This window comes from Lampetra planeri, chromosome 17 (assembly GCF_965212315.1).
Source record: "Lampetra planeri chromosome 17, kcLamPlan1.2.h2, whole genome shotgun sequence".
In the NCBI taxonomy this organism is placed as follows: Eukaryota; Metazoa; Chordata; class Hyperoartia; order Petromyzontiformes; family Petromyzontidae; genus Lampetra; species Lampetra planeri.
The window spans coordinates 7,045,632-7,189,810 of NC_136123.1; the positions used below are offsets into that span (position 1 = coordinate 7,045,632).

Genomic DNA, 144,179 nt, shown 5'->3' on the forward strand with positions numbered 1-144,179 from the left:
TTAATTGTAAACTCGAATAAGTGAATGCCTCTTTCGCACCGTGCTTAATCGTGTCTGAGAACACGCAAAGCTTGGACTGTCACACGTAAAAGACAAAGATTCCCCCGGAGATCTGACAAACTGCTGTCAATGGCCACTTACTGAGGTCGGCATCGTGCCCAGCACCACGCCTGACCACCATCGCCACCCACACTGACGACGTTGACAACACAATAATACCAGGATGCTTATTTGAGGCCCAGTCGACCTAGGAGGAGGCCCGTGTCCGGCTAAGACATCACTTGCCGATAGACGTTAGCGGTGGCGGAAAATCAAACTGGGGGTCACGGGATTCACGGCGGAGACAGTGGGGGGGGGGGGGTGGCACGTGCATTCCCCCCCTAATGATCCGATCGAAATCCCTCATTTCGATCGGATCATTGGGGTTTATTAGTAATAAATCGGCATTTTGCGACCCCCACTGCCACTGTGTAGCATATGATTACGTGCCAGGGACTCTATGAGATGATAGGACAATAGTCTGAGTCCATAATTGGCAATAAGTAACGGCAAAGCAGTTATAGGTGACTCAGAATTGTGCGCAGTTGCGTATAGAGTACACGACTTCCCTGAAGGCAAACACCTTCAGCGAGCGCGATGTCGATCACACAACGCGGTTCGAATTCGACCCTCGATCGATGGCTGTGCCATCGCCGCACACGCGTCGAACAAAAATCAAGGGACAAGTCCTCACTTACTAACAACTCGTCTATCATTTTTCATTGCTGGAGGGGTTGCCCCCCGCTACCTGAAAATCCTGGCTCTGCCAGATTCACGGTGCAGTGCGCTAACCGCTGCGCCACCGCTCCACCCCGACGCGCACGCACGCGCAATTCCACGTGGATGGATGGCTCTTGCTGCTCTTGCGAACTCGGCACTTTAACATGGCACACCCTGCACATAGCGGGCAGCACGCTCCTGCGAGTGGCATCACTTACCCCACCCAGGGTATCTTCGCATCTAAGTTTACTCAGCCGACGGAGACACAAGGGCATTTATCTTGGGAAGCACAGCATACGTGTCAGTCGAGATATTTTGTGAGCGTATTTGGGGATTTTCTTTTTTTAAAGACATTGCAAATTGTTGTCGAGATTTTAATCTCACACCCAACACGTTCCTTCGGAGTGGGCAGGTAGGAATTTGGTTGGACAGCGCATTCGTGCACGACAGACAGACAAATAATCCCTGGTGGGCAGTGTGGAACTGTTGTTCCTACCTGTAAAAAACTACTCAACATATGCCACTGCGAGATTGAGTACTCTGTGCGTGAGGATCTTACATCTATACTGTTACACATATGGTGTATAATTGTGGAATCTCCAGCATTATTCACTCAATCCCTCCGGCCTATCTATCTGCTATTAGGAAGGACCTTTACCCAAAACTTCACGTATTCATATATATCTTCTGCAGGAAGTGTTATTGCTGAATGTGTGAAGTTTCAGTACACTTACTGTATATGTTGATTTCCGTACACAACGTGGCTTTGTTGCAAAAGCAACATACTTTGGTGCACTGTGGAAGTGGTTTTACATTAGTTCCACAATTAAACTCGGAAAACACTGTGTTGTTTACACAATGGAATTTCCGATTCTAATCTACTGCACTTATATTAACCCAGATCACCCTTCAATACAACAAGAACAGCCGTCAATCACCACAACGTGGCAGTTGTCTAAACAACAGCAATTGTGCCAGGCTAAGTGCACTTTGAGCCCATCACGTGAAGTGTGGAAGACTTCCTGGTCGGAGTTCATCGGACAGATCCAGGTGCCCATGGGTCGTCTGGCTGAGATGAATGGCAGATGCACCATCATGTCCTCCCCCATTGTGCCAACTTGCTGCGTTGTATCCGCCAGCTCGTTGTTGTGAGCGTCGCTCCTCCACCCTCTGTTATTGCTTTTGTACGGCTGCCTCCAACGGCCCAGCAGAGTCCTTCATGGGCCTCATCCTCAGAGGCCAATCCTGACACCAGTAATTGGTAAATGGTAAATCTACTCATGTCCACATCCTTCTGTAACCACATCAGCCCGTTTCTTCTCGAGCCCCGTACATGTTTAGCCCCCTAAATCTGACAAAACAGCTTGGGCATGCGGTGGCTGGACATGCAGGCTACTTAACCAAACTAACACACCCTCGCCCGCCGGAGGAGCTCACTGATTGGACGGTGTCTAGATCTTTCAATGATCTGAAAGCTGCTCACGCAAATCTAGTATGCATAAACCCAGGGCTGATTATAGGCAGGTCAGCTTGAATGTTTAAAACCGGCACAGGTGTTGCGTTAAATAGGTCCCAGGTTTTTGCAATCGTCGAGAAGAGAAGGCATAACTGTGGCCGAGAAGACCGGGAGGCGTCGCATGGCGTGAGGCCAGGCAACTTCAACACAGCGTTACGCAGCCAACGAAAATAAAATTGCTGCTCGACTGATTTGATAGAGCTGGTGATGAGCACACTGCGCAAGTATGGGAACTCCTCCACAACTGTGCCACCCTTGATAAAGATATTCTATGGCAGTCTGCCTTGGAAAAGACAGGGCAACGTTTGTTGTGGTAAGGTCTCTTCAATAGATATGCTCGTGTTTAAAGTAGGGTTGTTCAACGACAACTAGTAAACCAGTCACCGATGCCAGTGGCATTTTTTGGGGTCAACAAAAGATGGGTAAATTACGCGGAAAGGTGCAGCCCTGCAATTGCTTGCTCACGCCACCGCTGGTGGAAGGACCTCAAATATAAAGAGGTGCAACATACATACAATAGGGAGCTCTGGAGGGTATTTGGTCTACTCTTCCCCACTGACGGGACGTATTTGACGAAGTACGCACACTTTACCCTACCGCACGCGACCTGTCGACGATCAACTGTGGTGTGCACAATTATACTGCTGGCTGGAGGGAGATGGCTAAATATATATATTAATAAATATTGCCCATTGTTTCAACTACTGCACCGGGAGATGAAACCCATCTTGTGGCCTGTGGATTGCAGTTGTGTGAACCATGACACCACTTGCAGCAACTCCCTGTGTTTCTCTGTGAAAATGGGTTAAAACGTTATGTTCATTGATCTAGACCAGGGGCCTGCAAGCAAAATAACAAGGGACATTTTTTATTAAAGTTCAGTAATCAAAAAAACTCTCAAATTTTAACGAGCCAGCTATGCACGCGGTGAATACTTAATTAAAAAAACGTCGCGAAACAGTCGTCAAAGAGCCGCATGCGACTCCGCAGGTACCAAGTAGTGTGGGAACTGTGATGCCAAATTCAGCTTGATTCGGAAATAATAACCATTAATATTTTACACATATTTAATTTAAAAAATGATGTTAGGTAAATTACCCTGATTCAACTACCTTAACTAATACCTAACCGCAGCTATAACTCTTACAGCTGCTTTTAAAAAAAAATATCTATATATATGTTTTTTGTTATGTTCCTGTAACGGTGGAGGTATTTGGAGAGGTCAGTGAATGCGTGTTATCACCAGGAGTTGGGGGGGGGTCCACGGAAATGTTTGCATCGGCTGCGTGGTCCACGGGCCAAACAAGTTTGAGAAACCCTGCTTCTCGACATTTCCCTATGCGTTGCAAACCGGTTACGGGCAATGCAGAAACATAACGACCAATAGTGGCCTCTGACCTCTGATTTAGTCTCGCTGCAATATCGTCCACCATCTTCCTCTGCCTCTGTCATACACCGTATATGGTACAGTGCTAGAATGTATTTTAATACCTTTAGAGTATTATTAGTTTGTATCTATATTTGAGTGAATGTGTTCCTTTGCGAATGAACAAATGGATCTTCTATGGGGTTTTTTTTACAGATCAAACAAAATGCATCGGCCAAAGAAAGAGAAATGAGATGTTCTTTTTTTTAAAACCTGATTCGCTGTGTCTGTAAATAGGGTCAGGACCTTGTGTGCCACTCCACTATTTCACAAGTGGGCGAGGCAGGAGATGAAAGACCTCTGCGATGAAAAGGGGCAAGCAGGACGCGAACACACGCACGCACAGAAACGGAAGATGGCACGGCCAAGAGAAACATGGATGAAGTGGAGGGAAGAAGGTCCGGCCAAATTGTCGGGGGGAACACAAACCACGTAGGTAAAAAAGAAAATTAAAGAAAAACATTAAATCACGACGTTTCGGAGGCAACACAAACTTCTGTGTTGCGTGACTGCAAGGGTCCATACTCTTTGTTCTTTTCGGTAAAGTCACGTAGGTAAAAAATAAAATGAAAATAAATTAAATCACGACGTTTGTGTTGCCTCCGAAACGTCGTGATTTAATTTATTTTTACCTACGTGACGTTACCAAAAAAACCAAAGAGTATGGACCCTTGCAGTCACGAAAACTTCAAATCTAGAATTAAAGGAACACAAACCGTTCCTGATTACCGCTGTTCCATGTACCTGTTCCCCATCGTACCACCACCATGTGTTCTTAGTCAATTTCGCATCTGTCTTTTACTGTTACGGGCATGTGTGCAGAAAGAAAAATCTGTTTTGTTCACTACACAGGGCTCTCAAAAAATGCCATAGTTGCTTGTGTACAAATAAACAAAAAACACCTTACAATTTTTGTGCAAACGTTTGATAAAAAAATGTACCGGTACTTTGCAGAGTAATTCACTTACTAGTTGGGCCTGGGCTAACGCTGCCATCCCACGAAGTCACTATGAAAACAACAAAGTGAACCGCCAAATATTTGGCTGGCGGCTTTCCAGCCGTGGCAAGAGCTCGACATTTCAGCGGCCCCGCAGCAACACTGTACAGCGAGAGGGGTAAGGGAACAGGCCTATTGGACACTTCCTGTTGAAGCTTCAAGTATATTTTTATTCCAGGTCAAGGCCCCATGGCTCCAACTTCCCCCTGTTGCTTAAGGAGCGAAGACAGCTAATGGGGTCGTGTACGCTAAGTATAAACCATCATGGCTGGTCGTGTTTCACTGGGACGCCCGGTTTGCTGACACCAAGACCACATAATGAAATCCCATTAATTTCTACGAATTATGTAAGAATGAGCAAAACTACGTTATGCCCCACGACGTGTATTATGGTCACGAATTTCAGTAACTTAATGAGATAATGTATTACATGGACATTGAGCAGTAAAATGAAAAAAAAAACTGCTGAAATGTGTGCAAATAAGTATGCTTGGAATTAACACTGAGAGACAGAAAGCGGGGCACACGCGCATGAGAGAAGATATACGCATGTTAGAGACGTCATGAACACTTTAGGGAACCAAGTGGGCTTGGGCAGGATATGTCGTAAGATGGGAATGACGACAGATAGGCAGCCAAATAAAGGAACGCGTTCCTTACGTGCAGGGGGTGGATTAAGCATCGCCACACTTAGTCGTGGTGATGACTTGGGGGAGGTCTTCATTCAACAAATGATAGACCACGTTTGATTATGACGTTGACATACACCGCACTTTTTTGTGTTCAACTTCACGATGATGTTCTTCTTCTTGGTTCTTTCGGTAAAGTTCTTTCGGTAACGTAGAAGGGAAATAATAAAATAATAAAACTAAAACATAATAAAATACAATTCTCACGACGTTTCGGCCACAACGCAAGCAGCCGTCCTCAGGTGAAGAACAGGTCTGTCGGAAAGACAGCGTCATTCAGAGGACGGCTGCTTGCGTTGTGGCCGAAACGTCGTGAGAATTGTATTTTATTATGTTATTATGTTTTATTTTTATTATTTTATTATTTCCCTTCTACGTGACTTTACCGAAAGAACCAAGAAGATGAATCCCTGCAGTCACGAAAGCTTTAAATCGAAAAAAATGATGTTCTTTTTTTCATTTATTAACAGCCAATGAGCCAAAAGCACACGTGCACACACTTGCCAAGATATTTGAACAGTGCACAAAAGCATGCTGGGAGGGTTTTTTTCCTAACCCCGGACTGTTACAGGTCAACAATTTGTCTTTCAGAAATCCGGGCGGGGCTTCTACCACCTGCCTCTGAACATCTTTTTCAAATGATAGTGTCCTGCCTTCAAGAGGCTCTCTCTTACCCTTTCAACTTCTCTAATGAAATCCAGCGTATCTCCCACTGCACCAAAGTCCTGTGCAGTCCGACGTTTCCCGTAGGAATCCTAAATAAGCTTGCGATACAGAATAAATATTAGCTCTCCGTAGGATTTAACAAAACATACAATGGATACGTTTTAAGTTCTTTGATTTTTGGTTGTTTCTACAAGCACAAACCCAAAGACAACAAGGGTTACCGTATCATACAAATGTGACTTTGTCTACATTTGATACAAAAAAAGGCAGGAAGATATTTTTTTCTCTCTCTCCTGCATTCATTTTAAATGGGGCCTCTTGTCATGTCGAATGATTGTAAATAGCAAAACGAATAAACAACCTCGGGGCTGATAAGCAGACTTATCGGGTGAAAGGTCAAAAAAAGTTTCACGATTTCGACCTCGTTCACATAAAACGCATTATCACAAGCTTTCAAATGACCCTTCACTCTGAAAATACACTGGAGTGGACTGGGAGGTGTTCTCAGGACAAAGCTACATAATCCAGATTAACTCATTTAATATGCACCATACACATATGCAAGTTACAAAAGTATTTCCGCAAAAAACACAATGCACTTCGATTTCTACACTATTTTAAATACGTGAACAACATGAGCGGCAGAATACGTTGAAGCCAGGCAATTCCACTTGGTCAAACAAAACCAGATTTCATGTATTCACTTTGTCACCAGAATACCAGTCCTGTTGGCCTAATACATGACAAGCTGTGCGTTGCTATATTTAACATTGAACTGACATTGCACAACATTACCCAAATGTTTGATCGTTGTTTGTTCTTCGCGACCACACACTGTGGTTTATACTTCAGGTCTGTGCCTGCCTTGAATCCCCAGGCCAGGAAGCCTGTTGTGTTATGAAACGTGGTGGCTGATGTGTGCAGGGCAAGTGTAACATGCCACACTGCCCCGTAAAAGCGGCCACGCACACGTTATATATAAATGGGTCAGCTGTTTTTAGCTGACCGACAGATAGGGACGCTGCGGTTGTGTCACAGCGGAGAGGCGTCATGTGCCAGCAATTTGGTATCCTTTCAAAAATTAGCTTTCCGCATTTTTACAATTCTACACAACCGTGAAAAAAGGCACGGTGCATACTTTAGAATGTTTTTTTTCTTCTGCCAATTTTTCTGTCCGTTCGCAACAACTGATACGGTTGCATAGTGCAATGCTGCGTGCTGGTTGTAACAACATGCATTCTCGATGCCCTTTCATGATACAGGAAAGCCTCACTCAATCTCAAGGCTTTTTTTTTCAGGATCCTGCATTGTAATGTTTGGCCAATATCATGAATGTTTGACATATGAGAGGAAACCAGAGTACTTCAAAAAAACACCCCAGGGAATAACACCAGTTTTTCAAACCTATGGTATATGGTTGGTTAGCATCCATATACATTCATCACATTTATTTAAGCTCCCAAGTAGATGTCCTATGGATACACTCGCCCCCACCATAGGAGCGTGGGATTTTCACCGCTGCTCAGGTCTGAAAACAGCAGATAAGAAACCGGCTTCATCCTCATTGGAGCAGAAAATCACTCTTGATTATATTTGGCTATGCATGTAACTATATTTGTTTACATTTAAAGATCACAGTTTCATACTCAGCTGTATTTGTCTAGCTGCCAGCCGCCTATATGAAATCTAACACATATAGTAACATGCAGCTAATTTATCTGCATTTGCTTGAGTATCCTGTGCCACGAAGGTGATTGTAGATGCAAATACAGGGGTCTTTTTTTTCTATATTGTTGTATTGAGGCTACTAAATGTTTGGGGCAAATTGCGAGCTCATGGTCTCTCCCGACTGTCAGCCTCACTGACTTTTGCATAACCACACCCAACTTAGCCGCTATCCCCGCCCACACAGTGAATGACCACCACCTACTTTTACATAATCACGCCCACTCCGCAACTAGCCCCTCTGACAGCCAATGGCCCTGCTCCTCTGGTTACTGGCCCTGTCTATCGTTCATAGACTCCACCTTCTCCTCTGCCAGCCCCGCCCACTACTCAGGCAGCCCCTCCTGTTGTCCATAACAAAAGTCACGATTGAGGCCAGAACATTCTAATCAGGCACACAATCCAGAATATCACAAAAGCTTCCGAACAGCCGTTCTAAAATCAAGACATATGGAACTGCGTTGTGGAAGTGGCTCACGCATGGACCAGAAATCCAAATAACAAGAAGATGCATTTATTTCAAATTCGGTGATATATATTTCAAGGGCCGCAATGCATGTGAATAACGTGGCAAAGCAGTCCTTAAAGGGGCAACCCTGGCCGCTCGACACCTGTGAATAAGAGCTTCATAGCTAATCGGATTCATTCAGAATGAAGATTCTGATTCTGCTGACATGCGAAAACAAGTTTCAAACCCTGGATAAGCACCCCAGTGGAGATTGTCATCTACAGCGCTGTGGCTGCTTCAGATAATCAGGAACAATGGGAAGATTCAATTTGCACTGGCACTTCTTTATACATCACATATTTGAATGAAGTGAACATAAGTCAAGGACCTCTTGTAGTTATCCACAACTGGCGTTCTTCTAGAACAGGCTACCATGCCGAGGGCAGAAAAAAGAAGTGCAGTTTACAAGCGGAGGTCCTGGTAAATACTTGAAATACTTTGTGATGAGATATTTGTGTTCCATCACAGTTTTGCATACCTTTAAACCCCTTATCAGTATCTACCTTATTACAGACCAATTCAGAACGTATAGGTCACCCCGTGCCCTTATAAATCTCAACGTTCATCCTACAAAATTCCATCACAAGGGAGAAACACAAACAAACAGACAACACATTTGCCCGAATTGAAACGACCTGAAAAATCTATTTCTCTGTACAAGAATAAGGGTAAACCGTATGGGTTGACGGGTTTGTTGTTGCAAAACCTATGTGAATGCACGACGCACGTCAACAGGATTGCAAACGACATTGCAAACGACGTTTGCAATGTCGACGTTTGCAATGCAGTCAGATTTCTAGTTCTCACTTGAAGTGGTGAGAGAGTAGAATTGTCATGGAACGAGACCGCCGGTGGTAAGATCGTGCTGTTGCTGCATTGCAAGTTTGCATTTTGCCATTGACCAAGTGTGTAAATGGTGACTGCGTCTGCAATTATGATAAGCGTGCTGCTGGCATAAACACCGATAAGCAGGTGAAACATGTCACTTGGAAGGGTCCTAGTAATGACATTTGTACAAATGTGCCAAGACATAGCGATTTATACAAACGGCAGCTTTTGTACCGGAATAAGATTTGGTAAAACGAGGACAAATAGAAAAGGGAATAAGCGAAGACCCTACTTAAGCTGGAAGAAATCGCCACGAAAAATCTCTCACGTATCCAGCCCCAAGCTGGAGTCGGCAATGGCAAGAATGTGCAGGCCGTGGATATCCGCGCTGTGCATCACCACTGCCATGAACAAACATGGTCCATCCACAGCTGAAGGCCTCCCCCATGCCAGCTTTCGCATTCCTGCGATGCCCCAATTCAGCTTTTTTTCCCTGCACGTCACCGCATCACTCCTTCCGTAGTGTGTCCATGCTTAACATATAGTTCTTAATGATAGGACATACCACTTTGTTTTTATTAATACAATATAAAAAAGGTGATTTATTCAGATGAGAAAGAAAGTTACATTTCGGGGTGTAATGTTGTTGTACCAGATTTCCCCATTGCCATTGTGTTTTCTACAACGGGCATGACACCACAAAGACAAAGATAACCCCCCCGTATAGCCTTAACAGACTGCTGGGGAAAGTGCTGTTAGCGAGCACCTATGAAGGCCGGTACGGTACACGAGGGGGTGGGTGGCCAGCACCACGCCCGGCCGCCACACTGACAACACACAAGCGGCTCGCTGGCTTTAATAAAGGCCGACTGGATAGTGGCACAAGAAAAAAAAACATTCACGTGGTCACATTGTTGGTAATTAATTAACCATGAATTTAAATTGAATTTCTTATCACAATGTGCACATAAGGAGAGTAAAAATAACCTTGCTGAGGGTTGATGATAATGGGTTTTGTGTGTGGCGCTGCATGGAAGGGTTGGTTGTTTTTTTTTATACGTGGGACAAAGACACCCACGGGGTCTACACGGTACACGCACAGCAGTTTTGCCGATCTAATTTTGCCCAAAGTACTTTCTCCAGCCACTCCGCTTTCTTTCCACATTCGCATTGCCACCTCTAGAGGCACAAAGAAACCGCGACAATACCGGGAGAGGCGAGGGCTTTGTGCACATGGCGACGTTTTAGGCAATGGCACTTCTTCACAGCACAAGAAGGCCTGTTGCCCAAAACGTCACCGATGTTTTATAGATATATATTTTAAAGGCAGTGTTGATGACGAGTTTGTTGATATTTTTCCATGTTAATTGTGTTCATGCACTACAAACGCAGCAGCAGCATCAGCACATTGGCTGATTACGTGTAAATGCATTGTTGCAAGTTGTGTATTATTACGCAGCTGACATCCACCCCTCCCCCAGGATTTTAAGGTCGCAAGTGGCCTCAGATTTACCAGGCTGGACAGCTGCCCTGTTCCACCACACGCACAATTGCTTAGCAATAAATTCACCATCACAAGTGCCAAGCGGTGCCTTAAAATATCCTTGAGGCTCGGTGAGGCCTAATACATAAAGGGAACTTTATCATTGTTAGATAAACAACAAATAAAGTCAAGACATGTTGTTATGCAATGCCTTCTAAAAAGGCCGAGTGTTTTTATTGTGGGCATGCAAAAAAAGACTGTACATTTTTTTTAAACAAGTAGTAAACTACAATAAACTACAAAACAAGCTTCAAAACTTTACAAAAAATACACAACAAATGTAAAACGGTACATTTTAACAGTATCACACAAGCGCACAGATGTAAGTTATGATGGGCTGATATAAAATATTGGTGCGTCGCAATTATGCCATTACATTTCTTTTGCAATGCGTACAAAAATAACCCGCCCACCTGTTTTACCCAAACAGTCAAAGGCGACGATGACATGTTAATAGCATATATAGTTTGTTTTATTCGGCAAAAGTTAATCAAACAACGTATAATTAACATCGCAAGCGAGTTTACAAAATGTAAGAATTACCAGTTGGTGTGCGGGGGGGGGGGCTTAGCACTTTTTTGTTTCCCCCAAGTCTCAAACATATCTTGTTCGGACGCATTATACACAACGCGTGAGTAGCGACATCGTCATTAAGGCAGGCAATGTGCACGCCACGTGTCGTTTTGATACCACAGTTCGAACTCACGAAACCTTCTGGCTGCGAGGCAAACACTGGGTCCACTTAACTCGGGACACTTGTGCAAAAAGGGGAGTACTTTAGTTTACAAACACTGCTGCTGTACTCAGCATAACGTCTGCTGAAATGGTTTTGGAGGGGTGGTGGGGGTGGGGGGAAATGCAGCTCAAGTTCTTTGCATGACACATCGCTAATTGTGTTCACGTTTGCAAATTACAAAGCGTACTCGTTGATTGGCTTTTTTTCGTTTTGACGGTGCTCTTTGTGAGAACCGCGAAAAGCGAGGGCTCGTTTCCTCGTTCGCGAGCACGTGCAAGGAATCCGTGGGTTCGCGCGGGCCTCTGTCCGCACAGAGAGGCAGGGTGTGACGGCGTCTCGGCCTGTGGCTGTCGACTTCCAGCGTCAAGCGCCCTCTAGTGTCGCTCAGAGACCTGTACACACGAGACACGGCGGTTCATATAAATCGCCCCAATAAAGCACGTTGTGTAAAAAAAAATAAGAGGAACACGATTGATAATTGGTTTTTTACCCTTCTATCTGGCAACAAAACTGACACCTTTTTTTACAAGGAGTCATGTTTGCATAGACCACAATACCTGCAGTCGTAATGCAAACAAAAAAACATAACTCTGATAGGACAGTGCATACATTATCAGAGTTATGTTTTTTGTTTGCATTATGACTGCATGTATTGTGGTCTATGCAAACATGACTCCTAGTAAAAAAAAGGTGTCAGTTTTGTTGCCAGATAGAAGGGTAAAAAAACAATTATCATATTTTTTACTGGCAAATGAGGTTCCAATGGAGGAACACGGTTCATGGAAAAAAAAATTGTTGTTTCTTCCAAGTAATTGTTCTACAAGCATAGTCGTGGAAAGGTGAGTACAGTGTTGTGTGTTGGCAATTTTACAGACATTCCTCATGGTCAAAGCAGTGTGCAAATTTAGAAACATCTCCCACAGTACTGAAAGTGATTCCAAGCTTATATCATACAGACTATTGTGGAGGTGTGCTGACTCCCCTCCCCACCAGATGTGATTATTTATAGATTTTTTGTCGCATGAGTCAAACCAATAGAATTTTTTGTCAAAGCTCGAAATGTATCCAAATTAAGTGCAAACCCAGTTTTAAAACGATGGCTTTATTTGTGCACTCATTGGTGACCAGGCTAAGGACATCAACTTGCTACACTCACACTCAAGACCCCGCTTTCATAACGGGCAGGTGATCTCAGAAGAGGCAGCACAGTCCGCTTGTCTCAGAGGCACGGCCACCAAACTGTTACATCATGAACAGGCCCAAAAGGTAGGCTTTAATTCTAGATTTGAAGCTTTCGTGACTGCAAGGATTCATATTCTTAGGTTTTTTCGGTAAAGTCACGTAGGTAAAACATTAAAATTAATAAAAGTAAAATAGAATAAAATAAAAATCACAACGTTTCGGAGGCAACACAAGCTTTCGTCGTCAGGTGGAACCGTCACAGCCACGACAGCTGTATCAAGTAAATGAGAGATTGCAGGAGCTACCACTCCGTTTATATAATGGTTGGAGAAGGAGTGGTAGCTCCTGCAATCTCTCATTTACTTGACACAGCTGTCGTGGCTGTGACGGTTCCACCTGAAGACGGAAGCTTGTGTTGCCTCCGAAACGTCGTGATTTATTTTATTTTACTTTTATTAATTTTAATGTTTTACCTACGTGACTTTACCGAAAAAACCTAAGAATAGGTAGGCTTTACAATGTCACCCCCAACCCACTTATCTTCAGTGTTGATGAATTGCATCTGTGTGCGACACCATTGCAAACATCTCCATAGACGAGAAGACTGGATGGGAAGCACTCGATTGGTTAGCAAAGCAGAATGATGGAAAACACCACAACCACCATAGAAATAGAGCAGGCCATTTCAGAAGGAAGCGTTGGCACATTATGATTGCAGGCTTAACAGTGAGATGAAGGCCAACACTGAATACTGAATATAAATGGACATGTGGCACGACTATAAGGGCTTTTGCGTGCGTGTGTTTATTCAAAGCAGGATTGGCAAAGTCACCAAATTGTTTGTCAAAGCTATGGACACAATGCAAACTACATTATTAGTCACTCATTGTTTTTGGTTGAGGGCCTCAATGATCTGACCAATGTTGTGCCATTAAGACCCTCAACCACCTGATAACCATACAACTTAAATGATCACGTATACAAGCTCATAATATAGGTTTTTGGGTCAGATCGCGTTATTTATAATGTGTCGTAACCCTCCACCACCCGACACAGCAAAACAGTTAAAAATGTGTCACGGTTTTCAAAGGACAAAATAATTCACTTCTTTAGCCCACCGGTGTGTTGAAGAGAGAATCAACATCATTTTAAAATTTGAGTATGACGTTTCGCTGATAATTACAATCAGCTTCATCGGGCAAGAATGGTGAAGCTCTCCTGTTGCTTCCGGTCTTAAATAGAGCAGCATCACGGTGCCGTCATCATTTAATTCAATCTGGTGCAGTGATTTGAGGCAAAGAGGGGGAGGGTATTGTAATTATATAGATTGGTAATCATTCAATTGTGAATATTATGAATAATACTGGTCGCGAAAGCCTACGTGTTAAATTGACATATACAAGCGTTTAGCGCACCAATGGTGATTGTTCCAGCTCACCAGTAAGTTTAAAGACAATTCTCACCACCAAATTTTGCAGTTAGAGAAGTGAGAATTTCATTTGTTTGGCTGTATCGGGTGGTGTAGGATTCTTAACTACATTACTTGACCTCACGATATCAATTCGTGATAACATTGACTGCGAAGACTTGAGTGCTAAGTTATCCGTTGTTGCCGATTCTGGTTGTGCCAACGTTCCTTGAGAAATATCTACAACGCAAGTAGCTTCATGAATACTGACCTCCTGTAGGCGATAGCACCGATTAAGACCAAGGGCTGATTTTGTGCATCGTATGATATGAAGAATGGAATAAAACCAGAGGAACTGCGATAGCAGTGATGTAAAAGCACAGGCTGAAAATAAGTAAGCATTGTCATCTTTAAGAAACACTTCCTTATAATGAAAATACATATACTACAATATAGACTATATTGTAGTCTATATTGTAGTCTATATATAATATTGTCTACCAACTGTAATAGTCTTACGAGGGGTCGGAAACCAAAATTAAAAGAGCCTTTTTATCGAATTCGGTAAAAAAACACTCAATATTTCAAGAGCCACAATGCACGTGAATACGGTACGGTTCTCAATAAACAATCAGGAACAATGGGAGGATTCAATCTGTACTAGCTCTTCTCTATAAATCACACATTTTAATGAAGTGAACGTGCATCAAGGCCCTCTCGTAGCTATCGACAACTGGCCCTCGTCTGGGACAGGGGTCGGCAATATCCAGGTGAGAAACAAACACCTGCATGTTTCACGAGCCGCAATGCAACGTGAACGACGTCACGAAGCAGCCCTTAGAGAGGCTCGGGAGCTGCTGGTTTGCCGACCCCTGGTCTATATAAATAGAGACTTTATTATTCCACGATGGTTTCTACTGTGACACACAGTATGTACCATCGTGTAGCGCCTTCTAGTGGAGCCCCTTCTGCCAGCAGTGGCGTGAGCAAGCAATTGCAGTGCTGCACCTTAATCTTTGTTTTTTTACTAATCTCTGAAGCGAGAGCCATTGCCCGAAACAACAACTTATTACACGTGCTTCGCTGCTAGGTCAGTGGTGGTTAACGATGACAGTGCAAACATATTTTCAGCCTCTGAAGAATGGCTTAACCGACTTGTTCAATAGAGCTCTAAATTAGCTTCGAGTTTGCTTGAGCTTACTTTATGACGTTTGCTGCGACTTTCAGACCAACGTAGAGGTAATCCGATTTTTCTGAGAAGAAAATGGGATCATTTAAAAAAAATTGCTAATCTATGTTTACGAGAACATCACGAACACATTATAACTAATTCCCGAAGCCAGAATCACATTAAAAAGTACGTACACATTCATCCAAATCTGTGCAGGCGTCAAGGGTGCCGTCGTGCTGTGATCGCAGACAACAAAGTACGTAACTCAGTGAATATTTAGCCGATTAGCAAGCGGACGAGTTGATTCATTACTGGATTAATGTGGACATCACAGGAATCCAACTGCGCTGTCAGCATCCATTTGCCCAACACGCGCGACACGTTCGTCACGCCGGCAATTCTCGTGTACGGCCATGTGTTTGTTCCCTCCCTCGACTCCCCCCCCCCCCACCGGCATAGCCCACCGCACGTACCGGTGCGACCGTGAACGCGCCATCTGGCGCCTCCGAGGGACCCAGCAGCGACACGTCCGAGGTGCGCGACGTCGACGAGCAGACGGACGACGCCACGGACGGGACGGACGACGGCGAGAGGGACGGCGAGGGGGAGAGGCGCGTCCCGGCGGGCGTCTCCGCGGGGACCGGGGCCGTGTCGGGCGAGCCGTAGTCGCAGCCGCTCTCCCGCGAGGTGCACTGGGACGACTCGGAGCTCTCCGTTGCTGCGGACGCACGCAGCGCACACACACCGCGCAAGACACGCTTTACTCACGCGGCACGCTGCAGCGAAGAGTGGGTCGAGGTAAAGCGAAATGAAGCAGAAAGGCCCTGTGCTCTTTGGTTTTTTCGGTAAAGTCACGTAGTTAAAAAATAAAATAAAATGAAAAAACAACTGAATTTTAAAAAACTTGATACGGTAATTTTGCTGCGACGGTTCCACCTGAAGACGGGAGCTTGTGTTGCCTCCGAAACGTCGTGATTTAATTCAGTTGTTTTTCACTTTTTTCATTTGTTTTTATTAAATTTTTTAACTACGTGACTTTACCGAAAAAAACCAAAGAGTATAAATCCTTGCAGTCACGAAAACTTCAAATCTAGAATTAAAGGCCCTGTGGTTCAATGAAAGCACTCTCGATGGAATAACCGACTTTGCTGATATTAGCCAATCAAATATAGGGGGTGTATCACACCACTACTTGATTCAAGTATTGCTTGCCAATGAATCCATTGCAAATGCATCAACTGCCAATGAAGGCTGCCGGATCGACTGAGCTGAATCGATACAATTAAACCTCAATTCACGATCCACAATGACCATATATGGGCAAAGACAATGCCCATTCGACCAACACCATTCCCACTTTCTTCCACATACCGGAAAATCTCTGATCGACGATTTCGTCGGGTGTCCTATTTCATCGCTCTATTACAGCGCAGCCCTGCGATCGCTTGCTCGCTCCACTGCTCAAGGCAAGACTAGCGGGAACTCCTTTTAGAGGGAAATGTGGCCCACGATTAGCAAAGCGTCAAACGTGCATTCCTTCAGCTCGGCAGCAACGATGGGGATGAATGTATTTCACCCATGTGTGCCTTTTCCTGGCGAGTTTCCTTCAATCTCACTCGCTGTTCTTCTAGACCTCCGAGACACATACACTATCGCTCTCCATCTGGGTCTTCTGCTCGTTTCCATCGACGTATATATGTGCAGGGCACACGCACACTAACCCAGGTCACTCTAACAAACGAGCCCAAACGACCGTGGTTCTTCTTTCTTTAACTTTGTCCCCTAAATTTGTTTCCACTTCCAGACATTTTTTTCTCCGGTTTAGAAACTCCAAGAATGCATCTCATCCAGCTCATCGTGGCCACTAAGATCTTTCTTTATTTTAACGTAGAGTAAACAATGTTAAAAATGCAGGTTTGGGTAATGGGAATGAAAAGCAGTAGTTGCAATGTGCACGAAGTCTGGTACAAACCTAATTGATTATGTACACATTACTGCTTGCAAGTGATTTGTTTTCTCAGGTTTTAAAATAATGGATTACAAAACTTAATCGGAAAACACTTTCGCGGTCATCAATTCTGTACGCACAGGCTTCAAGGAATTTCAACACGCTCGTAAATTGAAGGTCATGACAACAATGTAAACATTTAGGAATCTCCAACGTGTACAGAGCAGGGGGCACGCAGCCACCGCGAGTTGCTCTGGGTGCCGGATTCACCCACAGATGTTTACACAGGGCCAAGGCGCCGGTCGCGAAACCGCCGAGTCCGGCGCGAAACGTGGAAAATCGCAACGCACTCATCGAGGGCTGACTGCCGCTCTCGTACTCCAGCTCGTCGAGCTCCTCGATGCGGCCACCGATGTCGTACGGCCGCCCCCCTCCCCCCGCCGTCGCCGCCCCCCCTCCGGCAGGCGACCCCCCCCCCCGTGCCGCGCGGCGAGAAGGGGATGGCGCCGGCGGCGCCGCACACGTGCAGGTTGAGGGGCCCCAGCAGCGAGGAGGACGACTGGCTGCGTCCCGACGACGAGGAGCTGCTGCTGCTGGAGATGGTGGAGTGTGGCCGCTTGAACGGCTGCGAGTGGTCGAAGGACGACACGGCGATGGACGCGCGCGTCCTAGCCGCGCCTGTGCGGGGCGGGGCGGGGCGGGGGGGGGGAATACGCAGAGAGATTTTTGGTTGTAATTTTTATATATAAAATAATAATCCAGAAACGTGTGACGGTGCTTACGACTTGTTGTAAATAGTTATTCACGCTGTTGATTAGGCCAGAAGGGAATTGTATGGTTTCAAGGAAGGAATACAACGTCAGAAACTGCGACAGCAGTGGTGTCGATGCGGAGGCTAAAACTACGTTACCATCGTTATACGTAACAAACAGCCCCTTGTCAGCTGAAAAATGTAATCCAAGGAAGATTTCTGCTTGACAGCCAGAACAATTTATTATTTGCAAGGAATTGCACAATACAAACGGGCATACACACAGACACAACCACATACATGCACACGCTCAGGTATACAAAGATTCCCTGTGTAGCCTTAACAGGTTATTGATACTCTTTAGTTCTTTCGGTAAAGTCACGTAGGTAGAAAAATGAAATAAATAAAAAATCATATATGGCTATTGATGCAAGTGTTGTTAGCAAGCACCTATGAAGGTCAGCACGGCACACGAGGGGGTTGGTGGCCAGTACCACGCCCGGCCGCCTTTGTCTCCTTAGTGGATGTGATTAAAGGTACTCATTTGAGGCTGAATCAACCTAGCGAAGGCCCAGGACCGGTTCAGATAATCGTCACTGGTGTTGGCCGTGACCGTCAGTCGAACTCAGGTCACCGGGTTCATCATGCAGTTTGCCAACCGCTACACAACTGCTCCTACACGATTGTGCCACTGCTCCACACACATGCACACAAACGCACACACACACGCACACAAACGCACGCACACACGCATGCATGAGTGCATATGCACACAGGCACTGTGTTTTGAGGTTACATCTCAGCACCTTACCTCGATCCTTCATGATGTAGTCTATGGCACGGTCATTGATGGCTGCATCGCTGGGTTTAATGTCGAGGAAGGGCTTGTTCCCAATCCCCATGGACACCAGCTCTTGCATCCGTATATCTGCCGTTGTGCACACCACCAGAGTTTTTTTTTATGTGAACGTATTGGAGAATGAAAAAGGAAAAGGAGCACGTGGATCAGGGAAACAAGTGCAAATAATTCGTCGTATCGAATCGCGAAGACAAGTAAGTGGACGTGGGCTTTGACAGGACGCGACACGAGAAGAGATGAAGGCCGATGGATCCGACCGGCAGGCGAAGGAGAGAACACGCCCGAGAGAATGGCCACCGGAGAGACGGAGCGGTGAGATCGGCTAATTTGCAGGAGTGAGATGTACTGGGACATAACAGGGCAGTGAAGGATGGTTACGCCACTAGAGCTATGCACTTTGAAATCTAGATTTAAAACGAATTTCTTTGGAAATGCTTTTTGTACTCTTTACTGCTTTTTGTGTTTAGGTTGCTGTCCTTCCCCCGCACCTCCAATGAGCACGGTTGGCTACGTACGGTGCGAAAGAAGTTCCACATGCATACATATGTGGCAAGGCGAAATTATCAACGTTATATATGTGGATATCGAGGTCATTAAGCCTCTGCGGAGGCTTTACAAACATTGGCTGATGAAGAAGATGACGATGAATAAATAAATAAGAAATGCAGGCACAGCGTCGTCTGGGCCTCACGTCTGTTGCGGAGAGCTTGCTGCCAGAGGATTTTAGAGATGTCCTCCGTCCAGGCCAGCTTGACCTCGGAAGACGGAGCCTGCAGGATGAACGTCTCGTTGGACTTCCTCCTCCGGAACCAGATCTCGAATCGCAGGCCGCTGTCTCCCACATTTTCCGTCATGCCGATGTCCGCAGTCTACACAACGACGGTGCATCAGCTTCACAACATCCGTCACCGTGTGGGCGTGAAGCAGGCGTGCAAAAGGAAGTATTTAGCCTTGCTGTTCCATGAGCTGTCACGAATGCTGGGTTGCAATTTGAGTCAAGAATCTATTCTCCTTTAAACGCTTCAGAACTAAGATCGGATGCGTTGATCAGTCAATCCAGCAGAGGGCAGTACAGCAAGAAGATTTTTTATCTGTCTGCAAATTATTTAGAGATACTGCATTGGCAGAAATGCACAAGAAACACGTAACAAAAACCTCAACAAATTCGTCAACTCTGTGGCCTCTCTATGTGCGATGAAGGAAGGCTATTACCCTAAACGTTACCTTTTATATATTACATATATTTTAATTGAAGGCAATGTTGTTCACAAATGTGTTACGGATTTATTCAGTGCTATCCCCTCAACATGCGTTTCCCACCACACACAAGGAGAAACGTAAGAAGGATCTGAGAAACTGGTCAAACATCCTAATGCAGGTCCATCCAGCATTTCTGGAGCCTTCTCTAAGGGTTCCCTATGTAAACAAATGACTCCTAATCATCATCTTTTGTGAAAATGTTGGTACAGAGTAGGTCTGTGCACCTTGTCCTCTCACCTAATTTTACGTCAATTGAACTATCGCCCATCATATCACGAGGAGAAGAAGAATCCACGTGGAATTCTGACAGAGTAGGAAATCTCCCAGTGTGCTGGAGAACAGCCCAAAGACGGCAGATATCACACAATTGCTTCTGTGCTCCTTCAGTGACCGATCACACGTAAACACTAGAGGGCTCACTTTCCCAGATACCTTGCCGCTGAGAAAGGTTTTTAACACGACAGTCGATCCAAAAGTTTAACTTTTCAATTTTTCAAAAAAAAGTCAAGTCAAAAGTCACTTTATTGTCAAGTGTGTTACATGCATGACATACAACACAGATGAAATTACAGGTACTGGTAGCCAGACTGTCAGTTGAAGCCTGGAATTGAACCCAGGGTCTCAGTGGCTCCAGCTCAGCGCTCTGACCTCTAACCCCCCCTCTCACCCCCCTGTCATCTCCAAGGCTTCTGGGAAGTGGGGACTGACAAGACCTTCAGGCTCCACTGTCCAGTTTGTATATTAATTCTAGATTTGAAGTTTTCGTGACTGCAAGGGTCCATACTCTTAGGTTTTTTCGGTACACCTGATGAGGGAGGCTTGTGTTGCCTCCGAAACGTCGTGATTTATTATTTTATTTCTATTATTATTTCTAGTATTTTTATTATTTATTTTTATTATTACCTACGTGACTTTACCGAAGAAGAAAAAATAACCTAAGAATATGAATCCTTGCAAGTCACAAAAGCTTCAAATGTAGAATTTTTCGGTAAAGTCACGTAGGTAAAAACAAAAATAAATTAAATGACGACGTTTCGGAGGCAACACAAGCTTCCGTCTTCAGGTGGCACCGTCACAGCAAGATTACTGTATCACGTGGGGATACAGTAATTTTGCTGTGACGGTGCCACACGTGGAGACGGAAGCTTGTGTTGCCTCCGAAACGTTGTGATTTAATTTATTTTAATTTTCTTTTTTACCTACGTGACTTTACCGAAAAAACCAAAGAGTAGTTTGTACATTGTCTAGGAATTGTTATCAGCAAGTGAGCGATTGCTGTTTATGCATTTGCCCCTGAGACGACATGCCCTTGGACCGCAGAAGAGCCAGAAGGTTTAAAACTCACGACCACGACTAACAACACCGCAATGCCGTTCACGTACCCAGAATAGCCTCGCCACTGGCACCGTCTCACCTTGTAGGAGTTCTTGTAGACGTACACGTCATATCCGCCCTCGACGCGCTTCGTCTTGCTGAAGAGCACCATCTCCTGGAAGAGGAAGACGTGCCGCAGGTACCTCCGGCGGCCGCTCAGCACCACCAGCGAGTCCTGGCGCATCAGTTGGCCCTGCTCCTTGAGGTTCACCTGCGTCAGCGGCGGCGCACACACGGAGAGCACGCAACCGGGGCGTCGATTCGTCGATAAGAATTGGCTCTTGCGCTCACGATACGCGCCTCAAAGCGCGCACGCGATCGTTTATTTTTGTATGAAACCTACGCAAACTATGCAGGATCAGCAAAATGGACTGAATGAGAAACGATGCAACTGAGAGAGCAAGAATGGGGCAAAAGTAACTGTTAGTTACATTGAATCACAACCCAGAATCCTGTCCACTGAATGGTTGGTGGTGGGGGTGGATCATTGGAGCACGCCAATAACAGAGCGCCGCTTGCTTCATAGCTCATTGGCTCCTGAAGCACTTTGGCGCAAATACCAAACATCCTCAAATATGAGTTTTAAATGATGGACCCGATTTGAAATCGCGATATCTCTGCAACCACGAACTGCCCATGAATGAAACGCTTACCACTTGAAAGGGCGGGGCATAGGTAGAGGGCGGGGCATCGAGAGGGAGGGGCATAGAGAGGGCGGGGCATAGAGAGGGAGGGGCATAGAGAGGGCGGGGCATAGAGAGGGCGGGGCATAGAGTTTCAACTGATTACCGCAAGATGCCTCTCCCAGCGCACAAACAGCCCCTAGCCTCAGTCATTCGCAAGACGCGCTGCCTCAACGTTGGAGAGGTCGCACGTGACCCCAAGACTTGGCGCTACACTCTTGGCCCCCAAGATCCCCAGACATCACCACACCCTGCAACTTTTTCTTGTGGGGATACGTCAAAGACCGTGTTTTTGTGCCACCATTAGCGACTAATCTGGATGACCTCAAAAACAGAATCACGGCAGCGGTGACTTCAGTGGAAGAAGACACTTTGAGAGGCGTTTGGGACGAATTCAACTATCGTCTCGATGTTGTCCGTACAACAGGTGGAAGGCGCATAGAGCATTTATAAACTCATTAAACCGTTTGTAACTTTTTGTGTAATTGTAACATGTTGCGATCGTGAAATATAATGCTTTGAAATTGGGTCCATCATTTTGAAACACCATGTATTACATCCAGTTATGTGCTCGGAAAAAGGACCATTGCCCGAAACATCACCAAATTAAAATGTATTTGTAATCTCATGGCAGTGGTATTGACAAACTAGTTTTTTATTGAGTTTCCGGATAAATCACCTACTCATACTCATATGTCCGTTGAACTTCTTTTGCCCCACACGTAGCCAACCGTGCTAAATGGGAGGTGCGGGCGAAGGACGGCAAAACGAACCACGCAACCCGCGACGGCCGAGGAGGAAACCGAAACCGCCCGGCGGCCCCACTCACGTCGCAGTCGCGCAGGGCGTCCATGGCGAGCAGGTCGTTGCCGTGCCGCAGCTGGAAGCGGACCAGCTCCAGCGCCGCCCTCAGCTCCGAGAGCTCCTGCTCCAGGGCGTAGCCCGGGACGGCGGCCCCGGGCAGCGGCGACGGCGGCGGCGACGACGACGTGGGAGAGGCGGCGCGCGGCAGGACGCCCCCGTCGGGCGGAACGCCGGCCAGCGAGCTGCACTCCTTGATGAGGTCGCGCAGCAGCAGCGCGTACTTGCTCATGCGCTGGATGGGCTTCAGCAGGTACGACGCCAGGTCCATCTTGTCTCCCATCTCCAGCTGCTTCCGCTGCGTTTGGCGTTCGCGAGCGGGGGTCGGGGAGGGGGGGTAAAAGTTGTGACAAACGATCGTGGAGCCGCTGCGCCACTGCCGCTCCCACCCTAAAAGGCAAGGTGCTCGTAAACAAAGGGAAAGGTCTTTCTTTCCTGCCTCAGCAGCTCTCCCGATATATTTTTCACCCGATGACGATTGCTTGTGTTGCGATCGAAACGCCGTGATATTGTTGTTATTTTTATTATTTTGTATTATTTTTATATTTACGTGGCTTTACCGAAAGACCCAAAGAATATGAATTCCTGCAGTCACAAAAGCTTTAAGTCAAGATTTAAAGGTCTTTTTGTTTAGCCGTACACAATCCTGGGCTTGTTGTTGCCGTATTTCCGCCGTGCTGCATCATGCGGGTCGAAGGGGTGCGCACAGCACCGATTCAGACATCACTCGCCGCTGATGTTTGCTGCAGCCGGCAATTAAACGCAGTAGTTCAGTGGTGGTAACCACTCAGCCGCTGTCTTTGTTGCCATCTCATTATCTGGCCACTGCCATAGGAAAGTGGAATAGCCATCACTGATCCCAGACCACCAATGAAAATCAACACTGCCCAGGGTAATGTCACATTTTTGTGCAGAAACGAATGAATGAATTACCTTGAAGAAGGCGTTGCCGTGACTGGCCAGGAGAGCATCCGACTGTGGCTTGTTCTTGCTGTATAGGGCGTACATCTCAAACTGCTTCTCCTGAACAAATAAAAGCATAGGTGACATTATTGAATATTATATGATGTACAATTATGTGGAGAATCTACACCAATACCAAACAAGGCAGAAAACGCATCCAATAGTCACGTAACATTCCAGCCCACGTAAGATGTCACGTGGTGTGCATATAAACAAAAAAACGAAAAACTGATGCTTAGTTTCAAATCGCGGCAGTGATGATGCAGATTGTATCTCAAAATCGCCGAGTAGGAACTACAGACAAGCTGGAAGGCTGCCAGGTGGTGATCAGTGCTCTATATATTAGGATGTTTGCTGCCGATTAATTCGTGGGCGTTTTATAAATTTGTCAGCAAACCGGAGTGCCCGGAGAAAACCGAAGCATGTGACGGGGCAATACTCTCACCCGTACAGCATGGACAGATGATATTAATCCTGCATTCTGCTGGCGAGGCCAGGGAATGGCTCCTCGGGGCCCCCGGCAAGGGAGTTCAACGACATCTGTGTGCGATCCACCAACCCTCGCTGCCTCCACAGTGCTGGATTACCAGCCACGTGCATAGCCACCATCACCACCACCGGCTATGTGAAGGTGCATGATGACGTCATGCGTCATGACGTCATGAAGAGGGGAGGCTAGGCGTGCTTTCATCAATAACTCTCAGGCAACCCGTTTTCTCTGACGCAAGTCATGAATGAACAACTCAGCACTACGATCTAATTCAGATTGCTTCATCTTTACGGGAATTATCGTGCACTCCCCCGCCCCTCCCCAGCCCCCACCGTTACAGACAGTTGGGCAGAGATGATCTATCAGTGCTGAAACGTGGTTGTTCAGCACGAAAGAACGGTTCCTCTCATGTTATATGAGAGTACCTCTCATGTTATATGGGAATAATTGCTGCAGTATTATTAAATAAACATTAAATGGCATGGGGCGGCCTATGAAATAAGAACGAGGGTAGTTTACGTTCAAGGGCGCAGCTACCCACAAGGTGGCTTTGGTTCTCACATTCGTGACTTCCTTTGTAGTTCATGAAAAGAAGGCAAACAATGCGTGTTTATTTACGGCATTACCGCACGATGGGGATTATTCATGCATAACACCAGAACAACATAATAGTGAGGAGTTACAGAATGGAATGTCTGCATGCAGAGCTTAAATTTGTTTTTATTTATGGGCCCTATTTAATCACCCCTCCCAACATCGGATTGACACAATTAATTTTAATTTTTTGCACCAACAGTTCATTTGCACGCACACAAAGAGCTCATTTTACAAAAGACTGAAGAGGCCACAGAGTGGCAGACGCCAATATTCCAACACTTCTCAGGGTAGCTAGCGGATTGCACCTACTTGATTTGAAGCTTTCGTGACTGCAGGAATCCATACTCTTTGTTTCTTTCGGTAAAGTCACGTAGGTAGAGGACGACTGCTTGTGTTGCGATCGAAACGTCGTGATATATTATTTTTATTTTATTTTTCTACCTCCGTAACTTTACCAAAAGAACCAAAGAGTATGCACCAATGTGCCTGCGGGGACCTGCGATTGTCGGCTAAACCCATCACAACGGTGGCTTTCCTGCATGTACGCCAGTTTCCTCACTTGTACAAAACGTTCTTGAAAATGGAATTGACCAAAGATCGCAATACAGGACCCTGCTGAACGACTCCTGAGATGCAGCGAGTCTATAATGGATCATAAACAATAACATTGTACTCTCATTTTTGTCATGATTACAAAAACTCAGAATACGAAGTAGATTTTGAAGAGGGGGGAGAACAACAAATAGAGTGCAACAAGGTGAAAAATAAAAGTAAACATAAGTAAAATAAAAAAATATTTTATTTTATTAAAAATATATATATATTTTTTTTTTACTTTTATTTTTCACCTACGTGACTTTCCCGAAAGAACCAAAGAGTATGGATCCTTGCAGTCACGAAAACTTCAAATCTAGAAAGTGCGCAACAAACCTGGAGCAATACTTGTATCTTATTTTTAAGGGATTAAAAAAAGTCACGTAACTTCGGCTGAACCAGCCAAAGCCACGGTATTTTACTTCAATACATATAGTCACCGCCGGCAGAGGAACGTGGAATTTCCACCCCTCGCTCAGGGCTACATTAACAGGACGTGCGCGCCCCCAGCCCACGCTCATTCAAAACAAATGGAAAACCCTGCTTGGGAAGCGGGCCCAAGAAATCGTGACCGCTTAAATCCATAAACCCGCGACCGCTGTGTGTAGGGCGGGGCGGCACTCACGTAGCGCAGGAAGCAGTGGCTGACTCGCAGCGGGTGGCTGAAGCACTGCTCCAGCTCGCGCAGGAAGTAGCGAGCGTGGAAGTCGTGCAGCTTCTCCAGGTTGCCGAAGATGACGGAGCGCTGGCCGCGGAGGTCCTGCGGCGTGTCGGGCCGCTCCAGCTCGGGGAAGTAGCTCTCCTCCACATAGGCGAGTGAGCGCACGTACTCGCGCTCCGTCGACACCATCTCGGCCACCACGTGGCCCAGCTTGCCGCTGTCACGCGCCAGGAAGGAACGCATGGCCGCCAATGTCAACGCGCACGCACGACGGCCACGCACACGCAGACGAGCAGGGGGCCCGCGATACCATCGTTGACATATGACGCACGCACGGATGATATCGTCACGCGCCTGTGTGTACGTATGTTTAACTTCTTCCGCAGCGTAGATAGCCGACCGTGCTAATTGGAGGTGCGGGAGAATGTAGGTATATTGAACTTCTTTCACACCATACGTAGCCAACCGTGCTAATCGGAGGTGCAGCCGTAGGTGGCGTTGGTGTGTCGCACGCTCAGATTTTTCGCTGGGACGAGTCTCATCGGCTTGCCCTCGTTAAAGTAAGACCGCTGATGTTGTTTGTTGGAATGGTGTAGAAATATCCAGGCAATGGTGGAGATTTGAATGGCTCAAGTCATCGCATTAGTGGGTAAGTAAGCACGTCAGAGTTAAAAATAAATACATCTGATTTTGATGTATTATTTCTTGATGTCCATTTATAAATGTTTGCACAGTTAACATTATTGTGGGACATAACGTTTGAGGTTTATTTTTTTGTAACACAGCAAGTTATGCTGTAATTGACCGCCATCCCCTACACCTCCGACGTAATCGCCGGGAGGCCCCCAAATCAGTGGCCACACAAAACGTTGAGCAGCCGCTGATTATGTAGCCAATGGCATCTCATTCTACCCAGGTTTAAACCCCAAAAGTGTGCGCAAGGTCTGCCTAATCTCCCCCCAGGGGGCCCCATTCTCATGATCGTAGGGGGCTGGTTTTTTGCCTCCTCATTTTTATTTTACCATGGCAATAAGCCCAAAAAAAATCCCATAATTGGTCACAGCCAGGGCCACATTAACGATTCAACGCGTAGGCGCGCAAACTCGCCGATCTATAATCACATTTCTTCTAAGCCGCCCTCATAGAGAGATCTGCCTTCTCAGCGAAGCACAAGTCCCTTTCAAAGTGCAGAATTCTCTGCCGCTGACCAGAAGCTTGGACTATGCAGCGCATCTCCGCAGAGGCTTAGATCCGTCGGACGGATCTAAGCCTCTGCGCTCTTCAAATAATGCCCGTGGCGTTTCTTAGTCCTGCTGTCAAAATTATTGATAATTTGAGCCAGACGTCAATACGACATATGGATTAATGTCAAGTGAATATGAATTATTGTTCAATAGACAATAAAAGTAATGTAAACGCAATGTATTATTACAATAATAATTTCCAGCCCCTTTGTCATAGCACTGCTGGATGAAGACTTCCCCGTGCCGTATTGGTTGTGAGGGTTGTTTGATCATGCTTCTCCAGGATTGTGAAGCCGCGGTGCATATGCGTGGAAGCATAGAAGAGCAGTACTGCTGCTCTCAATGTAACCCCACGTATGGTCCATATAACTGTAGAGCGTGTTGTGTTTATGTGGTGTGAGATTTGCTGCTGCTGTAAATAGAAATCCCCGTGGGACCACTTTGCAAATTAGGTAAATGAACCATAACTGCCATGTGTGATATAATAGAGCTCTTGTGAAAAAAGTTCGTGAAGGTCAACCTCACAGGACTGCTTTGGATAATCTTGATGAAAGTTATTAATAGACTGCCATCATCTTCGAGTCTATTGAAATGAAACTCCAAACAACAATATAATAAAAAAAATATGCGTAAAACTGTCAGTGCTGGCAAATTGACTCCAATTTTCAACAGGAAGGTGTAATTCTGCCATTGTAGAACTAAGTTAAGGTAATTTTGTCAACAGAAATATTTAATTGTCTTCTCGAAATTAGGATATTGTCCTGAAAACCAGCTGGCTGCCGTTGTTAGTGCATGTGACGTTTTAAATGCCGAGTTAAATTCCTGGTCAAGAGATCATCGCAGCGGTTCATCCCTCCGACGTTGATACAATGAGTGGCCCTATGTGAGAAGTCATCCTTTGGAGTGTGCAGACTGACAACTGCTTGCTCATGTCACTGCTGGCAGAAGGGGCTCAACTAGAGAGAGCTCTAGAGAGCTTCTCGAGTCGGTGTTTGGCCTACTCTTCCACACCGGCCAGACGTCTTGGAAGAGGCGAGCATTCCCATACTTTACCGTCCCACACCACAAGAATCGTAAAGAATTCAAAAGCCAGATCAGCGACGGGCATCACCTCCGATAGGGACGGTGCGAAAGAAGTTCAACATACATACGTCACCCAGGAAAAAACGCTCCGACACCCTTGACAAAATTCACACACGTAAGTACGTTGAACTTCTTTCGCGCCGTACGTAGCCAACCGTGCTAGTCGGAGGTGCGGGAGAAACCCGACGGGGGCGGGGGGGGGGGCAGGTAGCACCGAAGCAGAGCCGTCGCTCACCTGGTCCGTAGCCTCACGTCGGCCGCCGACCCGTAGAACGTGGGGCCGTCGGGGAGGCTGCGCACCTTGGCGAGGGCGGCGTGGGGCGGCCCCGCCAGAGCGACTCCGCGCTCCTCGGCCACCGCCGCAGCCGCCGCGTCGCCGCACACCTCCAGCCCCTTGATGTAGACGCCCGTGTTGCCCGAGCGCCGCGCCGGCTCGCTGCCCGACCGCTGGTGGAAGGCGGGCGACGTTCCCGCGCCGTCGGGCGACGCGCAGCCCAGCGACGCGCTCGACTCCCTGCGCTCCCGGTGGGGGGGGGGCGGCGGCGCCGGCCGCGGGCGTCCTCTGCGCGGGCTGGCGGAGCGGCCTCGGCCAGGGCTGGGGCGACGGGGCCGGCTCCGAGCGGCACGACGAGGCCGACGAGGTGTGGCAGAGCTTCGGGTGTCCGTGCTGCGGCGGAGAGGAGAGCGGCGAGCACAGCGGAGAGAACGGAGAGTCGGAGGGGGAGGGGGAGGAGAAGAGTCGCTCCGCCGGCTCGCCGTGGTAGGACTTCGAGGAGGACACGGAGCCGCCGGCGGCGGGTTTGCTTCTGTGCGACGAGGAGGAGGAGCAGGAGGAGGCGGAGGAGCCCCTGCGGTGGAACTCGGAGGAGACGTGGTGCTTGAACTGGGAGGCGGCCGCCTGGCGCAGGGACTCCTTGTAGCACAAGGCGGAGGTGGCGGAGGTGGCGGAGGTGGCGGCGGAGCATGGGTGAGTGCTCCGTTGGTTTTGTCCAGCGGGCTCCGTGGCGCACGACGACGACGACGACGAGGCGGCGGCGGTGGTGGAGTGGGACCTCGCGCGGCAGTCCTGCAGGTAAGACTGCATGCGGCTGGGCCTGCCCAGCAGGGGCGTGGATGCCTGCAGAGGTGGCGGCACTCCCTGCTCGCTCTGCTCTTGGCCGCTCCGAGCGGGAAACGCTTGCTCCTCTGAGCAATTAAGTGCCAGCGCGTGCGGTTCCTTGGGTGGGAGAACTTGCGCCGCTTTGTCCGGAGAATTGGGGACAGGCTTAGGAGTTCCAGTGTCCGGTATTTTCTGCCTTTCTGGTTGACTCTTGTCTAAACCCAGCACTTTGGCCACGGTCTTCTGCGTGTCCGTGTGCGTGGCCTTTTTTGACGACTCGGATGCCTTTTTCATTTTTCGGAGCGTCTCCATCTTTTTTTCGAGCAGTTGCCGCGTGTCTTGGTACTTGAGATGGAGAAAAAACAAAACGACAAACTCCGTTTGATGCAGTCACAGACGTGTGTAGAATGTGAAATGTATTATGAATACGTGTTTATGTGTAGTGAACAATATTAATTCACTGTTATATTTTACAATTGCCTGCCAACGCAAAAACGTGGTAACAATCATTGGGAATGTTCTTCATTGAATATTGCCGATAAAAAGCCATTGAATAAAATTCAAACCATCATTAGTGAATGATATCCTCCTCACCGGTGTAAAATGGAGTAGACAAAAACCAAGGGTCAAAAGTTAAATGAACGGTAAAAGCCAAAACATTAACTTAGAACAAAGTTGGCCAGAACGAGCGTGGAAATCCTAACCAGACAGTTGAACGCATTGCGAACCACTGTGATCCTCGGTTCTAAGACTATATATATATGTTTACGATTTTTTGTTACTTTACCAGGTAAGGCCCACTGAGCCATATAGATTTTTTTTCAGAAGCGACCTGGCCACAGAAGCGATCAGGCTCAACAGAAGTGTTTATCACGTGAAAATGTATCGCAGCCAAATACTCGAAATGCTTGTTTCTAAATGTGGAGAGAAAAACTGGAGAACTCGGAGAAAAATCCACACGACCACTGGGATAACTAAATATACAGGCGTCAGGGTTGGGATCGAACCCTCATCTGAACCCTCATCCTCCTGTATACCAGGCGAGGTAGTTAACATCATGTCAACGCGGCGATTGTTTGCGCCCGGCACCTTGAACCAGGCGAACTTCCAGCGCTGGAGCCCCTTGTCGCTGCCAAGGCCCTGGGCCACCTCGCGCATCTCCATGAACGCCTCGTCCGTGAGCCCCGCTCCGCGGCCAGCGCTGTAGCCCTCCTGGAGGGCACGCAGCGCCGGCGCAGCTTCCTCGGGGCTATCCAGGGTCACGCGGCTGAGCAGACGCACGCCCTCCGCTGCCCAGTCGCACGCCTGCAGGGACACGCGCGTAGGGAGGGGGAGAGAGAGACGCGCGACGTCACCAATGCTGGCGTCATTCACTTGCTGGATGCCTTGCGCAACAAGAGCGCATTGTCCCAACGGAGCACAGTGTCCCATCGTAGGGCGCTGGGAATTCAATTCTGCCAGACTACACCGTGGTTACGAGTGCATGAGCCGCTATCTGAAGGTTGTGAGTTCGAGAAGATTTGGTCAGTGTCGACTGAACCAATGATCTCTTGGGAAAGGGGGAGGTGGTGGGGGGGGGGGGAGTGATAAAATGAGTACCGTTGTTGTGGGGAGAACACAGTGGTTTTCATTTTAGGTAAACTGGCCCCTGCCATGGGCACGTGGAATTAACACCGTTGGCTCAGGGCGACGAATGGAAACGAACAGTGCTCCATTGCTCCTTTTGACCAGTGACACTTTTGACTTTGATTTCAGTGCCAACACTTACACGCAAACGTTGTCCCAAATCGCATCGTCCGGACAATGCACCGGTGCGTCAATACTTCAGTGGATAGAATTATATCATAATAAGCCTGGCAGCCGACGGTGTCTGTACAAAGATACAGACGTAGGATTGGGGGGGGAGGAGGGGGGAGGAAAAGAACAAAGCCCGTATGGTATTTGGAGAGAGACGAGGCACCATGTGTTGAAAAGGGAAGGCAGGTCCTGCATTGTAAACTCCCAAAGACAATGGAGGCAAGGCATCTCAGGATACATGTATTTATATGTAGAACATGCTGTGTGTATATTCACACAGTGTATAGATGTGGTTATTTTAGGCAAGTCTAACATAGTGAACTCTATAAAGTTCCCATAATTTGAGAAGGGTTTACAGCAGAAGGAATTAGAAATGTGAAGTTAACAATGAAATCAGGTTATATTACTTTAATCTACATCAAACCGCATTCCTGATAAAATAACAAACAAACCTAATATGAAACAGGGTTGCCCAAAAGTCAGGACACGTAGGGTTAATGTAATATATTTATTTTCACAAATCACAGAGGGTTATTTCAATTCTCTTTCCATCTATAAACATCTGAAAAGTAAGAAGAAAAATATATTTTGATAATGAGAGATTCAATTATAACTAATTTTAACTGTTAATATAAATTAATTAACCCTCTGTGTCCTGACTTTTGGGGCACCCTGTATACATTTAATTATATATTCATTTGGGGGATGTCAACATATCGTGGATTGTGGATTACATTTAGGTAAAATGACACTGCTATTATTATTAAAATACAACTCTCTGTCCAACGACATGCCATGAAAATAAATAATTAACGCTGAAACCCATCTCAATATTAAACCACTTCCACTGCTTGCTCTTTAGTAACATATCGCATGGGTAACTGTTCATCTGGAAACATTCTAAAAATGTAATTTCTATTAAGGCCACCATGGTGTGTCGTGCAGTGTCCAACTATAATGAAATAATTCTGTCTCTTCTGGTCTCTGTCTCTGCTATTAAGGGCCATAGCCTGAAAATTTGCATAGCATATATTGTTTTCCCCGTTAAGTGATGACTGTGTTGGCAGTGTAACTGATGGACGCGTTGAGTTGTTGTTGTTAAATTATAGAGCAAGTTGACCACAAGCACGTATGAACGTATAACAACTATTTTTTGCAAAAGGCGCTGGGCTAAAATGTGACCTTTCCCAAGGATCAGAACCCAAGTTCAAAGGAGGAGTGTTGCCCCATGCTGATGCCACCAGCTCTCATTCTCTATGATCACTCAGGCTCAAAGATTCGCAAAGCTCAATCCCATTACAAAGCTCCTGCGCATTTAGAATTTTTTTTCTTTTATTTTAAACACAAAATCACTTTACGGTCAAGAGAATAAACCTACAATAAAAACCGGTGCCCATTTCACAGATGCTTGCACCACAAAGGAAAGGTTTTTTGTTGTTGTTGTTGTCAATAGCTTTGAAAAATAAATTACATTTTTTAAACAATGTTTTTCTTCCGTCGAATTTTAAAAGGCTTCGTTACATAACAGCGTGATGGCTAAAGCGACATCCACACACTTGGCGGATGAACGATAGCTGTATTTAAAATCACTCCATGAACAATGTTACGAAGTGAAATTTGCACAATACCAAGAGAAGTAACACGTTCGATACATATATTGAAATGTATTTAACGTGACTTTCAAGAAAATAAGTTTTGCAATGTTAAGACAAATAGCAGACTTCCATTGTGGTCAAAACAGAAGTAAATCATCACGAAACACTTCAACACAAAAGGGCCTTACGCTCGTGGTCAACCTCCCTCACACAAAGGCATTGGAGGATACATTTTAATTTGAAGATAGCAAGCAAAAAAAACAATCACTCACCTCCATTAAGTTCTGCATGTTGAACTTGGGCAATTGAAACAAAAGATTACTTTACAAAGTAATCAACAGGCATCTTTGCCTTATTGAGCCGAGGCCGTTTGCCCGTCGCCTCCTCCACCTCCGCCCGGCGTGGGGACAGAGACAGCCGAGCCACGCACGCAAATCCACCGCCGGTCGCCGACTCGTTTTGCGCTCAACCCTCACGGGCTGACCTCCTTTCCCTTCGCCCCCCGCCCCCCGATCCCAGCCCAGGACCAGCCCCACCTCTACCCCCCCCCGCCCCCGCCCACCCCATGACGACCAACCCCCGCGGCTCTCTATTCAAAAGCAAATCTGAAGCGCCGGTCTCCGGGGCCGGTTGCCGCGACAACTGACAGAGGGAGGGCGGGGGGGGGGGGGCAGGGGGGGGCGGGTCCCCCCCCCCCTGCCCCCCCCCCCCACGCTTTCAGCTGGCCACCGGACCGTGCTGGGAAGCCGCGGTGAGACAACAAAAAAGCTGGCGCCGTCGGAGAGGGCCATGCCGCGAGCCCTCGGCCCGACATCTGCGGCTCCCGCGGTAGAAATCCCACGTGGCCCTCCCCCCCCGCCGGCCCCCCCGCGGCACGGGTGGCGCTGGGTACGCGGCGGTGCCAGCTCGACAACCCACGAGGAGGAGGACGGCGCTTGGCGGCGCCGGGGGAAGGAGGGAAAGTGCGACGCGCGCTTGCTCGCGCTTAATGCGATTAAACGATGGAGATGCCACGTGTTCGTTTTCTCGCGATTCGTTTTTTTATTGTTTGAAGCTTGGTTTAAAGTGCCGCTGAACCTACGGTGGTTTGGTCCCGCGGAATGAAGGCAGCTGCGTCAGGGTTAAATTTCGATTTAAAGCTTTCGTGACTGCAGGGATTCATCTTCTTGGTTCTTTCGGTAAAGTCACGTAGAATGGAAATAATAAAATAATAAAAATAAAACCTAATAAAATAATTCTCACGACGTTTCGGCCACAACGCAAGCAGCCATCCTCAGGTGAAGAACAGGTCTCGGTTGTGCCGTACGGCTCTCCCGATGTACTTTGGGGTTGTACCGCGCGTCGTTCGGCACGATGTTCCGACGTTTTCGCTCCACGTGCCGGGAGGTTCTTAGTTGACTGGCACTCCCAGCACATGGAGCGAAACGTTGGACAACCCGTCAAACAACACGTGTGGTACGCCACGGAATTATATGAGTGGCCCAGAGAATCTCTATTTTCATTAATTTTGATGTTTTACCTACGTGACTTTACCGAAAAAACCTAAGAATATGATTCCTTGCAGTCACGAAAGCTTCAAATCTAGAAAGAATGGTGTGAATCCCTGTGTGCGCACACTTCTATACGTGCCAATGAATCAGTGATACCAAGTATTTGATGTAAATAATTTACAATCTTTACATATAAATGCAATTGTTCGTTTTTATATTAAGCTATGGTATCTGTATATAAATGTCAAACTTGAGTTTTTTTAAGTGGTTATGAATACCTTGTTAAATATTTAATATTGCAGAACACTGGAAACCACAAAGGAATTATTTCATTAAATATCAGGGATGCTCAACTTGGGGCGGGGTCATAAAAATGAAATAAAAAAGACGGCAATCGGCTTTCGGCAAAGCGCTTTGATCTTTCTGAAAACATTGAAACGGCAAAAAAACCTTAATTGACCACAATACAACAGCGGAATGTTTTGAATTCCTTTGCCGCCACACGAGTGGGCCATCCAGCAGATGGGCCTCTCGAGCCCCCCCCCCCACCGACCCTCCCCCCCCCTTCCCCGCGTTGAAGAGCCGCCACTCATCCTCCTCCTCCTCACCTTGTCGACGAACTCGTGGAGCGTGGCGGTGTCCTCCAGCGTCCGTCTCCACGCGTCCCTCCGCTGGGCGAAGGAGGCGAGCTTTGCCGCGAGCTCCTCGCGCAGCGCCGGCAGAGCCCGCAGCTCCGCGAAGCCCTCGTGGGAGATGCTCATCTCCTCGGCACGCCGCAGCAGCCGCTGGCCCGTGACGCTCTTCTCCTGCGGAGGTGTCGCGGCAGCGGCGTTAACTACCTCGCCTAGTGTACAGGAGGTCGTGGGTTCAAACTCGACCCAGATGCCTGTTGTATATTCTGGGTTTGCGTGTCTCTCTCTCTCATCATCATCACGGTGGCTAGGAGATGTTGACTCCCTCGCCTGGTGTACAGGAGGTCGTGGGTTCAAACCCGACCCAGATGCCTGTTGTATATTTGGAGTTTGTGTGTCTCTGTCTCTCTCATCATCATCATCATGGTGGCTAGGAGATGATGACTACCTCGCCTGGTGTACAGGTGGTCGTGGGTTCAAACCCGACCCAGATGCCTGTTGTATATTTGGAGTTTGTGTGTCTCTGTCTCTCTCATCATCATCATCATCACGGTGGCTAGGAGATGATGACTACCTCGCCTGGTGTACAGGTGGTCGTGGGTTCAAACCCGACCCTGATGCCTGTTGTATATTCTGGGTTTGCGTCTCTCTCTCTCTCTCATCATCATCATGGTGGCTAGGAGATGATGACTACCTCGCCTGGTGTACAGGAGGTCGTGGGTTCAAACCCGACCCTGATGCCTGTTGTATATTCTGGGTTTGCGTGTCTCTCTCTCTCTCTCATCATCATCATGGTGGCTAGGAGATGTTGACTACCTCGCCTGGTATGCAGGAGGTCGTGGGTTCGATACTGACTCTGACGCCTGCCGTATATATACTCCTACGTCAGCAGTTCTCCTCCAGTGTTTGTTTCACCTGATGACGGTTGCTTGTGTTGCGATCGAAACGTTGTGATCTATACATTTTCTATCTACGTGACTTTACCGAAAGAACGAGAGAGTGTGGATTCCTGCACGAAAGCTTCAAATAAAGATTGTATATATGAAGTTTACACGTCTCTCTCTCTCTCTATCCCCGTGGTCGCGGGGATTTTACTCCAGGTCCCTCGGTTTTCCTCTCCACATTTATAATCGTGCATTTCGAGTATTTGGCTGCTATAAATTGCCACGTGATGATAAGCCACTTTGTTGAGCTATCATTGTTGGCCAGGTCGCTTCTGAAAAAGAGGTACATATCTCAGTGGGCCTTGTCTGATAAAAATACAAATTTTTTTAAAAATAGTTTGTGAGATAATTGACTTGATTGGCCAAAATAATCACACCCAAAACAATATTATTAATAATAATGGAATACAAATAAATTAACATTAATCGGATGAAAACGTGCAAGGTAAGTGGCATTGGCCAAATATCCAAATGATTGAAAAATGTTCTGCACAATTGGGATTACACACAGCAACACCACTCCCCCCTTACTGCGAAAATGTATCAAGACCCTCCTGGATAATGAGTCTTGATACTCAGGGATGCTTCCCTTGGGTAAACAATCGTAATATTCAGCCTACTGTCTTTCCAGACCAATATGAAGCTATGTGAGGTGACACAGCTTTCCTAACTTCCTGGATCTTGTCCTGAAGATGATTTACTTAGCCTCAAGTGAGAGGTCGTAATTTTGGTTGTGAGCTTACAACAATCAATAATGGGCACATGAAATGCCTATAGAAATTATAATTTAATTAGTTTTGCTATGTCGGGTGGTGGAGGCTCTCACGACATAAAATTACCAGATCATTACGTAGCCTAAACCAAAAATCTATTGTGAATTTCAATATTATGATGCATCATTTCTTTCAGAAAACAAACTTTGGACTCGTTTCGACCTTCTGGGTCTCCATCAGCAGAGTCCAGTTAAACAAATGCTGCCGGGTTACCAGATGTTATTGGCAAGAGCGATTTTTTTGTTATTTTGTATGCGGAGTACTGGACTTTTGCTTAATGCACGAACGTACCCCCACAATGCACCGCTCACTGTCACGTGCCTCAAATCTGAGACGTGCGCGCGGGATTCGCGTCGCTACGCTTATCTCGGCGCGAGAGTAACTTCTCCCCCCACCTCACCAACGGGCGCCCAAATCTTTTTTTTGTGCACACACAAACGCCACTCCCGAAGAGGCCTCGTGAAATTCAATACGCGGTGACTTCAGATTCTGAACGAGCACTCGCGGGGCCAGCAGCTGCGCGCAGGCCCACACGGCGTCGGGCGCCGGGGGTGGGGGGGCAGCACTCAGCGGCCGCACTCACCGTCGCAGTTTGGGCGAACGCCTCGAACGTCCGGCGAACCTCCTGCAGCTTGTCTATCGAGTCGGCCGGGACGCCCAGGGACGACGGCTCGAGCTGCCCGTCCACCCCCAGCCACCTGCACAGCTGATCCCCCCGCCCCAAACACCACCGCCATGGGCAAACAAAACGTAGATGAGGCACGCGACCTTAATGCGGTGTTAATTGAGGCAGAATGTTATTTAGTCACAGTCTCGAGAGCCGTGTTGTTCTCAAGTCGAGGCTTAGCTCAGGCTTGAACTTATCAGTTGCTTCTCCAGACGCATCAATTGGTGGCTCAGCCATGGCCTGGCTCAGCTCTGGCTCAGCTCATGGAAATCCTAACCGTGGCTGGGCTCATGCTCAAGAGCCGGCTCACTTGAGACAGTCAAGCCTGAGCTGAGCCGTGATTTAAGGATCACGGAGAGGAATCGAGAGGCTCTTGGAGTGCAGCAGTTGGTTCGGGGCCCAAGATCTCTCACCGAATGCTTCCAAATCCAAGGCCATCCTGATAGGCACCAGACAGCGACGCACCACATCAATGCTCCCTTTCGAGCACATTCATCACTGGCTTCACTATCTATTTCTCCGACCACTTCAGGTTCCTCGGCGTCACTGTTGACTCCACCTTTTGTGTCGACGGTTACACTGCCCACATCAACAGATCTCGCAACTGCCACCTCAAGGCCCCCTCTGTCGTGAACGTCCTAACTTCATCACCACCGACATCGGCGTCGTTTCTCCGTGGCAACCCCCGCCGTCTGGAACGCCATCCCACTGCACACCCGCAGCGGCGTTCGATCTCCACCGACTGTACGAGACGCTTAAAGGCCACCTCTTTCACCTCTTTTGAGCGACACCGAGCCTGGCTACGCACCTCAAGAGTCGCGGTCATTTGTGTCTGCGAAATATTGTGCGCGTTTGCCTAATTGTATTGTTGTTGTAATTACAGGCGTTAGTCCAGTCTATGACACCCTGTGGAATTTTAGCCAAGACTTAGATTAGATTGTCGAGTTAATTGTCATTCTCTTAAGCTTATTCAACTAAAAGAGTCAAACTGGGAGTTCACACTTAGTTATTAAACGTCGGTGTGAGGGGCATGCAATTTCACCCCCCTCCAGCCCCCCAATACTATCAGATCAACCAATCGGTGGACTCATTTGGTTGATGTGCATAAGGCTGGAAGTACCCGTCGCTCAGCTACACTTCCCCACCTCCAACCTCCATCATCCCCCCCATCCCCCATCATGTGTGACAACCCCAGGGCCCCCAAACTCCAGCAATCGCCCCCCCCCCATCCAGCCACCCTTTGTGCACTCTTCCCTTGGCCTCACCCCACCCCCATTGCTCCCCACCCCCTGTACACTGCGCCCCTCCAACCTGATGTCACACACCACAGATGACACGAGGGTAGAGGGAGCCAATCACAAGGCGCCGTGGGCAACACGTGGCCCTCAGAAGACATGGCGGACAGACACGCCAGTTTGTGTTGTCATAGGGAGAATGTAGCCCGTTGCCGTTTTTGCTCAACCTCGTGCGCCGCAGCCTCGAATAACTTTACTAAAATCATTTTGATCTGCGGATTAATTTTAGAGTTTGTCTCATCATAATCGTTCATGGCTAGTTGCAATCATCGTCATGCTTGATGATTTTCGTTCACTCCAAAGACAAATATTTGCATCACCAATTTCACCAGCAAAAGAAACATCGGTTTGCCGAATACCATGCAACCGAAAAAAGCAAAACAGAGATTTCCACCTTGTGATATTTATTCCATCTCTGTGAAGTCGGAAGTAGAAAAAAAAATGGCCATAGAGCAAGGTACACGGCATTCAAAGATGTCCACATTGTGGGACGTGGGTCCTCACCTCTTGAGTCTCCTCGCGAAGGGCCAGGAAGTCGGCCAGGAAACCCAGGCGATGCAGGCTCTGGTTTGACAGCATCACCAGGCCGTGCACCAGCTCCTCCACTTCGCTGTACAGCACCGTCACGGCCGCCATCGCATCCCTGCCACAAGAACGCCGCACAGTTGCCACGGGTCAACAACGCATGGCTTCTGCAGGTACCAGCAGAGATCCAGGCCCTATGCTCAGCTAGGCCTTAGGGGCCGTCCATAAATGGCGTCACGCACCGAGGGGGGGGGGGAGGTGGGTCAGACATTTGTAAAGATGTGTGACGAGGGGGGGAGGGGAGGTTTGAGAAATGTGACGTCACATCAAAATGCGCAACTTTTAATAAATATAAATTAAATAGAATTGTTATAACAACAATAATTTGTATTAATTTTCATTATTAACTATTTGATTATTTAATTTTACTAAGGTCACCTTTTATTTATTCCATGAAGGAGCATTTTGCTTCTCCATGGGAGAATGGAGAAGCATACATTTAGTACATTTTTGAATGATTGTTATTAAACATTTTGATTCTAATGATTCTACCAGGGCTTTTCATTCTGTGGAATGAATATGTGATTGTTAAAATTGTACTCTTCATTTTGCTTCGTTCCACTACAAAGTTTAAAGTATTTTTTATAGTAATAATTACTTTAAATATTTTATAATTATAAGATCATTTCAATACAATATTCTGAACATCTGCAGTTTTAGTTAGACGTTGAATATTTTCAAGTGAATTTTATGCTACATTTCCTTTTTATTACATGTTTTCTCCTACAACATCAGAATGCAGCGTCACATTAAATACGCACTACAATGACAATAGTTTAAAGCGATTTGAAGCATGTTTTATTTTCAAAATGGAAATATAGTTTTGGGGAGGGGTCAGAGCTTTGTGACGTCATATTTGAGGGGGGTCTGACTTTTTGTGACGCCGTGTGACGAGGGGGGGGGTAAAAAATCGTCCAAAATCGCGTGACGTCATTTATGGACGGCCTTCATCCAGCACAGCTGGATGAAGGCCTCCTTTCGAATGTATATTGAACCTCTTTCGCACCGTACATCGCCAAACGGGCAGATAAGCTGATGTAATTACTCCATCTGCTCAGTTGATGTCCTCTCAGATGCGTTCCATTTTTGTGCTGCCACTGTTATTACTTTTGACCATCAGCCATCATCGCTTAGTGACCTGCCTCAAGCCCAATAACATTTCTGAACAGATACAACTATGTAATTAACCTCTATCATATTCTCTAATGCATGCGTTCCTCTTTTTGTCTCATACCTTTATTGGTAAGAAATGACAATTTGCACATATTTAATTGCAGCTACGGCAAGCATCATGGTGGCGAGATGTTAACTACCTTGCTCGGTATACAGGAAGTCGTGCATTAAATCCAAACCCTGATGCCTGTATATTTGGAGTTTGCATGTTCTCCCCATGCTCGTGTGGATTTTTATCCGGGTCCTCCGGTTTTTCCCCTCCACATTTAGAATCAACGTGTGTTTAGCGTCTTTGGCTGCTATATATTTCCATGTGATAAGCCACATTTGTGGCCAGGTCGCTTCTGAAACAACAACCCACAGTTTGACCGACCACAGTGCACACGCTGAGGGCGACCTTCACCCAGCAGGAGACCCACAAAGGGCTCTTAATTAGCATCAATTATTTATGTTTTAACATTTGGAATAAGTAAAACAGCCGCTACGATGATTTGTCATGCTTTAACACACAGAGACACTTCTAGTAAACAGTAACAGCACAGATTGATGAACGCATTCCCGTGTGAAAAACGTTTCACAAAACAAACAGCACCTCCCACAAACGAGGACCTGGATCCTCCACGCACATCACAGTGGAGCCCATCCTACAAAAATAAATCTAAACATAGCGCGAGCAGTTTTCTCGAAACACTCGAGTCACACAGCTGTGTGACTCTGTGCACTGGTATGGCATAAAAACGACACGCAGGGGAAAGCAAAGTGGATCAATCAATAAAAGTGTCTCGATTTAAAACTTTCGTGACTGCAGGGATTCATCTTCTTGGTTCTTTCGGTAAAGTCACGTAGAAGGGAAATAATAAAATAATACAAATAAAACATAACAAAATACAATTCTCACGACGTTTCGGCCACAACGCAAGCAGCCGTCCTCAGGTGAAGAACAGGTCTGTCGAAAAGACAGCGTCTGAATGAACACCACCAGGCTTGGCAGCGTATATTTAAGCTTAGAGTCGCAGCTTAAATATACGCCTGGTGGTGTTCATTCAGACGCTGTCTTTCCGACAGACCTGTTCTTCACCTGAGGACGGCTGCTTGCGTTGTGGCCGAAACCTCGTGAGAATTATTATGTTTAATTTTTATTATTTTATTATTTCCCTTATACGTGACTTTACCGAAAGAACCAACAAAATAAAATTGTCCTTTCAGATTACGCACACCGGGCACACTTTTGTCCACACAATATTCCATTTGGGCAGGGGGTCTATAGTAGGGAATGGGTTTGAAGGTGGGGAAAGGAGCAGCTATTATCCCCCTCCCCCCCCAAAATAAAATAAAATCTGCCTCTGTGATAACTGCTAGAACTGCGTTTATGATTTACGTTTAGTTTGGCTTTTCCACGAGTAAACTATTCAAATTCTTAGGTTTTTTTCGGTAAAGTCACATAGGCAAAAAATTAAAATTAATAAAAGTAAAATAAAAATCACGACGTTTCGGAGGCAACACAAGCATCCGTCTTCAGGTGGAACCGTCACAGCACGCTTGCTGTATCATTGCATCATTACTTGATGCAGCAGTCGTGGCTGTGACGGTTCCACCTGAAGACGGAAGCTTGTGTTGCCTCCGAAACATCGTGATTTTTATTTTATTTTTATTTTACTTTTATTAATTTTAATTTTAATTTTTTACCTACGTGACTTTACCGAAAAAGCCTAAGAATACGAATCCTTGCAGTCACAAAAGCTTCAAATCTAGAAATCAACTATTCAACTATGGCTCTATTTTACCAGGTAAGGCCCCACTGAGCTACGTAGCTCTTTTTCCCAAGTCACCTGGCCACAAATGATAGCTCAACGAAGTGGCTTATCGCGTGCAAATGTATAGCAGCCGCATACTCTGAAACGCACGTTGCTAAATGTGGAAGAAAAAACCGGAGGACACGGAGACAAATCCACGCGATCGCGGGGAGAGAGACATTCAAACTCCAAATATAGAGGCGTCAGGGTCGGGACGGAACCCACGACCAGGCATTTAACATCTCGCCACCGCGGCGAGAAACATGGATGATGCTGGGACTCGGTATAACAAACATCCCCCCTAGATGGCATGAGTGAGCTGTGACAATCGCCTTCAATGGATGGACGAACAAAAGGGGAACGAATGTGGGGGGGGGGAGGTAATCTTTCGGTTGACTGGTTCCCATTCTCAAAGGCTGACAAGCAAACTCTGAGCTGTGAAGGTGAAAGTAGGTCATCTGTGATTATTAGCCCTGGAACTACAAACAATTGGTGAGTATGCGTGACTGTGTAGCTCTGTGTGTTGAAACGTGTGTGTGTGTCTGTGCACATGGCGGTGAGCGCGCTGCGCTATTAACCCGGCGACCCAGGTTCGATTCCCGCTCACGGCTAGCACCAGTGACGATTATCTGAACCGGTCCTGGGCCTCCCCTATGTCGACTCAGCCTCACATGAGTACCTGGTGCGGTGTGTAAAAATCGCCACTGGGGAGACAAAGGCGGTCGGGCGTGGTGCAGGCCACCCACCCCCTCGTGTGCCGTGCCAGCCTTCATAGGTGCTCGCTAACAGCACTTGCCCCTACAGTCTGTTAAGGCTATACGGGGGATCTTTGTCTCTGTTTTATTGTGGGGAGCAGGAGTGTAGTTGGTTCGCGAACTGCGCTACGAACCCGGCGAGCAGAGTTCGATGCCAGCTTACGGCCAAAAACAGTGGTGAGGCCTTCCCTCCAATGTCGACTAGTGCAGCGTGTAAATACCTGCCCTGGGGAAACAAAGGGGGCCAGATGTGGTGTGGGCCACACCACCCCATCACTTACCCCAACGGTCTCAAAAAAAGACAAAGGGGATCTTTGTCTTTTTTTGCTGTGCATGTGTGCCTGAATGAGTACCTTGGGCGGTTTGTAATTAGGGTGTCAGTATTAGGAAGGACAGTGTGCCCGGGTGTAGGTAGCATTGGTCATAATCACCTGCCCGTGAACCGTGCCTGCCACAATAGGTGCTCGCTTTCAGCACTTGCCCCACAGTGTGTTAGGGGCTACGCGGGGGATCTTTGTCTATTTTTATGGAAGGTGAGAGTGTAGTTGCTCGCACACTGTGCTGAGAGCACACAGTTCCTGGCTAAACAACACAACACCAGCCGCATAGCAACTGAACTTAGGTTAGGCCTCCCCTGGGTCAACTCGGCCTTAAATGAGTATCTGGTACTGGATCAACAACTTGAAGGAAGAGCACAGGGCAGCCAGGCATCTCTCCGACCACAACACCTACTCACCACTAACTAGTGCTCATGCTAACAGGCTATCAGGCTACATGGGGGATGTTTGTCTTTGCTGCAGAGTTATATTTTAATTTACAAACACCGAATGGAACGCATCTGCAGGGACATCCACCGAGGAATTGACATCAGGTCACGTCAGGTGCTGTGTGGATCATTGCATCGCACGATGGCGAGAGGTGGCGGCGGTTTAGGGAGGCCTAGGCAACATACGGCATAGGCCGTATGTTGCCTATGCTGGGTAAAAAAAACAGTGCATGCATTTTCTTTGCTGGCTGGCTGGCTGGCTAAGAGCCCAGCCGAAAAATACCTTGCCAATCAGCCGGCTGGGTCAGTTGGCTAGTTAACTGTCTGGCAGGCTGCCTAACTAACCGTCTCATTCGCCGTCTGGCAGGCAATCAGCCTAGCTAAGCAGCTGTGTACCTTGCCAATCGGCTGGTTCACTGGCAGGCCGTCTAACTAGCTGGCCGCTCCACTTGCCCGTTGGCAGGCTGGACGAGACTGGCCCAATCGGCCTGGCTGACTGGCTAGATGGCCGGTCGGTCGGGAGGGTGCAGGCGTCACCGGTAGTCGGGGGAGGCTGTGACGGGGGAATCCTCGCGCTTGAGCCGCGCCAGCGCAGCGCCACCCTCACGTTGCAGGACCACGAGGCGCGAGTCCTCCAGCACCCGCGCCATCATCTTCCTGTGGCGCTCGGCGACCTCCCGTGCCTCCTGCCACGGACGGCACGCGCAGAGCGAGCGGCGATCACCGACAAGAGCGAGCGGCGATCACCGACAAGAGCGGGCGGCGATGTTTACGTCACCGGGTGATGACGCCGTGGGTTCGTGTGTTCTCGACGATTGAGGATAAATTAACAAAAACAACGTCTCATTTGTCCGGTGCTGTTATGCGGTGTAAATCTGTCCAGGTGGTGCTGTGAGTTGAAATCAGTGGTCAACTCTCTGCCCATCATCCATCTATGGTTGTTAAAATATCAACCACTTTGTGCCGAGTCATCTGTTATCTTCCCATGGCGATTACTGCTCCCCTCCACAGGATTGGTGGCAAGATGTTAACTAACGCGTCTGGTATACAGGCGGTTGTGGGTTCGATCCCGATCCCGATCCCGACCCCGACGCCGGTATATTCGGAGTTTGCGTGTCTCTCTCCCCGTGGTCGTGTGGATTTTTCTCCGGGTCCTGCGGTTTTTCCCTCCACATTTAGAATCATGCGTGGAGAGTATTTGGCTGCTAAAACATTCCATGTGAGAAGCCACTTCGTCGAGCTATCGTTTGTGGCCTGGCCACTTCTGAAAAAGAGCTATATAGCTCCTGTGGGGCCTTACCTGGTAAAATAAAAAGTTTCATAATAGTTTAAATTTAACAATCAGGAATTTATACCAATGGGTCAGGAGATGAATGCCTACCCGTGGGGGGACTTTGACGTTCGACAAAACGTGACAACACAATAACCGTTTAGACCGCCTCCTAACCCACAAACATTTCTCTCTCCTCCTCTCACCGATATAAATATCGTCACTTAAAGCTCTATTTAAAACCCACGGCATCGCAGGCCCTATGGGCGGCGGGCGAAGGATTACGTCGGGTCAAATCGCGCCCGCTGCCAATGAACTCCGCGGGCACGAAGCAGAAAGCGAGCGGTGGAAAGGAACCGGCGAAGGGAGTGACGTTCCCTCGGGTTTACCTGCGCCGTCTTAGGAGGGGGGCTGTCGGTCAGCGTCTGGATGGAGCTTCGCAAAAACACGCCAGCTCCCCGGCACGCAGACAGGAAGGGCTCCAGCTTCTGCAAACAAACGGCGAAACAAAGGGCGGCCTCGCGCTTGCACGGCAAAGTCATTTGGGAAAACTCTAATAGTTTTTGGACAAAGCTGATTTTTTTTTTACAGTTGTCTTTGGCAAAATTTCAAGGGATGAATTAAGGACACCTCCGCTTGGGAAAATGCAGCCCGGAGCGGGGACTGAAAGAATGTCCACATCACCATTGCTCAACAACAATGTAATGACTCAAGTTCTATTTATAAAATCGGGGCATTATTTTTGGTCAAGTAACAATGGATAATTGGAGTATGTGAAATATGTGGCAAGGCAAGTCGCCTTCGGTGGCAAGGTCAATCGCTGACAATGCTGCTGATGCCATCGTGTTGCCAGATCCTTGCGCTGTTGCAGTTGACACCTCACCTCCAAGTCCTGCTCTTACACGACCCCCACCATCTGGCTTTAGGCCTTAACCTTGCCCGCTGAACCCTGGGGGGGTACCACTCCCGTCTGATTAATCTCCACAACTCCGATTAGCGTGAGTGGTTATGTATGGTGCGAAAGAAGTTCAACATATATACGTGTAGAGGATAACATTCTGATATGTACACAAGCAATCGTCAGCAGCTTTCCCGCTATTTTTTCTCCCAAGAAAAAATTGCGGTAAAGCTGCTGACGATTGCTTCTGTTGCGATCGAAACGTCATAGTTTTCTTGTTATTTTCTTTAAACCAAATAAACACAACCTGAAAGATGCATAAGACATCCTCAAAGGGCAACTGAATAAGTTCACCAAGACAGCAAAGAAAATACGTGACTAAGTTATTATTTTTGCAGCTTTATAGCCCTTGTGGAACATCATAAGGATTTACATCACTTACTCATGATCAACACACGAAGGTTAAAAGACGTCATCGTGACCGTGAATAAACAAACCACGAAACAAGTGGCCCCGGTGAGGACACAACGCTGGAAGGGCTGATGGCCAGTGGGCGAGAAGAATTGCTGAGCGACAGGCAACGAAGGCTGCGAGGCCTCACACACGACAGTGCCGTGGGGAGGCGTCAGCATGCACTTACTTGTGCTACGTCATCACCTTTTGCCGAAAAAGTTAATTATCGCCATTAGATTTTTTAAAAATCGGCAATCTTTGGATAACCATTGAATAAACTTGCCCAGTTTTCTAAACAAAAATTTCACATCCATTGGATGATATTTACAAGAATTGCCATGGCGCTCACGTTACAGAGACGGACGGTGAGACGGACCGAAAGCGTTGAAGAGACGTCGCCCCTCCACCCAAACGGCGCCGCTCGTCTTCGTCCAGTCCCCTCGGCGTGACGTGAGCAGCGTGAGGGCAGCCCACGCCGCTCGATGCCGTTTCACGTCTCACTTCGCGCCAGATAGCCGGACCCGAGGAGTGGTCCTCACTCTCCGAGGAGTGGTCCTCACTCTCCGAGGAGTGGTCCTCACTCTCCGAGGAGTGGTCCTCACTCTCCGAGGAGTGGTCCTCACTCTCCGAGGAGTGGTCCTCACCCTCCGAGGAGTGGTCCTCACCCTCCGAGGAGTGGTCCTCACCCTCCGAGGAGTGGTCCTCACCCTCCGAGGAGTGGTCCTCACTCTCCGAGGAGTGGTCCTCACTCTCCGAGGAGTGGTCCTCACTCTCCGAGGAGTGGTCCTCACCCTCCGAGGAGTGGTCCTCACCCTCCGAGGAGTGGTCCTCACCCTCCGAGGAGTGGTCCTCACCCTCCGAGGAGTGGTCCTCACTCTCCGAGGAGTGGTCCTCACCCTCCGAGGAGTGGTCCTCACCCTCCGAGGAGTGGTCCTCACCCTCCGAGGAGTGGTCCTCACCCTCCGAGGAGTGGTCCTCACCCTCCGAGGAGTGGTCCTCACTCTCCGAGGAGTGGTCCTCACCCTCCGAGGAGTGGTCCTCACCCTCCGAGGAGTGGTCCTCACTCTCCGAGGAGTGGTCCTCACTCTCCGAGGAGTGGTCCTCACCCTCCGAGGAGTGGTCCTCACCCTCCGAGGAGTGGTCCTCACTCTCCGAGGAGTGGTCCTCACTCCGCTACTGATCGTTGCGGTTGGCGATGCCGCGAGCGAGCGCGCCGGCTTGGGGGTCGTGGGCCGCGGCTGCGCCACGCCGAAGGTTGGCTACGTACGGCGCGAAAGAAGTTCAACAAGCGGACATACATACCATGCGGAACGTGAGCCAGTCCTCGTGGCAGTAGGGGTGCGAGCCCTCGAACTCCTGCGGAAGCTGCGCCGGATCAATGTGCTTGTAGAGCGATTTGAGCGACGTCACGATGTCGTACTGCGGAGAGGAGCAAAGTCGGAACGGACCCCGTCAACAGAGTGGGAAACACGGCAGTGCCGCACCGCATGGTCAAAGAGCAAGCGGCAAGAAGATGGAATCGTGCCCTGTACGTATGTTGAACCTCTTTAGCACCGATCATAGCCAACCGTGCGAATCGGAGGTGCGGGAGAAGGACAACAAACTAAACACAAAAAACAGTTCTAGAGAAATGAGTGTTCAATCTCGATTTAAAAGTGCATAACTCCAGTGGCTTCCTAATATGGGAAAGAAGAGCATTCCAGACGGCCGCAAAAGCGCAACTGAAAGCACGCGATGCGGTGACCATCTTTGTTCAATGGCAAATTATCCCAAAGCCCCCCTTCGTATTAATTTGAATAGACTATTTGATGAACCAAGCCAACACCTCTAAGCTCTCGAGTGTAAAGCTTCTGGGGTAGACGTGCTTCTCAAGTTTAGTAGTCCAATCATTGAAAAAATGCAACACATCTTGAATCCCAAGAGAGTGGTGCGTGAAGCAAGTAACGGGCATTATGAGATTGTGGATAAAGAAGAGGTTTTTTATTGTTATGCGGAAGAGGTAATAGAGAGAGGAGAGTATTGGAGAGGGGGTGGGCGGATAGAGGCAGCCGGGCAGACTAAGGGCTTTCATTATCCAGTGTCCGTGTTAGTGACCTGCCCCGATTGACTGTTGACTGTGTCGTGTATAAATATGTACACACACATACGTGTGTATCAGGACAGTCTTAAAGACATTTCAGTATTATTTAACGGAAATGACAGCGCGCTGGAGTATGTGACCTCATTCAGCCTATCGCACTGGCATCGCTCGGTAAGCGGAGGAGTCTCAATTCAAACGCTGCCAGATTGGCGATGAAGGTGCAGCGGAGGCTCATGTGGAGGGATGAGTGCCACGGTGGTGAGATGTTGACTACCTCGCCTGGTATACAGGAGGTCGTGGGTTCGATTACGACCCTAATGCCTGCTGTAAATTGGAGTTTGTGTGTGTATCTCTCTCTCTCATCTTCATCACGGTGGCTAAGAGATGTTAACTACCTCGTCGGATATGCAGGAGGTCGTGGGTTCAATCCTGACCCTGACGCCTGTTGTATATTTCGAGTTTGTGTGTCTCTCTCCACGTGGTCACGTGGATCTTCCTCCGGGCCCTCCGGTTTTTCCATCCACATTTAGAATCAACATCACACGTTTAGAGTATTTGGCTGATATAAATGTCCACATGATGATAAGCCGCTTCGTTGAGATATTATTTGAGGCCAAGTCGCTTCTGAAAAAGAGCTGTATAGCTCAGTGGGCCTTACTTGGTAAAATTAAAATAGTTTAGTCAAATAGTTTAGTTTAGAGTGAGGTCTGGTGTAATGTGGTCAACTTGGGTCTGCTACAACACCCCTCGACTTAGGCGTCTGCAGAGATCAGGTCAGAGAGGTCATCCCAATAGCGGAAGGCATGGCTGAAAACAGCCGCGCAATTATGCGTCGACATGGAAAATTGCACCAGACAGCTTGTACTAACCAGGCTACTGGCAGAGACTGAGCATGCTCGGCACAATAGCTCTTGCCCAGAGGATGCAGCTCCCCTCATGCACATGTGCGACAACGTAATAATACATTGGAGGTTTGGAGTTTCATTTCAATGAATGAGCCGAGGGGCTTGTCTCTCTCTCTCTCTCCGTCTCTTTCTTGCCCAAACTTGTGTATGCCATTCATGCTAATCAAGCCAATGATTACGACTCTTGTACAACAGTATACTGCCATGGCTGTGAACTTGACACACACACGAACAAGACGGCACATCCACATCGGGGGGGCCACGCACGAGATCTATGGTTGGGTTTGGGTCTCTCGCGTTTGCCCTCGTAAGCCGAGACAACCCAGCGGTGACTTTTTTGAGTTGGCGATTTTAAATGTGGTAGCCGACAGGACGGTCAACACATCGGTGCCATGAGCATTTGGTCTGCCGAGTTCTCCTGAGCATCGCGAGCCCAGGACCAGGTTGCCAGAGGTCGCAACCGGATACCCGATACCCGTACCCTACCCGATACCCGGCTACCCGTACCCGGCCAGGTACGGGTACGGGTAGCCGTTTGCAACCCTGGTGCGGCCGGGTATGGGTACGGGTAGGCCGTGAGTCACTGGTGAGTCACCGTTTGTCATTCATTTCGGGTAGGGTACGGGTAGGGAACGGGTACCCGTACCCGGACGGGTACGGGTACGGGTACCCGTTTGCGACCCTGGTACAGCCGGGTACGGGTAAGGAAACAAAACCCGTTTGCGACCTCTGCAGGTTGCCCATCAGCCAGCTCTGCCGTCTAAGGCAAGAGCCACGGCCACATTTCTCCCAGATGGGTTGACTCATCGAAGTGTGGTGCGCAAAGGGCAACATTTAATGAGTTGGTGGCTGCAAGATCACTGTGGTTACAAAATACCAGTGGTTAAACTTTGTTGTGTGCTTTCCCTCCATATGACACATTATAAATCAAGCTACTACTGTGCGTGTGTGGACAACTGCTGGGTTAGAATCTATAAAGGAAACAATGTCAATGAACTGTATTTCGTGCAAACTTGAAGGGAGGACACCACAATTTGTGAAGTTTGCGAAATTCACGTAAAAAAACACATATGCGTGCTCAAAAGTGTTTTAGAATCAGAGACACGAAGAATGTTCAGGACAAGCATTTTGAAGCTTCCTACATATATACAATATATAAATCTATGGAACCGTATTGGACTGTAAAAGAAAAGTGCAATGGCTTTCATTTGATCAACCAAAACATTCATTTAATATGCCGGTTGATTGCAAAGTGGTACAAATATAATATGCAAACGGCCATTTTAATCTACATATGAAATATACAGTAGATTAGTAATCATAAAGAAATCACATTTTTTCTTTAGCAGTTGATAATTACTGAGATATACTCATGACACACATACTGGATATATGTATGTGCATTAAAAAAGCTATTACTCAAGGCATTTATAAAGCGAACAATTTCCCTATATTCATGTCTCTTAGGGGCTCTCGGTTGGACTTAAGGCGGCACAACCGAAAAGCAGGGATTGCCCTTGCACATGTCAACTCACCTGGACGACTGAAGACTTGTCCAGCTTAAAGGAGGGCTCTCGATCTACCAGAATCAGCACGGAGTGCAGGCTGTTGGCGATCGTCTCCTGGAAAAAAAATGTCAGGAGAAAAAAAAGTAACCCAAAGGGTCAGTGCTCAGCGTCAAAGCTACGGCGTTTGTCAAACGCCGTTCTCCTGCATGGGCAATGATCAAAGTTCCCCATTAAATAATTCAATTGGTACAAAACTGACGCTTTATACAAGGGATCATGTTTGCAATAACCACAACACAAGCAGTCAAAATGCAAACAAAAAGAAACAACTCTGATGATGATAATGATATGCACTGTCCTTGAAGTTGATTGGTCCACACCTGAGACAGCTTTTCTTAGAACCTAGTCTCCACTGGTGTTGGACCAGATGACGCCAAAAGGCGTACAACTCAAAAACAGCGCACTATCAGAGTATTGAGAGCTCGGGGTAAGCATTTACGCTGTGAGACCTCCTTTACTAGTGGCAAAATATAATAGTAGGTCATTATCAGAGTTGTTTCTTTTTGTTTGCATTTTGACTGCTTGTGTTGTGGTTATTGCAAACATGATCCCTTGTATAAAGGTGTTAGTTTTGTACCAGTTGAAAGGGTAAAAAGCTACTATTATATTTTGCCATTGGTAAAGGAGATGTCTCATAGCGTAAATGCTTTCCCCATTAAACTTGAGCCAATAAAAGCAGTGGGTCACGCAAACCCCCCCCCCACCTCTCATCAACTGTGCTGCACCCATTGCATCTCTTCCGTGACACAATGGAGCACCAGTTGCCATATCGTCCAAACACCCATCACTGCAATAACTCGGGTGCAATTGGCTGGAGCGCGGCTCAACGGTTGTAGCTCAGACGTGAGATTAGGGTGGCGAATAGTTTTGCGGTGGCCGTCGAGGCTTTATTTATTCATTACAATTACATCGAGTGCGTTCCACTCTCGATTTCCGGGGGGGGGGATGGAGGGGGATGGAGGGGGGGGAAATATAAAAGCGGTGGTCAAAGGGATAAAGGCGCAGCCATGAAATTGCTCGCTCATGCCACTGCTGGAAGGGCCTCCCATTAGAGGGGTGCTCTAGAGAGCCTCTCCAACAAAATGACTCATGTTAATATTATTAATTGATATGTGAATGCCAACGGATGATGAATGTCATCGATAGCCTCTGTTTAAAAAACGTAAACACCAATGTAAGAATACTTAATCACAGGACTGCATAACATGGCGTGGGTTTTTTAAACAAATATTTTATATCGTTATCATTCACGTGGCAGCTGAAAACAAGAACAATCGAATGCACACTGTGCGCACAGTACACAATAATGCTGCAGGTTTATCATTTGTGTAATGTAAGATGTCTTAATTCTTGTGTGAGTACAGCGAGGATTTGGAAAGCCTAACAAAGGCCTTCCCATGTCTGCGGCCAAAAACCTCACAATGGTGGGGGGGGGGGAAGTCGAGACAGGAACGAACCCTGTGCGGGTCGGCAGACATCGCGCGAGACTCTCACCGGACTGGAGGGGGGTCAGCGAGTTACAGCAATTTCACAAGAGATTTAAATCCCACAGCCCCTTGCACTCGCAGGCTGGCTGGGAGCTCCGCATTCCGGCCAGCCAGCTCAAATGCTACCCCCAAATAAAAAAAAAGAATAAGCACAGATTCCGAGCCCAAGGACATGACAAGTCTGTTGTTGAAACATATGGCAGCGCTGCAAAAAGGGATGTAAATGCAACAACGGTGACGCTTAAGTGACCGTAGACATGTGGAAAGCTACGTCGCGCTGTCAAATGTTATCACTGCGTGAAATCACGCTCTTGGTGGGGCAGTGGGCTTCTCGGATTTGTTTTACTGATGCGCGGGACGCAGGACGCTGCCGTTGAATGTCTCAATCCACAGTGAAGAGACACAGGAAGGAGAGGCTGTGGCAAGGGCAATGATTGTGAACATACGTCTTTAAAATGTACTCTCTAGCGAGCTGAACCTGCCTAGAGTGACCACTTGTAGGACGTCCAGGTACAAGATGGGTCACTGACGCACTTTACTTCAACACCCATCCACAACGTGCGCAGCCACTGAAAACCACGACGAAGGGCAAGACGAATCCAGATCATATGCTACAGGGTTTACAGAGTGACAGAGATATACATGCAAATATGCATACATGTACGTATAAAACAAGTTAAGAGAAGGTACAAATGTGATTTTTTTTTTTACAGTTGTGTTCTGAGTTCGCCCAAGTAGAAACAATTGAATGACGGCGTACAAACACTTGGGTGAAATGTGAAATAGAGGGAAGAAACTAAATTGATGAATTGTTACTTGTACAGAATCTACTGTGATAAAACTGTTTTGTAGAGGGTCAATGGTTTATTTTGTGGTCTAGGCAAGTAGAAAGGGAAACTGTTTACTTCCATGCTCTGCCCTTGCGAGTCACCCTTCGTAAATGTTATTACAATCTCGTCATCGGCAGGTCCAATTTTACTAATGAAACGAGGTTTTTGAAACGAAAGAATCATGCCAACATACTCATGTAGCCTACCACAAGAAAAATGTAAGCAACAAACAAATACAATTAATTCGGTGTGAATTCGGGAACAGCTGCCCTGTCCCAAATGATTCAACACCTGCTCGGGCGATCATTGAACACAGATTCGTCTGTCCGGGGGAGAGAGAACATCTCAAGAATGGTCAGCATCGCAGCGACGACGTTTAAGGAATGCCGCCAAGGAATCTGCTCGGCGGCTGGGGGAGAGAATGTGGCTCAAAAAAACAAGTGGATGAACGCGCGCGGACAGCATCCAATCAACAGGATGCGGCGGTTTCCACTTTGAACCGCGCACTAGGCCTACGATCCCGCGGGACAACGTGCGGTCGCGTTGCCGTAAACAAGAGACGGAAACTTTTCCAACAGCGAGAAAATATTTGGCCCCGATAAATTTGTCATCCCGCTTTGTGGCCATTCAAAAAGAGAGGATTGTTTGCAGTGTTTCAAGGTTTATTGTTGATATATCTGTGTACCACACCAAAATATGTTTCAATAATAGCCATCAAAAGAGCATCCCCTGCTTGGGATGGAAACAATTTTGGCAATGTGCGTTGACTTTCAAAAACGCTTGGGCAGTTGTTTGACAGCAGGCAATCTGTAGGCTTTGTAGTGCAGTCAGGCGTACACAAGTCACTGTACCATTTGTCATTAACTCAATGAAAAATTGACACCGGAATTGAGGTTTTTGCCATTGCAGCATTGTGTTTTAAAATAACGTTTATACTCTTCTTTGGGTCTTCTGTTAAAGTCACGTAGATAGGTTCAAAGAAAATAACAGTTTTTTATTATTTTCTTTAAACCTATCTAGGTGACTTTACCGAAAGACACAAAGAATATGAATTCCTGCAGTCACGAATGCTTTAAGTCAAGATTCAACGTTTATACTGCAGGTCTGGAAATTACAGAGCAATGCTATTTATGCGTTAAATAACAAAACAAATTCCACGCTCGTTCACAACAAATGTGAAAAGTGACAATGCTGCACGCCTTACAAAGCAGAGTTTTAAAAGCTTGACTAAGTGCATTGCGATTGGCAAGAGGCAGAGAAAAGGCTTTGAAATAAAATGTTGCATTCTCTCCATGGGTACATTCTTCCGATTATTGTCTGAGATATCTAGACGGACATCACCCGTATAAGTAACAACATTTACGTAAATACGAGCAAGAAATCGCCCCCTATAGTGGCAGGTACACAATATTATCATTACAATTCCCACCGTTAAAACCGCCAAACGTTCACAGTCATAATCCTGTACATGATCAAGAATACAATTTTCCTAACCCTTTTTTAAACCTATCCAATATTGGGCTGGCTGTTGCCAATCTGGCTCTCGCTTGATGAAGCTAGTTGCAATTACTTGTGAAATGTCATACTCAGATTGTAAATGTTGTGGCTTGGCTCTCCAACACACCGGTGTGCTGTACTAGTGACGAAATGGCCACGTTCTGTTTACGTGACAACCCTTGGCTGTGTCGGGTGGTGGCGGGTTTAACGACACATTTATACATTTGCGCGATCTTATCCCAAAAAAAGCCTGTATTATGGATCTATCCAATATTCTCGCCCACCATAGCCAGCAGGCAAGAATATCCTCAGTGCCTGTTAATTGCGAATTACAGCTGTGCACGCGAGCTTCGGCCTTTGAGCCTTAACGAAGGCACCCAGGTGTTCACAATTACTTACAGGGCATTCCATGCTTGGGTACCCTGCCCCTAATCACATCTTACCGACCCCGCTGTGTCCATTGTTGTGCACAATGAACCGCGTGTCAATTCTATGAATCAATTACTGCGCCTAACTTAATAAGGCCAGGTGCCCCCCCCCCTTCCTCCCACCCCTTCAAGAGATACGTTACAATGTTAACTTCCTGCAGCAGGTTACAGGTTGCAAAGTTCCAGGAGACATTGTTCCCGGCTGTAATTTTATTACGGCTTTTCTTATTTCCCGTTGCAAGCGTTTCCAAATGCAGGCGGCTGCAGTTGTAATGGTATTCGTGGAGGAGAAATTAAAGAGTCTCCCCCAGTTTTGACCAATGTTTTTACATTCGACCGCCTGCATTAAACAAGACTGCCTCCATCAATTCCCCTTGGGCTTTTGGCTCTTCCGCAGCAGTTCGGCAAAAAAGGATGCGCAGATGTAATAGCCATAGCGTGCGTTTGCGTATAGATGCACTCGAACTGTACGTTGCATACTTTCGTCCTGAATATTTGCACACGCGCACACGTTGACGGCACAGCTGAGCAACACGCTCCGAACGCTTTTGTGCCTCCGGAGCGATTCCAACGGAAAACGTTCCCCCATTTGCGAGCCGACAAAACACGTTCCAAAGCATTGGCGTGACAGATAAATTACAACGGAAGGCGGCAGGACAGAAAACGTATGTGCACGCGGCAAAGCAAAAGCAAAAAAAAAGCAAAACACAGCGTGGCGCGCTGCGAAATTTCGCTTCTTAACAATCAAACTGTTTTTTTGTATTCACTTGTTATCCATGTGTCCGAAGAAGTGATGAGAGTCACGTAGAATGGAAATAATAAAATAATAAAAATAAAACATAATGAAATTAGATAATAAACTAATAGAATAATATAAAATATTTTTATTATTTTATTATTTCCATTCTACGTGACTTTACCGAAAGAACCAACAAGATGAATCCCTGCAGTCACGAAAGCTTTAAATCGAAATGTAAGTGATGAGAGCTCACCTGCATGGCGGTGCAGGCCTTGAACAGGGCCGGCAGAGGGTGAACCTTCCTGGCGTCGACGACCACAGTGAGGCCCATCTCGCGCACGGCACCCCTGCGCACGGAAGGAACCACACGCGCGTACCCGCTCCAGTTTTTTTAGGATGCAGTGAAAAAATCTAAAACGCTTGAAAAAAAATCACTTAAAAACGCACAGAGATGGTTTGGCACCGGAGTGTGCGCCGGGGGGCAGAGCTGGGTGGGTCGACGCACCTCCGACGAACACGGTTGGCTACGTGCGGCGCGAAAAACGTTCAACATACGTACGTACAAACATAAGTACGTACCACCGCGCGTGGCCTTTATTTGACAGAAACGGGGGACAAGCGCATCGCCTGCCCATGCGTTTAACGAGTGCGGGCGTATTATTGGCGTGCTCCAGCCCAGGGCCCCGCCAAGCCAAGCGCTCTCCACGCAGGTTTAGGCGCAGAGCTTAAAATCCATGTCGTGTGGGGCGGCTGAGCACCGACTTGCCAACCTACAAGCGCACGCCGTTTCCGTGGCTAATCAACGACCAGGAGGCCAACGGGTAGTGAGACCGTGCGGTGAGGTCATATTAATCAGGGCATCGTTTTTTTTTTGGGGGGGGGGGGTGTACAGGTGTACGGACATTTTTGGTTTGGAGAATTCGCGCAGGAAATACTCCCGTTGCTAAGGCCCCCGAACAGGAATGTATTGCCCCTTCTCTGAGACACTTGATCGATGTCTCGTTTTGAATGTCAGGGTCTCAAACTAAAGCCATGTTGGGTTTATTTGCAGCCAAAGTCTACGTACGACCCTAGCAATAAGCCATTCAAAACCACGTTGATATTTTGCATTCACAATATGTAACTGTGCCTTTGGAAAATAATACGTTGTCCAAAGTTAAAATATAGTACAAATGTAACCCAGGAAGAAGCACTGCTATGTACAGTACTTAAATATCTGCTCTGGTTGTCATAACTAAAGCTTAAAAGCACACATTCTTCTCTATATAGCATTTACCAACATTCTGATGTGTGTGATGTCACTTTCTGGAGATTCTGTTGCTAATTTACATGTTTTTGTATTATATAATTTTGCACGGAACTAGGATCCACATCGTAAAGAAACGGGTCCAGAGTTTGCTTGTCTTTATTCAATGCTGCTTATATTTTGCATTCCCAGAAGGCCGTGCGGTTGATGGGATGTTTAAGACACTTGTATATTTTTTTACATGGCAGAGAAGGACACGTGAAGGGGACGGAAGATCTGCTCATTTATTTTGTTATTAATTTTCTCCCTAATGAAGCCAATGATTATTTGAACTTGCCAGGTTGGTACCAATGCATGGACACACTCAACCGAAATGTGTCGGCGCAGTCTACATTTGTCCATACATAGAGAATTTAAATTGCCTAGGCCAATTTTCCCCGTTATTGCTGATGGAGATATCGGCACATTTTTTGGAGAAAACTGCAAACAAGGGATACAAAGATTCACAAGTCAACCTAACACGTTGCATCTAAGAGTTATGAATTGCATGAACATTCAAGCAAGGGTCATAGAGCATCCTTCCAGATGCCCACTGAAGGACACTGGGCACCAATGCAATTACCAGAATGCTTGTTCCTTGTTCATTATGGATGTATGTTGAACTTCTTTTGCACCGTACGTAGCCAACCGTCCTCATCGGAGGTGCGTTTCAATTACGGTTGCTGAGCACACAAAGCCTCAATGTCCGAAAATCTCAGTGGCCAGCAACAAACAGCACCATTTAAGGCAGTGTTCTTCAATAATAATCGGGGGGGGGCACTTTATCCGATAGAATATCAGCGTGAGGGCCGCCACACGTTTGAAAACATTTGGGGTTTGACAACACGATGATGATGGGGGGTGTATTCACGCGTTGTGTATTGTCGGGGGCTGCACGTCAGGGGTCGCACTGAAGGCCACCAGGGGCCACCAGTGTCCCGCGGGCCACGCGATGAAAAACACCGATTTAAGGCAGGGGTCCCCAACCCCCAGGCCACGGACCGCTACCGGTCCGTGGCCTGTTAGGAACCGGATCACACAGCAGCAGGAGGTGAGCGGTGACTCCGCGCGTGGCCCGCCCCCATTATTTTATTCTTGACCACTTCCGTCCGCGCCTCTTTCCCGCACTGCGCACTTGTCTCAGTCACAGTTGTGGTAAGCCCACACGCTCTAACCCCTAGTAGCCACAGTGAGTCAAAAACAAACGTCGCTGGAGAGCTTCTTTGAAAAGGGGGAAAGACCCAATGATGACCCCCCCCCCCCCGGTCCGTGAAAAAATTGTCTTCCACGAAACCGGTCCCTGGTGCCAAAAAGGTTGGGGACCGCTGATTTAAGGTGTAACAGATGAGTAAATATGTTTTACTTTTAATTGAGGAAGGCTAATAGAACGTGGGGATAAAACAACATCGTTTTGACCTGTGGAGTGGTGGTTGAACACAGTCGGTGTCCGACAGACCGTGTCCTTAACACGAGGGGAGGAATAAACGTGTGACGTTGTTTGTGGGAACAGTATTCTCGGTAGTGGCAATGGAAGAGTGACTCAGATGTGAATGAGCGAGTGATTGGCTGGAGTGAATCCCAATCATGCTGCTGCGTTTATTCAGAATCAGTCTCCCGGCAAATCACAACGGCCCCGACTTGCGGTCCCTGATCCTCCCCACCACCCCCGAGTGTGTATCCACACGCTTGTGTGTGGCTGTCCTCTCTCTCTCTCCTTCCCTGCCTTGGAGGCCGGGTGTGAAATCTGACAGGCCACCAATATGATTAGCACCACGCCCCCCCCCCATCACCCCCACCCCAGCTGTCCATCCACCTGAACAAACACGAAGCATTCCCCTCGCAAAAGGCCCCCACGAAAACACCCCCACCCACCCCGCCTCCATCCCCTTTCCTCCCTGCCAGCCGCCCACCGGCCAGGCCAAAAAAACTTTTCCACGCATGATGGAAATAATTCTTTTGACACGTGAACAACAAAAAAAAACCCTCCTCATCCTCCTCTTCGGATTGAGACTGACATTGTGCTGCTCAGCACGCCACTTATCACGTGAGCAGCGTCATACCGCTCTGGGCCATACGAAGAAGACGGCACGCACTCAACGAAGATCTCAACGATATCAGGCGGCGCGGCCGCAAAGCAAGATGATCACGGCTAGTTAGAACTGTGCGCAATATTTAAATACTCGACAATCTACAATTAGTTAATTTTTTATATGTCGCGATGGGAGAACATTCAAATGTCTGCACGGATAGGTCAATCGGCTTACTTGCTCTATCGCAGCTGCCAGAGTAAAAATAATAATAATAATATTGAACAAATCCTCTGGCCAGACGAGCCAAAAAATCTCGCATTTTCTACGGACCACATCCTAAGCCCTGGCAGTGGGGTGCCGCACGTACACAATAATCTCTCGGTGATCCGCCAACCTTGCTTCACGGTGGTACATTACAGCTGTGCGCTGCCAGTAACGATGTCATCGTCCAACGCTTCCCCCTGCTCCATAGACAACGGCCCAAGCTACGCAGGCACTTGCCGTGTCACGGCCGCATCGATATCACCGCTGTGGTCTATAGCTCTTGGGGGAGCGGTGAGTGGAGTGGTCAGCGCGCTGCTGCGCTACGAACCCGGCGACCCGAGTTTGATTTCCGCTCAAGATCCAACACCACTGACGATTATCTGAACCGGTCATGGACCTCCCTTAGGTCTACTCAGCCTCAAATGAGTACCTGGCGCGGTGTGTAAACATCACCACTGGGGAGACAAATGCGGCCAGGTGTGGTGTTGGCCAACCACCCCCTCGAGTGCCCGCTAACAGCACTTGCCCAAACAGTCTGTTACAGGCTACACGGGGGATCTTTATCTTTGCTGTATTAGCTCTCCCGGTGTGTTCTCAGGTTGTATCGCGCGTTGTTCATCACAGTGTCCGACATATTTCGCTGCGTGCCGGGGGGGAGCTTCTTCCGGAACGCACTCGAGCTCCCGGCACGTGGAGGGAACGATCAAGAATCACGCCGAGCAAAGCGCAGCACAACCCGAAGAAGCCACATCGGAGGGCGGCCCCCCGCAGTGTCCGCCCGCCGCGACCAAGAAACCACCCCGAGATCGTCGCGGAGCGCACGTACCTGGAAATGGAGCGGAGGTAGAGCAGCAAGCGGCACAGCTGCGTGCTGCAACAGTCGGGGTCGAGCCAGGCAGTGTTGCGAGCGCACACGACGACGACCGCCCGCCCCCCTCGATCCCGGCTCCCTGCGGGGTCGGCAACAACACGGTCCCTCGCTCACCGCGGAGGCCACTCGACGTCCGCCACCGAGCGCCACGGCCGCTAGGCTCGCCGTTTCTCATTCCAACGACGACGAACTCGGGTGCTGTTTGGTCGACGCACGCGCACGCCGTCAGTTTTTTTTTTTTTCCGAATCGGAGTCGGAGGAGAAACTTAAAGTAGGATAACTTTATCGGTACCGAGGCTCCCACAAGGCCATGCGGGAGGGGCGTGCGGGACAATTTAGCGCAAGCTGTCATAGTGTGAGGTTGTGTCGTTACAGTTCTCTGTGTTGAGTACGATGCCTTTAAGAACAACGGCGCTATGCCTCTATAAGTAAAATTAGCGATAACCGCTTGCGCGAACCGAGATTTTAGCTGTGCACGGGACCGACACAGCAACTTACAAACATCTCGGAACGGGAAAGGGTTAATATGTAAGTAGATTGTAAACATGTATATAAATCGCCCAAGCCTCTGGGACTAGGATTGCCACCTGCCCTGGTTTTACCAGGATCGTCTTATTTTTTAGGTTTCTGGGAAAGCTATAAGTCTTCCCACGACTCAAGCCAGTTCTCCACTCTTCTGCGATCGCGAGATATTCTTCCACTTGCCAATATAAACATTTTTGGCCCCATTTGTAAAAAGCAGAGCCCGAAAAATATAACACGAATGTACGACAGGTCATTTTTTATGAATCGCGTGTTTAAAATTGCACGATCTGTTAGCCCTGGTGAGTGCACCTGCCAATGGTTAAAGTAGCCTCGCTTTGGAGTTTCAGGTCCCCAAATGGGAACCGCAGTTCCAACACACCGATTTGTTGCTTAATAAAGAACCAGGTGGGAAAGGCACGGAATGTCCCATATGAGAGACATGGAAACACCACTAATTATGCAATTGTCAGTGTTAACAATTGCAATCTGGGTTTATTTAGTAAATGCAACTGCATACTAGCCATTGAAGAATAATATATTTTTCTTATCACTTAGTTACAATTATTTTCGATTGAGGGAGTAGTGCTATTACACACTACAAATAGCACACTTTTGAGAATGCTACAGTGCATCTGTAAAGCCCATTTTATGGCAGACACTGCCATTTTGACAATAATCCAAAGAATGACTTTATGGAAACCACTGAACCTCTATAAAGTGGCTCACTTATGATTACACTGGCCTTTTCTTTCCAAAACGTTTACAGTTGAGATTCCAAGCCAATATAAACCCTAGGCACCATTGCTTTCTTAAAATAACCTTTAATGGCTATAGATATTGAAGGCATTCCTTTGCACCAATCGGTAATTCTCACAGCAACATGTTGTGACCTCAGGCAAGACCACCGCTGTCCGAGTTCATAACTTGAATCCCAAGTTTTGCTCAATGGCCTCACTATCTCTCTCTGTGCCGTCGATTTTCTCAATGATGTCAGCGACCATAGCTTTTCACTTAGTGCTGTCCATGATATTACTCAAGAAACTTTGCGCGATATACTGTTGTATCCAAATGCTCAAATTGTGAATGCGCTCAATTCGCTGTGTTCCCCGTCTTTTGGTGCCTCGAATCTTCCCACTGAAAATCCATTCCCATAGTCATTCTGGGCTTTAAATTGTAGAAAAAAAAGGTGTAATATTAAGGCGGAGTCCAGTGGGTTTCAACGCAAGAGTTAGCCATTGTGTGACTCCGTGGCCTAATAAGGACATTGGGACGTGACTGTCTGATTTTTCGTCATGGATTTTGTTGGTGATTTCCTCCCGCGGCTGAGATAAATATTGTTTGTTATCACGGTGCTGAACCCAGGCTCCAAAATCCCAAACTGTCAAGTGGCCAGCGACAAACAGCACTTTTAAAGTTGTCATGGATAATAATTTTAAAACATTTCTTTAAATTGAGGACTGAAAAGAGGCGATGTGAAGCAATTCCAAAATGCAGCAGTGAAAGGGAAGGAGCAGAAAGAAAAGTGTTGTGACCTGCAGTGTGGTGAGTGGGTGAGTGGGTGAGTTGTTGTGACCTGCAGTGTGGTGAGTGGGTGAGTGGGTGGGTGGGTGTTGTTGTGACCTGCAGTGTGGTGAGTGGGTGGGTGAGGGTGTTGTTGTGACCTGCAGTGTGGTGAGTGGGTGAGTGGGTGAGTGAGGGTGTTGTTGTGACCTGCAGTGTGGTGAGTGGGTGAGTGGGTGAGTGAGGGTGTTGTTGTGACCTGCAGTGTGGTGAGTGGGTGGGTGGGTGTTGTTGTGACCTGCAGTGTGGTGAGTGGGTGAGTTGTTGTTACCTGCAGTGTGGTGAGTGGGTAGGTGGGTGTGTTGTCGTGACCTGCAGTGTGGTGAGTGGGTAGGTGGGTGTGTTGTCGTGACCTGCAGTGTGGTGAGTGGGTAGGTGGGTGTGTCGTTGTGGCCTACAGTGTGGTGAGTGGGTGGGTGTTGTTGTGACCTGCAGTATGGTGAGTGGGTGGGTGAGTGAGGGTGTTGTTGTGACCTGCAGTGTGGTGAGTGAGTGGGTGAGTGAGTGAGTGGATGAGTTGTTGTGGCCTGCAGTGTGGTGAGTGGGTGAGTGAGTTGTGACCTTCTGTGTGGAGAGTGAGTGAGTGGGTGAGTGAGTTGTGACCTGCTGTGTGGAGAGTGAGTGAGTGGGTGAGGGAGTTGTTGTGACCTGCTGTGTGGAGAGTGAGTGGGTGAGTGGATGAGTTATTGTGGTCTGCAGTGTGGTGTGTGGATGAGTGAGTGAGTGAGTTGTGACCTGCAGTGTGGTGAGTGAGTGGGTGAGTGAGTTGTTGTGACCTGCAGTGTGGCGAGTGAACAGTGTGGTGGATGAGATGAAACAGTCAGCGTGGTAGACCGAGTCCTCAACACGCCCCTTTGGGACAATCTAACCCACAATGCACTAAAGCCATGAGCTGCATTCCATTAATGTGTTGCTGCAGATCGCGACGGCGATGGAGGTCAATTACGATGGAAGTCAATAACGGCAGAAAAATGAGATGTAATAACGTGCATCGCATTTCTGTTAAAAGCCATTACATCCGGTTTTACAAATGGTGCACTTTTAAGATGGGACGCAGCGATGAAATGATGGTGATGTAATGCGCTTGGCAATACGATAAGTGTACACTGCATGGTGTTATGGAACACTGTCCTCCGTATTCTGTATGCAGGCTATGTTACATTAACAAAAGAGTCGTACGAATGGGGATATGTATTTTGTCTTGAGATATTTGTGTTCACACTCTTTACATTTGAACATGTTCGGAAGAAGACTGCACCTACTATGAAAGTCACTCCAGCGAAAGGCAGCATGGTACGAAAAACAAACATTTTAAAAGGTTACATAAACACAACGAAGATAAATAGAGTGTCAGTAAGGCTGTTAAAGCATTCTTAACCATAATCGTCATACAAATGTTAAATAAACATCTGTTATGAGAGCAATAAATGTGGCCTCCCCATGCCTTGTTCGTCATAGGCATTATTTGACCATACTTCACCACGCTGGTCAGTGTGGGTTGTTGAAGGGGGTGGCGCGAGTATGTCTTGCCACTCATGTTAGCTGTCACCGACAATTAAGCTCAGGTTGCTCAGTTCATAGCTCAGTATTCTTAACCACTGCACCCACCACTCTCCACTCTTTGATGATCAATGACATCGTCATCACATTTCATATTAGCATAACACATTCATATGACTTTAAAATCAACTTAGCATAAGACCAATACGACAAATTGTAGGAAGTATATACAAAATACATTTCGATTTAAAGCTTTCGTGACTGCAGGGATTAATCTTCTTGGTTCTTTCACGTAGAAGGGAAATAATGAATGCCGTCTTTCCGACAGCTCTGTTTCTTCACCTGAGGATGGCTGCTTGTGTTGTGGCTGAAACGTCGTGATAATTTTTATTTTATTATGTTTTATTTTTATTATTTCCCTTCTACGTGACTTTACCGAAAGAACCAAGAATACAAAATACATTATTGCTAAATAACTTTTGATGGACACGCAACTTTATTTAAATTCGCCACCCATCAAAAAACGTGCCAGCCGAAAAATCACCTCGCCCCGGCAATCTGAATCACGAGCGGCGGGCGAATCCGTACGCAACGTTCGCTTTTCATCAGCCGAGCAGGGCGCCACGACAGCAACCGTAGGGTCTGTCGAACGCGGCGACGGGGCATCTACGTGCCACGCCGCCACCGTCGCCGCCACAAGAACAATCGAAAATTAATTGTGTAACAAAATTTTGTTTTTGTTTTTTGTTCCTGGGTTAGTAAGTGTTATTTTCCAATTGCTTATGCCTCAAAAGTACAGCACATCGCTATTATTCCCCACAAACTTTGCTTTTGTGACCAGGACACAAAAGCAAAGTTAATAATCCACTCCATTAACAACATTGTATAACAAATTTATTGTTTTTTTGTTCCTGGGCACTAAGTGTTATTTCCTAATTGCTTATGCCTCAAAAGTACAGAAAACGGCTATTATTCCCCACAAACTTTGCTTTTGTGACCAGGCCAGTGATATTTTGAAATGTACCTATTTTCAATGAAAAAACATGTGCATGTGTCATTCCTTCACGTAAAGTCCCGGTCACAAAAGCAAAAGTTTGTGAGAAACAACAGCCATTTTCTATACTTTCGAGTCAAAAGCAATTACAAAATAACACTTACTAACCCGTGGACAAAAATCGCGTTCCATCTTGAAATCGGCGCCGCGGTTTACCGGTGAGGTACGCCACGCCCGACTGCAGCAGATCCAGGCTCACTTGCTGCCACTCGGTGGGGCAGCCCGGCGAGGGGCTTGCCGCCTCTCGCTCCGGAGAGCCGGACGAGCGCGCGCCGCCTTTGTCCCCTGCCATTCCCTGCGCCGCATCCTCGTCCCCCTTGGGCCGATCGCTCGCGGAGTCGCACGGGTCCTGGCGACGGTCGGCGCGTTTCTCCTCCGCGTCGCTGGCCGCCCCGATCGCGCCGCGCGGCTCTGTGGGGTCGTTGGAGGCACGGCAGAGGGGTTTTGGTGGAGGGGGGTGGCGGGGGGGGGAGGTTTTAGCGCACGGACGAGTAATTTGCGCAAGCGGAGAAAGTCGCCCCGACCAAATAGGGTGCTCGGGGAGTGGTTTGCGTGTGCCTGCGATGTCATGCACTGCCGACAGACTCGTTCCTACTGAAACAATATTGGTTGCGGTTGTCTTGTGAACTCTTTGAGTGGCCAATGAGTGAAGGGAAGAGCGTTTCCAGCACAGGGGCTTCTCGTCAAGAAAGCCTGCCTGCATCCCCGTGCCAAGTGTACGCTTTTATGTGTTTGCCATTCTCGAATGAAATTGTGCTTCCTCTAAATTAAGGCCACCTCCCGGCCTGCCCTCTATGTCCACGCGACTCTCTTGTAACAAAGCAGAATTCTACAGGCAAGCAGCTCACAAAAGGCGCCTTATATGTACTGCTGTTTAATATTGGAAACACTTTAAAATAATGGTGTGTGTGTGTATATACAGCACAAGTAGTGTCAGGCCCCTGCTTTGCATTACCTTCAACTACTGCCAACAGTGAAAACGGTGACATTTCAGCCTGCAACCCCAATGCTTCACTCAAATTCAACGTCGAATTGTTTTACCGTCATGGATACTCAAGATCACAAACAAGCAGGTCTTGTGTGAAGAACGACTTTTCTTTCTGTCGATGGCATTCCACAGATAACGAAGGCTCAGTGGACAAGTACTTTGCTTTGTAAGTAGGAGGTTGCGAATTTGAGTCGCGCTTTTAGGAATGTTTAGTGATCGCTGGACGCCTACGTACCGAGCAATCCCAAACAGCTCCTGAGCCGAGTGTCTGAAAAGCAACGCATCGCCTGCCATATGCCAACGGTATCCTCTTACAATGTTTTATTGCACACTCCATACATTATCTTGGTTTAGGGATGGCGCGGTGGTTAGTGCATTGCACTGTAAACCGACAAGATGATATTTGAACCCGTCCTGGATGCCCCCCCCCCTTGCCAGCAAAGCAGAATGCTGAACAGCATGGATGAAGTATGGTTAAACAACCACGATTACTGACTGATGCAGTGTGGGGAGGCTCTAACCCTGTAGCGGATTGACAAATGTCTGAAAGGTATCACTGTTATTTACAATTCATATGTCACTGGTTGCTTATTCAGATCAAACTGTCGAAGATAAAGGCATAAAGGAATGTGTGTATGGAACTGTATTAGTATTCCAAATATTTAGTTATTACGTCAAAATTGTTGAAACATGTATTATGCTAAGGGCGTGGGTGATTTTAAAACAATCACATCATGACGTGATAAAACAATACGAGACAAAGTGGACGAAAGACTAATAAAACAAGAAAGAAATAACACACATTAAAAAATATGGGAAGAGAATTGTTTCCAGTCGGCAAAATAACGCGAGCATTTCCTTTTGCCAAGCAGGCTTACATTGTCTGGCCAATATCACCAGGTGTTCAGGCTTAAGAGTGGAATACCTGCCCGATAATTATGGAGGAACCGTTTATGGCGTGGCACTTAGTGGACACAATTGTGCCCAACGAGGAAGACTCGCCACACTGTCGTCGTGGATCAGACGAGCACTATGGTGATGAATGGGTAGATGACCTCTCGACTAACCAATTCAAAAACATGGCAATGATGGGCGAGCGTTGCGTGACCAAACAAACAATCGAGGCAAAGCGTGGAGGACAGGGCGACGACTGACAGTGCACGTGATGCGGATTAAGTCCCCGCACCAGCAGCAAGTTATCCCCTCGGGATTTGAAATCACTTTAATTCGGTGATAAGTGGTTGAATTAAAAACTGTTAATGTAAAAAAAAGAAATGTTTTGTTTCTGTTTGATGCAAGTGATTGAAGCCTACCATGAAGGTCCAATAATGTATTGTAATTGCAGCTAATGTATTATCAAAATAGATAATAATTCACTGCTGGATGAAGGCTTTTCAACACCATCCCCATCCAACAGTCCCTTAATACCACAATCCAATCCACTCACGCAAATAAGCCGATCTCACACTCTCATCTCTGCTGCGGTCATCATGTTTGATTTATATATTTAAAAATATATATATATATAATCAAACACTGTGTTGTTCTTCTTGTTGTTGTTGTCGATTACTCAGGCCCCTTTAAATTGATGGCCGCCAAGACATCCTGCCTCCCATAGGAAGGCGGAAGACCCCCCTACAAGCCACACCCAGTGTGGTGTCCACCCTGCACTTTCCATCCAGCAGTACATCTGGGAAAAGAGACGACAATTTCCACCCCCCCACCCCCAACTACTTTTGTGTCATTGTATTACTGTCGTCGAATAATAGAACTAATAATTGGTAGAATAATCGATGACTTAAAAAGGTCCCGACCCCCCCTACTGAGATCGTGCGCTGTCCCCATCCTAGAACCTCGCCCCGGATCGTAAAGAACGCCGGCGATCAGAGTGGAACACCGTGGATGTTCACAATAAACACATAATCCAAGACCCAAACGTCGCACCTCCTGGCTTTAACATTGCTCCTCAAACTCTTTGGTCTTTTCTGTCAATTCACGTAGGTAAAAATAAATAAATAAAATGCAATTAAATTCACGACGTTTCGGAGGCGACACAAGCTTCCGTCTTCAGGTGGCACCGTCACAGCAAAATTACTGTATCAGTAATTTACTGTATCAGTAATTTACTGTGATTTAATTGTTATTTTATTTATTTATTTTTACCTACGTGACTTTACCGAAAAAACCAAAGAGTATGGACCCTTGCAGTCACGAAAACTTCAAATCTAGAATTCCTCCTCAAAGACACCGATGCAACCACCAACCGCATCAGAACATCAAGAGGCCGATGCGCACATCTCCTTCATGAATGGAAAATTAAAGACACAAGCCACAGCGTGAATGTGGCCATGCAACTCAAACCATGGGCCACTGTCATCTGCGCCCCATCAATGGAGGAGGAGCAGCAGCAGCAGAAAATGACATGAACTCTCTCCCCTTGTCGTGGCTGGCAGACATCAACATTGTCATTTAGCTCTGAACATGTTGCCATCATGCACAAGAATAGAATACGATATCAGAGCTATGGTACAGTTGAACATCACTGCCTTAAGCAGCATCTAAGCTGCTGTAAAAACAACTTTTAACAATAGTAATTATAAAAAAAATAACGAGATGGATTGTGGCATGGTGGGACCATGGGGAGTGGGGACAGAGTGAGGCATTCCTCCAGCAGTGCATAGAACACGGCTGATGGTGATGATGACAATGATTACGATCCAAAGTGTCGCACTGCGTGTGCCGACACCACTGCAATCCTGGGTTGGAATTATTCAACGAGGCCTCAGACTCTGTCTCCTCGACAGACCTGTTCTCCACCTGAGGACGGCCACTTGCGTTGTGGCCGAAACGTCGTGAGAATTATTTTATTATGTTAAATTTTTCTTATTTTATTATTTCCATTCTACGTGACTTTACTGAAAGAACCAAGAAGATGAGGCTCCCACAGTTTGAGTGAGCTGATGGTCTCGGCCCAGTCACCAATGGCCGCTCCGAAAAAATGCATCGTATTCAACTTGTTTGGTTTGAGTTGCATTACATTTCTAAGTTTGATATATTTTTTCTTTTCTCTCTATCACCTTGTTCCCTCTGTAAATTCCCCCCCCCCACCCTCTTGCCCATTGAGACAGCCCCCCCTCCTCGACCGACACTCACCCCTACCCTCTCTGCGATTACATTTACTTGCAAATTCCATCCCTAGTCGCGCCCACTTACCCTGAGGTTGTACCCACCACAAACGCATATCAAATCAAGATTGAAACACCTCTACGGGGAGGATTTCCACACAACTCCTCCTCAGCAGTCCGCCTGCTGTATTTAATTTTTTTAACCTGAGGACGATGGCTTGTGTTGCTATCGAAACGTCGTGATTTATTAGTTATTTTTTCTATCTACGTGACTTTACCGAAAGAACCAAGAAGATGGTTCAATGAAGTTAACTTCCGGGCCTGGGTGTTGCACTGCCCACTGCAGTGTCCGTTATAACACATGTCTTCATCTCAGGCTTGGATGGTGATATAGGGCCACTGGACTGCATACAATTTAGGCAAAAAAGGCAGAAGAAAAAACCCCACGACTAAAAAAAATATAAATCTTCACGTCTATACATCCAACGGAACAGTAATCCTGTCATGCATTCCACACAGCGTGACCAATCAGGCACAACGGGAGCAAACGCTGGCATCACAGCGTGCACTCCGGCAGCCACGAGCCACAATCCCTCCAGACGTGAACTCTCACGACCGACGCGGCGTACGCACCGCCGCGGCTACGCATCTCCGCCGTGGGCAAAGCGGCGTTCGTTTCCCATAAACTCGAAAACGATTTGCAAAAGATGCGCCATTAACTTTATTGTTGGCGTCATCGGCCTGCTGTTTATGATGCTTGTTCCTCCTGTACGTAAAACACAATATGACCGGATGGTCTTTATGTGGCGAGCGATGAAATCAAATAGACTGCTGGTTTTATTTTATTATATGCCTACACGATATGAATTATACACCGTAACTACGATAAATACCTTGTATCAGTGACAAGTATGCTGCACGACTTACAAAATAGCAATATATAAACCGTAAACTTGACTTAGTGTCCGTCCACGGTAGTTTTTTTTTGGGGGGGGGGGGGGAGGAGGGGTGATGGGGATGTTGTGACACTTCAGTAAAATTTTTATTTCAGAGAAAAAGTCACACTCACAACTCTGCAACATGGCCAACATCTCTTCGTGTACTTTGCACCCAACTTTGGCAAGGAACATTCTTCATCATGTGCCAACCGTTAGCTCCGTGACATGCACTCCTACTGTAGGTCCTAGGGATTTATATTTTCAACTCTTGAGCCATTTAAGCTGCATTGTTTATATATATGGTCGTGCTGCTTGGCGCATCACGAGGTTGACACATATCTGCATTTTCCATAAATATGCTCAATTTCTCTTGATATGCACATTCTTTTGTCAAGGCGCTCTTCCCCCTCCAACCCAGCTTAAATATACGCTCCAAGCCTGGTGGTGTTTCATTCAGACGCTGTCTTTCCGACAGACCTGTTTTTCACCTGAGGACGGCTACTTGCGTTGTGGCCGAAACGTCGTGAGAATTATTTTATTATGTTTTATTTTTATTATTTTATTATTTCCCTTCTACGTGACTTTACCGAAAGAACCAAGAAGAGGTTGACACAATTGGAGGTCTGGGTAAAACAGTCTTCTTCTCCCTCTCAGCCAAAAGTCCCACTCAACAGTTTCTATCTCCACGACCTTCTATTCTGTGCCTCTCCTCGAGTCACATCCACTGCCATCGCGTCTCTCCATCACATCCTCCCATCTCACCCTCGGGCTCCCTCTACTCCTTCTGCCCTGCGCCGGTGGCAACTCCATAGCCCTTTTAATATATGGTGGGTCTATTATATGGGTCTATGGATCTCTGTGTGAGTCTGTGGGTCTATTATGGGAGTCTATGGGTCTCTGTGGTGTGAGTCTGTGGGTCTATTATGGGAGTCTATGGGTCTTTTTGGGTTCATCATGGTGTCTCTGTGTGAGTCTGTGGGTCTATTATGGGAGTCTATGGGTCTCTTTGGGTTTATAATGGGAGTCTATGGTGTCTCTGTGTGAGTCTATGGGTCCTATTATGGGAGTCTATGGGTCTCTGTGTGAGTCTGTGGGTCTATTATGGGAGTCTATAGATCTCTGTGGTGTGAGTCTGTGGGTATATTATGGGAGTCTGTGGGTCTATTATGTGAGTTTATGAGTCTCTATGCGAGTCTGTGGGTCTTTGATGGGAGTCTATGGGTCCATATGGGATTCTATGAGTCTCTGTGCGAGCCTGTGGGTCTCCATGTGAGTCTATTGGTCTCTGTGGGTCTATTATAGGAGTATATTGGTCTATGTTTGAGCCTGTAGGTCTCATCTACCTCGCCCTTCCAATTGCATCTTCACTGCCTCTTCTCAACACATGCCCACCTGAGCCTCGCCTCCCCTTACATCGTCAGGTATATTAGTAACCCCCGAGAAGGCTCTCACTGATCAACTCCTGCTCCTTTACCCCCGCAGGGATGTTCCCAACATCTGCCAGAGCATTCTCAATCTCGGCCCTTTCGAGCACTATTGCTTCTTAGTTCCTCCGTGTCCCTGTCTCTGCACCAGGTATCAGCATTGGCCGATTCAGACCTGGGTGACACAAGGCGCAAGTAACGCTTCGGGGGCAGCATGTCGTGATCCTCACCACTGTGGGACGCGCACCCAGATGAAGCAATTGTCAATTGATGTGAGCAAAACAACAACAAAAATTCATAACCCACCGAATTCTATAACCAGATTTTTTTTTTCACCGATTGTCATTTTTTTTACCAGACGCACATCCAAGATGCCGAGTTGTGTTTATGATGCTAATTAGACGCCGTCTCTGACATGTGCAGAGAGCATTCCAACGAATTTGAAAGCTCCGCAAGTATTATTATAATCAGAATATATATTTTTATCCTGGAGGAATCCGATGAGCTATTAAGCGCTTTCTCACAGATGTCCTGCAGGGGCAGGCCATAAAAAAAGTACTTTAACAGCATCTTTCTTTTTTCCAAGCGTACGGACAGAGAACGAGTGAAACACGAACGTGACGGTAGAGGTTCGAGAGCCTCGTCGCGGCTACGGGTGGCGGTTTCCTCGCTACAGTCGACGCTTACCCGAGAACGATCGCTTCGGGGCGAGAGTTGATGACGCGGGAACCATCGTTTGGTTTACCATCTACGCAGTGACATTATGGACCCGGCCTTGACCTCCACTCGTGGAGTGAGGAGGCACAGCTTGGCAGCGTTTAGCAGCATTACAATGCCGGTACTTTAGCGGTATTATCGTTGTACTTTACCAGTAAGCACGGTCAAACAACTCCCGTGACCGACACCGAGGACTGGGAATTCTTCAACAAGCGATAGATTGAGAAAGGGCTGTGTATTATAAAAATAATGTATCAGTTATATTAAAATGGTGCTTTAGCAGAATTAACCATACGCTATTAGATATAAGCTAGGTCACACCCCCCATCTGCGATGAACGTTTATGCTCGTTCAACTGAAATTGCAGTGAATAGCCAAAAAACGCTTTTTGTGAGGCCGCATCATTACTGAGAGCGTGTCATGTTTTCTTAGCCTCTATTTGTGTGCCACCAGACCGTGTCTTTTTGCTACCCTGCGCTGGCTTTGATCGCATCCACTCATCCGGATGTAAAGGCACACAGAACTCATGAAAACACCTCGATGTCCCGGCGTAATCAAGATCAAGATGCCATCACCGCCAAAGACACTAATGCCGCCCCCCCCACACCTCATCGCCAACACTTCCTTGCCTCAGCCAGAGATCCCGCATGCAGTGACCTACACGGTCTGCCCTGCCAGTCTCACCACACCATCGGGTCTCTTCACCTTGGTCGCTGGGACTCGTAGAGACTATTTCAATGCCTTGTCTCACTTGTCCTCACCTTTTTTTTTATCCAATCATATCCTACTAGCCTTACCTGCTCTGTTCAATTCTATTCCAGACTTCTGCATTGATTATCCTGTTTCGCAACGGAATTCCAAGCATCTGGCTCAGACACCTGTTCTCAAATTCCAACTTCTTTTCTAACTGCCGAGTGAAGGTCCAACCCTCCGATCCGCACAGCAATACAGAAAGCCCTCTCGCCTCAAATACCCTTTTCTTTACACTCCAGGCTTATCTCTCTTCTCTCCCAAAGTGGTTCCCATGGCTATTAAACAAAAACCTGCCCTGCTGAAACAAAACGCCTCTTGACCTCCTTCTCACAGCCACGTGCATTTTGGACATTACTGCCCAAGCACAAATACTGACCCACCTCAAGCGTCCCTCCTCCTCCTACTGGGGACTTGCCATCCTTCGCCATTCACATGTGTCTGAGGAAAACGCGTATCCCATGACCCCAGTGTCCAGCCTGACTGCCTAAGACCAGCAGTATAGTCCCAAGCCAATAAACCTGCATCATCTGCACAAACTCCAGGTTCTGTACATTCATCTTAGCCATACCAATTCCTGGGTTTTCTACGAACATCGTACCAGTTGTTTTTTTACGTTATGGTACAAAATCATGTTTAGATGACCACATATTACAAATCACCAGTTAATGTAGAGATATAAACAGTGCAATAGCCATCTTCAGTGGTGTAAACTACTTCAGCGGTGACCAAACCTATCTCAAAATCAGCCTGAATGTAAGCAGTCTTGTCAGATCCCAGAAGCCAAGCAACGTTGAGCTTGCCAAGTGCTTGGTCAAAGAGACTTCCTGGGAATACCAGGTGTTGTAGATTTGGGCTGTAAGGTGGCCAGGAGTTGGCAAGCACACAGCAATTGATTCTTTAATCTATCTGTGCAAAGCTTCCCCCTTGGATCTCCAGTTTTGTACCACATATCAAAGACTCATCAATGTCACTGGCCAAACCCTAATGCAGAACCTTCCTGCAAAATAGCCTTGAGACTCGGTGAAGCTTTCCTGGGTAAATGAAAGACCCTTTTAAATATTAAACCACCGTGTTCAAGATTTGTTTTACTTCAAATGACAGTTCAGCAGACAGCTCGGCAATAGTGCAGTGCTGATCCTACAAGCAGAGAACGGCCATCTGGCAGGACACTCTGGAATCTGGTTAAATGATTTAAAAACGAACACCCGACTTTGGACGTTCTTGCCAAGTTTGCTCAGCTTGAGTCGAGCCATAATTTATGGATTACTTTCATCAGAATATGTTAACGACGCTGCCCGCTCCACCTCACAGACCAACACAAGTCGCTTTCTTGCAGCTGTGAGGTCAAGGAACATCTTCCGCACCGATGAAATACATCCAACTTCCATTTCTAAACCTACCCTGCTTTTGCGAACGCTAAGAACAAGCAAGCAAGCGAGAAAAATGAATGCGCGACCAATGCACACCTCGAAACCAATGCAAACACACCCCACCTCCCCAAGCATTAAGACATCACTTTCCACCGCAGGAGATGGCTGCTCTCACCTGTGAGGGCAACCTGTCCTCCGCAACACGAAGGCACCGCCCTCTTCTGCACAGATGCACAACACAAGCAGGAGGAGAGCATCTCTGCGGAGACATTGTCCCCGAGTCTGCTGGAATGTCTCGGCGCTGGCAAGCCCCAGAGCGTCTCCGACGCTCGAGGGGGAGGCAGGGGCTGTTCCACCTATCCATCCCTTCTCCCCCCAAGTGCCCTCCTCCTCCTCCTTCCCTGTGAAGACCCCAAGGGATGCTATTTGCACGCCGAATCCACCATGAAAGTGATACAAGCTGTCCCGCGCACCACAGACCCGTAGCAACGCAGCTACCAGCGCGCTAGCCTTGCCCCTGTTTGTTATTGTCTGGGTGTTAGACTGTGGCAACTAGAAACGTGAGACATTGCCCAAGTGGTTAAATTGTATTTTTTTTGTATGAATTCGGGATGGTTTGATTTTGGTAGCACGCTGTGCTATGCACTGGGTGGCCTGAGTTTGATTCCCGGCCATAGACAACATGAACGGTGAGAGACATCTGAAACGGTACTGACAAACCACTTCACCAAACGACACTGGCCAGCGTGGTGAAGTATGGTCAAACAACCCCCATGATTGACATGGCAAGGCGAGGGCTTCGTCCAGCCGTGAATTTGAAAGGGCTGCAAAATGATTATTACTATTTGATGGTAATTGTTAGCTGTACGTGATTATGTGACAGGAGCGATACAGGTGGTTTATGTATCCAGTTGAGACTTGTTTGTGGGAGGAAACTGGAGCACCTGGATGAAATCCACGAGTAGTAGAGATCCGCATCTAAAACAGCACGCGCTGTTGTAAACACGACACAATCAGCAGCCTAAACTACATAATGCCTTAATTGCAAACGAGCCCACAAATGTATTTTTTCCGAAGAAACAACAACAACAACAACGTCAACGAGCGTAATATTTTTCTCTGTTTGAAATATATATATGTTCCGGCATGGACCTGCTCTCGTCAAATGAACACTTAATTCTGGCTGTGGTTTCTAAATTCCAATTACGGACCTCCTGCGAATAAGGCACCGAAATGAAAGCGCATTCTGTCACTCCTGTGCAAATGAATATCACCAAGCCACCAGAGCTATTTGGCCACGGTCACAATCACACGAGAATATTCGAACGCAATAAAGATCACAGCACAAGGTGAATAAGAAGAAGCTGCGGGGGTTTGCGGTGTCTCGCACGATCGTTAGTTGAGCCTATTGTGCAACTCCTGGTGGCAAACTAGATAACAAAAATGTTATCTTGCCAGCAAAATTGGACAGGAAAATACGGGGGCATTTATTCGGTTGTCAACTTCCCTTTTGCTCGTCCTGTATGCCGCAATAGGTTTACAACGTCTATATTTCACCCAGATTTACTACTTCAGCCTAGGAGTTTATGTTCTCTGGAAACTAGGTGTAGGTAGATTTATAGTTTGCACATTTCATTCAAGCAACTGATAGCAGATGGGCTCTAAGTGTACTTTTCCACATTGGCCAGTTGGGTTAAATGTGAACAAATGCATAGTTTATCAATCTACAGGGAAACATGATATTAGTACAAAGTATATCAGAGGCTAGCAGCTTTCCAATGAGACAAACACGCCTCTCTATAAGAGATAGTATATCATCATCAGCCATGATCAATCCACTGTCTCACGGTCTTGCTGTGCAGCAATCCATCTGGCATCTGCACGAGGCAATTTCACCGCTCCATCTCCCTGTTGGGTGTTCTCGCTCTCAGAAACGTTCCAATTTCACTGCTCCGTCTCCCTGTTGGCCGTTTTATCTCTGAGAAACGTTCCGATTTCACCGCTCTGTCTCCCTGTTAGATGTTATCTCTCTCAGAAACGTTACAATTTCACTGCTCCGTCTCCATGTTGTCCGTTCTCTCTCTGAGAAAGGTTCCGATTTCACCACTCCGTCTCCCTGTTGGGTGTTCTCTCTCTCAGAAACGTTCCAATTTCACTGCTCCGTCTCCCTGTTGGCCGATTCTATCTCTGAGAAACGTTCCAATTTCCCCACTCCGTCTCCCTATTGGGTGTTCTCTCTCTCAGAAACGTTCCGATTTCACCGCCCCGTCTCCCTGTTGGCCGTTCTCTCTTTCTCTCATTCCGTCCTGGTGGCCGTCACTGTTAGTGTTGACCACAGCCATCATCCCTTCGAGGACGTGTCCTACCCAAGCCCACTTACGTTTCTGAACAGTCAATACGATGTCTCTAACGTGCATGTGTTCTCTAATCCACGTGTTCCTGTGTCCATTGTAATTCAAAGCTTGCACGTCTCCATACTTATTTGAACAGTTTTAAGCTTTTTTTCAAATAAAACACCGAATAAAAATGTGATTCTGAATGCACAGTGTGACTTGCTTTTCTGAAAGCACTCCAAACCTGCTCTCATCTGTCCCTATAATTCATCACGTCGATGCCGGTCACACCAATGAGCACAGGTGACTCCACATTTGCTTGCTCGGCCATTTGAATGTCCTCACAGCACACCTGCCAACCTGACTCCGCTTTGACAGAGGGGTAATGTGCCACTCTCTGAGCTTCAAGGGGGCACTCTGGGGCTGTCAGGACATGCACAGCTGCAAACACAATTACTGTACCGTTACCTCTTGCGTGCCTCCCCCATTTAGTCCCCGTCTGCCCATTCAGTGAGGCAGATCACATCCACACCATTGGAACCTCATTTGCCAGTGAAAAAATATGATAATTGGTTTTTTACACTTCTATCTGGCAACAAAACTGACACTTTTTTTTTACAAGGAGTCATGTTTGCATAGACCACAATACCTGCAGCCATAATGGAAACAAAAAACATAACTCTGATAATATATGCTCTGTCCTTGAAGTTGATTGGTCCACACCTGAGACAGCTTTCCTTAGAGCCTAGTCTCACATGGGTTGGACCAGATGACGCCAAAAGGCGCACAACTCAAAGACAATGCACCATCAGAGTATAAGAGCTCGGGGTAAGCATTTACACCATTGGAACCTCATTTGCCAGTAAAAAAATATGATAATTGTTTTTTTACCCTTCTATCTGGCAACAAAACTGACACCATTGTTTTGTTGCCAGATAGAAGGGTAAAAAAAAACAATTATCGCAGATCACATCGTCAGCTGCGCGAAACAGAACGATCGTTCGAGGCGCGCAATGGCCAAGCTGAGTTGTGTCTTTTCTTAAAACAGTGACCAGATGGTTGATTCACAAAAGGGACTCCTGGGATTTTATTTCAGCTGGGTTTACACGGAAAATATGTCAACATCTGGATTGTCACCCGTGCCAGGGGTAAAGCTGTAGCACGGTGGTTTGTTCGCTGCACCCTAAAGCCGGTGACCCAAGTTGGATATCCGGCTAAGGCTAAGCATCAGTGGTGTGGGAAAGCAGAACCACTCCTGCCCTCCCTGGTCTTCACCGACCTGCATTGACCATCGTGGTGAAGTATGGTCAAACAAAAAAACATGATCGACACTGTGTGGGAAGGCCTTCATACAATTTGTGTATGTTACAAATTGTTGTATTATTATTCATAGATTAAAAATGCCTGCATTCTAGTTATTTATTTACCAATTTAGAGAATGTATCAGCGATTTGCCATGTCATGAGACCATATCGAAACTGTCCAGCTATTACGCCACACCGGCGCGATGCTAACTACCTCGCCTGGTATACAGAAGATTGTGGGTTCGATCCCGACCCTGTATATTTGGAGTTTGCGTGTTCTCCCCGTGGTCGCGTGGAGTTTTTTGTCCGCGTCCTTCAGTTTTCCCCTCCACATTTAGAAACATGCGTTGAGAGTATTTGGCTGCTAACATGTTCCACGCGATAAGCCACTTCGTTGAGCTATCATTTGTGATATAGCTCAGTGGGCCTTACCTGGTAAAAATAGTTTTGAGTTTAATAGTGGCCACATATCAACAGGAACATAGTATAATTGAATAACAAATTTAATAATTCACTACAATTTTTCTTTGGCGTGGCGACTTAAAAAACAAAATGCTTACGTTTCGATTTAAAGCTTTCGTGACTGCAGGGATTCATCTTCTTGGTTCTTATATACGCTCCAAGCCTGGTGGTGTTTCATTCAGACGCTGTATTCCCGACAGACCTATTCTTCACATGAGGACGGCTGCTTGCGTTGTGGCCGAAACGTCGTGAGAATTATTTAATTATGTTTCATTTTTATTATTTTATTATTTCCCTTCTACGTGACTTTACCGAAAGAACCAAGAAGAAAAATACTTACGGTCAACTTCACGGTAACGGCGTTACGGAATGGGGATCGGGAACCTGATAATCACAACTGAGAATAATTTGCACTTTTTTTTGTAGTTTCCAATTGTTCTCGCACAGCAGCTCTGCGTGATACACAATGGAGCCCCACGTCATCTCCATGTCCACCATGCCCGTGTCGAACTTGTCATTTCTATTCTAGATTTGAAGCTTTCGTGACTGCAAGGATTCACACTCTTAGTTCTTTCGGTAAAGTCACGTAGGTAAAAAATGAAATTAAAAATAATAAAAATAAAACAATAAAATCACGACGTTTCGGAGGCAACACAAGTCTCCGTCATCAGGTGGGACCGTCACAGCCAGATTTGCTGCATCAAGTGAGGGAGGGATTCAAGATGCAAGCTCTTAAGTACCAGTTAAGGGGGGGAGGAGAGGGGGGGAGGGGCTTATCAGAATGTGGTAGCCAATGAATGGAACGTATCGGGAGGGGGGGCGGGGCTAAAAGAGGGACGGGGTACTCGTGGTCGTGGACTTGTTTGTGCGCATTTCCATTACCACGGTGTTGCCCATAATCTCGAAACCCAAGACTGGTATTTGGGTCAAGTGCACAGTATTGTATATCTTGCAAGCATATGTAAATGCACATACAGTGGTGTATGTAGCAGCAGAAGTCTTATGTATGAAACTGTCACTGAACACAATCACTCTCTATTCACTGAAGGCACGTGAACATACTTTGGCCACATCTGCCAGGGTGCTCGCGAGGAATTCTGGGCTGCAAGTGTAAATCGCCGGTTCAGTTTCGGCCAACATTTCAGCTCGACTCATGCATTTCCTGCATCAACGATTCATGGGCGTTCGCAAACGCATAAATCTGATTAACGTACGTGACAATAAAAGCAGAATAAATTCTAACAGTTTCCCTGGCAGAGCGTGCGTGAAAGGCCAGCAGCTGAATAAATGAGCATGACGTATCTTTTGAAAAAAAAAATCTCACCTTGGTGTACACTCTCATCCTGATCTCTCAGCAGCGACGTTTCCACACAGAGCACCATCCCGTTCACTCTTCTCGGTGACTCCGTGCACGCGGGCTGGCTCGGAGGTTTCTTATCCAGCTCCAGAGCTTTACTCTCTCCCACGACAACAGAGTCGCAACTTCCTGCGTTGTCCGTGGCCTGCGTCGAAGTGGGCCCCTCGGCATCCAGAGGTTCTGCTCTCACCGCCTTGAGTTCACTCGCGTCCGAGGCACATTCATCGCGAACCAACAGCTCGGCTTCACGTTCTGCCATCGCCTCTAACCCATCCTCTTCATCTTTCCACAGCCCATTTATTGCGTCCGCTTCGTCTTGTTCCGATGTTCCACGGGCTTCCTTGATGTTATCTGGACCCGGACTACCGATTTTAGGCATTGTGGCTTCATCGCCGTGCTCAACAGGCAGCTCTTTCACCAAGGTTATTTCTTCGGGGGCACCTGGGAAAAACGTTTCGCTTAAATGGCAGCTGTCGGCACCAGGAGATGCGGCCGCGGTTTTGTGCTCCAGAACCTGAACAGAGGTGGAGTCCAGCTCACTTGGGCATTCGGTTTGTAAACAATCTTCGACAGAGTTCCGTTCTGTTTGTTCCTGCTCGTCATCAAAATCATCATCATCCGAGAGCCCAAAGTGCGTCTCAGTCACGGGATCCCGTCTGGCGATCGGCGTGCAGGGAGCCGGGCTGTCACTCGGCAGCTCTACCACGGGAGCAACTTGGAGGTTGTCCTCAACATCCTTCGCCTCCTCTGCCTCACCTACGGACGAATCGTCAGACGCCGAGCTGATGTCCATCGGGTTCTGCAGGGCCTCGATGTAGGACTTTCGGTAGAACCTGCGTCTCTCGAACAGCGCCGAGTCCCGCTTCCACTCGCAGTTGCGTTTGGGCGGCTCCTCCCGGAACACGACGAGCCTGCCGCCGGCCCGGCCGCCTCCGTTCTCGGCGTTTTTGCCCGCGGCGCCGCAGTGGCGAGTCAGCGAGCTCCTGCCGTGAGCGTCCACGCGCGGCGGGCCTCGCCAGGCGCTCGTCCTGTTGTAGATTTCTACCAGCTCGACGTAGTCGCCTTCCGGGTCTTCGAAAGCACCCGCGGAGGCGTCGTTGTTTTTGAGCGCGGCGTCTGCACACGGAATGTTCGCGCCGCTTCCCTGGGCAGGCATCCGGAAGCACGACGCGTCGCCGGGCCTTTGCGGCGGATCACTCGGGTCGTGGTTGATGGATGCGGTAGGAGACCCGTTATTAGGGCTATGCGCCACAGAAAGTTCTCTGCACTTCATGAAGTGAATCTCCGGCTTTTCAAATTCACAATGGGCATCATTACTCAGGGCAGTATCCTCTGGAGTGAATCCATTTGGCACCACACTGCAGGTTTCTGAGCCGCTCAAAAGAGGGCTTTCAGAGCCTTCCTTTACTGAAGAGGAATCGCTTTTCATTGTACAAGCAGCAATGCTTGCGGTCGCCGAGCTTTTACTACAGTCGCTGGCAGAACTGGCCAATGACTCCGATTTGTAATTCACCCTGCACTCAATTCCAGAATCCCTGCAATCAGTGCCAACGCTCTTCAGAGAATCCACTTTGAAGTTTGTCCTGGGGCTCACGACAGAATTCTGGTTGCAATCGGGATCGCAGTCGTCGCACTCCATCGTGAACGTTCTGCTCAGCTCAGAGCAGGAGTTTCGTCTGCAATCGATTCCCGAATCTCTGCATTCCGACCTCAAATTCAGGCGCAGCTTCGTGGGCAGCGTCGAGTCGGCGAGCTGCCGCCCGTCGCAGCCGGCGAGGACGTCGGCAGCCCAAAGCAGCGGGCCACCGGCCGGGGGCGGCGCGTACTTGACGCAGTCGACGAACTGCGGCTGCGCCACCTTCGGCCAGGCGAGACGGACGGGGCCGCCCTCGCTCGCCAGCACGCAGTTCTCCAGCGGCGTGCCGACGCGCCGCTCGTTCAGGCTAGCCAGCCACCCGTCGCTGAAGACGCGCGCGTAATCCTCTTGGGGCACGGCGATCTCCTGCACGCAGCGGCGGTCCCACTCGTCCAGGCAGCGGACGACGATCCTCGGAAAGGGCTGCTGCTGCTGCTGCTGCTGCCGCTGTTGCGTCGGCAGAGGCTTGGCGCGCACGGGCGTCGCCGGGATCGCCGACTGACCGGCTCGCCCGACTGCCTTGCTCGCGGGGGTGAGCAGCAGGTAGAAGTCGCGGGGTTTGAGCAGCCGCGGGTCGAGTGGAGCCAGCTGCAGGATTATCTTCTCGCCCATGCACAGCGGCCAGCCTTCGTGGCGGAACAAGCGGCCGGGGAAACATGACTGCGTGGAGAAGAAACAGGAGACGCACGTTTAAAACGAGGGCACGCCAATTGCATGGCAACAACTGCCAACCGTGTTAGAGCAGTCATACTCTTTTGATCGCTTTAAACGTCAACCGCGGGGTAACCGTTTTCATTTGAAATCGCTATGTAAGAAATAATAGCTTTGAGTACGTCAAAGCGACGTTGCATCATTAACAATGTCAAGCATTTTACTTTGAAATGTAACCTAAATGTCGCCGACTGATATTAGGAGTTAAATGAATAAACTACGTCAATACATTCCTTCCAGAAGAAAAAAGTTCCTAAAACATATAAAACTTAACAACACTTGATCAAATTAATGCTGTGAAACTACAAATGACAAACACAATCACGCTCACTGACATTTACAAGCTGTGGTTGGTGGCACGTGTCTCCAAAGCAGCGCTCTGGAGGCAGGGATTATGGAAGAACCTCAGTCATCATCTTTACAGCGGATACTGTACTCACGTCATGAGAAACATGGCAGTACACCAAGTTGGTTTGGTGCCCTATCTGGGAAGGACTTTTGAGTGCTTACCTCCTTGTATATGTTTCTGGGTGCTTTGGTTTCCTCCCAAATACAACAAAAAAAACTGAGAAAAAAAATTGAGCAAAAAATGTCGGGATTACATTGGCACTGGTTCACAAGGGCAAAACAAAACATAACGTGGCGCATTATTTTACGAATTTTCTCTCAAAGGAATTTAAACAACTCAAACATGACCTTCGTTCAAATAATAAAAGTGTCCTTTAATCATCGAGAAAAGCCTCAGCAAATTCGCTAGATTATTTTTTAAGCGGGTCCAGCTTAAGAACATGTTTGGGCAACTCAACTTGTGAGCGTCCCCCACTCAGAATCTAGAAACTGCGCCAACGAATGATTATTATAACGTACACGTTCTGACACACAAATCTCATCATTGGGTAATTCCATAATAAACGGTGGGCTGGTGGATAAAAATCCTGCAATTGGACACTGAGGGTGCAAAGCTACAGGACACATCATGGCAAAGAAGAATATCTCACCATACTTGAAGAGGGTACAAGAGTATGTAACCTACAAAACCCCCGAGACTCGTAAGGTGTAATGTTCTTGGTAGGAGAGTACATTTTCCCAGACATCTACCTCTAAAGTGAACAATCCAGGGAAGGGAAACAAAAACCCACCAAACAGGCGGCAAATCCTAACAGTCTCACAAAAACTCAACAGATTCATCTCGATACCAAAATATTAAATCTCCATATATATAAAAGGCAAAATTGTGACTATGTGGGTCTGTTCAAAATGTTTAGCGTACTTCCCGACATGCAACAAACTAGAAATTTGCCACATGGGTACTTTCCAGACTGTACACCATGCAAAAATTATAAAAATACACTTTTTTGGGGGGGGGAGCTCAATAATACATATATTTTTTGCACGGCAAGTGAGCTGTGACGTCAAATTTGTCACGTGACCCGCGCATGTGGAAGCGTAACGCATTGTAGTGTAGCGGGTAGCGCGCTGCGCTACGAACCCGGCGACCAGAGTTCGATTCCCGCTCACGGCCACCACCGGTGACGATTATTTGAACCACTCCTGGGCCTCCCCTAGGTCGACTCAGCCTCAAACGAGTAACTGGTGTGGTGTGTGAACATCGCCACTGGGGAGACAAAGGCGGCCGGGCGTGGTGAATCCAAGCCCCGGGCGAAGCCGGGTAGTACAGCTAGTTATATATATACGAAGTGATGTTTCAGGCAATGACCCCTTCTTCACCGAAGAGAGATTGTGCGTCTGCGCAAGTGAATCACCGAAACCAACGTCGGCACTTCGCCCCCCACTCCCCCCGCTTGCCGAACAGACTCGCGAGCTTCCTCCTCGTTGAGGATCGGAGAAGAGAAGCTCTGATGTGTTCTCCCTTTGAACCCTTTCCCATAAAAAGCCTCGACTCTTCAAAGCAAATAACAAACCCTCATGATCATGGAAAAAAAAAAGATCCCGTGATATAGCTGCGGCAACCCGAGCTATAAATGTTCCGATACGTGCACCGTCTTTGTACTATATTCTTGGTTCTGTCGGTAAAGTCACGTAGAAGGGAAATAATAAAATAATAAAAATAAAACATAATAAAATACTGTACTGTTCGCCTTTTGCCATTCTCTGGTCTGCCGCTGGTGAGGCTAGTTCATGAAGAAGGCCGTCTCTGGTGGAGGCCAAATAGTTTCAAGGACAATGCATCGCATTACATCAGAGCGTGTTTGTTTGCATGTTCACCACAAGTACCCTGTGTGGTTAATGAAGACTTAATTCCTTGCAAAAGTTTCGATTTAAAGCTTTCGTGACTGCAGGGATTCATCTTCTTCCTTGCAAAAGGTTTATATTTGGTGTTCGAGCATCTTAACACCCGTTTTGTTGCCAGAAAGGATAAAACCTATTCTTATTTTTCACAACCCTCTTGCTTTTTCCGTGTCACCCAAAAAGAAAAATGGATCAGCAGTGGAACGGGGGGGGGGGCAGTGGGGGGAGCAGTGGGGGGGGGTTGAGTGTCCGTGTCGTCGTGACTCACGCAGGAGTCCTGCTGCACCGTCTGCAGGAGGTGCTTGCCCGGCACGAGGAACTCGAGCAAGTAGCGCAGGCCATCGCCCTGGTAGGCCTCCTCCACAAGCGAGAACACCTGCTCCAGAACGGTGGCAGCCGTGGCCTCAAACGGCGGGTAAAGGGCCGACAGCGTGGCCTGGATACAGCGGTCCAGCGAGGTCGAGTCCTAAACGACGAGAAGCGGGGCGACAAAATCAGGCAACGAAGCAGCCCTCCAACACAACTCACGTGGACTAGGTGGGGTGTAGATTTGAAGCTTTCGTGACTGCAAGGATTCATATTCTTGCATTAACATGCAGTTGCAGATCCGCGCCTAGTTTTCACAACAAAGGCTCATTCCTAACAGCGTGCTTCAGCCGCACCGAACCTCACAGAAATAATATTCAGGGGCCTACCTTGGCAACTCCCACAAGGACTGTTTTCTTGGAATTTCTCTCACTTGATACAGCTATCGTGCTGTGATGGTTCCACCTGAAGACGGAAGCTTGTGTTGCCTCCGAAACGTCGTGATTTTTCTTTTATTTTACTTTTATAAATTTTAATTTTAATTTTTTACCTACGTGACTTTACCGAAAAAACCTAAGAATATAGGTGGGGTGTGCTCTGCTTGAGCGGAGAGGCACGTCAAATAGAACTGCTTTTTGTGTTCAGTTTGCTGTCCCTTCCCCAGCACCTCCGATTAGCACGGTTGGCTACATACGGTGCGAAAGAAGTTCAACGTAATTAAATACAAATAGCGACGGCACTTTTGGCACGTTGTTTAAACGAGATGTTTCACTGGAAGGGTAGAGAGGCATTTATAATGAAAGGGCCCATGACACATCTGAGGAATAAAAAACTGGGACATATCTCGGTGAGAAGAATATCTCAGTACAGCAGAAGAGGGGGGGGAACTGCATGTTAATGCGTTGTCTTGAGTGGTGCTATTATTGCACAACTGAAAAAAAAATGAGGGCTTCCAATGTCCCAGGAAGACTGACAGAGTTCCCAGAAGCTAACTCAAAAGGACGACGGATCCTGAGAAAACCTAGGACAGGTGGAAACCGTACCCCGGGGCCTGCATGTGACTGAGCCTGACCTGATGGACAGTTGCACAAGTTGGGTATAATTCCATTGTTGGTACAACTTGGGATTAACCCAATTGTTGATGGAAAGGAAATTCTTAAAACTTGGTTTGAAAAAATATATACAAAATCACGCATTTTTCGCCCATTTAGCCATTTTCTGCCCAAAAAAAATCTGAAAAACAGCCAATCGATTCAGCACTTGCAGAAAAAGTTATCGTGTGGACAATATAATTGAGAGCCCATATACAATTATGTATTTCAACACTGTGTCTTGAGCAAACTCGTAGGAATGGGATCCATTAATAGATACTGCATACATCACATTCTATCTTGCTCTCAACTGCCAGCTGCATCTTGTGAAAAGCAATGGCTCAATATCTTACATTGAGTATTCGTGTTCAGCTTTATTAAGTGCATTGAGATTTGTAGGTCGACGTTTAGTGGGGGCTTTAAAATAAAGCCTCGTTTTCTCGATGCTGTATGTGTAATTTCTCCTTATTTTCTTGGGGGGGGGGGGGGTTATCTATTAACGCATCGCACCGTACATTTACATTTATACACAGTAAGATTATGGAACAATAAGCATTGCGGGTTGTGTGGGTTTACGTGGAATCGTTTAGCAAAGCACACGGCTTTTATTCATGCGAGTCCCATACGTCTATGTTTACTTTACAGCAAAACATCAAGCTAGACGGCCATTAACTCACAATTTTGGGCACGTTTCCAATGCACTTATACATAGGAGTGAAGTGCATAAACTGGGTGCATGCCCAACAAAGTATCTTTCAAGGTTTGTCGAACAATACAACCACTGGGTAAAAAAGGGTGACTTTATCTCGGGGCACCCACATCCTTCGATTGAAAGTCGTTGCTGATGGTGTCACCTCACAACAAACGCAAAGTGCGGCTTAACTGCGGGACACAATAACAAAATCCGGCATTGGCTGTCTATTTTACACATTTCAGGGGAATGCTTTGGCGTGCGTAGCAATTCACCGGGGCTTGTTTTGTGTCTCACACATTTTATCTGCAAATCTGGTTTCCTGAGTGAGGCAGGCAAAGAGTAAAAAAAAAACATAACTTTAGTTTTTTTTTGCTTAAACAAAGGAACATAAGTCGCAAAGAACATTGCAGACAGAAAGAGACCAGCCAGAGTCCAGCGACCAAAGGGAATTTAGCTAACTCAGTGCAGTTTCCACCACATACACCATTCCTACCTGTCCCTGCACGTCTCACATATATGAGCGCACACTCTACGCTGGCACATCCGATGTTTTGAAAAACATTATCGATTTATAACAAGCCGTGTTTTAAATTCGGAATCGTAATTTGACATCGGAGTGGAGTTGGTGGCACGGTGGTTGTGCGCGCCGCGCTACGTAAACCTTGCCATCGGAGTTTCTGCGCTGGTTATATTTTCAGTTCTCAGCAAACGACTGCCGATGGCGAGCGATATCTGAACGCGGAGCTGCGACGCTGTAAAATATGGTCAAACAGCCCCTGAATGACTGGTACGGCATGGAGAGGCCTTCATTCCGCAGTGGATTGACAAAGTGCTGATCATTACGGTCTGAATTGAATTTGTCATTCGGCAGTACGGTATTCATTTACATGGTGCACGATTTCAAACATGCATCGCAATAATGTGCTTTTACCCATGGTACCGTGCTCCAAATACTGTACAAAGTACAGCGTAAGAAATTAAAAGATATCATCCTATGAGGAATTAAACAATACGTCCTAACATCTCTTATCAGTTGACAGTGAAATAAACAAAGGAGCTGAACCGATAACAGCAGAGCCACCTGTAGTGAATGTCCAGATGAAGGAATGATGCAAACACAAGACACGCTGGCTCACTCACACAAGTATAAAGACAGAGATTCCCCCACATAGCCTTTAACACACTGTTGGGGCAAGTGTTGCTAGCGAGCACCTATGCAGGCCGGAACGGCACATAAGCGGGTAGATGGCCAATACCACGCCCGACCACCATTGTCTCCCCAATGCCTGTGTTTAAATACTGCAGCACGAACTCATGTAAGGCCGAGTCGACCTAGGGGTGCCCCAAATACCGGTTCAGACAATCGTCACTTAGCGTTGGCAGGAATCAAACTTGATTTGCCGGGTTGACAGCACCGCGCGCGAAACGCCACTCTAGATTTGAAGCTTTCGTGACTGCAAGGATTTATACTCTTAGGTTTTTTCGGTAAAGTCACGTAGGTAAAAAATGAAAATTAATAAATAAAAGTAAAATAAAAAATAAAATAAAAATCACGACGTTTCGGAGGCAACACAAGCTTCCGTCTTCAGGTGGGACTGTCACAGCACGATAGCTGTACTGTTTCTTGGAATTTCTCTCACTTGATACAGCTATCGGGCTGTGACGGTCCCACCTGAAAACAGAAGTTTGTGTTGCCTCCGAAACGTCGTGATTTTTATTTTTATAATTTATTTTTATTGTACTTTTATTAATTTATTTTTTTTACCTACGTGACTTTACCGGAAAAAAAAAAACGCCACTCTGCCCCTCCCCGCCCACTCGCATGCGCCGCCAGCCTGCGGATGCCCCCCCCCCCCCCGAGTTGATTTGATTCCTGGCTGTGAACCACGCCAATGGCATTTCACATCTGGCCATCGTCTTGCACCTGGTCGTGGTTGACTCGGCCCTCGAGCGAGTACCTGGTACGGGTGGCGTCAACGCCGGCAGCACCAGTCACCCCGCGGGTGACTAGCCGCACAACCCTGCTACTCGTGTGGTACGCTGACCGTAAACAAATTCTTGCGGTCAGATTCCAATTTGTAAGCCCCCCCCCCAACGCACCCCCCCCCCCCCCCCAAAAAAAAATCAGAATTTTCTTTATAGTTACCAAGGAAGAAATATTTATTTTTATTATTTTTAGAGCATGGTACTCTTTAATAAGCTTGACATTTCTGGACCCTGCCTCTGCCTGGGAGTCAATTACAATTTTACTGTGATTGGTGATTGTGTGTGACATGCATAATTCATCGCAACTACAATATAATTATAATTTTATTCTCAGCTAACAATGCTGCTGTTTGTAAAGTTACGAGAATTGGCCCCAGGTCTGGTCTTTGTAGATACTTATGAAAAGCATTAGCCTCAACAATCATTACGGTTATATATGGGATGGGCAACACATATACCCATATCTGATCCGATAGAAGTCTCTCTGCACTGGTAAAGAAGAACCTAAGACATGCATCCTGACCCGGCATTATGCCTATAATAAACACATTCCTGCGGAGGGAGCTGGTAGGAACGTTGGGTTGCTCGGTCAATGGCCAGGATCAACGGCGGCGTGGCGTATTCCGCAAATATGCCCGACTGTGAGGGCGGGCACACGCCGGCGTGAGTAGGTTAAACGTTGAGTTTTATAAGGGCACCACGGGGTGACCAGCCCCTCCCCACCCAGTCCCCCAGCCCCAGCCTCCCCACCCAGCCCAGCCCCTCCCCACCCTCTCCACCCAGCACCTCCCCACCCTCTCCACCCAGCATCTCCCCACTCAGCCCCTCCCTCCCCACCCAGCCCCTCCCTGCACGATGGACAGACGGACACAATAATCCCCTGTGGGCTGGAGTAACCAGGAGGTTCCTACCAGTATCAGGCAATGCCCGGGCTAAGTGTTGAAATGTAAATTCACGACAATGGGAAAAAAAGTACCCGATGGCGTCTTTACCAAGTGCATAAGGAAGGTGTCACCGTATACAGTAGGAATACACAGGCCGGATCATAAAATAAACGTTGCGTATTTACACCTGCCGCGATCACACCCACGAGTCAACTCTCTGAACCATTGAAACCGACGACGTTGGATAAAGCGTGAGCTTCCCCTTGCCGGCCACACTCGCTCGCAATCCGCCTTTTTTTAAAAATCAAAAAGCAGAGAAGCTTTGATATATTCTTTCTCTGAAGCCATTCCGTCCCCCGCACCCACCCACCAGAGCCCTAGACTCCTCAAAGTAATGAGACCTCTGACTTTTAAAATAAGGCTGCAAGCGTGCATGTTAAATCCAAACGACCTGGCCTGATTGCAAGCAGACTCTCTCTGCTCAAAGGGACGACGAATAGGGACAACTTGGTGGGTGGCCGCCGCTCTCCATCGCAACACCAGGGCTCTTCTCCATCATCAACACCTTTAGAGAGAAAAAGATAAAAAAAACCCATGTACTGGATTTGAAAAGGTGCTTGGAAGAACTGTCCACATGCATGTTCCCAGGCCATGTGTAACAGACACTCTCTGTCTGTCCGTTTACTTTGGCCCCACTGAAGCACATTGCGATTAATTTTCATCATCACTCTGAATATGGACACTCAAATTTAAACAATCTCAGGGGGCGCTTGCACTTACAACTCGCATTGATAGGGCAATTGTTGAACTCTTCTATCCACGCGACAGATCTCATCAATGAGGTTTCCCAAGGAGGAGTAAGAATGGAAGAGCATTGCCTCTCTGTCAGTATCACATGGCAAGACAAATGCAGTGGAGACAGAACTGAGTTGCACGGTCTCAAGTCTCGCTCAAAGTAGAAACCCACGTCAACAGAAAGGTGAGCTTGATCGATACGTCTATATGTACTATGCCTGCAAATGACTGAGCGAGAAACCAGAAAAAAAGGTCTCGGAACAACAAAAGATCAGTAAACTGCAAGTGCGAAGTGATACTGACTGGTAACTTCTCCCTCGCACTGCGCACGCAAACATAATCTCTCCATAACCCATCACACCTTGCCGTGTTGGCATTGGGCTTTGGGGACCGTGCACCAATAAATCACCAATCCTTTTTCTCGAGGCCGAGTTACGCTTTCGGCGCACCGCTGCTCACTCACAATGAGGCCGAGCCTCAGAAGCACGCCAAACGATTTGAGTCACAGCTGTAGCAGGGCTTTGCTCAAGAATTTTGGTTGCCACACTTAAACAATAAAACTCTATTGGCCGTTTGGATTTGTCACCGAGAGGCATTGCTTAAACAAACTGAGCAAACATCGCTCGTAAACCAGTTCACTTTATTTCCCTTGTCTTGCGGTGACTACCCAGGGTGCTGTGTATATAATAGTGAATAACCTGAATTGCTCAATTGAAAATTTAAAAAAAAGGTTCCACAAGTAAAGGTGCAGCCCTGCAAATTGCTCGCTGCTGGGAAAATGGGCCTCCTCCACTCGACCAAACTCTAGAGCAGCGGTGGCCAACTGGTGTCACCCGAGCAGCATGCGGCGGCTCTTCAAACCACCACATGCAGTTCTGTCGAAGGGGCATAAGGTTGAACGTGCTATCAGAGCAGTTGCAAAGAATAACACTGGTCAACACACTTTTTCTGGCATAAGGTATTCCAACGGGTTTAAGGCAATTTTGGGGTGCTGATTCCAAATCTGGCATCAGTTTTTGTCTATCACATCATGTTTTTGAGATATCAAATATTGCATTTTCAATAAAAACTGCAGAAGAAAAATATTAAATAAATGTGGATATCTACATAAAATGATATTATAAACACACTATCCTAAAAATACAGCACCATATTTTAACAATAAAGCAGTCACTGACTCGCAAAAACTTGCAATCATAAGTGACAGAGTTAATTTCAGGTAAAATCAATGAAAATGGGGTATGCCGATAGCATAAATAGATATGTGATAGAGCAAATCTGAGACCAGATTTGGAATCAGCACCCTGAAATTAGTCTAAAGTAGCTGCAAAAGTCCAGGCCAGAAAAAAAAATGTTGTTGACCAGTGTAATGAATGTCTCCCGTGCTGTGCCAAAAACTGTCAATATACACACACACACTCACCCATGTGTACACTTGGCTCTTTTCAGAACTCACGGGTACTTTTAGGCCCTTGGCCTGTTACAGATTGGCCAACCGTGACTGTAGAGGGCAATTGGTCTCCTCTGCCACGTGAACCAGATGCGATGCAAGAGGTGGGGATACCTGCACTACACCCCACTGCAAGCGAGCTGCCAAACGACTTCCTGTGGTGTGCCCACGTGTACGCTCACGCGGTGCCACAACTGGCCGAGCCCTTACACCACTCATTTACACATTAAATTTCGATTTAAAGCTTTCGTGACTGCAGGGATTCATTTTCGTGGTTCTTTCGGTAAAGTCACGTAGAAGGGAAATAATAAAAATAAAACATAATAAAATATAATTCTCACGACGTTTCGGCCACAACTCAAGCAGCCGTCCTCAGGTGAAGAACAGGTCTGTCGGAAAGACAGCGTCTGAATGAACACCACCAAGCTTTTTTATTATGTTTTATTTGTATTATTTTATTATTTCCCGTCTACGTGACTTTACCGAAAGAACCAAGAACATTTACACATTGTCAACTGTGCTTAAACATTGATGTGCTTAAAGTGTTTTGTATGATAAATAAAAATAATAAATCTGATGTAATGGCTCTTACAAGACATTTTTCAGAGGCACTAAAGTTGAAAAAAGCACAAAAACTGCAAGATCGCAACTCTCAATTTAATAAGTAAGGCTTTTAGAAGAGGAGACATGTGTATTTAAAATAATAAAAAAATGTGTGGAAATAAATAAAAACTAGAGTAATTAAAATGACACGTGATTTAAAAAAAGTTTTAAAATGAGATTAAAAAAAGAGATTTTAAAACTAAAATGAGATGTTAAAACTTTTCCAGACTTTGAGTGAGTGATTGGCTCAGAACAGCGAGGTCCTAAATTTATGTCTAAGAAAACAGAAAAGTCTAAAGTCTCCCAAGACGTTGGTCGTAACTCGCAGAGCAAGACACAATCAAGCATCTGTGCAATGGAAATTACAGACATGGGGCACAGAGAAAATAGCTAGTTCTAAAAGATAAGATGGCGCAAGCCATTTAAGGCCTCAAATATTAATTGTTAAATCTTAAAATTGATTCTGCAGGCCTGGGCAGCCTGTGTCGTGGCTCTAGGACAGGAGTATTATAATAGCTGAGTTCAGTCCGGGCATACAAGCAGTGGCATTCTGCAAGTCAGTAAACGGTCACTGTCTTTGTGCTTAGCAAACACGAGTCCAAAGTTATCCACGTGTGTTTTATGTACTGTTTAATAGTCTGTAAATTATACGTGTAAGGAATCCTGGGTATAATCTCAATACATTATTGCCCTTGGTTTCCACGAACCGCTGCACTTTTAAGCTAACCTTCATTTCCCGTGACCGAAAATGTAACTGCTCGTGATTGGGAGATGCTAGCACGTACAGTATTACACTGTTCCCACTAATACAGCCTTCTATTTAACCACAGGATCCTATAGAGAACACACACAGTTAATCACGTGCATATATTTTGTTATCATAGGGGTTTATAAATCCCATTAATCTATGGCATATTAGAGAGAAATGAGTCATTCACTAACAAAAGCAGAAGCAAACGTTATAATTGCCGTGCCAGTTTTAAAGAGATGTGACAAATTCTCGGAGGGTTTCAAAGAATAATATTCTCCACAGAATTACGTTTTCTATAAAAACATGCTGACCCAATTATCCATTGCCTTTTTGGATGTAAAAGCCCGGATTATGTTGTTTTAAACAATGCTGTGCAAACAGCATCATTGTAATAAATGTGTGGAACACACACAAACCCCAAAGCCCAGCATACAAGTACATCAGCCTGTATCCAAGCAAAACATTTAACAGTGAAAACACAGGTTCCCACAATCATTTCTTATTTAACATATTAGTCATATTAAACGGGATGTAAAACATTGCATATTAATTACATTTGACCGTGCGTTCGGTCTGTAGTATGGCAGCTATGAACTTGAAATTTGCCAGCAAGCCTCCTAGCCAGTGAAAATTCAACTAAACTATTTTTTTTATGTTACCAGGTAAGGCCCACTGAGCTATGTAGCTCATTTTCAGAAGCCATAAATGATAGTTCAACGAAGTGGCTTATCTTATAGAGATGTATCGCAGCCAAATACTCTGAAACGCACGTTTCTAAATGTGGAGGGAAAAACCAGAGGACACGGAGACACGCGACCACGGGGAGAACATGCAAACTCCAAATATAGTCGTCAGGGTCGGGATCGAACCCACAACCTCCTGTATACCTGGCGAGGTAGTTAACACCCTGCTACCATGGCACCCCCCCCCCCCCCCCAGTAAGCAAACATAAGGAAAATTCTCTCATACAACACCTTTCATTTGTTTGGGCGCTCGAAGGGCAATGCTACAAATGACAGTGAAAGCTATTAAAAAAGACATGGTCACATTTTTTACCATAGGTTGCAAATAAAGGGCCACGCAAGGTTAACGTCAGTCCCTCACCCCACGCTGACCCTAGTGGCAGGTGAAGATGCTGAGATGGCGTCCCAACATTGTACCCCATTGCAAGTCATAAACCGGCTGGATGGACTCAAAAGCGAACCAATTGCATACAATTCTGAGTTTTTGAAGCAAAGCCCGTGGACAATGAATAGTTTCTGATTCATATTATATTCCTGCGCATGTCCCTACTCGAAATCTGTGAAAAAGAGCTTTACAGCTCATCGGATTCCTCCAGTATAAATGAAACATTCCGATTCTGATTCAATGTGTTCACAAGCTATGTTGCCAAAGTTCAAGTCTGCTGGACGCGAGAGGGCTTCAGGCGAGCGTTTGTGTCGTGCTGCTATTCATCCTCCGTTGAAAGGAGCGCAGGCCACAGTGGTTTATTAAATGTCCCATGGTTTGGAGATTCTGAATGATTCCACGTCAAGCGAGACCGCGCGACATCGGGCCGAGACACACGGCAGATGCGGCGAGTGTCGTGCCCATAGCAAGAGAGAGCGAGGAGGGAGAGGGGTGGGGGGAAGAACGCGCAAAAAAACACAAAGAGGACGAGGGAGGCCTTCGTCGCAGAGCCAGACAGCCACAGCCGGATAGCAGAACACAATGGCACGGGCATTTCAGAGAAAGTAACACAATCACGGTGGCCGAAGGCTGAAAGCACGCCCACACAATCAGCAGCCCCGGCCCATTCTGTTCTCCCTCCATCCTTTCCATCGTACAAACAGCAAAAGAAAATTAGGACAAAATAACTACCGTATGCTCCGGATTTAAAGATGCACTCCCCCCCCACCCCTTGTATTTGAAAGTTACTTTTTGATATGTAATCTGACATCAGGAAGGTGTGTGTGTATATGTGCAGCCGTTAGTGCGCTGCGCTACGAACCCGGCGGCCCGAGTTCGATTACCGCTCACGGCCAACACCAACAGTGACGATTATTTGAAACGGTCTTGGGCCTCCCCTAGGTAGACTCAGCCTCAAATGAGTACCTGGTGCGTTGTGTAAACGTCGCCACTCGGGAGACAAATGCAGTCGGGCGCGGTGCTGGCCACCCACCCCCTCGTGTGCTGTTCCACCCTAAATAGTTGCTCAAAAACAGCACTTGCATCAACAGTCTGTTCAGGCTTATATATGGGGGATCTTTGTCTTTTTGTGTGCAAGACCATATATCTGTGTAACGTTATATTGACGCCGGGCACAAGGCTTGGGATACGTCTTACTTTCCGGAGCGTCTTACAATCCAGAGAATACGGTCGATGCTTATAAAATAAATGCCATTGAATAAGATTTCGGGTGGACAGTAGCTGTAATATGTCACAATTAATAAAGTCAATCGTTTTAAGCTGTTTTTTTTACGGTTACTAGGCTTTTATTGTTGTACTTTAACAGTACAACTATATTTTTGATTTAAAGCTTTCGTGACTGCAGGGATTCATATTATTGGTTCTTTCGGTAAAGTCACGTAGAAGGGAAATAATTAAAAAAAATATTTTTTGTTATTTCGGAGAAAGTAATAATAATAAAAATATGTATTATTATTTTATTATTTCCCTTCTACGTGACTTTACCGAAAGAACCAAGAATGTAGTACAACTACAGTGCATCATGAAAGCATTGTATTATTACCACCACGAAACTGTCACGTTAAAATGAACATCTCAACATGGCTCTCAGCCCGGGATCGGCAACCAATATAACAAGAGACATTTTTTTTGTTCGAAATCGGTGATTAAAAAAACAACCCCCCCCCCCAACATTTCAAGAGCCCGCAATGCATGTGAATACGAGACAGCCCTTAATCAATAGGGTTCAGTCCTGCAAGATCCGCACGCCGCTCCAGAACCGAAGCTTGCCGAACCCCTGCTCTAAGCAATGCACCGACTATCCGAGCCAGTTTATTTGCACACAAACTGTACTTTATAATGGTATCACATCTTTTACTCGTGCATGTTCTCTGATCGACGTGTTCCTTGCTTTTCCCCTCAATGTAAATTCCAAGCACGCAGCTCTCCGTGGTTCTCTGCGCACTTTTCAGCTTTTGTTCGATTTTCTTTGTCAATGTACACAGTTCTGATCCAAGCATCACAGCAGGTGATATCCACCAATTCAAAAGACGTTTTTTTTAATTTGAGGTACACGGGCATACGGGTATTGCTTTTAATTTCTCCCAGTTTCCACCGAATAAAATTCCTTCTCATAAAGTGTACAAAAATCCAACCGTAAAGTTATTTGACATTCATTAGACTTATTTTTTGTTAAACCTGACTACCGGTACTGCACGTATGTGGCAGATTGTAGAGAAACCTTTCCTAAACCCGGCTTGCTCGTGTAGTTAGGTTACCCTGCAAAATTAGAGGCGTGATCTTGACAGGCAAAGTCAGCGGACCCGTGCAGCGCACGTCTAGAGAAGGATTTTAGGCCGGGTGGTCGAGACTAACAATGGATTTGCCAGCCAAAGGAGGAAAAGCAAACCCAAGATGACGTCTCCCGCGGAGATGGAGCAACGAGATCAGCCAGGTGGGCATGAGCCACAATTCTCGTTGCATCACGGGATCGAACCCACAACCTCCTGTATACCTAGCGAGGTAGTTAACACCCTACTACCATGGCACCCCCCCCCCCCCGCCAGTAAGCAAACACAAGCAAATTCTCTCATTCAACGTCTTGGGGATGGCCTTCTTCAATCTTCAATCCAGCAGCAGATAGATAAAATAACTTCGTTGGTTGTGCGTGCTGCATGTCAGGCTGTTGTAGCGCAACACCGGTTGCGTGAGCACGCAGCTTTTCGCGAGGAGTCTAACCGCGCGCAAAGACGCCACGTCGCAGGGAAAACAGAACATCGTGGAGAAGGGCACAGCTGCAAGCGATTAGAGGGCAAAGGCGAGGGTCAATCAGAATGCGTTGTGTTACCCACTCGCAGCAGTTACCTTGATATCCCCAAGCAGAAAAAAAAACACCAAAAGGGTGTCGAGAGATATTTACACGGGCAGTATCAGGGCTGCGTGGTGGTGGTGGTGGTGGGGGTTCTTGGTAAACATTCCACACGTGTGTGTCGGTGACCAGTGTCCCACCGTGAAGGTGTCGAGTCAAAATTGATTAGGAAAACAGAGAGGTGTCCAAGATTAATTGTTTTGACACTGCCGGTTATTTCCCAGCCATCGCTGTTAAATGCCCCATTTAAACCGCCCTCCCTCCTCCTCCTCCTGGGTTTTCATGGAGAGGCCACCAATGTGATGATTCCTGTTGTTTATTTGTACACGCTTTCTAAAATAAACCCACGACCGTGTTTCAAGGAGAACGGATCAGGTGACGGAGGCAAAACGTAAGTGTGTATTAAAAATGAAATGAAATAAAGAAATGGCAACAACCATGTATGTAATGCTTCTCTGAAGAGAGCTGAGCACTCGATAATTATTGAACTGAAAGAGGATGCTGATATTGGAGTACAGTCTTGACAAATGTCACCTAATAAATAAGTCATACAGTTATTTTAATTGTTACGCAAATAATTTCCTCCGGTAAACACAGTATTTGCTTTGTCATTCGTACCATGAACTACTGTATTAAATATAAACATCTCATATTTCATCCTCAAAACCTGCCCAGTAGATCAGCGGTAGAGCGAGCAGCTTGCGCCAATTTACGCGCAAGTCAACACTGGTTGTCATATGGAGAGACTTGGCCCCACCATAGGAAGAGGATATTCTACCAATGGCTCAGGATTAGCAATAGGACATCAGCGCTGCTTCCATAATGCTCATTGGATCAAGACATTACTTTATCTTAATCCTCGAAAACAAGTTTGGCTTACAAGCCGACTACATTTCAAGGAGGTATAACACCGAAATCACAGTAATTAGTTATGCCGTTCACAGCAGGACATCCCTCAGAGCTATCGATAAGCGCCTTGCATCATGTCTCAGCTCAAAACATTCGAAGGGCAACCCCCGACAGTGGCAGCTATCCCTGTGCGGCACTAGGTGACTCAGCACCTTGTGTTAGTAGCAGGCGGTTAATATGACCCCACAGTAATAACTAGGGTGGTCAGTCGGATTCGAACCATGAACCTCTGCAGGCCACCAAACGATGCGTGGGTATGCCTTCAGCGGTGAATTGACAAAGAGCTGTAGGTTATAACTCCCTGGTCGATTGAGTCTCTATATCTTTGGGGCAAAGTAAATGTACGATACTACAGAATCCTTCAAACTTCATTGAGGCTCAACAAGATAAACTATAGGTTTCGCAAGGGTGCATCATTCTTTTGGCTAGGCATCGAACAAAGACAGGTCACCACATCGGGCGCTCTCAGATGCGCTTCTGCGGCCGTCTGGAACGCTCTTCCTTCCGACATTAAGAAACCACTGGAGCCATACCACTTTTAAACCTCGATTGAAAACGAATTTCCTTTAGAACTGCTTTTTGTGTTCAGTTTTGTTGTCCTTCCCCCGCACCTCCGATTAGCACGGTTGGCTACGTACGGTGCTAATGAAGTTCAACGCGTGTACAATCGACTAACGTAGTGGTGGTGCCCGCTGGGCCATGGCACGTCCCCAATAAGCACCGGATGCAGGGTGTGACCTGCTCTCCCTGCCGCACCACCAGCAATAAATAAGTGGTCGCGCTGTAAAAAAAAGCTGCAGATAGCGAATGTGTAACGGTACGAAACAAACCACCTCTGTGAACGCATCATCCTGGAATTTAGCAAATCATGCACACACTGCGCTTAAACTCCTGTGCTCATGAATGTCTTAGAGCTGGTTTCTTCATTTAATGGTTGACGGTGACACATGCTTCAATTGCGCTATACGGCACTTTCTGCTAACTACACAACTCTAATTTAACAGCAACTTTGTTATACAAATTCTGAATTAATCCTGCTTCAATAGTGTAATTTTACTGTGCTTAGCATTGCATAAATTACACGGAAAAATATAAAAGCATACATTGTTTAACTATTCGTGCATTATTTTATGTTGTAAACATTTATTTACTTTAAACACAATGGAGTAACATGCATTATTGCTCTGTCTGGCTAATTCGCCTAAAAAATCATTGAACTTTATATTTGGCCAGCACGCTTTTCTGGCAGACGACGAACGCGAATATAAGAACGAGGCCAGGACCAGTCTCCTGTACTTACTTGACTTAATTTGGGATCTCCAATAAATGTCGACCGGCAAGAAAAATCAGCTGTCACCTCCTCCCCTGACTTAAACGGCTTTATCTAAACTAAACACCTGACAACACGTCCATTAAACAAAAACATTTATTTTTAAATGCAGCGCCATGTCTTCTCCACTTTGCACACTGTGTAGGCACCGGCTCAGAAGTTAGATTTAAACCAATGAACCTTGGACTTGGCAAGGAGTGAGCCACCTTTGAGCCACACCTTACCACCCACGTTCACTCCCACTGTGCGTTGCCATTAACTCACTTAAGAGTACTGTACTCATGCTTCTAGGGGGGAGGGAAAGGTTGGGGAGGGATTAAACCTTGGCTCGCCTAAGATATTCAACCCCGTAGCAAGTATTTCCAAAACATGTTTTAGTGAGGCCCACCATTTGTCAACCACGAGTCGCAATAACTTGAACCGAATAAGTCAGTTTTTTGGGAATAATAAACGGAAGCAAAGAGACGCCTGGGTAATTAGCGAACAATGGAAGCAATTGTTGTTTAGAAATTAAAACAAATACGGTCATCAGCCACAAACAATGGGGAATCAATTTCTAAAGCTAATTCTTCGTTTAGTACAATGCGTATAATTATGACGGACTTAACATTCTCCAGCTGAATGTATATATATATAAAAGTTGCAGCTTCAATATACAGTATATAAGATTCACTATGCACTGTTCGAGTAATAGTAAACAAACATCCGTGCATATCACCACGTAGCAATAAAAGAACACTTTAGTATCCAACGGCCTGCGGTCTTTCTCTGGCACGTACAGGCTACGGTTGTTTGAATGGGACTGATTCAAAGTGGACTCTTGTCTCCACGATGAGCCAACTGCAGCAAATAAAAGGCAATAAATAAATGCCTGCATGTTTATGACTGAAGGAATTAGCGACCACACATCCACCAAAGAGTGACACTACATCAGGGTGTAGCACACAAGGCTTTTGGGGCTGACGAATAATTCCCCACCTCCATCCGTCCCCCGTCTGGGCAGGACAAAGTTGGGAGTGTGGAGGGGACAAAATATGAATGTGCCCCACAAACAAGGGGGCCTGAACCGCCAGCCACAAGGGACACCTTGGCATGCTGTGGTTTCACATATTGTGTCACGTTAAAATGAGTAGGACATATGACCTATAATAAGCACATTAAGAAAAGCGTCAAGTTCCAGGTGGAACCGTACACTTAGGTGAAGCTCCAGAGCATTCATCTTCTTGGTTCTTTCGGTAAAGTCACGTAGAAGGGAAATAATAAAATAATAAAAATAAGACATAATAAAATAATTCTCACGACGTTTCGGCCACAACGCAAGCAGCCGTCCTCAGGTGAAGACCAGGTCTGTCGGGGAGACAGCGTCTGAAAGACAGACCTGGTCTTCACCTGAGGACGGCTGCTTGCGTTGTGGCCGAAACGTCGTGAGAATTATTTTATTATGTTTAAATTGTATTAATGTATTATTTCCCGTCTACGTGACTTTACCGAAAGAACCAAGAAGATGAATCCCTGCAGTCACGAAAGCTTTAAATCGAAACTCCAGAGCGTTGTTTGCTGGGCGGGTATCACGCGATACGATAATTCTGTTCAACTACACAGTAGAACTGCACCAATCGGAGGTGATATGATGGGGGGGGGGCATGTCGTGACTCCTGTAATCTGCTGTGCACTAAGGAGGTTTGTCCCTTGATCCACAAAATACGGATCGCACCGACACGGTGTGCCATGGATTACGGGAAGACTTAGCCATGCCATTTCGTTCATCCGCAAAACTCTTGCAGGTTACACGTAACTTGCGGCTGAATTAAATTGCAATAAATGTGTGTGTCATGAGATCACAAGACCTCTTTAGCGTATTCTGCCATATGAGTCTCGATGTTAAAGGCATTTTCAATCTTTTCCTCTGCCAAACATATCAGGTAAAAAACATTTAAATGTTCTTCTACCAAGCAAATCATGTCAATCGCAGCTCGCGTGTGCTGATACAAAACAACAACTTCAGCAAATAATGCTTTGCATTTAACCACTCTCTCTGCAGCTCCGTGATTCAAAAGCGTCACAGAATTCACGTCGCTAAAATCCTGGCGGACTCTTTAAGGGGAAGCAGTCAAAATCCTATTATTATTACTTATCTTATCCTTGGGGTAAAAAAAAAATCACGGATAACCCGTAGATAATATGAAGTTTTCACGTGATTCCTCTTGATGATGCTAGTAGCCTGATGATGCAAGTTGCAATTGTGAGTTTACTCTCCAACACACTGGTGTATTGTACTCCTAACGAATTTGCATGTTTTGTTTTACTTAAAAAACTTTGCTAATTGTCTGTGCCGGGTGGTGGTGGGTTTAACGACACATTTATATTGACGCGATCTAACCCAAAAAAACTATTTTATGGATAATATTGGTCGCGGAAGCCTACGTGTTAAACCGACTCCTCTTATCCGCGAAAAAAAAATCGCAAGTGGAGTTGTATAGAATTATTAAACCACTGCTGTAGGACTGGCAAAGAGCCATGTGAAACTGCATGACATTTGCCATTTGGGAACCGCAGCACAGGACCACAATTGCTTAAATTTGTCCAGGTAACAGTATCTACATAAGCCATTGCCTGTGATTTCATCAGGTAATGACAATTGCAGAAATCCAATGCCCTTTGTTTGACCAGGTCATGGTACTTGGATACATTAAGGGCCTTTATTGACTAATGAACAGGAGCCTACATACATCCAATGGCATTTATTCAATCAAGTTCCAGTACTGTTACAGCACTTACACAAACTCGATCCCCTTCATGACCTTAATCGACCAGGTACCACCAACATATTCTGTACCACAGCTAGACTGTCTATGATTCACAGTAAACTAGGGAACAATCAAATTAATCTAAGGTTACACGGCAGTATCACCTCTCTTAGTCAATGTGAGAACGTGAAATGTAATTATTGAAATTCTTTGGGAGTCATTTGTGCTGTGAAGGCGAGATGTTATCTCCCTCACCTGCTATGCAGAAGGTAGGTGGGTTTGATCCTGACCCAGACGATGCCTGGAAATGTGGAGTTTGTGGTGGCATGGATTTTTGTCTGGATTCCCCCACACCGAGAAACGAGCGTTTCCATTATTTGGCTGATACTATAAATTCCCCCATATGATATAAGTCCTTAATTCTAGATTTGAAGCTTTCGTGACTGCAAGGATTCATATTCTTAGGTTTTTTTCGGTAAAGTCACGTAGGTAAAAAAATAAATAAAATTAATCAAAGTAAAATAAAAATAGCACGATAGCTGTATCAAGTGATACAGTTATCGTGCTGTGACTGTTCCACCTGAAGACGGAAGCTTGTGTTGCCTCCAAAACGTCGTGATTTTTATTTTATTTTTATTTTACTTTTATTAATTTTAATTTTTTTACCTACGTGACTTTACCGAAAAAACCTAAGAATATGATATAAGTAACTTTGACGGGCTAGCGTGTGGCCAGGTCACTTCTGAGAAAGAGCTAAGAGCTCAGCGGGGTTTACCCGGTAATAAAATATTTGAGTTTAGTTTTAGTTAATTTGCATAATACTTTGAAGAACGCCACAGCCCTACACGTGACACAAACAAAGCACAGTCCACATTGTGCCATGGAGTTACATCTCCGGTCAATGCCAGGATTATGAAAAACACAATAGTGTGCATGTAAATAACACGAACAAGAGGAGAGGTGTTAATTCAATCAAAATAAATAACTTGAATATGTAATGTCTGGAATGCCTATTTACAGCCCTGTCAATCCATTGCTGGATGAAGGCCTCCACGTCGGTCATAGGTGTTGGTTGATCATACGTCAAAACACGGATGGTTCAGAGATCAACTAATTCAAATATATAGTTCAAATAAAAATGTATATATGTTGAACTTATTTCACACCGTACTTAGTCAACCGCGCTAAACAGAGGTGCGGGGGAAGGACAACAAACTAAACACAAAAAAGCAGTTCTAAATAAATAAGTTTTCAAACTTGATTTGCCTTCCTAATATCGGAAGAGCGTTCCAGACGGCCGCAGAAGTGCATCTGAAAGCACGCGATGCAATGCCCATCTTTGTCCGATGGTTAACCAAACGCCGCTGCGAGGTTGATTGTAGTTTGCTTGATGGCTTGTGTTCCTTGACGAGATCAGCAAGTTATTGTGGTTCATTTATGGCTAGAACTTTGTGTGCAATGAGTGCGACCTGAAAATGTTCAGCAATCATTCGCGCCTGATGCTTGGTTGCCAAGTTCATGGCATAGGGCCACTAACCACTACAGTTCTCCACCACTGCTCACATACTTGAGATACTGTATTTGTTCGAATTCAATAACCAAGTCACAAGGTTTGTGGTTTTTATCAGCTTACATAATGTGGCCAGAGTAAAAAAAAAACATGATTATGAATTAGCTGCCAAAAAACGGGCTCATGTTTAATTAAACATTGTCTTTCACAAGACAGCGGTTTAAATAATAAACCACTAACATCAACGGAGGTCAAAGTCCAATAGACTGGATTTCAAAGAGTTCAACATAGACGTTCTAAATGTCTGGCAGCAACGTTAATAAAAGTAAGCAGTTACTGGAATTAAAAAATAAAACCACGATCATAGAGAGCCAAGCACACTTTGGGACAAGGCGGAAAATGATTCGGTCTCTGCGAGTGGCGCCAGCCTCAACCGTCTGCAGAGTTATCTGTGTAAACGCTCCTCCGATTGGAACGGTCGGCTACGTATGGTGCGAAAGAAGTTCAACATGGCTGTGTGAAAAACACCGGTTCTAAAACACCAACGTAAAGTTCCTGTAAAAAATGATGCTGAAGGGTAAAATGTCTAAACCAGGGGTCGGCAACCTACGGCTCCGGAGCCGCATGCGGCTCTTTACGGGCTGCTTCTTGACAATATGTACGTGAGTACAGTATGTACTCAGATGCATTGCGGCTCTTGAAATACTGAATTTTGTACCGAATTGGAAAGAAATGGCTCTTCTTGTTATTTTGGTTGCCGACCCCTGGTCTAAACGGTTGTTATTTTTTTCCGAGCTGGTACAAATTGGCAGACTTTATTATTTACAAATGCGAGCAGCAAGGCTCAGAGATCCACTGCGCAACCGTGAATACGTGCGCAGAAGGCTCGTGAATGTTTTACAGACACGTTCGCAATAAGCTAACTCATTAGCTACCCGATTAAGTTCCACACATGAATAGTTCATAACAACAAAGCATTACTCCCGATAATATACAGTACAGGACTTCTCTATTAGCATACCCAAACAACCATTTTTTTATCTTCTTGGTTATTTCGGTAAAGTCACGTAGAAGGGAAATAAAAAAATAATAAAAACATTATAAAGTAATAAAAAATATATAATAATATGTTATGTTTTATTTTTATTATTTTATTATTTCCCTTCTACGCGACTTTACCGAAAGAACCAAGGAAATGAATCCCTGCAGTCACGAAAGCTTTAAATCGACATTTTTTTAATATTACAGTATTTAGTATGGTAGAGTGCATGTAAACGTTCTGTAAAAGCAGCAATCGTTATTAAAACATTCAATTGTCATGGCCTCAGGTTATGAACTACCTTTGAGCTCTGGAATCCCGTTAAAAGAGAGGCATGAGAGGGTGGACTTTCCCAGTGCCCAATTGTCACAAAGCCTAAATATAGGCCTGGAGCATAATTGCGTAATGACCTTTCGCAGACTCGCTCAGTCAACCTGCCAAACTGTGCTGACCTTCTGTCGTTCCCCTAATGCATTGCCGCGGAGCTGCACGCTTAAACATGACAAACATATCACGACGATATTTATGCAGAACACGTGTTTTGGTTATTGTATAATTGTGCATATGTATGTGCATGTTTCACTCGAGGCATAAATACCACGGACAGGTCACATGGAGTTCATATACGTATCACCATATGTATGGTACGCATATGAATGGGAGACAAAATCTGAATATTTTATTTATACTCGTGGAATCGAATGAGCTATGAAGCTCTTCTTCAAAGATGTCCAGAAGTGGTTAGCACACTGCGGTATGAAGCAGGCAAACCGAAGTTGAAATCCTCTCCATGGCTAACATCAGTGATGATATATCAATCAGTCCTGGGCTTCCTCTTTCGCCGACCCATGAAGACCAGTGTGGTGAAGTATGGGCAGAAAAAACCTAATCCCTGACCCCATGCGCAGAGCCTTTTAAATCCAGCAGTGGATTGACAGAGAGCTGCGTTTTTGTCCCCTTACATTGCAGAAATACTGTATTACAGCACTCTATGTGAAAGAACACAGCCAAAACATTTGGCATCAAAAATAGTAGTTCTCAAACTTCACACTAGGGTAATATTGACTTCATTTGTTTTATATGGATGTACTACAGAAATCCTATATTGTAAAATAATACATTCCTAGTACTGTACTGCATTGGTAATAGCAAAGCTTTAAAGTTTAAAGCATTCTCCATGAGACTTACGCATGCAAGGTCTTTCTCACGATCTCAATCCAGCAAAAGCCAAATAAATCTCACGCATTTCTTAGACCGCGAATACCACAGGAACGGGGGCTTAGGCACCAGGGCTTAAGGAACGCGGCTGGTCAAGCACGTGGGCATGGGGCATCGAAGGCGACCCGCAGATAGCAGCATTCAGCGTCGCCCCTCATATGCAAGGCTTTCGTCCCACATAGGAAACAAAATTTAAATCCCACACCTCCGATTAACACGGTTGGCTACCTACCCGGTGTGAAATAAGTTCCATATACATACGTACATACGTGGTATGAGCCAAACATCTCCCTCTTGGAAGAGATTCTCAAATGCTGTCCTGTACTTGTCGGGGTTCTACTGGGGTAGATAATGGACGCACTTATTGTCATATTTGCATGATAAAATCCACAAATGTAATGGCAAACGCCCACCACCCCGTCCCCCCAGTGGAAACTGAATGATCAGGTTCAAGAAACTGTGAGATTTCCACTCACGCCCACAGTCCTCTTCCACCAACTTGCGTTTTTTTGAAAATCGGCTCTCGCATAGACTGGGAGAAAGGCCATGCGAATTTCACGCACTGCCCTTGGCTCAACTTGAAAGCGACATATTGTACAGTAAAACTGCAATATGATACCATACTGTAGTCCTTTATTTACGCAGAGTCTGCACTGAGCTTTAAACACCACTGTGCAGCATTTCAGAACGGTCCTGCTTGAGATCTTTTACCAATTCCTTTTTTCTCGTGGTACTTTTGCTTGCGGGAGTAAATTGGAGTGTTACTCTCATAAGCCATGAATAATGTTATTGCTAACTGGGGCCCATTGCCCGAAATGACACTTATTATATATTTCCATTTTAAGAGAACAGCATTGTTTAAAAAACAAGTGTTGAGTTTTTATTTGTGCTGTGCACCACTGACAATGCAGTGTCACCAAATAATTCAATAATGCATTAGGTCTGTAGCTATGATTGTCTTTTTCCGTGTACAGTAATTAGACTGCACAGAGAAACACCTCTGCATATTAAGGGGTAACCTGTAACTACATGCACATAAAAATAGAACTATTGTATGTACGCAATAAAACGGAACTGATAACGTCGCAGCCCTGTAATGTCTTGCTCACGCAAGAACGTTGCAGCCCTCCTGGCAGAAGGGCCTCCACTAGAGACACTCTAGAATCAGGGGGCCCCAACTCCCGGGCCGTGGACCGGTACCGGTCCGTGGCCTGTTAGGAACCGGGCCGCACAGCAGCAGCAGGAGGTGAGAGCGGTGAGTCCGTGCGTGGCCCACCCATTGTTTTATTATTTACCACTTCCATCCGCGCCTCTTTCCCGCACTGCGCACTTGCCTCAGTCACACGAGCTGCTAACCCCTAGTAGCCACAATGAGTAAAACACAAACGTCGCTGGAGAGCTTCTTTGAAAAAAGGGGAAAATACCCAATGATGACCCCCCCCCCGGTCCGTGAAAAAATTGTCTTCCACGAAACTGGTCCCTGGTGCCAAAAAGTTTGGGGACCGCTGCTCTAGAGGGTACTTGGCCTACTCTTCCACACTTGCCAGATGCTTTAGAAGAGACGGGAGTACCCACACTTTACCCAGCCATACGCGACCTGCCAATTAACTCATTTAGTTTGTACCCATTTATCCTGCAGGGGTGGGGGAGATTGAACAAACTTGTGCTGTACTTTTGTTTGAACTGTTGCTCTGGGAGATTGAACCTGCGAAAAACTCTGGATCGCATGTCCATGCTGCTTACCATGATTACACCGTGGCAATTTCCCCTGAATACAATATACATGTTTTAAGCAATTGGTAACCATTACCCCAAACCTCGTGACCATCGTTATCACTGCATCCCGTACAAAGTGCGGTAGTTGCACTATTTACGTGTAAATACACAATTTAGTGCAGGTTTACATCAACTGCACTTCGCGTATAGGCGGAGCAGTGTTACCACAACAGAGCACGGTGAACCCAGCGGCCTGGGCTTGATTTCCGGCCACCACTAACATCAGCGGCGAGCAAAATATCAAATGACCGTGGGCCCCCCCTTCGCTATTTCGCATTGACCAGCACGGTGAGGTATGACGAAAACTCTTAAATACCGGTGCAGCACGTGGAGGCCTTCACCAAGCGGGGAGCTGATTACAATAAATGTTATATTTCATCGACCGCACGTGAAAAAAATCCTTTTGTCGCCATAAAACCCACAAAATAAAATGTTTTGTATCTGTACATACATCTTATATGCAGCAGCTCACACGACCCCCAAATATAGCCACAGAAAAGCCAGCAGCACAGTTGTGCATTGTAAAGCAAATTTATTATTTAATTTATACAGGGGGACATTTGGGGCGTGGGGCCCCGTGGCTGCCAGTGGGTTTACAAACTTGACTGCACAGTCCCGACTCTCTCTGCCCAGACTAAATACAAGCCCTACATTGTCGTCGCGCGCCTTAACATTCGCTTCCTGCCTGTCTCAGCGCAGTTTCCCTGGGAGGTGCTCATGACCTTGCACCGCCTTAAAGAAGTCGGGTTTGGCTGCATACTCAAACACGGCCATGGGGATCTTCACAGCGTGTTATTTTCCTTCGGGGGAATTTTTTTTTTAATACTGCATGAGACTTCAGGAGCTCCAGATGCAACGGAGACAGAGGATGCTGAAACGTAGCAGCGCGTAAGAACACTTTTTGTGCCACTTCAAAGGACTTGCACGCTGTGAATCCACACATTTCACACTGCCACGGCTCGCTATTAATACACGCAGCAGCAGCAGCAGCTGTGTTGCGGTCAATATCAATTAGCAAAATCACAAGGTGGGCAAACATTCTGTGGAAACAGCGGAGGGCTAGAGGGGAGCAAAGCTTGTCAGCCGTGGTGGCGCACACTTGCGAGCCCGATGTTTTGGAGGCGACCGGCGTGCGAAACACACAAACCCATTGGGTTGTGAGATGGCCCAGAGATGGCAGCACGTAAAATGGGTTTTTAAAATTCATCTGCGGAAGAGTGATTTTGTTATCCCCCGTCGTGTGAGTGGGTTTTCCCTAGATAGTCTGGTTTCTGCCCACATGCGCAAAAACTCAAAAAGAGAACTGGCCAAAAATCCGATTGCGGAGCCCGACAGAAATGTTTTTATTGCGACTTTTGTGGCTAGAAGCCAGACGTTATTATGGAAGTTAATATGAAATGATTGAAAGTCAAGTTTCATTAATGTTACACTATCAAAGACGGTTCTCATAATTTAATGACAAGAATTATTAAAATATTTGATATTCTGCAAAATAAACCTCCATTACACTCTATTGAATACCGTGTAATGAATACACTATGTACACAACACTACACGGATAACACGCAGAAATACAACATGTCTTTGTGACATATTCCAGACAAGAATATTTACACACCTGTGGACTTTGGTTAATCAATGCAATACACAGAGTTCGCACTGAGGTTAGCATTACCACACGGCTACTGGGCTACTGTATATTGCTTCTTTGGTCAGGTAGTTGGCCGACCCACAAAAGTTCAAATTTTCTCACGGTGGATTGTGTAGCGATCACAGCTACCGCATATGTAAATTAAACACGTAAGATTTCACAGCCAGTCATAAATGAAGTGTGTGTGTGTGCGCTTCTGTGTTGCCTCTGCGTTTTGTGAGCATTTCCTCGCTCCAGCTTTCGCCGTGCACTCGTGAACTACAAAACTCCAGTAGTGGCCGTGTACTTTTCTATTGTGACGCCACGGTGGAGAGATGTTAACTACCTCGCCTGGTATACGGGAGGTCGCGGGTTCGATCCCGAACCTGACGCCTCAAAACAGGGTGCTTCAAAAAAATGTTAACACTTCGGAGAATTTGCAACACGACCACAAGAATTGTGCCTTCGGGCTCTGGAGACCACCTGGAAAAGATTCCAGGCACGTGTTGACAACGATGGCGAACAAGTGGAGACCCTTTGACTTGTTGAAGCTATTAACGTACATTTGTTATCATGCTACAGTCTATTATCCGTTTTTTTACCATCAAAAAGATAGTCCCATATAAGTGTAAACATGTTTTTGAAGCATCCTGTATTTGGAGTTTGCTTAGATTTTTCTTCGGGTCCTTCGGTTTTCCCTCCATATTTATAACCGTGCGTTTAGAGTCTTTGGCTGCTATAGCATTTCTAAAAGATAAATCAATTCGTTGAGCTATCATTGGAAGCCAGGTGGCTTCTGAAAAAAAATAGTTATATAGCTCAGCGGGCTTCACCTGGTAAAATGAAAATAGTTTAGTTTGCAAAAACAAAAATACTTTCGTCTTTTCGTTTCTATTCCTAAATATTTCAATCAAGGCCAGGGGAAGGTAGCGGTGCAGGTCAGTGGGTGGCTCGCACGTCTCTTAGCAGCCCCGATTGTTGGGCTTGTCAACTGCGGTAACCACGGCAGGAGCCTGCACGCTCACCAAGTTATTTCACGACACGTCCAGCAGGCCGGGGACCAGCGACTGAATAAGGGAAAAGAGCGCTACCGGGCAGCCGTGGTGGTCGGGTGGGGGGGCATTGCGAGCCTGGCCACCGTCCCCCCGCCGTGCATCCCATCCGCCTGCTTTTTCAGTTTGCACTGACCGAGCTGGAACACAATGGCTTGCGCTCCCACCCGAGCCCTTTTCCACACCCCCCCCACCCGAGGAAATATTTCATGCGAAACAGACATTCTTGCAAGAGCGACTGATTTGTGGCCATTAATCAAGACTCCTGCATAAATCGAGCCGCAGAGTTGAATTGCACATGTAGCTCTTGGCACTAAACATATCAAGTGCATCCACGTAACGTGCAATTGCTCTGCGCGATTTGCAAAGGTAATGGCGATGCATTTATGGAAAACTGGCATTTTTATTTTATTTCATGACATCACTTCCGGTTTAAGAACTTGCCAACAACACTAAAAACATGTTATATCGCATATAAACAAAGACAAGCCATGTAAAGGCGGCATCTGTAACCATTTAATTCACATTTTGTTTTATTCTCAGATGTTTTGAAGTCGATGCTCAGTTCACATAAAGAAACATCTGCTGTCTGCCAAAAGGGTGTTTGTATTTGGGGGGCGAGGGGAAAAGGCAAGAGTCTATGTTTCCTAAGGCACGAGTCCAGTAGTTCCAAACCTTTGTGGACCCACAGACCACCGTGCACCAATAACATTTAAAAAAGAAATCGTAGAAGCTACAACAGTTCTCTTGACCACTTCCAACAACCTCGCGGAAGTCACCACTCTGAGCCAATGGTTTGAAGGCACTGCTCTATTCAATGAACATGCATGTTTGTAAATGATGGCTATGATAACAACAACACAATGTGAAAACAAACCACCACACGAAAGATAATCATACAAAAATACGTAATTTGACAGTGGACACGTTTCAAATGTTGACAATTCTGTAACATTACGCTATAATTAAGGGTGGAAACGTGCCCACTGTATTGAATTTCTATTGGCCATCGCTATTAAGGTGCACTGGCTCATTTACCTGGACTATTGCCTCGAGGCTGCTTCTTTTGTTCCAGGTGCAATTAGTTTGTGGGTGGGAAATTTAAAAAAAAACTTTATAAACAGTTCTTCTCTTAAGGCCAAGCCCAGTTTTATAGCCGACCATAAACTTTTTAAAAATATCTCTATGAGCCAATCTTAAGATTCAAATCAAAAACAGTTATCATAATACAATCTTAAGATTCAAATCAAAATTAAATACAGTTATTATCATTCGGCGACTGACCCACATATCGTGTATAAAATGCACAATCCTTCATCCTGTGTGTTCTAAAACTAGCATATAAAAGCTTTATCTGGTTCATGTGGCACTCAATCAGAATTATTGCTTGTGCATAAACTTTTTTGTTAAAGGTGTTTAAAGTCAAGGTATTTGTGTATATGTCATTGGTGGCCTACATAACGTAATTTCTATATATTTTTTTTATTTAATGGCAGTTTCCGCGGGACGTGAGGTACAGTATTCTTAAATGAATATAAACCTCAGTTGATCACAGACAACATTGCTGAGTAGCTCACATTATCAAGATTCTTCAGCAACTGCTGCATTATTAAGAATTTATGCAATTTTATATTTTGGGTGTAACCCTTGACTACAACCCTTGACTACTCAAAACTTTTGGGAGTTATTAGATACAGATAACAGGAAAGAACCACCCTAATGTCTGTTACGAGTGCCTGATAATGCAGTGGAGCAGTGGGACAGTGATTATCGCACTGCACTATGAACCTGGGTACTTCAGTTCAATCCCCAGCCGTGGCTTCATACATCACTGGCAAGTGGTGATATCTGAACAGGGCCTAGGCTTCCGCAATCACTAACGCGCACGAACCGGCGGGGTCAACAATGGTCAAACGACCCCCGTGACCGAGAGGTGAGTCCTCAAGATGGTCTTCATCCATTAGTGGCGTGACAAAGAGCTGTATGTATGCATTATTAGACGTGAAAAAGACAATGTTATTGATGAGAATAAGTATGGAATGAACCAATATGATTCTCTACGGCAATGTGCAATTGGCAACGACGTGTGAATGTACAGACATTTTTGTGAATCCATATTTCGATGATGACTTCCTCACACTATGTGGGTCATGGGGGAGTTATTTGACTTTACTTCACCACGCTGGTCAGTGCAGGTTGGGAGTGCAATATATTTTTTTAATTTACTTTACCCAATGAACATTGCGGCTAATGGCCACAAGTTTCCCAGTGCCTTTTGAAGAGCTCCTGAAAAAGCCTCTAAACTTACACAGTGCTGCAGTCCTCCGACTTCCTAAGCTTTTACAAGAATTTGGGAAAACACTGTTTTATTCATGGGGCTGGCAATTAACCAAGTGACTTTAGCGAGGGCTGTCATAACAGCCTGAAAGACCTGGCATCTATAACGCACGACCGAAACAACAAACGATTTTATTGAAACGCACTCACATGTAATTATACCGTTTTGTCTTAGGTGCTATATAAATATATAAATACACACACATTGGACGCTTGTGTGGGTTTTGTATAGTATTCCAAAGATCTAGAGTATATTATTTCAAAAGGCCTACCATGGACGAACGACACACACACACATGCAGTATTTACATAAACAGAGGAAAAATCTACCTCTCTATACTCCTAGACATAGTACAGTACAACACTCTGTATATATATTCAAGAGTCTAGACGCGACATTGTATGAAGTTAAACGAGCACTAACAGCACCGTAGTACATGCTCGCACGCACGCACGGTATAATTTGAAATGTTTCCATAATACGGAGATAACCCGTATGTTCATATGTTTAGAAACCACCACTTAATTAAGGTGTCATAAGTCTGCAAACACCTGTGCCCTTGTTGCAACTTTGATTCACTTAATGTTATGTTTGTTAGAACAACAAATAAGAATTTTCACCCTTGGTCAATCCACTGCTGGATGAACCCAACCTCGCTCCCCGTGGGTATGTCATGTTACGTGCTTGGTTTGACCATACTTCACCGTGCCGGTCAGTGAAGGTGTTAGTGGTTCAGACGTCATTCGCCACTCACGTTAACCGCGTCCGGGAATCGAACGTCAGCCGTGAAGAGTTGCAGTGGACCACAGTGGCACGCCATTAGTTTGTACCAAATGTAATGAATGTTTCATGTTGTCTTCCTGTTGATGTCACTCACCGAAGCGATTCAGTCAAAACGAAACGTTGCGTGTGCCCATCGGAGCTCCTCCGTGCCTTTTAACTTAAATTGCAGCTCATGAAGTTGGGACCGCAACGCACCCAAAACACACAGTCAATGGCCATGGGAAAACTCACGACACACAACTTCTAAACCGATGGCAAACCCAATGGAGTAAACTGACTGTATTAATATCAAATATATATTCACATACACTGCAATTGCTCACATTCCGACTGTTCAGTGCCAACGACACCAAGTAACATAAGCACCTCGCTAACGCGAAGAGATTAAAGACGCTTAATTGGGTTTTTTTTTACACTACTCCTAAAGCATTGGATGTTGCACATAATAAAAAAAATCTATATATGCGCCACCGGTTGTGCACGTTTCAAAAGAGAAACTAGTGGCAGCTGTTCCACATTTAACATTTAACAGCACACACGGCACAAAGTCCCCGACTCTAGTGGCGGACAAAGGAGATTCGTTGCGTGACACTGGCGCAAGACGATTTACAAACACCATGCCCAACTCAGCCAACCAGCCAGCCATAGCAGCAGCATTAGCATGCAGCAGCAGTAGCCCACATGTTGTAGATCTCGAAACTCCACTGAAAAGTTGTTCAAAGTGCTGTGTGCTTTGTATCGTTATAAGCACGCACGCTATGCACAGACACACGTGCGTGTGCGTGTGTTTGACAGGCACGCCGTGAAGTCCCCTACATCCTCACGAGCTCGCTGCATCATCAGCATCAACTCTTTGTGTCCGTGTGTGTGTGTGTTTGCTCGTATGTAGGTGAGACGGATCGATATCAGGTCTGGGCGAAACGGGAGCGTTGAAAGTGTTTGTACGTTGGGAAGTTTGTCGAATACAATCCGTGGTGGTTTTAAAGCCACGAGAGAGTTGTTTTGTCTGAAATCTCGCTCATCCACAACAACAACGAGCGCGTTACTTTGCAATCCGTGATTCCACGCGCTATACTGAAAGTGGCTTTAGCTATTCCTAAAGTACGTATTTATCATATAGCACACACACAGTCTAATATATACACGCTATGCAAGCAGGGCATACAGAACAACATCACACATCCATGCGTGCAGTAGTTATACAGTACTGTAGTTTATGCGCAGCACGCAAAACTCACAACAACTTTGTTACGAGACGATTGTCGGCATTCAACTAAAGTCAAACTCGCGTTTCAGACGAGACCGACCGTGCACGCTGCATAGGAACGACCAAACTTGCCACACAGCCTTTTGCGACCACACACACGCACACACAATCAAAGCAATGCCAGAGCGAGGGGAAGAGAACGGCACGTTGTGGGTTTTCTTTACCATTGTGAGCAGAGGGTCATATCCAGCTTGGAGGCGATGTCGTGGGCATGCCTCGAGCAGCGCATCCAAGGGCTCGAGCGTGTAGGGACGTTCCCTTCTCGAGAATGACGATGTTGTTGTTGTTGATGATGTTGGAGGATGGAAAGAGAGTGACAGAGAGAGACAAGAGGAGCGATCCAGGGGGGTCCTCCACCCAACCAGCACGGCGCGCGGAGCTGAGTGAGCGACTGGGGGAAGCTCTCATCCACAGCGCGCGCAGCGGAGCCGGGAGGGGTTCCCCCCCATCACGGGAGGAGGGTAGGGGGGGTCGCGACGGACGACGGATTTTCTCAGCGACGGAGCCGCGAGGGGTCCCCCTCCCCCCCTCCATCCCCTTACGGGAGGATGGTAGGGGGGGGTCGCGACGGACGACAGATTTTCTCAGCGACGGAGCCGGGAGGGGTCCCCCCCTTCCATCCCCTTACGGGAGGATGGTAGGGGGGTCGCGACGGACGACGGATTTTATCAGCGACGGTGCCGGGAGGGGGTCCCCCCATCATCCCCTTACGGGAGGATGGTAGGGGGGGGTCGCGACGGACGACGGATTTTATCAGCGACGGTGCCGGGAGGGGGTCCCCCCTCTCCATCTCTTTACGGGATGAGGGTAGGGGGGGTCGCGACGGACGACGGATTTTATCAGCGACGGTGCTGATTGGGGGTCCCCCCTCCATCCATTTACAGGATGAGGGTAGGGGGGGATTCGCGACGGACGACAGATTTTCACAGCAACTGAGGCGGGCTCAATTCATCCGGTCGGAGCAAACAGATGTTTGGCACGTCCGTGTTTCACGGCTGTGTCCGACCTGTTTGGGCCCCGTTGTGTGTGAATGGCATCAGTCTGACAGCACGGTGATTAATGATGATGATGGTGGTGATGTTGATTCAAATGTTTTACGTTAAGTAAAAAAAACGTGTTTGTATGTTGAGCTTCTTCTTCCGCAACGAGCGTAGCCAATTCGAAGGTGCGTGGGAAGGATAAAAACAGTAGATGTGCCATGAGCCAAGTTCGATTGCTCATGCGCGGCTAACGTCAGTGGCGAGTGATATTTTGCCACGCCCTGGTGAAGAAGTTTGGTCTGACAAGCCCCGTGACTAACACGGCGCGGGGAAGCGTTTATCCATGAGTGGAGGAGTTTGGAGTTTGTGACCAACTATCACCGCCACCATCACCGCTATCACCACCATCAGTAGTATCACGATCATGCTGCGTTGCCGTCATAACACTTTTTATTCAATGTTGTTTTGGCAACTGAGTCAGATTTTTTTTAGTCATAACCTGACCTCATTTAAAGTCAAATGCAATAATATAACGTATTAATTGATTGATATACGGTACAGTACTTTTATGTTACCAGGTAGGAACCCCAAGCAACGAAATAGATTTAACATACTAATCTGTAACACAACAAACTATATTGTCCCTTATACATTCATCGATGAATGTATAACTTACATTATGAGGATTAGCGTTACAATACAGATGATGGTTTTTGCACAATGTTGGCAACACAACTGCGTGTGTTGTTCACTTTCGGCCAATATCTTGCTCATGTCACTGCTGGCGGAAGAGCTTCCACTAGAGGGAGCTCTAGAAAATCTCCCCCCGAAGGTGTTTTGGTCTATCCTTCCACAATGGCCAGACATCATGGAAGAGGTGGGAGTAACCACATTTTAGCCCATTACACCCGGTCTGCCAATTGGCTGAGGTCTGCCTACTATTGCATTGAGTTGGAAGAAGTGGGTTTGGGGTATTTCGGAAACTTTCGTTATTGCTTCAACTACCACGCCGGGAGTTTAAACCGGTGACCTCTGGATTTCTAGTTTGTTCACCGTCACACAATAGCAGCAGCCGTATTATGCCTGGAAACATTCTAAAAGTGTCGTGGAAATACTCATTCTTGCCCAAGTTCTTCATTTTGCACTGCGTTATTCATCGGCGCGATTGGCACGCGTATCAAAAAAAGGCAACTTGCAGCCACTTATTTGTGGCAAACCCGACGGGGATTGTAAGTCACTGATCCCTGTTCAAGCACACACACTGTCGTTGCGTTTAGCACCAGAATCCATAGTGAAGGCGCAATAGACTTTGCATGTTCACTGCGCACAGCTGGTATTTATTTATTTTCTGGAATAAAACCCTTTAAATAGCTATTGAAGTTTCTTTTTTCTTTTTGGCAAATGACATCCTGCGAAAAAGCCAAGGGCTACCATAAAAATGGGAACAAATCATGCACGGCTGTAAGAATACTGCGGAGTTTCATATGCAGCTTGATCTGTAAAAAACGTATCGTAGTGCGATGTAAAATAGTGTAGTAAAGAATTATACATTTTAGAAGGAATCATGCGAGAATGGCCTATTCATATACAAAACATACGTAGTTTTGTCCTATATTACACCAGTAAAGTATATGTATATACCCTGCAAAGTTGTTTCAACAATATTGAATTGCATTGCATTTGCTAATATTTTTTTTTAATCGTTTGCTTTAAAACTCTTGATGCAAAACATGTGTACATTCTGTAAAATATATTTACGTAATTATATGCTCATTTTACAACCCTTTGGCAATCAACTGCTGGACGATGGCTTCCCCAAAGAATGTCAGTCATCTGGGGGTTCTATCCCCATGCCACCGGCGTTAGCCTTGGCCAAGGAATCAAACTCAGGTCGCCGCGTTCATTGCGCAGTTTCACCAATCGCCGAGCCATAGGAATATGTACACACGTGCAATTAAAATTGTATGTGACAGCACATGTCATGGGACCTGTGTCACTCATATTGACCCAAGATTGTCACTTTTAGCTGTAGTAACCCTTCAGGCGTCCCCACTACAGTACCCGGCCATGCAGGGCTTCGGGGTAGTGGTTGTGAGTTCTCTCTGGTGCCAGGAATGAAGTGGCTTCCACGCGCTCATGCATAACCTTCTGATTTACCAACCCCCAAACACCGTTTTTCGTCTTAGATTATGGACCCTGGCTTAAGCACTGCAAGACACCACGCTACTATTGAAAGAAACATGATGCCATAGGTGTCAAACAAGACACAGAAATGCATAAAAAGCACGGTAATTTGTGCATATGCGTCAAACAAATCTTAAGAGGCTATGGAGTGGTTTTGTCGTAATTAGGACTCATAAATACAGTCGAGTGACCAATGCTCACTGCTGCAAAGTCTGCTTCTGGGACCTCTATATGTGGAGTCTCTCACATCCACATTATGGGGCTCATTAACAAGACACCATGCCACATAACCTGGATATAATGACGCCTTATATATTATACACACTTACACTGGTGGGGGGAATTGAAATGAACCTTCTGATATAAGCTCACTTTGGATAGAGAAAGCACACATTGCCTTTTGCCAGGGGTGTGCTTAAATCCAGATTTGACGGAACCCGTAAACTCCAATCCAAATTGTCTTTGAAATATTATCATCTCATATTTATTGGGTTTCCATTTAAAACGAATTATTGTATAAGTTGTATGAAAAACATTGATACATGAGAATGTGTATTTGCATCGCAAATAATAAAATGCAATGTTCTTAACATTTAGTTAAATAAAACACCTTAGGACATGTATGTATGTATGTTGAACTTCTTTCGAACCATACATAGTGAAGACGATTTAATCTTAAATAAGCCTAAAGTGATGGATTCTGTCTGATTAGAGACAGTAATGATTGGGCACGCTACTGTAAATCATCATCACAATCATTAGCCACGAAGTATCCACTGCTAGATGAAGTGCTTCTCATTCAATTGCCGCCTCTCCCAGTCAAGCAAATCAACAAATCGAGCTCCTACACGCGAGCTGATTCCATCCCTCTACCTCCTTCTCTAAAAACGTGAGGTAGGCATACTGAGATTTGGTATTCATTCGTTTTAAATGCTGCCTCAACCATTTAGATATTTAAGAAAACAAGGGTAAGAAAACTGACTTTTAAGAATTACAGATGAAGTAGCATCGCATCACGTGTATAGAAATTGTTGAGAAGGAACATTGGGAACAGAATCATGGAATATTTAGAGAATCAATCCAACATAAGCAAGCTGGGTTTAGGAAAATGTATTTTTCATGGACCACACACATATTATCCATGAATTATATTTTTGAAAGATGTTTTTGTAAAAATCATGGTGAAATGTCATATATATTGGAAACCCAGCGATATTTTGGATGACCCACTGTGCTCAGTAATCATGCATCATTGCATTTCCAGAATACTCCTTCAGTAATTCAGTCTGTCCGTACAAATGACAAAGAAACAAGCAGCCAAAACATACACTTTCGATACGGCCTTGTTTTCAGCAATAAAGAAGTTTGATGTATGTGCAGTGTTTACATAGAACTCTACGGTCCTGGCAAAACTAACAAAAAATTGTTTTCCTCTCCCACATTTGTCATCCTGGATGCCGATTTCATCCAAGTAATCATTGGTTGCAATCTTTGCAGCACTAATTTGTGGGCTATACATTTTCCAGCTGATCAGATTAAATCCAGCGGAGATAGGTCATTAATGCTGGGGCCAGGCAGCAATTTATTACGCACAGGAAAAAATGCTGAACAGCCTGTAGCGACGGAAGATTTGAAAGCTGAGGTTTCTGTAACCTATTATACTGCATGCTTCCACGAGTAATTGGGCACACCACACAGTTTAAAGATCTTCCATCTACAATACTTTTCCTCCATTTCATGTCGTTATGTAAACCTTCTCTACAGCATCTGTTTGTAACCGTACTGTACCGCTTCTATTGCCGCTTACTTCTAAAAACACTGCAACGCAATCCAGCTCTTCTTATCCAGCTCTTCTGTGACCCATGGACTCAAATCATCCCCCAGAGCCCAGTGGGCAATGACTCCTATTATCTGCGGCCCTATTCAGACTATCATCCACAATTATCCACGTTTTTTTTCTTTCACCCATGGATAAGTGAAGTTAATTCACGAATAACCCCGCAGATTATAGGATGTGTGATGTTCGCCCACCATATCATCGTCGATAAGAGTTTTACTGTGTGGAGGTGCACGCTTTGTACCATATTCAACAACATGATGTAGTCCATTATACAGTCATGTAATCAAAACAAAGATGCATTGTTGCCTCTGTATTTAAAACAAGTCCTGAACTATATGATATTTAAAATTCACAAGTGAATTCACAAGCGAATTTTAAATATCAATTTAAAATAAAAATGTACAGCCACTTATCAATCCACTGATGGATGAAAGGCCCCTCCAGACCGTGTTGGTTATGGTAGTGGTTGTACGACCGTGTTTCACCACTCTGATCAGTGCAGGAGGGGTCAGGTAAAGGAGGGGTTAGTTCGGATATTACCCACCACTCACGTCAGCCGCGAGAGGGAATCGAACTTCGGTTTCTGAGTTAATACTGTTTGCAGTGAGCCTATCACTGTGCCACCGCTCCTCCGCCCAAGTTAGTATGTACGTATGTTGAACTTCTTTCACACCATACGTAGCCAACCGTGATGATCTGAGGAGCGAAAATAATAAAATAGTTGCACTTAATAATCGCAGATCTGGTTTTCAGAAGTATTCAGACTGTAGGGAGCATGTGTGAGAGATTAACAACAAGGGAGGTTACAGTTTTGCAATGCTGAAGGTTTGTCAACATTTCTACATTTTAGAACTCCAGTTCATGCAGATCTTTGGACACAACACATGCATTTGATGGAGCACATATAAGCTTAAATAAGGGTTATGGTTATTATTAGGATTATGTTTGTTCTATACATGAACGTGTTTTTTGCATATTAAAGATCTGCTTTGTAAATAATATTTTAATATTTTAGCATCATGTATTGGCAAACACAATATATGGAAGCTATTTAAAGCTGTCAACATTCACTAAATGGATAGGCCGTGCATCCAATTACTCAAAGATCTAAGGGCGATGAATGTACATTCGGATTAAACTTTTTTGTAAAATGTCACAGTCAATTACTAAATGCAACTCTCCCACATGTGCATACACTTTGGAGTTGCCAAAGCACATCATCTTGAACACACTCATGAAAAACAGAAAGCTGTACACAATACACCGTATCGTATTTTAAAATTCACCTATATTTCAGTTTACAAAAGGGTCTGACAACATACGCATAACGCACACACGCCGCAGCTCACTGTGCCAAGCCATACGGAGACTATTGCCGTTCCTGTTTGCTGTAAAGCGTTTCTGTCCCTTTTTTGTCAAGGCGACCTTCCCCCCTCCATCCCAGCTTAAATAGTCGCTCCAAGCCTGGAGTGTGTCATTCAGACTCTGTCTACTCGACAGACCTGCTCTCCACCTGAGGACGGCTGCTTGCGTTGTGGCCGAAACGTCGTGAGAATGATTTTATTATGTTTTATTTTTATTATTTTATTATTTCCATTCTACGTGACTTTACCGAAAGAACCAAGAAGACGTTTCTGTCCCGTCTAGGGCGACTGGTCTCCCTTTGTATCTCCGCGCTTCGTGCGCACAACACACACAAGTGCGCACACATCTCTATCTGTTCTTTGGCAAGGACTACAACATCAAATGCTGGGGCCCCTATAGCGCCATCTGTCATCTGGGGGTCATGTGGGGCTTACAAGCTCTTTAACCCTCCACCCCCACGCCTCATTGCCATGTCATCCCACTTGCTCGGGACAGTCGGCAAAGTGTCACTGGAACTCACAGAGAGACACCAGGAGGGGGGCGGGGGGCACATATGCTATTGCTGTACCGTCAGTGGCTATCAACCTACGTTCATCTATCTATATAAAAGGGAAATTTGTGAATGTGTGTCTGTTCGAAATGTTTAGCATACTTCTCAACATGCAACAAACTTTAAATTTGGCATGTGGGTAGATCCCAGACTGTACACAATGCAAAAAGTATAAAAATAGACTTTTGTATTTTGGGAGGGGGGGGGCACAATAATGGTTATATTTTGCATGGCAAGTGAGCGGTGACGTCATATCTGTGATGTCACCCGCATGCGGCAGCCGTGTATTAATCCAAGACAAGAATCCAAGTCTCGGGCGAAGCCGGGTAGTCAAACTAGTACTTTATATGTCAAACGTGCATTCGTTCTCGACTGGCCTCAAAAGAATGCGCGAATAGGAAACGCTCAGACTTCACATCCGAATATACATGTCGTGGTAGTTAGAAGTACGTAGATGCGTGAAGACCACGTTCATATGGTCGAGCATGTACTTGTATACACTGTAGTGGACATACCCTTATATATATAAAAAAATACTTGGTGTTAAGTAGGATTACATATTAATTGTCTCAATAACATCATGTCTCTTCCAACTAACCATAATGATAACGAGGACACTAAACAATATGAGTCAATGGTTGTTTGAGTATCGTATGTTCTCGTGTTCAGGAACTTGGCACCACAAACACGAGTCGAACTTGACTTGAGAGCCGCGTGACAATGAGAACCCTGTAGGAGGAAGGCGTTGAGGTTGGCCCAAAATGTGGCCGGAGACATCCCCCTGACCACTCAAGATGCTCGTTACGGCGATCAGCAGCGGCGCGCCAGACGTGGAACACGATACCAATCGGCACGTAAATTATCCCTTATCTCCGCGCCTCCGCATTAGCACGGTTGGCTGCGTGCAGTGTGAAAGAAGTTCAACGTACGCACGTGCATCTCCGAAAAAGGAGGACAGATTGACGGCCGAGAAGTGGAGGTCAAATGACATCTGTACGGTCTCCATTGCCTCGTCAAAGATATATATAGAGAGAGAGCACTGCTCTTTCGAACGATAAAAAATATCGGATAAGAAATGCAAGAAATAAGTTGAATATAATTGGTCAACTCACGAATGTGAGTTTATCTGCGCATGCCACCGCTGGAACATGTGTGGTTATGTTGCACACTCGAAATGAAGGACGCGGGCAGGTGCTCCAAATCGAGGGCAAGCACATTTATTTATTGTGGTTAATATTAATCTTGGGAAGAACAGCACCGTCACTCTGTAAAATGCAACAAGACGTGTGTTACAACCAGCCTTGCTCCCGAGCCGCCATTAACCATGTGACTGGTATATCCGCGTGGTCAATCAATAACCCTGCCAGCCATCTACAGGCCCGACTCAGTCATCACATGCTGCTGTACACACATGCATTGATGCACTGCACAGCACATCAGGACTTTCACAGAACCACACTTTACTCCCTTGCTGCACAAGGACATACTTAAAAGAGTGATCCATTCCTAATGTGCCACAGTTAGACCAGCAGTGGCTCGCACCGCGTGCGATTCACATGGGCCCGAGTGAGATCACTCGTGGCGCTTGGAAAGCCGCCCCATCACCAGGAGACCCGGGACCCTGCGCCGTCAAGACGTCGGAGCCACCACCGAACGTGTAAGGGAGTGCAAGGCAGTGGAGAAGCAGGAGAGAGAGAGAAGCTGTAACACTGCTGTAACAAGTTAATAACGGCACGCTAGAAACGAGCTTAGTGAGTTGAGAGGCTGAAACAATACGGCAGTGGAGCTGTTTAAAGATGTTCAGAAGATTTCGATTTAAAGCTTTCGTGACTGCAGGGATTCATCTTCTTGGTTCTTTCGGTAAAGTCACGTAGAAGGGAAGTAATTATTTTTATTATTTTATTACTTCCCTTCTACGTGACTTTACCGAAAGAACCAAGAAGATGTTCAGAAGATTTGCGGTCGCCGGAGGGTCGAACGTGTAAAGAGCGGCCGGTGAACAATTGGAGGTGAGCGCGACCCTCGGAGAAGATCCACAAACGGGAGAAGACACCGACTGCAACTGAACTTGTGCCACTCAAGTCACGAGCCGTAGTCAACACGTGCTCAAGAGTGACTTGATAACCCCTCGGTGTTCTTCACTCATTTTCAGAGGGGGGGGGGGGTGCAGGGGGGGGGACCACCTTCACCGACAGAACATCGGTGCGAGGGCCGCCACACATTTGAAACCATTGGAGTTTGACAGCACGATGATGATGGAGGGGGGGGGGGGTGTTGTGTATTGCCTAGGGCCGCACTGAAGGCCACCAGAGGCTGCCAGTGGCCCGCGGGCCTTGCAATGAAGAGCACCGCTATAACCACAAATCCGTGGACTATCGCCACGATGAAGATATCTCTCTGTCTGTCTGTCACCTGACGGACAGAGAGCGCTGTCGCCGTGTGCGCACCCACGGGGAGAGCGTGTGTCTGCACTTCGTCAGAGTTCAGCGCCGACAGCACCGCCGCTGTGCTCTCACGAACGTCCCGAGACTGCCAGCCGTCGACTCCGTGGTTCCTTCGCTGCGGAATCGCGCCGGTAACGTCGATCTGCACTGCACGGGAGGAGGCACCGCGTGGTCAACGACTCCTACAGGCGAGAGAAGATCCCTGACCTAAGGATGCTGGACTCTGCTTAAAGTCTACTCGTTAATAAGTGGCGCGGCTGCTTTGGGCTCGTGGTATAAGTTCCTTGTTACATTTGAGTTGATTTTACTACTTGTTTGATATTGGATTGTTTTATCTTGGCTTCTTTTGCATACAGAGTGGTGCCTGATCGACTTGCTTTTTGATTGCTACCGATTATACGTTCGTAACAGTATTATAAAGTTGTACCGGACACCGGTTGCATATTAATGACTGGCATTCTGGCTTTTGATAAAGAACAGACTCACTTGTATAAAAGTTGTGTTTCCGTGAACTTGGTTTAGCAGTATGTTCAATCATTCCTTCGCATGCGACAAAAGCAAACAAATCGGGTTTCCGTGGGTTACTGTCATTATTCAATTATACCCGAGACAACGAAACACCAAAAGAATTGACAGACAGCCACCAATTGGAATGACATCACAAGCAAGCCCTTCACACGCATAATGTTGCTTTTAGATGTCAGAATCTGTGTGCTCATTAGAGGAAGACGCACAGTAAGAGTAGAGTACGAAGTAAATTACATTGGGTATTGAGGTTCCTAACCATGAGAAACACCAGAATTGTGAAACTATAGCAGGGGAAAACGTCTGAATACAGTAAGGGAATCGTGTAACTACTGCAGCCAGTGACAAACCAGAGTTTCATAAACTTTAATGGCTTTTTTTTACAATTTATTAGGAATATCCCGAAGAACAAGTTTCTGTGTGGGTGTTCCACACTTTGGAATCATTCCCAAGACTGTAAAATAACATCAGCAATGTACATTATAAAATTAATAATAAAAAAAACTGAACTGACTTTCAAACCACAATGAAAACAGTTTATCTCTCTCTCTCTTTAGTGGGATGAGGCAATGGCACAGTATAACTCCGCAATCTGAGATTGATTCCGGGCCACGACTAACATCAGTGGCAAGTGATATCTAAACGGGCCATCATGCCCCCCCCCACCCCCCCCCAAACATCACCAGCACGGTGAAGTGTGGCGAAACAAGGCCCCATGACCAAACGATGGTGGATTGACAAAGAGTTGTGCAGATGATGACTCTCTGGTCGATTGAAGTCTCTACGTCTTTGGGGCAAAGTGAATGTTGCGATACGAAAGAAGCCACCACACTTCATTGAGGCTCAACAATATAGACTGTAGGTTTCTGAAGCGTGCATCGTCTCTTTTGGCTGGCTATCGAACAAAGACGGTCACCGCATCGCGCGATTCTGCGGCCGTCTGGAATGCTCTTCCTTCCGATATTAGGAAGCCACTGGAGATAAATCTAGATTGAAAACTCATTCTTTAAAACGGATTTTTGTGTTTAGTTTGTTGTCCTATCCCCCGCACCTCCGCTTAGTACGGGTTGGCTTCGTATGGTGCGACGGAAGTTCAACACACATACTTAGAGCAGTTGATTGACAAAGAGCTGAAGGTTATAATTCCCCGATCGATTGAAGTCTCTATGTATGTATATTGAACTTCTTTCGCGCCGTATGTAGCCAAACCGTGCCAATTTATGTCATTGGGGAAAAGTGAATGTGCAAGACAACAGAAGCCCCCCACACTTCGCTGAGGCTCAACAATGTCAACTCTAGCTTCATCAGAGTGCAGTAAGTGGAAAGAAAGTTTGGTAGCCGTCTGCAGGGCAATACACTTTAATGGCAAGCGTCCCTCGCACACAGCCCCCCGCCCGCCCCTCCTTCTTGTGCTGATATTTAGATTCTAACAACACTCTCAGTGCATTATATGAACCCACCACTTCACGAGAAAATTACAATGGCTTCCAATGAAAAGGTGCCCATTCATATTGAAATCCACTGCTCTGCAATTGACCGGCAACAAGCTGGCGCTTTGGGGTGGTCCCTCAAGCGATGGGTGGCCGCAGGCTCGATACGGATGAACGAATGTAGTTTATCTATTTATAACGATGATTGGCATCAGTACAGCCATGTATAATAATAATGATAAGAGTTCACATTTTCGTCTGCTGTTTTTTTTTAGAATGTAGTTCCACTCAGTTTGGAGTAGAGACCGCCAGCCTAATTGACAACTCGCTCTGTGCGCACAGTAATTGCTGAGGTGGTGGCGGTTAGTTTTTTAAATTAAATTCAGTATCATGTCAATTTTTTTTATTGTGACTTCACGTGTGCCGAGGGCAGAGTGGTACAAGTCGAGCAATGCTTGGTATCGTGTTTAAACTTGGATTACTTCAAAAGGCACCGCTGGCAAAAACATGAATAGGAAACAAACGAGACGTGTTTACATATTAAAAACATGCCTTCGATGTTCAGGTCGACTGAAGCCAAGGAAATACTGCACGAAGAAAATGATGCCTAGTAGTTCACGACCTGTGTTTATTCAAGACAACGAGCACGTTTTAGTGCAACGTAACATTGGAGTGCGCTGTATTGTCTCTTACCACTGAATATTATTGAAGGTGTAAGTCACAGTGATTCTCGCGGTCAAATGAACATTTCGGCATTGGCACTCATCTCCTCTTTACAGAATCGCTCCTCTGAGCCAGTGGTGGAAATTCCACATTCATTTTACATGTACCCTGCCTCATTTGTCCAGGATAACCACACTGAGTTGAATGACTCTTTTTCAGGAGGGTTTTTTTCTTTTTATTTGAGGATGTTTTTTGCCAATTAATGATGGGAGTTGATACAAGTTGGAGGAAACCGGAGTACCTGGAAGAAAAAAAAACCCACCCGCAAGGGAGGGGGGGGGGGTAACGAACGCTCAATTCCCGTACAGATGGAAACAGACGGCGATTAGTCCACTTGCTGTACCGCCATCTCCTGACAAGCCGGGGTATGGCCACCTCGACGCCCACGGGAAGGGAGTTTCACAACATTCGCGCGATCCACCGAACCCTCGCTACCTCCACAGTGCTGGATTGCAGGCGAGCGTAGCCACCGCCGCCCGGCTATAACAGAGGCGAGTATGTCCATCGGGCAACCACCAGACTTCCTCACAGAGTGCTAGTAACTTTAGCAACCTCAGAGAGATGATGGGCTGAGTCAACGCCAAAAAACTGGATTTGATCTCTCAACGTTCCAACTTCGAGCCGTCTGCTCTATTGCTGAGTTATCTGGCCAGGTTCCTGAATATACAATATAACAATTTTGAAATCTCCTTGCATACGTGTAATGTACTTACACTCACATTACAATGGTGGGATGTAAGACGTACACCCATATGTATCTGTCTCTTGGGAAGGACACATACTGGTTTCCTTTGAGAAAACAAATCATACCCAATGCATTTGTAACCTCGTCTCTAATTAAATGTTTAATGAGTGGGTTTGGGAAACAGATACAAATCTTTGTTTGGTTTGGGGCTGGTGGACATAATGTGGCTGATCTTGTGTATGTCAAACAGGTGCCTAATATGGGCGTTTATCTTTTGTGTTTATGGCATTTTAATTACTGGGCCAATGGGTCACTATTGTACTTACTATATATAGCAATATCATTACTTTACATTTGTTTTGCAATATTAGTCGTTTTATCTCCACATTTCTACGTAATGATTTCATGGAAAGCTATTATACACATCAGAGATGCGTTATTATTCTTTCAGCTAATTTTTCCATTGCCGTAATGTGATTATACTTTAAACAATCTTTGTGCCGTTCTTTGATTGTCAAATAACTTTCCTTTCTTCTTTGTTTTCTCAAAATATCCTCTAGAGAGTTGGAATTTCCTTTTATTGCATTGTTTTCAATGCACACACGCTACCCCGTACAATGTTACTTTCAGGGACTACTGCGAAGCATTTTTTTCTGAAATGGGTTTTGTCATCAAAGGGAGAACAACAGCCCTTTGAACATTGCTTCATCAGTCTGCACTAATTTTCCACTGCAATTCGCACAAATGACCATCTCGAAATCTTTTCTCCCGAAAGTTTAGGTTTGCTCTTCTCTCTTCAGATTCATTTCCCTGTCTGCGGGTACTTCTCTCTCCCCGACGAACATGCCCAACAACAGACGCACGTTTTTGAGGACACGTGTTTATTTTATAACAATTTAAGACTTGTGTCTAACAAAAAAAAGCAGGCGAGGCAGAGCAAACCCACGCTGGAGATGTAGTACATTTTTTGTTTCATTCCATGAGACGATCCTTAGGGGGAATTCTTTTATTTGGGGGAAATGAGTTTTTTTGCGAGCCAACCCACGCAGCTTCCTTCCCACCTCCTCCATCCCCCCCTCCCTTACAATCCTTTCCTTAACCAATACGCCCCCTCACTCTCTCTGTACAAAGGCAGTTTCACTCTCACGTACGCGGGGCACTAAAACACGGCCAGGGGCGAGCATTACTGTTTGTCGAATCCGCTTTTATGAGCACTCGCTACCGTGCTTGCAACCCCCCCCCCCCACGAAATATTGATGTTATCACTGCGCACACCGCGACAGAAACCCTACTCCGTTGCAACTTTCTTCTTCTGAGCTTGCATGCAAAACCGAAAATTGGAGCTACAGCGTAAAACGTCTCCCGGAACCCACTCAGGTCACGGTCGTCACGGGAAGTCCCGTCGCCAGACATTGACAAATGTCCCGTGTTGACAATGGGACACAAGAGGGAAATCGAGGGCTCCACAAAGCACCTGTGTGCTCCAGCAGAACGCCCCAGTGGATACAGCTGAGCTGGATTCACAGCGGTAGCCACAATGGCCATCGGCGACAACAAAAATACTGTTAGTTCTTTCGGTAAAGTCAAGCAGGTAAAAAAATGAAATTAAAATTAATAGAAAATAAAATTTTACCTACGTGACTTTACCGAAAGAACTAAGAGTATGAATCCTTGCAGTCACGAAAGCTTCAAATCTAGAATTAAGACAACAATAATATCAATCTGGGTTGGGGGAGTCATGAAGCTCCACGTTGTATATTCCACTGTTAGATGAGGGCCTCCCCACGCTGTGTGGGGCTTTGGGGGTTATGTGACCATAATTTAGCCGGTCAGTGCGGGTTGGTAAAGGTGGGTGGGGAGGGGGGGTATAGACGCGGTGACATAGGAGTATAGTACAACGATGCATTTGCTGCACTGCCCTCGTAGTCCAGGTACGGTGGTCACCCATCCTTCCAAGCACTACACAGGCTCAAACCAGCTTAGGTCCCGAGATCCGATGCAAACGGATGCATGCACATTCCTGGCGATTAAGTCGTTGGCTAACACCATGCCAACTACCTTTTTGTTGTTGTGAACGAAAGCACCGCTTCTCCTCTCTAATCTTGAAAGCAGACTTTTCGCTTTGCAACTCGCGATGAATGGGAAAGCGAGAAAGCTCCAAGCGACTACAACACGGCCCAGCGTTGAACTCGCACCGGGAATGCACTGTAAGTTCCATCAGCGGTGCAGCGAAGCAAAATAAACATCGTGTTAGGAATCCAGGCTGAGCACTTTGCGAAAAATCGAACGCAGGAGGTATTCGCTGGCGTAATGTCTTGAAATATCCAAGGTATTTTTCGACTCAGCGAGATTACAGGAGTCTCATGGCTTTTTGATGCAACAAAACAAAGACCGTCATGATGTGAAGAGAGGATTTGCTGAACTCGTTCGCTTGGAATCAAGGGAGAGGTGAGTGGAACACAAGGCGTATTTGGCAAGAGAGGCCTGGAAACAAGCATATCCGAAATATTGTGGATATAAAATGTAGATGTAAAATGTTGATATAAAAGCCACGCACGTATGTTGAACTTTTTTTGCACCGTACATAGCCAACCGTGCTAATTGGAGGTGCAGGGGAAGGACAACAAACTAAACATAAAAAGCAGTTCTAAAGAAATTAGTTTTCAATGTAGATTCAAAAGTGCATAGCTCCAGTGGCTTCCTAATATCAAAAGGAAGAGCTTTCCAGACGGCCGCAGAAGCGCATCCGAAAGCGCGCGATGCAGTGACCGTGCTTACTCGATGGTTTAACATCCATGCCAATTGAAACACGACAGTACTCGACTGTACTTAATTCAAGCTAGCTTTGCGTCAAGGGAATATGTACGCATCACACTAATAATGACGAACAAAAATTTACTAAAGCTTTAATGCTCCATTGTAAATGCCATAAATATACGTTAAGCCGACAATATATGTTAAGCCGACAAAATATGTATGCATCGTCTGATGTTTAATTATATACGTTCTCAGTAAAGTAATTATATTGCAACCAGTATTAAATGAACCATAAACCACCAGTCCGGTATGGAAACGAGTCTGCTTTAAGCTTCAGGTTTGTAGGCTATGAGTGAGAGACGTGACCCAACAGGACCTCCTCACTCGCAGCTGACGTTGGTGGAATCCTGCCGTCTCAGACCCACCGGGGGACAGATTGCGGACGTCCTGCCCTGCAGAGCTCACAGCTGACAAATGGAAACTGGCCCCCTCCCCCACCCCTCAGCACAAGTGAGAAAAGATAATCCCAAAGTGTGAAATTTTGCCCGTAAATGTTTTCTCATCCAGCAGCAGAAGCGCAAGCACATCGCGTCCCACACGCACCGCGCATTCCGAGGCGAAACGCTCGCCACTCGCGCACGCACGCCCATGTGCTGGATTTCCGTGAGCTCTATCCCATGGGGAAGCTCAGTGTTGAGTGGAAGCCCCCAGAGATGATAAACTTAAAGCGAGAATTTGCATTGCTCCCCCGTCGTGTTTCCGGGTCGCACCGTGCGTGGAGGGGGGGGATTCGCTCCACATGCCGGGGAGCTTCGAGCACTCGGCACGAAACGTCGGACATCGTTGCCAAAATATGCGCGGGTGGCAGCCCGAAAGCACGTCCGAGTGCTGTGCAGCACAACCACGAAAACCTACACGTAAGGATTTGCATTTGTTATTTAAGTTGTATAGTATTCATCATCAGCAAACTACTATACGGTACCTGCATTTGTCACCGTACAATTTGTGATATTTTTCGATTAAAAGCTTTCGTGACTGCAGGGATTCATCTTCTTGGTTCTTTCGGTAAAGTCACGTAGAAGGGAAATAACAAAATAATAAAAAATAAAACATAATAAGATAATTCTCACGACGTTTCGGCCACAACGCAAGCAGCCGTCCTCAGGTGAAGACCAGGTCTGTCGGGGAGACAGCGTCTTCACCTGAGGACGGCTGCTTGCGTTGTGGCCGAAACGTCGTGAGAATTATTTTATTATGTTTTATTTTTATTAATTTGTGATATGTATATTATTGCTGTTATTTTTGTACATTATTCAGAACGTAAGTGACAAATAGTTCAGCACCATACTCAAAACAATAAATGTCTCAGATTATTTTAAATGGCCACACGACCCACGGATGATCAAAGTTGCCCCTATGGGGCCTCAAAATTATTCTAGCCGACCTTGCATGCAAAAACACGTGGAGTCATAGTCACACACGATACATGTGCGTGTGTGTTTACCCAGGAACACCTCCCTAAGTCTCGTATTTTTTCAGGAATGGCTCACTTGGAATGTTACACAGTCCGTGAGTAGTTTTCCCTGTGGGATGAAACCAGAGTTCTCCAGAGAAAGCACTGACACTGAGGGGAAGGTCAACCCAGACGTTGCACAGCTAAGTCGCACACAAGCTGTCTGCTGTACTGCCTCCTGCAGACCAGACGCCTCACGTCAGCTATGCAGGTGGGTACCTAAAGAATCCACGCAAGCTCGCCGTGCGTACAGAGCACCGTTAGATAAAAAAATATATAGAAATAAATTTTTGTCCAAATGGAGCTAATCGCAGCTACAAATCTGTCGGACTGCATTTTTTTTGTACAAATCGTTTTGGTTAATTTGATTAAAGTTCAGTGTGGAGACACGGAGGCTGTCCCGACTTGCGTCCTTGCCCCTTGACCCCCCCCCCATGCCCTGCGTCTCCGCTGAATGAGCACCTGCACGAAGCGGCTTCGAGACAAGTTGTCTAAATTGCTCTCCAAACGAGGGGGAAACCCAACCACCCCACTCAACTCCTCCCCCCTCCATAAACCATGTGGGCCCCGAGGGACCCTTGACGCATCTCCCGTCCACGACAAGGAGAGCTGTTCGTCTTAGCGTGGCGCTCCTTTGAAGGGCGTGCATTTCAGCGGTCGCGAAGGACGACGCCGCTTCTTGTGAGTAAAGAAGAAGAAAAAAACAACCAAAATGTAAAGTGCCAATACTCTTAGGTTTTTTCGGTAAAGTCACGTAGGTAAAAAAATAAAAATAATAGAAGAAATAATAGAAATAAAATAATAAATCACGACGTTTCGGAGGCAACACAAGCTTCCGTCTTCAGGTGGAACCTTCACAGCACAATTTCTTCCATTATTTTTTTTATTGATTATTATTTATTTTTTACCTACGTGACTTTACCGAAAAAACCTAAGAGTATGAATCCTTGCAGTCACGAAAGCTTTAAATCTAGAATTAAAGTGCCAATGTCAGAAGCAACTCATGGCCTAAAATCACGAAGGTTGTGTGCTCAACATCGAACGTTGAAATGCGGTTTTAAAAAAAAACAACAACAACAACCCATCTCTTTGTTTTGTTTGAAGGAAAGCTCTTTGATGCCTACGTGGTGCCGACATCACGGCAGTGATTTGTGTCTCCAGCTCGCACACTCCGAACACGTGGGGGTGGGTGGGCCGGCGGGGGATTCCCATGAAACTCCAGTGCCGCCCAGAGGGAGGTCAGTAATTCCCTGGGCCACCCGTGTCTGGCGGTGGGACACCCCTGAATGAGCATCCACACCTGTGCAGCCAAGAGACACCCCACCCTGTGTGTTTGTTAATGCAGCAGGGACGTGTGTGTCTACGTGCACGCCCGCTGTGTCTGTGCATCAGACGAGACGGGCATCTTTCGATTTAAAGCTTTCGTGACTGCAGGGATTCATCTTCTTGGTTCTTTCGGTAAAGTCACGTAGAAGGGAAATAATAAAATAATAAAAATTGAGAGAATTATTTTATTATGTTTTATTTTTATTATTTTATTATTTCCCTTCTACATGGCTTTACCGAAAGAACCAAGAAGATAGCGAGAATTATTATATTATGTTTTATTATTATTATTTTATTATTTCCCTTCTACGTGACTTTACCGAAAGAACCAAGAAGATGAGACGGGCATCTCTAATACGGCAGCTCCATACGGTTATTCATGCAAGGACCCATCGCATATGCACACGGCAGTGTCGTTTTGCTGTATTTGTTTGGTGTGTGGTGGTGTCCTGGTTGGCTCAAGTGCTGTACACCCAGTGACCCCAATGTCATGCCCAGCCACAGGTCTGACATTAGCGGTGAGTGATAGCTGAACCGGTTCTTGCCCCACCCTCATTGACTGACCAGCACGTAGAAGTGCGGTAAAAAACTATTATTTCCGTGACATTAAGAGGTTTTCATCCAACTCGTGGATTGGCATTCTGCTTGGAACATTTTACTGCCTATTTGAATGTATGCCAGTCTTATATTATGTTTACGTTTCTTTACGTGTATCCCTGGGAACTATGGAGTCCACGTGAGTTTGTTTATCATACACCAGCAGTTACGGAAACTTAACACGGGCCTCCTTGTTTTAATAATAATTAATATGCAAGAGGACGTTTTCATTATCCATCGTGCAAACATCGTACACAAATCATGTAACGGTATGGTAGCTCGTACCAAAATAAATTATACTACGGTAGTACGTTTAACATCACTGTGAACACACCAACAACTGTTCGCTTGAGTTAGAAGCCAGTCGCTCACCCCCGCACTCGTGTCTGGCAGCATTTCCTCTCCATTTTGAGCATCCAATGAAATAAAGGGCACACGTGGTTTTTGGCTGGAAGCTACGTGAAGCGGAGTTGTTGAACAGATCTGCTTGGTGTTGTTATGTCTCACTGTCGATGTGGATTTTCCAAAAACTGCGTGAAGAACACCTGGGCCTTTTCACTAGGCTAGGCGAGTGAGTGCTGGAGTCAGCTAAAAGTATACCAGAACCAAAGTCTCTCTCTCTCTCTCTGACCGAGAGGATTATTGTACTGTATTAGGGATTGTGCAAATACACATCATGTAATACAAGTGGCCTTCATATCACATTGTGTGCATGATCCTAAACAAAAATACAGTACGTCGCATAGCCGACTATGCATGTACTTCTTTCGCACCGTATATAACCAACCGTGTTAATTGGAGATGCGGGGGAAGGACAATAAACTAAACACAAAAATCAGTCCTAAATAAATGAGTTTTCAATTTAGATTTAAAAGTTGCATAGCTCCAGTGGCTTCCTAATATCGAAATGAAGAGCGTTCCAGACGGTCACAGAAGCACATCTGAAAGCGCGCGATGCGGTGATTGCCTTTGACTGGGGATCGAGGTCTAGACAGGTGTATGAAAAGGTCGGATTTGTGAACATCGTTATAAAATGCCACTTGTCGACATATAAATGCTGTCCTGCACTCACTGACCAGGTTGCTCAGCGGTAGGGCGAGGAGTTATCAATTGGAAGGATGCCAGTTCATATCCTGGTTGGGGGTTGAATCAGCGCATCATCACTCTGGGTCGATAAAATAGGTACCGTTTTGAGGGGAAGTCAAATTAATGTGGAATTAGTCCGTCTGGATATTCGGTAAACGTGGAAAGTTGGACCAATGTTGAGCCAACGTTGGTCCAGTGGTTTTAACCACTTGCCAAAGTTGGCACAACGTTGCACGGTTTACTGGGTATGTGAAGGTCAGATATGCGACGTTGTACTGTACCGCCAAAACAACAACTCCCGGCGGAAAAACACTACAGCTTCTCTTTTTCTCTTTCTCTCTCATTTTAAATGCTGATGTAACACAAGGCCTTGACTTCCCCCCCCCCCGTCGCAATCCCTTGAGAAACACAGCCATCCATTGTGTTTTGTAGACTTCACGAGATCCATTTTAATGACCACGAAATCACAGGCGGATAAAAAAAAATAAGAGGTGGGAGAATTGAGGGAAGGAAGAAAACTCTGGAAAGGAAACTATAATTTTGCTACCAAAAAATGATTCAACAGAAAAGCTCCACTCAAAAGTCCTTTGCATGGAAATCTGAGGTGCCGCCAATATTCCAGCCCCTATTCTTTAAATGATTGAAGCGACCTGCGACAAATGGCAGTGACACGCATGCCATTGTCCCGCCATTGTTTGATATACGATCCTAACAATTTGTTTCATATCCCTATGACGGGATAAAGGTTCTCTGTTCTTCTTCGTACAGCTTTAGGATGTCGTTGATTATTGCGAGTAAAAAAAATCTAAGGCACCCTAAATGAACATGTTTAATGTTTTTTTTAAATATCCCAAAGTCATTGTGTTATGCGTTGCATATACTAAAGTGTTGTTGTGAAAGTCTGTGGTGTTAATCTTAATTTGGAGCTTTCGTGACTGCAGGAATTACTCTTTGTTTCTTTCGGTAAAGTCACAACTCTGTTGTATTACATTCCATTTCTGAGTATGCTGGATTTGTGTTTCTATTTCATTTATACCTGATGACGATTGCTTTTTTGCAATCGAAACGTCGTATGTATTTAATTTATTATTTTATCTTTATACGTGTCTGTGGTGTTAGTCACTTGTTAAACTCCCTCTTTTGGCCACACCTGAACATTGCGTTGCCAAAACCAGCCCAGCCACTGACTCATTATGCACACATAATTTCATCACACGCATGAACGGAGAACGTTAAGTTGTACATCAATGAGATCAACTTCCGTTCTGTCCACGTAACACAACATTTAGGTAACGGTATCGTCACATCATCCTTCCAGACTTACGTGAACCAGCAACACGCTGGACGCGTGTCGCCGACGTTGGAGAGTGCGATATTTAGCAGACAATTTTTGACAAGATTACAATAAGTGAGCACGAAAGCAGAACGAAACTCACTATCGTTGTGGTTTTCAAAATGCCCTCTTAGAACTGCCAAAGGAGCCTACAAGTGAGTCACGGCCCATTCATTATAAAGCCGTTTAGCAGCAATTCCGTGTACGCGATGCCCGCGGTAAAACATGAGCCGCCCCAGCCAGTAGCCCACTAAAATAATAGAAGAAACGTACGTCCACTATAATATATGCACGTGTACTTTTACATTATTGCATGCATGCACACTTCAGTAACGCAGTTATGATTACGTGTATTACGTAATGTTTATAAGTCAAAGTGTGGCCCTTTTGCTGTAATGGGCTATTGAATGGTGACCATCTCTGTTGGTGGCCTTGAGCCAGAGGAAATGCCATATTCTGGTGACAGGGGTCAGTCTGTAAACATATTCCAACGTGAACACGAGACGTGATGTCATGGCGTGCGCCCCACTGTTCACTAATGGCCGGATGGCGCAGTGGTTACAGCATGTGGCTCCTTGCAAGCACGGTACAACACCGGGTGAGGCACCGACTTAAGCATGCGGTCCTCCAGGGCCAATAACTTTAGTACCATCTTGTGGTGAGTCCAACGTGGTTGTCTTATGAAGGCGCCCCCATCCTGCCAATGGAAAGGGGCCGTCCATAAATGACGTCACGCGATTTTTGACCCCCCCTCCCCTTCGTCACACGGCGTCACGAAAAGTCAGACCCCCCCTAGATTTGAAGCTTTCGTGACTGCAAGGATTCATACTCTTAGTTCTTTCGGTAAAGTCACGTAGGTAAAAAATGAAATTATTTTTTATTAATTTTATTTTCATTTTTTACCTACGTGACTTTACCAAAAGAACTAAGAGTATCAGAACCCCCCCCCCCTCAAATATGACGTCACAAAGCTCTGCCCCCCTGCAAAAAAAATAAAACATGCTTCAAATCGCTTTAAACTATTATCATTGTAGTGCGTATTTAATGTGGCGCTGCACTCTGATGTTGTAGGAGAAAACATTCATTTAAAAGTATATTATTTAAAGTTGCGCATTTTGATGCGACGTCACATTTCTCAAACCCCCCCCTCGTCACACATCGTCACAAATGTCTACCCCCCCCCCTAGGTGCGTGACGTCATTTATGGACGGCCCCAAAGTAAAAATTCTACCACTGGCTCATGGCTGTAAAACGGACGTGAACACCAATGCAAAGTATAGTACGGTACCTTATTGAGTCTCCCATCAAAATAGGAATCGAAGTTTGATTTAAAATAAGACGGTTTACATCGTCGGCTTCCTGTGTTTGGACGGGACTCGTTTTTTTTGTTAATGGGGTATATAAAATATTCCTCCCGGGTCCTCCACCCACCGCAAACAATTCAACCAAGCAATCTTATCACGGCACCAGGGCCAACTCCCACAGTAATTAATAGCCCAGACAGGAAACCCACCACCCTTCGCGGAACACCGCAATTGTGTTTTTTTGTTCAGTTAAAGGCGAACGTAATGTCTCTGTGCTGCCACCTACACAAGGTTGAACATAACTACAGTGCAGTCAGGCACGGACGTCGAGTGCCTCGAATCACGTCTCACGAGGATATGAATCGGTGAAATTCAAAAAAATCATGACTTATTATTCACGAGGAATTTCCCGCAAAAACTATTTCAGTGTCGCTGTTACTGCAAAAACCTTTTGCACTTTTGGACATATTTCCACTATGCGCCATTTCACTCCGATAGAATGGTGCGGCTTATTTTTGTAAGCAGAACGTTTAAAAAAAAACTGTAGTCGGCGAAATTAGTTGTGTGCCATTTAGGTTAGACATAATTTACCAGGAGAATAATGAAATACAAATATTTCAAGTTTATTTTGTTTAACCGAGTGGGAACTGCGGAGACCGAAACGTATAGCCTCATTTGCAAGAGTGACCCGAGTTTTATAGCCATGGAAACCAAAGTGCAGCACACAACTGCCTCTGAGTGACTAAAATTGTAGAACTAGCATGAGTTTGTAAGTACTCTCAGTTCTTTCGGTAAAGTCACGTAGGTAAAAAAATGAAATTAAAATTAATAAAAAATAAAATAATAAAATCACGACGTTTCGGAGGCAACACAAAACGTCGTGATTTTATTATTTTATTTTTTTATTAATTTTAATTTCATTTTTTTACCTACGTGACTTTACCGAAAGAACTGAGAATATGAATCCTTGCAGTCACGAAAGCTTCAAATCTAGAGTTTGTAAGTCTTTAAAACAATAAATGTCTAACCGCTGCAACTCTTAACATCACCATGTACTGTAGAATGTTCTGTTTATGCCGCATTTAAAGACGTCTAGCACGTCCACACCATACCAAGCGTTTTGTGGATGCAACGTTCAGTCCACTCATGAAGAGGTCTCTTGTTTGAAGTACTGCATGACACATTCAATGACAGCAGACATGGCAGCACTGACGTCATGATCAACACAACATGCCTGCAATCTAACAATCTATTATTAACTACTGTCGCTATCTATCCATCTGAAGGCACGGTTCAATTCTAAAATAATACATCCCTTTGTTTGATGAGGAGAGCCGCACTGAGAATTACGACTCTTTTTTTGTCGAGAGGGTGGTACTGCATCGGGATGTTTGGCCAAATCCGTTCGTGAGTGTTTGGCACGTTGGAAGAAATCCATGCATAATGAGAATATTAACACTCAAACAAAACTCCGCGCAGATGGATACAATCCAGTTGGGAAGAACTCTTTGTAGTAATAGGGTTTTACCCTTTCAACTGGTACAAAAACTGACACCTTTATACGAGGCATCATGTTTGCAATAACCACAACACAAGCAGTCAAAATGCAAACAAAAAGAAAAACTCTGATGATGATAATGATATGCACTGTCCTTGAAGTTGATTGGTCCACACCCGAGACAGCTTTTCTTAGAGCCTAGTCTCCATTGGTGTTGGACCAGATGACGCCAAAAGGCGTACAACTCAAAGACAGCGCACTATCAGAGTATTGAGAGCTCCGGGTAAGCATTTACACTATGAGATCTCCTTTACCAGTGGCAAAATATAGTAATAGGTTTTTACCCTTTCAACTGGTACAAAAACTGACACCTTTATACAAGGCATCATGTTTGCAATAACCACAACACAAGCAGTCAAAATTCACCAGTTGAAAGGGTAAAAACCTATTACTATATTTTGCCACTGGTAAAGAAGGTCTCATGGTGTAAAGAACTCTTTGGTTGGTAAGAAGTTTGTTTTCATATTCTTAGGTTTTTTCGGTAAAGTCACGTAGGTAAAACATCAAATATAAAATAAAATATACCGAAAAAAACCTAAGAATATGAATCCTTGCAGTCACGAAAGCTTCAAATCTAGAAGAAGTTTGTAGTTCATTTCCCGAGTAAAGCACATTGAGCTTGACAGCTCGTTTTTTTTAACCTCCAGGCCACCTCACAGCCCAGTGGACTTGTGAGTGTCGCGTATTTATTTGTACGGCACACCAACCCAACTGCCGACAAAGTGCTTGAGTGCTGACATGCGCCACCGCACCGAGATCCTCGACGGCTGAATCACGTGAAGGAACAATTCCCGATTCCCTTTCGCTGTGTTCAGAATGTTTCAGTGCGTTTACAATCGCAGTGCTGGAGTGCGTATGATCTGCGTAGTTCATGTGAGTGGAAAAAATAATAATGATTTTGGAAAACGTAAAAGGCTGAAAAAAAACAATGGATGCTTGAAATGACATTGAGAGACAGAGAGAGGAGCAGATGGATGAGAGAAATATTGGCAGGGTCAAGAATAGCAACGGAGCAGCACACAAAGTATAAAATTTGACTTAAAACTTTCGTGACTGCAGGAATTCATATTCTTGGTTCTTTCGGTAAAGTCACGTAGATAGGAAACAAAAATAAATTTAGATTTTTGTTTTCTATCTTTACCGAAAGAACCAAGAATATAATACACAAAGCAAGGCTGTAATTATGATATGTATTGGGGGGAACATCCCCCCAATATTAAAATATGCTCAAAATGTCCTCCCCCACTATATTGCTATAAAAAATTGCTATGCTATGTAAATAAAAACAACAATTTGCTAAACATTGGCCACAATATCTGGACTTGTCTTCATATAAATCAATGCATAGATTTCTGTTTATATGATTGTGGTTATGGTTGTACTTTATAAATCCCTAATTTCTGCCATTACATACAATGAAACAAGAAATGGTAAAAAAAGTAAAAACAAAGCAATGTAATACAATACACTGAGACATTATTGTAAAAAAAAAGTCCATCCCATATGTCAGTGAATTTTTTAATATTTTAGGCAGGAAATGAGTTTTCAAATTTAGATATTTTTCTGGGTTGGGACCCCCAGACACCCTAAAAGATTTGGTCCCCCCCAATCTTGACTCCATGGCTACGGCCTTGACACAAAGTAGAGATTGTGGATGTCCACCGAGGAGATAAAGTGACGAAATCAGCTCGTATGAAGGTGCTACGTGGATTGTCACGTCGCAGAATTTATGGCCTCGGCTAGGACAGGCCTTCATCCAGCAGTGGATTGATAATGGCTGACGACGATGATGGTGACAGCGGGGTAAGTCAGCTGTGGTGGGTGTTACTGCACGAATATGATAGATGCGATATAAATGTGTTACAACAGGTGTGGATCATCAATTCCAGACGAAAACCCAAACTAGAGTAGCACATGAGGGCGGTTTGGGTAGTCATATAACAACGGCATTAAATTACATAATGTACAGGCAATACCATGGGTGAGCAAACACGAGGTGGCAGGGCCGTAATTATGATATATATCGGTGGGGGACACATCCCTACACATCCCTACACATCCCCCAATAATCAAATATGCTCAAAATGTCCCCCCCCCAATATATTGCAATACAAATATTTAAAAAATAATAATTGCGATGCTATGTAAATGAAACTAACAATTTGTTAAACCGTGGCCACAATACCTGGACTTGTCTTCATATAACAATGCATAGATTTCTGCTCATATGATTGTGGTCATGGTTGTACTTTATGAATCCCTAATCTCTGCCATTACATACAATGAAACAAGAAAAGGTAAAAAAAGAAAAAAACAGAGCAATGTAATACACTATTAGACATTATTGTAAAAAATATATAAAAAGTCCATCACATGTGTTAGTGATTTGATTTTTTTTATATTCTAGGCAGGAAATGGCAAGAAATTAGTTTAAAAATTTAAATATTTTTCTGGGGGGGGACCCCAGACCCCCTGGAAGATTTGGTCCCCCCCAATGTTGACTCCGTGGCTACGGCCTTGCGAGGTGGTAGCACAGTAATAGAGAAACACGTGACATAAAGTGGTCAATGTCAACCTCTGATCACGTGCATACTCTCATAAGTATACAAATGCTGATGGGTGGTGGTTGCATGTATGGAAAGTTTTAAACCTTTGTTCTTACGCAGAGGTTGGAAAACTCAAGGTTGATCTGCAACTGTGTCGGGAGAGTCGTTTATTTTTTTTACAAAACCTGGATATGTTCCTTAACAACCGATCGATTTTCAGCAGCAATCGCTGCAACAATTTCTTTAAAAAAGTATTGCACACATTTTACGTAACGTATAGTATGCCCCATCATTACAAATATTACGTTAGTCTACCACAGTATTTCCTAGACACATCACCAGCATTTATGTTATCAAGGTGGTTTATTGAGTAATTTAGGTCTGGATTTCAAAGGAATGCATTATATAGTAATCTAGAGGGAGAATGGGTATCGAATATATGCTACAATAACAGAGGGTCAATCTTAGCACAGTACATGATTTATGACAATATATACGCAAATAAGCAACTGGTATATTAATAGACACTCAAGGTGACGTTCAAACACGTGTGTGCGAAAACGCTTGCAAGCACAGCCAGAAACAAGACCACCCAGCCATAAAACCCATTAGAAATACCAATAATACCAATATAAAAATTCCAAAAATATCAACGTATTCCATATCCAAACAACATTTCGCGTATAATCATGGAAATTGAGCTGCCCTGATTACCAAACAAAAATGCAAGCTGCAGGCTGTAGGCGAGTCTTGAATGGTGTGTGAAAAACAAACATGGCACCAAGCAAAAAGATCACAGCCCCGTGGCAAAAAGGCCTTTGACCTGGTCTAAATGAGCAGCGACAAGTTGTCCTTTAAATTTCGATTTAAAGCTTTCGTGACTGCAGGGATTCATATTCTTGGTTCTTTCGGTAAAGTCACGTAGAAGGGAAATAATAAAATAATAAAATTAAATGATACAGCTATCGTGCTGTGACGGTTCCACCTGAAGACGGAAGCTTGTGTTGCCTCCGAAACGTCGTGAGAATTGTTTTATTATGTTTAATTTATATTATTTTATTATTTCCCTTCTACATGGCTTTACCGAAAGAACCAAGAAGAAGTTGTCGTTTCTGAAGAAAAAAATACAAAGATTTGGAGAATGATGAATTGGTATAATAAATGTTGGCGAATAAAAGGATACATCGACCAAACTAAACGCACAGAGGAAGAGCAATTAAATCGGAGAGTCAATATTGCGTGGTGTAAGGGGACAAAATACAAAATGCAAAGTAGGAAGATGAATGAGGTGGTGGGTGGGGGTGTAAAAGGAGCTGAGAGAAATCACCGAAGAAAATCGTCGCGTTGACTTGTAACAGCCTCTTGGGCTCAAAAAACTACAATCAGTTTAAGTTTACACAACAAAATGCATCGCCTTGTCCAAAACAAAGCAAGTGTGGGGCTTTTACTAAAAGGGCTGAAACGTGAGACCATTTTGGCCTCGAGAGGTGAGAGAGATGAGAGAGAGAGAGGCACGGCACACACACAAGGATCGAACACACGCGCGCACTCACAACACTCACTCACTCGCTTGCTCCCTCGGCAAACACGTGCAAACGACGCACTCAGCTCGGAAGAAAAAAAAACCCACCCACACACATTCACTCTCATGCTCCTCTCCCAGCGCCCTTCCCTGCCTTGGATGAGCGAGCTCTGAGCTCATGGGAAAAGAATCCGTGCGCGCTGTGGCTCCACTTTTGCGGGTATTGTAAAGAGCCACAAATGACCAAAGATGTTGTTAACGCCGGAGCCACCGCACATACGCGGCGTGCCGTTTAAATAGAGGGCAGAATACAGCCGGGTTCTGCGATTGTATCATCGTCCGTTATATAAGATCCTCCAGACCCTCCGCGGTGTCAGCGCCTGGTTAAAATACGAGTACGAGCATCAATCCAGCACCACCACCAACTTCATAATCATCATCAATATCACGCTCAATCCACTGCAGCACTCACGCAGACTCCACTGGTTGTGTTGCAGGGACGTTCATAACACTGCACTCAATACAAAGACCCCCCCCCCTGTACAGCCTTCGCAGACTGTGACACACACACGCACATTGTGCTACGCATGGACAGACTTGCCCCTTCCCGATGAACGTAATGTGTCCACGGGTGACGTATGATGAGTAACCTCATAATGCGACTACAGGGACACATCTCGACTTAGACAACTTGGAGTCAACATGCGAACGCAATAGCACGCGTTACAGATACAGATTCATACTCTTAGGTTTTTTTTCGGTAAAGATGTAGGTAAAAAATAAAATACAATTTAATAAAAGTAAAATAAAAAATCTCGACGTTTCGGAGGCAACACAAGCTTCCGTCTTCAGGTGGAACCGTCACAGCACGATTGCTGTATCAAGTAAAGAGGGGGAAAAAAGATACAGATTCCCCATATAGTCTCGCGCGGACTGTCAGGGCAAGTGCTGTTGACGAACACATGATTTAAGGTCGGCAAACGGTGCAAAAACAAGTAGTCGTGTTGGTGTCTTCAACACAAACGTCTCCACCAGCGATAACAAAGAAAGAGACGTGCACACACACACGCGCGCGCGTGCAAACACATGACAAGGCGCCTACCTTCAGTGAGCGGTGCCACTACCAACAACGTAACGCTCGTCATTCCAAGACAGCAGCGGTGGCAGCAGCAGCAGAGGCAGAGGAGTCAGAGGCAGTCCTGCCTGCGGCTTGCCCGT

At 46.0% G+C, this 144,179-nt stretch overlaps 1 protein-coding gene across 1 annotated transcript; it reads right to left on the bottom strand.

Annotated features, from left to right (window-relative positions):
• Positions 1-10,797: 10,797 nt before the first annotated feature.
• Positions 10,798-115,108, bottom strand: LOC144723329 (pleckstrin homology domain-containing family G member 4B-like). The gene is given in 27 exon segments (XM_078602033.1): positions 10,798-11,785; positions 15,185-15,236; positions 15,628-15,872; positions 17,453-17,579; positions 17,581-17,780; positions 18,665-18,781; positions 19,404-19,581; positions 21,387-21,557; positions 22,859-23,188; positions 23,824-23,913; positions 26,160-26,412; positions 28,758-29,057; positions 29,059-29,966; positions 30,711-30,926; positions 35,112-35,309; positions 37,436-37,558; positions 39,319-39,457; positions 44,424-44,572; positions 45,546-45,644; positions 47,810-47,926; positions 51,028-51,114; positions 56,295-56,388; positions 60,447-60,570; positions 65,287-65,541; positions 79,869-82,197; positions 84,767-84,964; positions 114,858-115,108. Coding segments are annotated over 26 exon segments (7,080 nt in total). The 5' UTR covers positions 114,861-115,108; the 3' UTR covers positions 10,798-11,785; positions 15,185-15,206.
• Between the last annotated feature and the right edge of the window lie 29,071 nt (positions 115,109-144,179).